This window comes from Cornus florida, unplaced genomic scaffold (genome assembly GCF_030987335.1).
Source record: "Cornus florida cultivar Cherokee Brave unplaced genomic scaffold, ASM3098733v1 CherokeeBrave_3.0.0_Hap2_Chr05, whole genome shotgun sequence".
In the NCBI taxonomy this organism is placed as follows: domain Eukaryota; kingdom Viridiplantae; phylum Streptophyta; class Magnoliopsida; order Cornales; family Cornaceae; genus Cornus; species Cornus florida.
The window spans coordinates 98,876,611-99,016,334 of record NW_026775575.1 but is presented as its reverse complement, the minus strand read 5'-3'; the positions used below and the strand labels follow the sequence as shown (position 1 = coordinate 99,016,334).

Sequence of the window (139,724 nt, the reverse complement as noted above, 5' to 3'; positions counted from 1 at the left end):
TTATTCTATTTTGTTTTGTGGGATTCCTTATATTAGTTAGCAAAGGAAAAAATGAACAGCTAGGATGTAAGCAAGCTGAAACGACTAGCGAGGGCAAAATGGGAAACGTTGATGGGATAATTCCTCCTCCGACATTTGCGCCAATAATTATGTGCCTCATTCTCAGCGCACATTAGAATCACCCACTTTAATTAGCTATATATATATATATATATATATATATATATATAAGAAAAATTACACTTAACCTCCTCTAGTTAGGATTTATTACACTTATCATATTTAGAATAATTACCATTACTTCCCTGTATCAAACTAACACTTTTCGTGACGGTAAAAAATGATCCCTTATGTGACAAGTTTATTTATTTATTTATATATATATAGTTTAAATTTTATATGATAAGTATGCCATTCAAACTGATGTAAAAATATTGTTGTCTAATATTTGTACAAAAAGTCAATTATATCACCAACGCACGTCATTTTCATCAATCTAATTTTCTTTAATTAGGTTTAATATAAGTTACATAAAATGGAAGAGGGAGGAGCGAGAGCGGGAACATAAAAGCGACAAAATTATATTATAAATAGTGAAAATTTGAGCGAGACCGAAAGCGCGTGGGGAGCGTGAGAGCGGGAGTGCACTCGGAGTGTGAGAGCGACACCCGTTGAGAAAGATTATGTAACTTAGGGTATATTTGTTTGGTATGGGTTATAGTTTTGGTGTTTCTGTTTTTGGTTGGGTACTTTAGTAATGTTTTTTAGAAAAAAAAAACGTGTTTGGTAAAAAATATTTTATTTTGTATAGTGTCAAAACGTTTCGTGAATAGAGCAGTCGAAAATCGAAGCACCAATTTGGTATTTCTACATCTTTTAGTATTGTAGTAAACGATATTGTAACGAAGATTAGTTAAAAAAAAAAACTAAAAATTTTTTAGGGATAATTTCACTGACACCCACTGAGAACCTTAAATATATTTCAAAAATAATTATCACTTACATTACAAATATTTGTTCGGTTTTTTACTCACACCCCAAAAGGTTAGTTGGCATGTATGTATATCTTTCCGTTTCATATTAATGTGTGTGAATAAATTAGACTGTGTTTACAAATAGATCAAACCTATCAAAAGGCAAATATATAAAGGAATACATAAAGCAAGCGAAGAAACCCTCAAAACCTGTAAGAGATGATCAAAGGGCAACGAAGGTAGGAGAACTTTGAGTGTTGTGAGTTTTAGCTAGGGTTTCGTTTCTTCCTTAAGGGAACCCATCATCCATGGACGCTACACTAAGTAAGAAAAGCTTCCCCTAATTTTTCTTTAGATCCACTGAATCCATATGGTGATTTCTCTTTCAATCTGCTGAATTCAACTGTTTTTAAATAATTATAAAAAAATAATTCTCAGAAAACTTCAATTTGCAGTTATTTGCAAAATAAAAAATTATATTTTCAAAATTACAAATTAAGCAAAGGATTTATTTAAATATATTTTTAAATAATAAATTCATGATCCTTACTGATAAGTAAAAGACTCAAACTTTTGCTTTGAAAAACAGAGACATATGCTATATGACATATATGATTAAGGAACCAGAGAGAACATGTTACACATATATGGGTCACCTTTTGAATGCTCACTAGAAAAATGATCCACCCCATAATTACACTTCAGTTGCATTGCCATGTGCATGTGACTTTTATGTGTTACCGTGTGCGTGTGATTAGGGTAAAGTTAAATTAGTGAATCAATCAGTGCAGGAACAACTGCTCTCTCTCTCTCCCTCTATATATATATATATATATATATATATATATATATATATGTCATGCGTGTGAACCAAGTGGATTCTCTTGTCCGAAAATTTCTTTCTCTTGGATGAAGGGGATTAATTTAAAAGATCATATTCACTTCATTCAACTTTATTTGATGGATAGAATTTCTCGAATATAAATTTTAGTTCGAATTTTCGATTTAATAATCAATATCTCAAAGTAAACATATATATACACTTTTGCTTATTGTGTAGTTATCTAATAGGCTTTGCTTGTACTCGTCTCTCCTATTTGTTGGTTACTTGTGAAACGAAGATGAAGGCAGATAAGAGCGGATCATCAGGCGTCCCTTCAGATAGAGATAGAGGATAGAGAAATAGTGTGTGTGGTTGGAGTGTGGTGGGTAAGTGGAGTTTAATTAGGGGTATAATAGTTATTTAGGTTATATAATATTATGAAATAAACGTGATTAAAAAATTAAGGATAAAGTTATCTTTTTCTATATTTTTAACGGAATTGCGATGGAAAAGCAAAAATGGACCTAAGTGATGTTATTTTCGAAATATGTTTGAGGCTGATATTTGGCTACCTGAGGGAATGTCGAAATTAATCCAAATTTTAAAATGACATTTTTAAACTAATCATTATATTTTTCAAACTTACAATACTTTTTTACTAAATATTTTTTGATATTCTTATTTTTAAAAATCTTACCACAAATCAACATTACTAAACATATTTCCAATTACTATTTAAAACACTTATTTTGTTTTGGATTAAGACAAAAGTGCAAAACAAAATACTACCAAATATGACTTAAGTATTGGACAAAAATGCTTTCATAGCAAATTTAAGAGCATCATCATTGGTAAAATGCATGAGTCAATTTGTTACACACATATAATTAAAAGGGAGGTAATTATAATTATTTAAAATATAAAAAAATAAGTGTAATAAATACTAACTAAAGAGTTAGTGAAATTCACCAAAATAATAATCATAATAATAATAATAATAATAATAATAATTACATCAAAAGGGTTATATATTTTACTCGTTTTTTGTCGCCAAAATATCACTATCAAAGTATCAAGTTGATGATAAAGGCCGTACAGCTGACAATTCAAAATAGGATCAGCGATCTCTCTCTGGCTTTTATTTGCTTAATCTTATTCCCTTTTTTAGCTCTTTTTTCAAAAGGACTATATTACTCCTGGTAGAGTGGCCATTCTTCTATTCTAGACAGAAATAGAGCTAGGAATTAGCTTCATCAATGGGACAATAAATAAAAAAACATTGGTTTTTTATACGGGACAAGTGTAAAAAATATCTTTAAAATATATTTTGCGTAGTCTTTTTATTCTCTATTTGAAAAAGTGTGCAAAAAAATCCTTAATCTTTTCACATTGTGCAAAAATACAAAATTTGTAGAATTAGGATTTGAATTTTTTGAGATTTCAATTTATTATTTTTTACTAATTTTTTTTCTTAATTTTATATTTTTTCATACCAGCACTGTTAAAAAACTAAAAGAAAAAAAATCCCAATATCAAAGTGCATTGGTTTTCAGAGTTTGAATTTTTTTTGTTTTCTTTAGTTTGCACTTTATTTTTGTTTTTAATTTTTTACTTTTCTCTTTACTTTACTTTTTTTTTTTTTATACTTTTATTTTTTTTTTTTATATTTTTATCTTTACTTGTCCATTGCCAACATCTTTCAATGGTATCATTTTCGGTCATTTTATAAAATTATTTATTTATATATATTTTATAAAACAGTTCAGTAAGTGTAATTTAGTCAAGTCAACTTAGGGTTTAAATTAGGTATAGGGGCCTATTTGCACTAGATTAAAATTTGAGAGGTATTTTTTGCACGAGAAAGGCATCTTATAATAGTGTCATTTTAGGTAATTTTACAAAATTATTCATTTTTTGTGTTTTATACGTGAGAGATGTGATATGGCACTGTAAACATACTTTAAGGGTATTTTGTATACTTAACCCTATATATATATATAGAGAGATAGATATATATATATATATATATATTATGCACACATACAGACGTTGTATACTCTTTGTTACAGAGAGTGTGAGTGAATTCAATGGAGCAGATGCGTGCAAGTAACAAAAATGCAAAATCTGTGAGAGGCGTTTAAGAATTATTTAACTTTTCAAAAAATAGTGTACAGCATAATTCGGAATTGAGATAAGGAGGGCCTACAATAGGTATTGTTTTTGAAAAAAAGGATGGCTTTCTGAAAAGCAAATTACATGCATGTTACTTTCCCCCAAAAAATAATAAAAAAAATAAATAAATAAAAAAATAAATTTACATGCATGTTGGAATGGGGGCCCTTTTATATCACACCTGCATTTTGTCAAATTGTAATCAACACAACACTCCTCCCCTCCATTTGCTTTCTTTATAAGGACTATTGTCCTTGGTCCCCATTTTACCTTCTTCAATATATATGTGTATATATATATGTGTTACATAATTACATTATAATGAATGTGATCTCATTTTAATTATTATGACTAGTAGGAAAGAATGAAAAGAAAAAAAAAAATTTGATATGGTCAACGTGATTTATATAGGATTAAAGTAATTAAGGACAATGATTACTAGTAATTCTTATAAATGATAGGTTGAAGAGATTTTTTGTTACACTTACATAAGTGATTTATATATTCCAACTGAACTTTTATTTTGTTATGTTTTATGATTTGTATATTCCAATTGATGGGGGTAGGTAAGCTGTCCCCTTCACCATTAAAGTAGCTAAGAAATTTCAAACACACGAGTATTTGAAAAAGCAAGAAACCTATAACTTGATATGCGTTTGTGTGTTCATTTGACTCATTCGACAGAATACCATTACTCTTTGCTTCTTTTAATGGTTTAATTTGGTGCGAATGGACCAAACGTGCGTGGGAAGGCAAGGCATATAAAAGTATTAATTACTTAATAAAAATATAATGTTAGCATAATATAATCTAACAATGACCTAATTGCTACTTTTAGTACTTAATCATAAAATGAATCAACTAATGGAAACGACTATGTACCGACTATGTACCATCAATTAGCAGAGACATGTCACATTTGTGTCTCTGTATATGATAGATATTTATGTCTTTACCATACAACTGTTCCAAAATATAAATGTCACTAATATTACTACAGTGATTCTTATGGACATGGAAGTTTGGTCAATGATGCAAGGCCTTGTTAGAGCATGGGGACCAGTTCCCAGACTGCCCTGTTCATCATTATTCCAATTTAAGGGCAAACATTAATTCTTAAAAGTAGCATCTTCAAGTTCTCCGTTTATGTTTTTCTACCATCCTCCAGAGTCAAAAGAATCCTTAGTTAAAATGGAATCATTCGGAATTACATGAATCCTTAAAAAGAATGAGATTTCAATTCAGTATTTTTTGAGTGAGAGGGGATTTACTATATCGTTGGCTTACGATAGAATCAGGGACCTGAGATGTAATGATTTACCTGTGACGGATGTCACCAGTTGAAGCACTCGTGAACATAGTGGTTATAAAATTTGAGAGCTATCATTTTAAGAAGTAATAAAAAATTAAATAAAAAAAGGTTTGTATTTAATATTCGTGTGCCAACCCTCACCCAGACACAATACTTTCCAGGGTATCCTGATACTACTCTAAGTTAAGCATGCTTAGTTTTGGAGTTCTGGTGGGTTCACGACCATCACGACTTTAAATTACATTATGTCATAGAAAAATGTTGAATCTACATATAGTACTTTCTCCATTTATACTCAGATGATGTGAGATAACTCGTCTAGTGTGATAGTCTACTAGTGCCACCTATACTCACCCACAAAATCGCCACAATTTGTCTCCCATAACCAAATTTAGACTTTATTTGGAAACAATCGCCACAATTCGTCTCCCATAACCAAATTTAGATTTTATTTGGGAACAAAGTACTTTAGGTTTAGGGAATGAAGTTGCCTTGTCACTGAATCACCCTTGCAGACCCTTTTCAAGTGGAATGAATAACCTGCATGATGATAGTGGGGTTAGTTGGACAACTGGTTTATTTTCATATTAAAGTCCCATGTCTTATTAGGACTTTTCAGATTCAATTATTTAAGAAAAATAATATTTTATACCATTAAAGAAACCAAAAAGGTTAGAAGATTATAATAAAGTGACAAAAATAAGATGTTATCACGTGGACTTGACATGAACACTTATAATGAATGAACTACATTCAACTTGTGTAATCAGTTAATTTTTTTGACTTGTATATATATCATGAATCAATTATATATATATATATATATATATATATATATATTGTCACAAAACATTTAAGATACTAATTCTTTAGGAGAATATATTCTAAAATAAGAAACCAAATCATATATTTAAATATCATTCTCAAATGCTTGATTGTGATCATACACTACTAGAAAATAAATGTGGCATCATTTGATCACAAAGGTCCATGTGAGGAAGCCATAAAAGCTCACCAAGTTTGACAGGGAGTTTAAGTGAGTGTCGTGTCCTTTTGGGAACATCTCTATCCTCCAGCTCAGAAGCACCAGGTTTGACTAAGTCTCTTGCTAGAGCTAGTGATTAAAATACATACATTAATTTAATGTAATTAACTTTAATTTGTTTTGTTTTTTGTTTTTTCACACACTCATCATATGTTTGACATTTTTATGTGAAAGGCAATAAAGTATAACTTAACTTAGCCTGCCATAAGTTTTAGGTTTGTTTAGTTATTGGAGTGTTTTGCATAGAAATTGCAATTATATTTGATAACGAAAATTTATCTCGAGAAATTTAAAAATTTATTTTAGCTCCTTGAATTACAGTACCAAAACATAAAATATCACCAATTTGGTGACACGAGTTTAGGCCAAAAATTATAAACTATTTCAAATCAATATAAGCCTTCTCAAATATGATATGCACCCAAATTTAAAAATTAATATCAAAAAAACAATATTACAACACATTCCAAAGAGGCTCTTAAGTTTAATTTGTTAGTTGAAGTTGCTTTAATCCTTTTTATTTTGGTTAATTAAGTTGGTAAGCTTTAACAGGCAATTGTCCGGAAAGGGATTTCTCATCCTGTGTATATAATGAATTTATAATAGAGCCCTAAATACTTTTACTTAATTACTGAACTTTATAACCTATATATTAATCATAACTTATTCTAATACCATTATATAATGAAGTATCAAAATGATCAATTATACCCCTTGCTATTAATACACACTCTATTATATCCATCTTCAATATATATACACAATTTATCCATAAGATTGAAAAAAAGAAAAAAGAAAATTGCAGAGTCATAAATGTCCGTGTGGTGGCTTGGGCCAAATAGGCCCAACCAGTACTACCATTCTAAGATTTTTATTAGAAAGAAAAAGAAGGATGCATATTTTAAATGGGCCTCAAAATATCAATTCACAGATATTCCAAACAAGATGAACACCTTTTACAGGCCCATGATAATGATTCATACCATGATGAAATTTCATTGGAACAACAAGGTCCACAAAGAGTGGGCTTCATGTGGAGAGAGGAAAGGGCAAGTCCACTCCCTCAAACAGCCAAAACTTTTCTAATAAATCAATTGACTGGAGATTTATGCTTTGTTTGGTTAGAGGAATGGAAAAATGGATGGAAGGGAGAGGGGAAGGAATGAATGAGGCACCTTAGGGAAGGGAATATGTTTCTCTCATTTTTTGTATAGTTGAATGGAATGGATAATGGAAAGGATGAATGGGGTGACACAATTTTTTTGTTTGATTGAAAGGAAAGGAAATATGATTTTTATGTTATTTTTATTAATATACCCTTATTATTTAAAATTCTAAAAATTCTATATCTATTCCAAATTTTTAGGAATGTTAGAAATGAAAAATATATATTCATGTTAGTTATTACTTTTTTTTTTTCTCTCTTCTTCCTCCCAATTTTGAGCGGATATAAGAATATAAAGGAGGGAGGAATGCTTCATCCCTCCTAACTTTCTCCCTCTTTTCCTTCCCCTCCAACCAACCTCTTTTCCCTTCCCTCCAACCAAACACGAAAAAGTTATTTTATCTCCCTTCTCAATCCCTCCCTCCAACCAAACATAGCATTAATCCCATATTATTGTAAATTACCACAAGGGCATATGGTCTAGTGATACATTCTCTTCCTTCAAAGGAGAAAGTGGAGGGCTCGAGTCTCTCCAGGAGCACTGTAAAAGTTATTTGCCGGGCAAAAATAAAAATAAAATAAAGATGTAAGTTCCTATATAATTGTACACACTCATACCATAAATCTAAGGTATCCCTACTGCTTCTCACTAACACTATCCCAATATCTCTTCTCCCATGTCTCCACTTGTTTTATTGCATTGACTTTTCTCCTAACAAGGCCTCCGAAAACTTGAGGTTCATAAGGAGGAGGCATAGTGCATGGGCTTGTAATGGAAGGACTTTTCACCATGGATTCCGTCATAAACTTCTTCTGTGTCCCTTCTGCAGAGCATGCCATGGTCTCCAAGCAGAACTCCACTGCTCCTTCGGGTATTTCAGGCTTGAATTTCAACAGCTTCGCGTATTGGTTTAACAAATGAAACATGTAATCATAAATGTAATCCATTTTTAGCTCTTCTTGAATGAAGTCACTTGAAGCTTTTCCAATGGCCTGTGCCTGCCAAGTCTCTAGTGAATTAGAGTTTGCACCATTTGGAGTAAAAAAAAAAAAAAAAAAAAAAAATCAAATATTCAATCCACAAAAAGATTACCTTTTGTTTGTGATTATTTCCCCAGTCTACAGCAAATTTAATGGATCTGCATTTGTCATTATCTCTTATCGGCCAGTAATGGTGCACCGGCTGTAGACTTCTTGTGAAGAAGTCATAGTAACGTGGTCTTACTAGCAATGTGACTGAATCACAGGCTAGTATGTATTTCTCACTTACAGACCATGCATATCCTTCAATATATATCTTGTACCTAAGCCCATTATGTATGAAAATTTAACAGGTATATTTTTGAGACCAAAATTTAGGATTTAGGAACTATATATGTGTGTATATATATATATATACCTATAAGTGCATTGACTTGCCAAGTCTGACTGCTTAAAGCCTTGTTGAGATTCCTGAATCCAATCCTGCAAAGTACAATACTTTCAAGAGGTGACAGAAAATCCTGAAATTAAATTGTCTTGAAACCACACTCAATACAGAACTTAAGGACTAGATAAGATCAGAGACTGTAGACAAATATTTACAACAAAGTAATGATTGAAAATAAAATTTACCTGTACGAATAGGCGAGCATTCCAGTCTCGTTGATCGGAGACATTACAGTTGAGGAGGTCTTTCCTGGTGTCAGCAACAAAAGGGTTCCCTTTCCAGTAGGCAAATGGTTCCCTTTCCATCCATTTGGTCCTATTGTTGCCTTCTTTTAGCTCCTTCAGAATACTCTCCCATGGCTTTATGTTTATTTCAGCCCTATTAAAAGCACATCACCCAATTATAAGGTAAATGAGCTCAACCCATGATATAAATTACTTTAATATTGTCTTCTATGTCACACAATAAGAAAATTACAAAAGGAATGCAGAGAAAGATTACCGAACTCTTCCTTTGATAAGTAGATTCCAAATATTATTGTTTATTTTATTATATATATATATATTTGAATGATAAAGCAAACACACATACAATTTTATCAGGTCCCGGACTCCTCAAACCCCCATCTGTTCTGAGAATGGGGAAGTTATCCGATTTGGGTAGAGGCCCTTTTGGCTGATTCACATTATAACTAGTGAATTTCAGTGTGTATTTATCATTAGGACATTAGATTCTTAGGACCTCCACACCATTGACATACATTAGATTAGTTCTACAAAAGGAAAAGAAAAAGAAAAAGAAAATGGAATCTTCATAAAATCTCCAAGGAATAGAACAGTGATCTGGAATGGTAATGAGACAGTTTTTGGGACAGTGCGAGTGGCGAGACAAATTTGGGGACCATGCATATAGGTACACAAAACTTTAAATGTTAAATTCACATGTTACTTATCAACCCAGCAGACCACAGTTTGAAAGGGGATATGCTACCTAACAATTATTCTTTCCCCACTTCAGTAATTGAAGCCAGATAGTCCAAACTCTTGAGAGTTACAATTAGATATCTAGAGAATTGAAACTAGGATTCATTAGATTAACCTAATTATTGGAATGTAAAACAGAAGAAGAATTTACCAACCCCAGAAGGACCAATCAGGGAAGACAATATCCATGGTCCATCTATCACCACAGTATCGAAACAATGGTGGTGGAGCAGTGGCATTAGGATCACGGTAGTCGCGTGATCTGATGACCGGCTTGTCGTTGCAGTCAAACATCAACTCCAAGTCCGGCAACATCCCCGGGTACCTCCTCAGAAGCTGCAGAATCCCCCATAAAGTGAACACATCTCTACTCTGTATTGACTTCTTGTACTTCTCCACATAAACCTTCCCTTTCACTATCACCACCCTAAAATGTGCCGTCGTCTTTGCTCTCTCCACCATGTCTCTGCTGATCCCAGTCGCCTTAAATGGCTTCAAGTCTTCATGAATCCAACGAAAATACTCCGGACATGTAGAATTCGAATCATTTGATGATGCCTCATCATCATCTTCAACTCTGAATGTTGTAGGGTAATTGGATGGACATGTTTGAGTAAGATTTCCATTGGAACAGTTGAGTGGAAATTCAATTCTCTTTTTGTTTTCTTTGGAGATAACTATTGCTTTCTCAATTTCATTACTAACCATAAGAGTAGACTGCCAATCCCAAAAATAAATTTAAATAAAAAAAAGTCAACTACAAATATATTATTTCAAGATCTAACCCTGAAAGAAGATATTAAAATAAGATGGTGGGACTTACAGAATTGATCCAAGAAGAAGAGATGAGTATGCCAGAGATGACGATGAACAAGAAGAGAAGAGTAATAGTTGTTGCAGGACCTTTGTATAGTGTTGACTTCAATATTTGTGTGCTTGAGATGTGTCTTCCAATCCCTGTTTCCCTCCATACAGTGCTAGAAAATCTCTGCATGCTTTTGAAAATCCCAATACCTAATAAATCTTACTCTTTTTGGACATAAAAAAGAGGAAGAAGAAGAAGCATACCTAACCTTTTTAATTTTGAAGTACTGAATTATAGCTTCACAATCAGAGATAGAATATACTCTACTCAGTACTTTTAATTAGTTAATAGGTTCAAACCATCACTGGTCATCAATTATTGGTGAACTATTTTTTTTGGTCGGAAGGACAGGGAAATTAGGGAATGGAACAGAGTGAAGAAAAGTCAGAGTAAGCCGACAGTGAAGCTTCTTTTCGTGGCGCATTGTCCCACTGTCTTTGCGGTGACCTTACGAAACGGATATATATTATATATTTCAATTTATAATTTTTTTGGGAAAATTACAAATACATAAACTAAGGTTAAGCATTTTACAATAAGGCGAAATTAAACTAATCAAATTACAGTCAAGTGAAGCTATAAAATTTGTTGCGCGGATATGAACTTTCACTTTTCATTATTTTGCAATACTTTAGCGGCCTTTTTTACAGTTGCGTTGAATGACCCAATTGCCCTCGCTTACTTTATAATATTGTGGAATGTAATAAGTTTAGGTCTAGTTTGCTAAGCATGAATGGAATAAAATGGAATGCTCCCTTGTTTGGTATGACTAGAGCTGGGATTTGGGTGAGACTAACTCGAGCAATCCGATTCCTGCCCGAAAATTTTACAGCCTGGGCAATATACTTGAGATCATGGGACGGGATTGGGTTTAAACTTTAGAGTTTGAATTTATTTTGGGTGGGATTTGGGACTAGATTTTACTAACCTGAGCAACCCAACACGAAATACAAGAAAAATATATAATTTTTATATTTTTAATGTTATATGTTGCATTGTTATTTAATTTTGGACAATACTTGCCTATTCACTGGTGATTAGAAAGTACATGCTTACTCCTGATGTGGCGCAAAAGTAATGTGACAAGTGTCCCTAAAATAGAAAATAATAAAAATTAAAAAATTTGAATGCTTACCGTCAACCCATATGAATGCAAATCAAATCCTAATTTAACTCTCATTCTCTTTCTCTCTCTCAAACTATTCCGCTGAAACCCTGATCTTTTCACTAATAGTGAAAGTTTTGACTTTTATCTTTCATGATTTAATGTGTAATCCTTATATATATTTATCAATTATTTTTATATAAAGTACACCAAATTACATAAAATATGGTTGATATGGTTTGATAGATGATTTGTTGATTGCAGGATAGATTGTTATTGCTTATTTATGATCTTCTTTTTCTTTTGGTTAAAACAAATATCTATGTATCATTACATTTATAGTTATTCTTTCTATTCATCATCCAGAGTTTTGTTTGTATCTTGTAATATTATTTTATTTAAGAATTTTAGCTTAAAATGTTTTTGTCGATAAGATCCCTTTCTCATTCACTCCATAGACAAAAAGAGTAGCATGAGAGAGAGGAAGAGAGTTAGATTTAGATCATATTGGGTTTAATCCGGATGACCTCTCAAAATTTTTAATTTTTATTATTTTATATTATAGGAACACGGATTGTTTTAAATTTTAAGGTAAAAAATAGAAAAATTTATAGTAATTGAATTTAAGTTAAAGGAAACAATATAATAAAGAATATAAGATTTAAGTTCTCTCCAAATTAAGTGCCACGAGTTTCCAAATTCTATTAACATCTCAACCCATGTCAAGTTTACATTTGCAAATTATATACTTTTAACTTTTTAAAATGTTTATTTATTAGTAGGATACTGCAATTTGGGATGACTCAAGGAATCAAAAAACCAGTGAAATTGTAGGGATGGTATGGGTTGAGATGTGATGGGCTTCTAATGATTTGGATTTGACACGGATTGAGATGTTAGAACCTTGGGTTTGGCGTAGACCAACCCCTTGGCCCACCTAACCCGCCCAAGTTCCACCTCTTAGTATTACATTTTATAAAATGAGAATGATTATTCTCTCTGAATGAAAATCCATTTCAATGAGTGAAAATCCATTCCACTTCAACCACCGCCTCCCGCCACCACCATGGCCTTACACCACGACCACTTAGAATTGTGATTATCAATTTATTCCAACATCATTTTATATTTGTAACCAAACAAGAGAATGATAATGATCATTCTATTTCATTCTCATTATCATTTGATTTTTAGTTTCATTCCATTCCATTCAATTTTATTCTCGCGTACCAATCTAGGGCCTTAGTGAATGACGTAAAACTTTCAAAAAAATATATTTTATGGTAAAAAATAATTTGTTAATGTTTTCACTTTAAGTAATTTCTTTGCCCTTTTAGTGAGAGCTTTCACCAAAATTATATAAATTTTTACAAATCTCATTATTAAAATAATTTGTTAATAAAGTTCACTACAGTAATATTAAATGTTTACAATGTAAAAACGTAAAACTTTTAGGAGGATATTATAGTTAAAATGGTGAGGGGATCGGAAAACTCCAGCTCGTGGCATTTACAGCAACGCAGCCAATGTATTAAATAGTTGAATCCTTAATCTAAGATAAATCAGAGTGAAAACTCCAAAAAGGAAAAAAGGATTTCAAGTTCCTAGTGTAATAAAATTGTTTACCATCAATCTAATGTTGTTGATCTATCGCTTAATTCTCACTAACACCATCCCAATATTTCTTCTCCCATGTCTCCACTTGCTTTATACCATTTGTTTGTCTCCTAACAAAGCCTTCAAGAACTTGAGGTTCGTATGGAGGCATACTGCAAGGGCTTGTAATGGAAGGACTTTTCACCATGGATTCCATCATAAACTTCTTCACCAACCCTTCTGCACGGCACGCCATTGTCTCCGAGCAATACTCCACCGCTCCTTCTGGTATTTCAGGCTTGAATTTCAACAGCTTCGCGTATTCGTTTAACAAATGAAACATGTAGTCATAGACATAATCCATTTTCAGCTCTTCTTGAATGAACTCACTCGCAGTTTTTCCAATGGCCCGTGCCTGCTAAGTCTCTAGTGAATCAGAGTTTGCACCATTTGGAATAAAAATCAGCTATGAAAAATTAAATATTCAATCCCGAAAAAAATTACCTTTTGTTTGTGATTATTTCCCCAGTCTACAGCAAATTTAATGGACCTGCATTTGTCATCATCTCTTATCGGCCAGTAATGGTGCACCGGCTGTAGACTTCTTGTGAAGAAGTCATAGTAATGTGGTCTTACTAGCAATGCGACTGAATCACAGGCTAGTATGTACTTTTCACTTACAGACCATGCAGATCCTTCAATATAGATCTTGTACCTATGCACATTATACATTATAAGAGAACGAAGAGGAAGAAAAAACCAGATTGGAATAAAGTTGAACAAGAAAATTTTAATAGGTATAGTTTTAAGACCAAAATCAGGACTTAAGAACTATATATATATATATATACCTGTAAGTGCATTGACTTGCTAAATTTGACTGCTTAAAACCTTGTTTAATTTCCTGATTCCAATCCTGCAAATTATACTACTTTCAAGAGGCGACCGAGAAAATCCAAAATCTGAATTGTTTTTACAGACCATTTATCACAGGTTCAAAATCCCAATACAGAACTTAAGGACTAGTTCAGATCAGAGACAGTAGACAATATTCACAACAAAGTAATAATTGAAAAATAAAAATGACCTGTACGAATAGGCGAGCATTCCAGTCTTGTTGATCGGAGACATTACACTTGATGAGGTCTTGCCTGGCCAGAGAAACAAAAGGGTTCCCTTTCCAGTAGGCAAATGGTTCCCTTTCCATCCATTTGGTCCTCTCGTTGCCTTCTTTTAGCTCCTTTAAAATTCTCTCCCATGGCTTTATGTTTAATTCAGCCCTATTAAAAACCGTATCACCCAATTCTAAGGTAAATAAGCTCAACAAATGATAAAAAAATTATTGGAATGTAAAACAGAAGAAGAATTTACCAACCCCAGAAGGACCAGTCAGGGAAGACAATATCCATTGTCCATTGATCACCACAATATCGAAACAATGGTGGTGGAACAGTGGCATTAGGACCAGGGTAGTCGCTTGATTTGATGACCGGCTTGTCACTGCAGTCAAACATCAACTCCAAGTCCGGCAACATACCCGGATACCTCCTCACAAGCTGCAGAATTCCCCACAGAGTGAACACATCTCTAGTCTGTATTGCCTTCACATGCTCCGTCACATAAACCTTCCCCTTCACTATCACCAACCGAAAATTTGACCTATCCTTCACACTATCCACCATGTCTCTGGTGATCCCAGTGGCCTTAAATGGCTTCAACTCTTCATGAATCCATTGAAAATACCCCGGGCATTTACAATTTGATGGTAGCTCGTCACCATTTTCAACTCTAAATGTTGTAGGGTAGTTGGATGGACATGTTTGAGTAAGATTTCCATTGGAACAGATGAGTGGAAATTCAGTTCTCTTTGAAAACACTCTGTTTTCTTTGGAGACAACTGTTCCTTTCTCAATTTCAATCCTAACAGAAAAAGTAGACTGCTAATCCAAAAACAAAAAAAAAAAAAAAACCACCGTCAATGTGTAGTTAAATTATTGGAAAAATAACTGCACTACTACAAAGATAATATATGTTTCAAGATCTAACCATAAAAGCAGATATTAAATTGAAGGAGTGGCCGACCAAATTCAAATGTGTCAATTCATTGTCCCCAAATGCAAGGTTAGACACTAAGGGCCCTGTGGCATCTCTGCTATTTATTTATTAAAGTGGATTATGAGAGTTCGAGTCGCTAAAGGAGCAAAATGGATGTGTATGAGTTTTCTGGTTGGATTCATTTAATAAATTTACAATTATACCCTTGTTCATAGATCGTCTTTTATAAAAAACAAGGGCAAATTTGACATTAAAAAAAGTTTTCTTACAAATCCTAACCATTCTCTCCCTTTCCTACCATTTTTGGAAAATAACAAAAACTACTACTTATTGTATCCCTCTAAATATTTCATTTTCCTTTCAACATTTTATACCAAACACCATTTCTCATCTCCCACCATTACAATTCTTTTCCTTTCCTTTCATTTCCTTTGTACCAAACCGGCCCTTAATATGATAATGATAGAAATGGTTTTAAGGTTTTGAGACTTACCAATTTGATCCAAAAAGAAGAGATAAATATGCCAGAGATGAGGATGAACAAGAAGAGAAGAGTAGTAATAGTTGCAGGTCCTTTGTATGGTGTTGGCTGCCTTCCACCAAGTCTTGTTTGCCTCCATTGAGTGCTAGAAAATCTCTGCATGCTTTTGAAAATCCCTGTATCTAATAAATATAACTACACTGTTTTACACATCAACAAGAGAAAGAAGAAGCATACCTAACCATATCTTTTTATTTCCAAGTGTTGAATTATAGCTTCTTCGCAATCAGAGCTCTTCAGTTTATTGTTTTCTGATTTGAAGTGCAGGTATGGAACAGAGTAAAGTCAAGGGCAAGTTTTTAAAACTTCTTTATTACACAAGTTTTGAATTGGGCCTATTTATTTTTATGTTAGTGGTCTATTTATTTGGATTTTATTAGGCTTATTTATGTTGGCCTATTTATTCTATTTATTTTGACTGTTTACTTGATTTATTGAGCCTATTTAATTTGATTGTTTCAAACTCTTAGGGCTTTGCTTGCTTATTTTTTTTAATTTTTGTCAACTAAAATTAAGTTATTGAATCTTCAAAGTAGAAACTTTTTTTTTTTTTTCACACACCTACCTTTTTTGTTTCTTTTGAAACTCGAATACGCACCATCCACTTTAAGAAGTAAATGAGATACTAGTTGGATATTAATATAGCTTTGTCTACCACTGGGAGACCAAAAAGTTATATAGAAAAATATAACCTTTACTCCTATAAATTAAACCAATAAGTTATTTACTCAAAAAAAAAAAAAAAAAAAACCCATAAGCAGCTATTACTAGTTTACCAAGCAATGATTCTTGTGAAAACCAAAATGTTGATCACATCAACTTAAAATTAATCGAGTTATGATAAATATATCTACAAGTGAAGTAAACCAAAACACAGAGCTGTGAGCCTCACCACAACATTTGTTGTGATGGGCTCACAACTCTGTATTATGGCGGAACCAAAAATCTCTGTCTCTATCAATTAGTTGTAGTGTAAACACTAATCACAATGAATTATGATATGTGCCAATGTTTTGCAATTCAACCTAACATGCTTTACAACTTGAATTGCATATGCAAAGTGCTCAAAATCAGATACCTTTGTACTTGTATTGTCTTTAAAGAGCCATGTTGAATGGTCAACAAAGTTTTGGTCAATAGTGTGATGAAATCTTTACTTATTTAATTAAAAATAGATTCTCCCTATGATATGAGCTAGATTTAGTAGAACAATACCACGAGGTCCAAAAAAAAAGTGGTCATTTATTCAACATCAAATTCATAAGAATATAAATTAACTTAAATGTAAATACCATTAATTAGACAATAACAGCACTTCATTTCACACACTAGTGGGTGGTACAGTAATACCAGTGTTTACATACATGCACAGACACAGACATAGTATATTACTGGAAACTGGTGTTTACGTAAATTTTAATTAAGTTTAAAAAATGTAATTATTTGCGCAACTTTCCAACGAAGAAAAAGCATGAGAAAGTGGGTTTTTTCTCTCACCATGAGAAGAGAATCTTGAAAGACGCACGAAAAAGGCTTTCATTTTTGAAGAGTGATGTTGACTACCTAGGGTTCCTGTTGATTAATTTTTAGGAATGTTCACAACTATATATAAATGCCATGACCATCATAACTTTCTATAACTTCTTCTCAATTTCTCTTGTATTTCTTGAATTTTATCATCGCACGGTCCTCAAATGGCACAAGTATGTTCTATTAATTAAGTTTTTCGCATTCCTCTATTTTTAGTCCTCTGTTTATTTGCAAATTTTTGTTTAGCAAATTATAAGAAAATCATTGATTTAGAGAGTAATGTTCTGTTTTCTACTCTGCTCTTGAAAATTATAGAAGAAAGTGGTGGTGAAGATGATGACCATGACCGATGAAAAGACTAAGCAGAAGGCCATAGAGGCTGTTGCTGACATTTTAGGTATGTATTCGTCAAACAACTTCCATGAAGCTGTCATTATTTTGCTCGAAGAAACCAAAACATACTTCAAATTTATACTTGATATTTCATTCCATATTTTTTCTCATAAATTTTAATTCAGATGGCACTTCAATTGTTCGTGCTTCAATGATTTCAAGGCTAGCTAGTACTTAGATATATGACTATTGAAATGTATATATGAATATTTTACAGATCGGATTTAAGGGAACAAATGCTTTAACATTTTCACATAATTGATTTGTGTTCATTCTTTTCACGATCAAGAGAATTTTTCAAGCATTTTTAAAACTGCAACTGTGTGTTTTGTCCAACAGGAGTGGATTCAATTGCAGCGGATATGAAGGAGCAGAAGCTGACCATCATAGGAGAAATGGATACAGTTGCATTAGCAAAAAAGCTGAAGAAAACAGGAAAAATAGACATAATATCAGTCGGCCCGGCTAAAGAGGAAAAGAAAGAGGAAAAGAAGAAAGATGAGAAGAAATGATAAATGGTTAACCATGCTTAATCATCATTTTCCAGTACCTGGTTTACTTTTTTATTTTTTATTTTTAATTATTATTGTCGACATATAAAATGGAAAATGTTAGTCCTGTCTCCATCAATCCGCGTAGGTAGGATTTGTAAAGTATAGTTCTCATGAGTTTGTTTATGCATATATCAATTTATGAGCACTCATTTGGAATTTGAACAAATCCTATGTATGTTTGGTGCTTCTAATTAGTGGACTGCTAGAATAAGTCCCACAACATAAAAGTAAAATTATTAAATTTACTTTTATTATTAGAATGCAGTTGATCAAATTATAATGGATCATAAAGATATATATATGCATGAAATTAGAAAAACAAAACACCTAAAGATCACTATACTTGGGTCATTCTCCAATATGTCCACTAGGGATGGCTTTTTATTGAGGAAAAGTTATGGTTCTGTGCCACTTTATTGGTATGATGAAAGAGAGGACAGAGGAGCAAGACAAAGCTGCAGCAGTACGAATTAGTTTTAGGTATGATACGTCAACCTCATTTGTAATATGTAAGAAACAACAAGAACAACGAGATAAAGAAAATTTTATCTTGAAATGATTTTCACATATTCCATAGATGTGAAGTTAATTGGGAGATCAAGAACAATGAGATAAAGAAAAATTTATCCTGAAATGATTTTCACATATTCCATAGATGTGAAGTTAATTGGGAGATCTATGTATTGAAGCAAAACATGCAAAGTCTATTCCTGGTCTCTTAATAGATCTGAAGATTCTGAAACAGGTGCATAAACATATATACCTTTTCATCCACGTATATGTTTGTATGCACACACACGTGCAGCAAAAACAGACTGCTTACTACAATCGTGTCTGTTGCAACTGCTAGCTACAGTTGCCACGGCGCCTAACATTTCTCATGCGAGCAACAATGAGTTGTGCACTAAGTTACACAATCCTTCTCAATAGGTGTCATTCTTACGTTCCGAGCGCACTCCCGTTCTCACTCTCCGCGCGCGCTCTTGCTCAAATTCTCACTACTTATGACTTAATTTTGCCGTTCTCACGTTATCATTCTCCAATTCATTCTCATTCCCCTCCCCCTCCCGCTCCTGCTTTATGTGATTTATATTATTACCTTTTTAGTAAGCATAAAGGGAGGAGAAGTATTCTTTTGTCCCATCCATAATGAGTCATAGGGCATGACTAAATCTGATTAAGGCCTTTAAAATTTAATGTCCCCACTCCCCATCGTGACATAAGATTTGGAGCAGCTCTAATATGGTTTTGGTTTCATTATTAAATTTAGATATATCACGAAAAAAGGCAATCTTCCTGTATTTTTCATATCTAAATACAATTAATTCTGGATGACAGACTAAAATTCATACAAAACATTACAAGTAAAGTCATGTTGATCTATCACAAATACAACCAAATTTTCTACTATAGATATAAAGATTAGTCCTAGTCCGGAGATTTTGATTCCTCAAAAGATAGATCATGAACGAAACTTTTTGTAGATAAAGCATTGCTGAGCTTGTCTTCTTTTAAACAGATTCTGAACATTAATTTCAAAGTATATATATTCTAATAAAGTATAAACCACTTAATTAATAATGGTCACTCTGGTCGAAATAGCTTCCAAAACATCCATTTCATGATTTGTAGGCAAGCAACAAGTGAAACACACACACACTATTTTTCCATTGCGGTAAAAGAACATTATTTTTTTTGTCATTATTGATAGGTAGTGTGGAGCCTGATAAATACTGTACATTCAAGTCTAATTCTACGATTTTTTTGGAAGTATTTTGATCATTTTCATATTTATTATGTTGCCCTAGTGAGAGGATATTTATTTATTCTGAACTCTCTATATCTAATATTATTTTGATCATCATAGTAAAATCCTTATAATCCCTTGGACGTAACTTGAATTTTGGATGAATATATCAAGTAAATTTGTGTGTTCTTGTTGGCCTCCACGTCCCGGTTCAGGAATTTTAATCCAATTTCTTTTTGAAGTTTGCGCAAAACGCGCTATCTGACGGGCTTTCCTCGCTTGACGCGGTATAAAGAAAATAAAATATCAATATTAACACCTTCCCCAATCTAAACGCCTAGACAACACTTCACAACTTTTCAAAATTACCATCGCAGGTATGATATGATATGTGTGTGTGTGTGTGTGTGTGAAGAAGAAGGTGATATATTTATGACTTTGTATGGTTATGGTGTATGCATCATAAGACAGCTCATTTTGGAGAGGCTGCTGATGTGTATGCTTGTGTCGGTGCGAATGAATGAATGAATTTATGATAAATTAGCAAAGGGAAACGTGTAGTTTAATTAATTTTGTTGCTTATAAAAACAAAGGTCTGAGAATAGAGATGGTACTTATTTCCAATTATTTAGGATCACATTTTCTTAAGAAAATGCTCTTGAAACACAAGGTTGATAATAAATAATTAATGTTGTACCAGCTCCATTGGTGATTGGTCTGAAGTCTGAACAGAGTTCTCATTTCATTTTTTCTTTTTCTAAGTCCTAAATACTAGTAATTGTTAATATATATATATATATATATATATATAATACAAGAAGACAACGGGCAGCGATCCAGTGATGTCAAGTTCTAATTTTTTTAAAGGGAGGTAAGGGGTTCAAGCTTTTGTGGAAGCATATGTATGTAAAAACCAACTCAGAAAAAAAAAAAATTAAAATATATATATATAGGGGTGGAGCCAGTGCTGCAAAACTTTGAAAAATAATTATTTTTAAAAAAATGAAAACATAAGATATCGACCTTAAGAGTCCTTTTTAGCAATAAATTTAATTACCAAACTTTGAAGAGAAAAAAAATATATATAGTTTGAATAAAGGAATAACTTTTTTTTTAAAGAGAATATAAAAAAGAAGAAGAAGAGAAGTAAGAATGAAAAGAAAGGAAAAATTAAAGATATTTTTAAAAAATAATTATTTTAGTAGGCATTTTTATAAAAATTTATAAATTATAGGCCTATTGCAATAAAATTTTAATTGGCCCAATAATAATTATTTCAGGGAGCACTTTTCATTTTTTTTATAAATTATTAGCTTATGTGCAATAAAAGTTAATGGCTGGGTCCGCCCCTAAGTATATATACACCAGAAGACCAATCAATCCAAGTAAGCTAAAAAAAAAAAAAAAATCAAATATCAAGAAGACATTTCTGGAATGTGAATCAGTGAAAATGTAGTATCAGACACTTCAACAAAATGCGAACACAAACTAAATATTGTATTCTCCATAATTGAATTTACAAATATTAAATAAAATATTACAAATTTACAACAAAACCTAAACAAACTTAAACATGAATATTTGTAATATCTAAATAGCAGATGATCCAAATTGGCCTCTATGTCTTATTCAGACTTTGTGCATGGAAACTTGTATCACGAGTGATTCCACCACTCACGCAAAAATTAGTCAAAAAGTTATAAAGTCCATAGGGGCTGCTGCGTACGTGAAAGAGGGATGCCCCAACAGAGACGGGCTTGAATAATCTAGATGCACAAATAACCTTATATATATACATTCAATTTTGATGCATATGCACTTAAATGTGGTCACTTTTTTTTTTTTTTCTTCCACAAAATGTGGTCACATTGGTCCACTCTATATACCCTCATACATAGAGCAAAACAAATGTAATGACCAAAGAGCCCTTAATATTGTGCAGACATGGCGGCTACATTGGTCACCATCACAAAGTTGAATCATGCACCCAATTAATCTGGAAGGAATTTGAAACCACAAGCTCTTATTTTCTTATTTATTATTATTATTATTTCTTTTTTGTATTAAATGTCAACTTATCTTCTTATATTGAGAGAGCTCTTTTTCATATATATTTTTCTACATATATGGCTTCAAGAAGAGAAATATATACCATATGGATGCAGTCACTTGTATTCCATGGAAATGGGTGCACTGTGTACGATTCAAAAGGTGAAATTGTTTATCGTATCGATAACTATGGCAACAAGTGCTGTCACAAAGTCTATCTCATGGATCTTCATGGCGAAGTTTTATTTTCTATTCTACAAAAAAAGGTACCAAACAATGAGTGGAACAAGGCTTTTTTTTTTTTTTTTTTTTTTTTTTTTTTTTTTTTTTTTTTTTTGTGTCTAAATTGCAAATTGAATATATATATATATATTCCATTATTTTCTATTTGTTTTTGCAGAAGCTGGGAATTTTTGGATATTGGGTTGGCTACAAATGGAGTGGGTGTAAAGTGAAGAAAGAGAGTCGACCATGTCTAAAAGTAAGAAAAGATTGGAGGATTCTGAGGAGAGACATGAGTTGTGATGTTAGGTTGGGTTGTGATGAAGCCAAAGCAAGCTGCAGCTACAGGATAGTAGGATTGGCTGGCAAATCAACATTTAAGATTATGGACACCAATAACCAACTCGTTGCAGAGGTACGTACGATTTTGCATGTACATGTGTTCTGACTTCTGGGTGGGACCCAAATTCTCTCCGGTGAGTTACCGTGGTCGCCTTCCATTCAGTTAATAAAATAGGTTACAATAAATGGTAACTCACAAATATTATGATACAATTTCAAACTTCACAATATTATAGTATCATTTATTATAATGTATTTCACTAATTAGAACGAGCAACACTGAACAATCATGATTAGTCACACGTGTCGCATAATCACATGCAGGGACGGAGCCATAAATTATGTTCGGGGGCACAATGCAATAAAAATTTTAAAGTAGAAAAATTTTAAAGAATTATATACATCCAAAAATGAAGTTTTTTAAAGTTGAGGGGGGAAACTTAAAATTTTTAAATAATTATATATACAAAAATGAATATTTTTAAAGTTGAGGGGGTGGAATTTTAAAATTTTAAAGAATTATACATAAAAATGGGGGAATTTAAAATTTTAAAGAATTATACATAAAAATAAATAAATAAATAAAAAATTAAGTTGAGGGGGGCAATTTTAAAATTTTAAAGAATTATGCATACAAAAATAATTTTTTTTTTTAAAGTTGAGAAGGTTGTGCCTCCAGTCTTTACCGGTCTGTACTTGATCACATGTATAGTGATCGATATTGGTCAACTGCAGTAGGCAGAGAATTCTGGCTCATGTTACATTATGTATAGAAGTAACTTTTATTTCAATTAGTTAGCAGAGGTCTCTCATGTTTCTGTTCTGCCACGAAGAAATACAGTTTGGAATGATCCACGGATTTTTATATGGTTAAATGCAATCAAATTCCCTAACTATGTTTCAACAGATTGATCTTTTTTTATATTCGCACTTTTTTATATTCGCACTCTAATCTTACAGAAATGACAATTCTAACTTTAACTTTACAAGTAAATGATTTTTATTTTTTAAAATGACACAATTATCCTTTCAAATTTCTTCTTTGTGTCTCTAATATTTACTACTATTTTAGGTCTCTTTTAACAAGACAAAAAAAAAAATTATTTTTATTGAATAAATTTATTTATTTTTGTTTTGTTTTGTTTTATAAACTTTGTGTGTTTTGACCGAACTGAAAAAAAAAAAAAAAAAAGAAAAAAAAAAAGAGGTACCCAATAAAAAATTTATCTCTTTTGATAGAAAAAAACTCTAAAAAACAAAAAAAAAATTATTTAAAAAATTATCTCTTTTGTCAAGATCCAAAAAAAAAAAAAAAGAGTTATTTCTATTGAATTAAGGACCAATAAAAAAAAGTACCTCTATACCTGAAAAAAGTTAACTTTGTTGAATAAATTACTTGTTTTGATTTAACCAACAAAAAATGTATAGCACATGAAAAAAAATAGTAAAGGAAGTAAAGAAGGTATTAAAAAAAAAACAAAAATCAAAATTATAAAGGTAGTTATGACATTTTAAAATAAGAGATGATAGATTAATAAATTTAAGGACTTTCTTGTTATTTTTTTTTAAAAGAAATAATAATAAAAATAAGTGAAGTGTAATTGAAAAAAGTGGAGTGTCAGTATTTTCTCCCAAAAAAATTTGCACTTGATTAGTTGCCCGGTTAAATAAGGTAATAAATGGTTAAGAGAAATATGTTATTGAGCATAAAGTATATCTAGGAACCAGTATGGTATGGTCATAGACTCATAATACACTGTAACGATTTGGGCAAATTTTTTATTTAATAATTGATATATTTTCTATTTAATTACATATTTCTCTTATATTTTGTGTTATATATGTGAACAGCTGGAATAATTTGGTTTTGTGCAGGTAAAGCAAAAAGAATCTACTTCAGGAGTTTTGTTGGGAGATGATGTATTAACATTAGTGGTGGAACCCCAAAGGGATCATTCCCTAGTTATGGCTCTTATGACTGTCTATGGATTGATTAATCAAAAAATGTGAATTATTAACATCACCACCATTGCTGCTGATCATGCATGAGCTTCTTAGACCTGATGAAAATAATTTATTTGTAATGTGAAAACAATGTTTTGTTTTCTGAGCGATCGGATGAGTAGGAAAATGAAAAGATTATTAAATATATAGCTTGTGTATATCAGATGTGACTGTATATAGCTTGTGTATATCAGATCTGATAGTATTGTTCGGAAGATAAAAGGTCAGACCTTTAGTGTTTCCTATAACTCTAGAGTTGATTCCCAGTATATATATATATATATACATATAGGATAATGGTTTGGATCTGTGGACAAATTGTGTCCTGCACACTAAAGTGTAACAATAAGAGGTTGACATCTCTTTTAAACTTAAAAAGATACAAAATATGGGTCATACCTATTTTTTAGGATTAAACTCGACAGAACTATTTTTTCCCACTCTTTGCTACCTCCCATTTGTGTATCTCAGTTCGTCTCATCTTTCTTTTTCCTTAACTCTAGCCGCGGTCATTATAAACCTAATCTTCCCTACCAGGACCTTGACCACTCTGCTTTAGACTGGATTTCGATTTCGTCTTAGCAATAATTGATTTATTTATGTTATTTTTAATTTTCTTAAGATAGAAAACCATCCTTTCAAAAGTTTGAACTAACCATTTATATTTATCCATTTTCAAAATTAAAAGAAAATACATTCAATAATAGGATTTGGAATGATTGGTGGCCGAAGGTAAGGGAAAAGAAAGATGTGGATGATAGATAAGATAGGGCGGACCAAAGAGGGCGAAAAAAAAAAAAAAAAAAAAAAAAATAGACATATGGGTTAATCCTAAAAAAAAATGAGGATAATACATGTTTTGTATTTTTTTAAGTTTAAAATAAGTGTCAACTTCTTATTCAGACACGTTAATGTGTTGAACAAAATTTGTCGGGATGAATTTTAAATTTAAAATAAGTGTCAACTTTTTATTGTAACAAGTTCATGTACGGGACAAAATTTGGTAATTCTGATGAGGTAAGACTGAAGTTTTATCCATATATATAAATTGATTAATGAATCATGGTACACAACTTATAAAAACTATATTCATTAACAATAAGCTTGTCCTTTTATCATCATAACAAAATGGCCGCTATCGTCGCGTCCAATTTTGGCATCTTTTTGCCATTGGTTTGACTTGTTTGTAAAATGGAAATAACATTTTCTTTGAAAAGAGTGGAAAAATCAATAGCACGAGAAACACTATTTGACACATTTTTCTTTGAAGGAATGTGAGTTGAGAGTTTGAGACACCTATAATGGACCACAATTATAACACTTCCCTTTCAAGGAAAATTAGTTGAAACATCCTTGTATGGCCACATAAGTTCACACACACGCATTCAAAACCAAGTACATATTCCATAAAACAATTGGTAAATTTTTCTCCAAGTACAAAATAATTTATATGCATCAATTGCGTAAATTTTTACAGATACTTACACTCATATATTGTTTCGGTAACAAAGTTGACATTGCCATAAAACATCATCATTTATTTAGTTTGAATATCATTCACAACTACGCGTTCTTAATCAAAATTCTCTCTGTTGAGAGATTTTTGTAGTTTGGAGAAGTTCATTATTATCAATATTAAATTTCATTAACATAATAATAGGGTGAAATGGCAGAATTTTACTTTTTTGAAATTACACTTACCTCTTCTGAGGTTTGGACAAATCTCACGTGAGTAGAGCGTTTGAGATTCTATTACTCTAGCCTCCCTTAAGATTATTAAAAAGTCAATTATACCCTTATATGAAATATATTTTTATAACACAAAAATATATTGTAAAATCTTAAAAAATCAATTATTCTATCTCATCTCACCTATCACTTTCTCTCTCCTCTTCACTACAGTTATCCTCTCTTAAAAAATATCTTATAAATTAATAAAAAAAAAAGTGTAAGTGCAACTTGATCATTTTATGAAATTTTTTTACAAGTTTTAATATAGAGAGGAGGTTATTTAGCATATACCCAAATCTCAAGGGAGGTCAAAATAATAAATTTTAAATGCTTCATTTGTGTGAGATTTGTCCAAACCTTAAAAAAAAAAAAATAAGTATAATTTATCCTAAATTTTACCCACTAAACGAAATGGTAAATTTCTCTCACCCGACAAGATTTGGATTCCTCTTTAGCTAGCTAGCTAGCAACCCACAGAAGTCAAATATTTGGACTGACTAAAAAACAATTCGAGTAAAACATAGCCAAAAGGTATTTTCATGTGGAGAGAATTTCTTGTGTACAACACATGTACGCTAGCTTTACCCAATTAACTGTTACTGAACTTTCCAAGTCTTCTAACAATAGCCAAACCGAGATTTTCTTATTGTTGGTTTTTGAATAATGTGCTTAGTACTTAAACAAATACTAATACAATTGTTCCTCTTCTCCATTACATCAACCAACACACTCATTTCCCCATTTTTATTGTTTAATACTTCTTAATATGGATAAGAATTAAATACATGACAATTTTAATATTTATACTCATATACCGAGTCATACGGTAGTCATACCTAATAAACTATATACATTATTTTTACACTCATTACACACCTTAAACATGAGTATATGTGATACTCATGTAAACAATTTAGTATTTAATACCCTGCAGTATAGTATTCCAATATTTTAGTTTCACGAGGGGAACAATCATTGACTTATTTATTTAATATGTTGAAGCTTCATAGCAAGTGTGTTGAACATATGAAAGGACTAAAGTTCTCTTCTTCATCTACAAGCAGATTATTTTTTCTTGTCTTTCAGATGGCTAAGGTCTATCCTAACACACCCTGTACTCCATCTTCTTCACACAGAGATACATATACTATATATATGAAATCGCTTGTGCTACGTGGAAATGGATGCACAGTCTTCAATTCAAACGGCGAGATCGTTTATCGAATCGATAATTATGACAGCAAGTGTTGCAGTGAAGTTTTTCTCATGGATCTCAAAGGCAGAGTCCTCTGCACCATACTGCGAAAGGTATGTACACACACAAACACATAATATGAAATTACATGTAGTTTTTTTAATGTTGAAACTCGAAGCTATTAATAATAGAACATAATTTTTTGCTTTTAATGAAAATTTGTGCAGAAATTGCTTGCTTTCGGGTATTGGGATGGATATAAGAGCAATGGCCATGAAGTCAAGAACGAGAAGCCATGGTTTCGAGTTCGAAAAAATTACAAGTTTTTAAACAGAGAATCAGCATGTCAAGTGACAATGGGGTGTGATGAAGCTCAAGCAAGTTGTTTTAGGATACAAGGAAATGCCAGAAAGTCGGAATTCAAGATAATAGATAATGAAGGAAGAGTTGTGGCAGAGGTGAGCTTCTTGATTACTTATGTTCTATATATATATATATATATATATATATATATATATATGTGGAGGATTATGATCATTATTTTTATTTATTTATTTTGGTGAAAATGGTAGTAACAGAGGTTTGTTTTGACAGGTAAAGCAAAAGCAATCATCTTCAGGAATTGTGTTGGGAGAGGATGTGCTAAGTTTGGTGGTGGAGCCTCTTGTAGATCCTTCCCTTCTCATGGCTCTTGTAGCTGTCTATTGTTTGATTGGTCGCAAAATGTAGGGTTTTGCCGATTCAGTTTTCTGAGAAGAGTTTTTTTTCTCACAAGAACTAGAGAAATCGAGAACAGTTGAAACCTCGTTTTTGGAGATCTTGAGAACTGTTCCAAAGCAACGATGGGAAGAAGCCCATAGTTTTTGGGTTTAAAAGGAAGACCGTCACATGAGGATCATTTTTATTCAAACACACACAAAACACGCACATATATATAATGGATTCCTATGGTTTTCTTGTGCATTCAGATGAAAGGGAGAATTTTTGTAGATAAAATTGACTGACTGCGACAGGAAAGATTTTCCATTTACACGTGTTTGTATTGAATATATATATATATTCATTCTTGATTATTATGATTTCATTAATTAGTCAATACTTGTTTTTTCCGTGTGTCCTCCAATGTAAATTTCCTTACAAAGCATATATATCTCTTATAATAATCAGTCTCGAATTGTTAAATAATATGCCCAAGGCAGTAGCCAGTAGGCTTCTTTATATATACTGTATATATCAGCAAAATGTGTTTGCTTAGGAAGACTTAAAACTGGCGCTAATAGATTCAACAGGTCTGCAAGAAACATAGAGCCGTTAATGTTCAACTTCAAATCCGACAATTGTAGGAGTTTGTTACAACCATTTACTCATAGTTCTGCAAGCAACACAGAAAACTGGCCAAGTTGAATTGTATTGACAAAAACCAATCTACAATGAAATTATAAAAACAACATGATCCAACACCAAGGAATATTGACCTATACGAGAAAACTACTTTGTAATATGTGAAATCTGTGAAAAACAAAATAGATAAATATATTACTGATATACACATTATTATTATTATTATTTTTTCTCTAGATAAGACACTCATGGAACTGTGGCATCTGGATTCTTCGCACTTGCACCCAGCTGTTATAACTTATGCAGTATCCAGTTTCTAGCGAAAATTTTAATTAGTTCTTTTTTGAATTCTTAAGGTTGCGTACCGTCATTACAAGCTGTTGTCTCTCACCCTCTACCTCTGCAAACTTGAGACTTATTTCTGAGTATCTCTCTTGCATATCCTTTAGTTCGCCTTCCATTGATTCGTTCCTCTCCTTCAGTAGTGACATTTCTTTTAATAATTCATTGGTATTTATGGCAGGTGCTTCCAGTTCTTTGTCATCACTGCAGCAGCAATAAAGAAATAGATTATCAGAAAATCATGAAATTGTTCCTAAAAATAGAGTAAATCTCAGTTTTGTGGCAATGGTCCTTAGCTGGATTAATCTAAAGTTAGTACCTCCATTTAGGAGCAAAAAGGTAGAGCAAAACCAGCTGAAGGAAAATGAAATTATATTCCATTAAGTGATACCTCTTCATCAATGACATTGTAGATGCATTTTTATTGGACATGCACCCTGTAGAGCTCAATTTTTCTACTGTATTTATCACTTCTTTTTGCACATTGCCATTCAGAGTAACGTCTTCCATATTGCAAGTTACCTGCATCCCAAGATTAAGCATTTCCGGTTACTGATTAACTAAATTATGTGTGGTCTCTGGAAGAAAATATTGATATTCGACCTAGACAGAAGTCCAACTAGACTACTTCAATATTTGAATTTGACAGAGAAAGTCACTTTACTAAGCCAAGCAGAAAATCAAATTGAAAGTAGGGCGTGTTTAGTTTTAGGTCTCCACCTTTCACACCTTCCAACTCAAACATAAATAAGGAATGCTAATAATGCCATTAATAACTTGATATGCTCAAAACAGTTCATGAACTTCACTACAACCACTTGTATACTAGTAAGCATCAGGTATGTGTTTTATTAAAAAATGCATGGTACTGGATCATTTGAACTGCAAAATTTCTAACCTTTGGAAATTCAAATTCATGGGAACTCATACTATTGTGATTGAGTTCTTCCAATCTTCTTTCTAACTCTTCAATTTTATTCTGAAGATCTTTCTCCTTCTCCAGAAATGAATTTGTCGAGGTTTCAAGAGCAGTTTCCTTCAGCATTATCTGAGCCTGCTCGTGATTAAAATATAGTTAGTACAACAAATCAGAAAATATCATACTTTCAGAAGCACTTGAAACTTGGTCAACACATCAGAAAAACATTTTCAATAAGACCAAAACATAAATCATATCCGAATGATTCAAAATATGATGGTCAGTCACAAAGGGATGTTGTCCATCTTGGTTTTCTAACAATACTTTATCTCTCACCAGCAATATCTTTGTTCCTCTATACCTGATTTACCATTAATGCCTAGCATGTTTCAAGTTAAACAATTTACTAAATGAAATTAAAATTTACCTCGAGCAATTTTATTTTGTCTTTCATACTTGCAACCTCTTTAGAACCACGAGGAACAGGAGCAGCTTTATTGTTTCTCATAGTTGCTTTCGCTCCATCAGAAACTGTTGCTCGACTGTTGCTACTGTTGAGCTTCTTCTCTATACTGCTGAATGCGTCCTCTTTCTTCTTTAGGTCACCTTTTAAATGAAATACCTGCTTCCTCAGTTTCTCTTTCTCTAATTCATCCTCAAGCAGAGAATGTTTTAAGTCATTACACTGAGATTTAAGAGTTTCCAGCTCCAATTGCAGATTTCCAACTATCGTTTCCTTTTCATCCTTTAGACTCCTCAAAATGTTCAACTCCTCCAGTGTTTTCTCTGCTTCCTCCCTCAACAAAGTGATAACGCTTTCCATCTCATTCCTTTCCAGATTCCCCCTTTGAACCAGCATTTCAGCTTCCTTCATAGATTTTTTCATTTGTTTCAATTCAGCTTCCAAGGTTTCTCTCCGTTCTGGCTCTTCAGAAAGGTTATTATTCTCTGTTGTGAGCATTTGAATCTTCGCTCTGAGCATTAGAATTTCTTGTGAGAGAACCCCACGAGTTTCTTCCTCATGCTTCTTTTGATATTCAAGCCTCGTAGACTTGTCTTCAATTTCTGACTGCATCTGTTCTATTTGATTGGTCATGGAGTTTATTTGGCTGGAATGCTCGTGCAAATTTGCTTCATAATGGTCCTTCGCAAACTGAAGCTCGTCCTTTGCTTTTTGAAGCATTTCTTCTAGATGAAATTTCTGCAGTTGGAGTTCATGGGCTTCTGTCATTGATTTTGTAGCCAGCTTCTCATTCGCTTCAAAAGTAGATGTCATTTGCACAGAAAGCCTTCTAAATTCCTCCTGAAGCCTCTCTGCTGTATTAGCATTTTGCCGTCGTGTCTTTCTCAAGGTTTCCTCTGCTTGTATGGCTCTCTGCTCCTGCTCAATTTTGGCACGTGTAAGAGCTTCCAGATCAGCTTCGAATCCTAGTGCTTGCTTCTCCAGTTCTTCCTCCAAACCCTTAACATGGGTTTTAAGTTCATTTATGGAAGCCAAAGAATCGGAAAATTCTTTTGACTGCTTCTTGAGTTCATTTTCCAAGTTTTCAACCTGGGTTTCAAGTTCATTTATGGAAGCATAAGGAGGCGAACATTCATACTGCATCTTCAGTTGTTCTTGCAGCTGACTTTGCTGTAGTTTATATGAGAGGTCATGGTTTTCCTGCGTCAAGATCTCATAGTCAAGAGCAAGCTGCTGCATCTGCATTTCTAGCTCATCTTTATCTCCCTTGTAGATCTCCAATTCACCATAAAGGTCCATGATCTTTTGCTCCAGTAAGTGTGCTTCCTTGGCATTGCTATGATCCTTAACAAGCTCTTCTAGTGCCTTCTGATCTTCATCGTATTCTGTTTCAGATTTGGAGTTGGTTTCCCATAACTCCTTGATATTCTCACTGGTAGCTGATCCCGATATTTCCATATTCTTCTGCTCCAACATTTCATCTAGGTCACGCACAGCAAGAATCAACTCGGAGTTTGATTCTTGTGTCTTCTGAAGTTGTAACCGAAGATTGGCATTAAGGTCCTTCTCATAATTTAGTTCTTCCCTGAGTTCTTCAAAAAGAGCCCTTGTATCCCCTCCCTCAAACTTCAACCTGTTTTCAACTTTCGCCACATCAGTACGTTTCCGGAATGCCTTGAGTTTTTCACATTCTTCCTTGAGTGCATCTCTCTCATCTTTGAGGCTACCAACCTCTCTTAAAAGATCCTGCCCCCTTTTGCCCTCCTTCACAATCTGCTTCCGCAGAGTCTGTAGTTCCAATTCGGACACTTCTGCCAGCCTAGCCAAACTAGAAATTTCAGTTTTGAGCTTTTCAACCATGATATCTGAAGTCTCTTGTGATCCTTCTATTAAAAGGGTGTCTCTGGGACTGCTTGATGAATCATCTGTACTTACTTCAGGGGCAGAACCTCCTAACCACTCCCATTGTGATCCCTGATGCTCCTCATAGACTGTTGTTGAAGCATCAGAGGTCGGTTTCTGAGGCACTGAGAGATGATCTAGAGATGATAGGAAGCTGGTATGGTCTTGGTCACTGTTATTATTCTTCAGCCCAAGTTCTCTAGGAGTATCAAGTCCGGAACTGCTCTCAGAACTTGAAATTGTAACATCAGATCCATTAGATGCCCGGCGGTTCCCATTCACGTCGCCATTGTAAGAAATGGTCTTATTAAAGGGCCCATCCTACAAATAATAGAAAAACAAAGCAAATTTGTATCGGTTGTTCTGAGTAGAAAACCAAGTGCCATAGTCACAGTACTACCACACTGTTGGAAATTTTCATATATTTCTTCAACTATGCTTATGTAAGAATTAAATAAATGCAACCACAGACCCTCTCTAGAGTAAGAAAACAAATTTTAGTTATTGACTAAGATGGATTAAAATCTTACTTCAATTAAATTGCTTTGGACACTTCCATTTGTATGACCATTGCTTAATTCTGTCTTCAAGCTTTTGTCCTGGGAACTGTTTTTTGCATTTTCACTTTCTTCAAGCTCTCTGCATAGAATCAGAGAAGGGAAATTTTACAATTAACTTTACTTGCCTGCAAGATTTGAAACCTTGAAAGATTAATGAAAAAAAAAAAAGTGATACTTAATTTTCACCTTTGATCAGCATTCTCTGGCATCCTTTGGATAGAAACCTATAGCAGAAGCAACGACTACATGTGAGAAATATCTATAGGCATAGACTACAGTAATATGCTTCAATAAGCGTTTGAATTTTGAAGACTAATAAAATTAGCAAGCAGGGGTTTTCAGAGGTCTTTGTATTTGAATTTCCAAAGAACTTTGCCATTTATGACAATTATAAATGTAGTGTGTGTTTGTGCACCCCCGGGCGTGTGTGTCAGAGAGAGAGACAGAACTAACATGCAAAACACCCTCAGATTTTGCATTTTTGAGGGGAAGAGACACAGAGGAAAGCTTAGTGGCCAAAGCATAATTTGCTAAATCAATAGAGACCTCTCCGAAAAGGCCAGATTTTGATGAGCCCTACAAAAATCCAAGAACACATGATATCAATTCACACAAACAAGTTATTTGGTAAGGAAACAAAGAATAGAAATTCATAGATTGTTGAAACATTTCATACATTTGACACCATAAAGTGGTAGATTCTCTCATGAATCTTCCCTGTTTTCAGCTCCCGAATGAACTTGACTGTTTCATAGACAGGATTCTCCCAATAGCAACTTCCATCTCGGACTGCTGCTTTCTCTAATCTCACCGTCGGTTTTCCAACATCCGCCGGAACCACAGATATCATCAATGCATCCCCTCCTAATTTTGGCACCTGAACACACCAACCCATGATCACAAAATTTCAATGTTTGGTTCCCAAGAAAATGCAAGAAAGGGGAAGAAAATAGTAGTTGTAGAACTTAAAAAAGTTTCACCAATCAAGTCACAAGGAAACACAAATCCCAGCTCCACTGAGCCTAACTCACCTATTTGGCATATAAATGATTTGTTTATAGCTATTTCATGTTTGACAATGCCTGGAAATAAATAAATAAATAAAAACACAAATTTAATTTCTTCTTTACTTTCTTTTCATTCCATTTCTCCACAAACAAACATAGGGTAGATTTCTAACTGCCCCATTACATTGCAGCTAATGATTTCTTCTACTTCCAATTCCACCAGTGTTGAAAATTTGATTTTCCAATACATTTTTTTATATATATAAATTGGATGACTATATGTATATAAAATATACACATACATATATTTATGCACAGACGATAACATTTGATTGGATTAGAGGAAATGTATCGAGTACCTGAGTTGCATGAAACTGCAATTTGAACACTGCGTGGATCTTGTTCTTCTCGCTCCTCCATCGCGCCGACTTGAACATCTTCGCTCTCGGCCTCAACCCCACGTCTTCTTTGTGGAATTCAAGGCTCGCCGGAGCTCGGCCGGAAAAATCCGTACCTCATCAGAGCTCCGGCGAACACGGCCAGAAAATCACCATTTCATGCGACGGATCACCAATGTTGTTGAATTGCGAGAGCCCAGTTTGAGATTAAACCAGTACAGCACCAAAAACTACAAATAGAGATTAAACTCGATACTGAGTTGACACAGTCGATCAATGCGAGCCCAACTCAGTGAAACATCAAAAATTTTGCAGAGGCCTTACATTGATTACTCGTGACTGAATTTAAAGAGCAGGGTATGGAACAAGCAGATCTAAAGACACTCTCTCTCTCTCTCCTTTGTCTCTCTCTATGTGTATATTTGTGTAACAGAGTGTCGTTGAAAAAGATAGGCGTGAGCTCATATTTCAGTAGTATTTAATTCATAATTAGAAAAAGGTAAAGGAAAAATAGACAAGATTACAGAAGAAGCTTCTTTGGGTAGGATTATGACAGTTACATGGATATTAGTGAACACTAATGTTTTTAATGTATTCACTACTTTTTAGCTCTACTTTATACATAACACATCTTAGTCGAAGCACTGTGTAATTTATAATACACACACATTTATTGTCATAATTTTTATTTTTATCATTATCTTGTTAAACCAATGAGATCGCCCCTCACATAATTTTTTAAATCCGTCTCTAACTTATTATTCATTATTATTATATTTGTTACGAGTTGTCGTAGCATGTATAATTTTTTTACCATTATATATTTTGTTTTAGCCTTACTAATTTTGACCAAGTTTGTAATTTTGATCCCAAACAATATTAATTTAAAGGATACCCACTCTATATCGACATAAATTTCCATACATCATCCCCAAATTTATTTGGAATATTCATGGCACCAAATAATTCTTTAAAATTGATTAACTTTTGACAAATGTACACCTATATATATATATACACACACACACACATAATTCATATCACATTTATCTGTTTCAAGATCTAAGGTCTAATCTCAATGTTGATGAGATAGGAGTTCCAAAGGGATGTAAAATGAACTTCAAAAGCTCAAATGAGGATTATATTGGCATTTTAAAAAAAGAAAGTGGATTTTTTGGTGACAAAATTTGCTGATAACTGACGCCAGGCCTGGCAAGCAAAAAGAGGATGCCAATAAAAGTCAGCTCTGACCACAACAAAACCGAGGCTACCTAATTGATATTTTATATTTCTATGGGTGATTATTTTATCTTCCGAAAATGACCCTTCTACCATAAAATTTCCTCTTTAGCCTCTTATTTGTACTCATTATATAATTTATATATATAGATATTGATACCAGACATATCTTTGTGATATGTCTGTTGGTACTGGGTAGTAAACGTACATCAGCAGCTTATAATTAAATAATTATTCACGGTTGATACAATTTTGTTTTCTTTTTTATAAGCGTTCCAATTAAGAAAGCCCCATTAAGGTTTTTATAAGTTTTTAACATTACATGTATTCAGTTGTTTTTCCTAAATATATATATATATATGAATTTTTTTACTTCAGATAACAAACTCATTAATTCATCAATCATCTTAAATACGATATGCGAAATATATGGTTACTGTTACATTAATGTTGTAGTACTTTCTCCACTCACTTATTACATAATTAAGGCCTCCAATGCAGTAAGCAAAATGCTTTTGGACCCTGTCAATTACATAATATTTCAACACAACATTTACTATTAAAGTTTAATGTTGGGACCGACACTTGGCACGAAACCCTCAATTGATTGAACCATTGATGTACCATTAATCAATGCCACACACACACATATATATATGTATGTTAACAACCATACATTAGTTACTTAATTACCCAAAAATATAATTAAAAAAAAGAAGAAAATTATAACTAAATTGAAGTCAAAATAAGGACAAGATAATTCCTTACGGCCACGTTCGCAGATATAATTTAAACTTTATTTACAAGTTTTATGGATTAATCGGGCAAAATCGCGAACACCATAATTATATATATATATATATATATATATATATATATATATATATATGAAAATAGCTTTAATATATAGAAATATTTTATTACTTAATATTTTTCTTTTTTACTCTTGTTCTTTAAGGTAGGTTGAGCTCCCTAACATTATGATGTTGCAGCAAAAATGTATTCATGTCTTTATTCGTAATGATTGAAACAAATATTGCGAATGGACATGGACTAGATAACGATTCCGTAATTATGACAAAAATATATAAAAGAAATATATATATATATATATATATATATATATATGCATTAATACTTATGCCTTTAATAATATAAAAGTTATTGGCTATTGTATAAAGTATTGGCAATTTAAATGAGGGTAAGCTGGGTTTGAAACTTTGAATGTTAGTAATGCTGAAGTATAAAGCCCCTGTTATATGTTGCATTGTTACTATAATGCGCTCTATCGGTTACGGTCGCGGTGTAATAAATTTGGATAAAGTCAGTGTAAACTGACCGATACAAATCGCGTATCAAATTTAAAAAAGATCGAGCAAACCATAATTGCTACAAAGCCTACAATTGACAAATAAGTTGAGTTTTGTAAGATTATACTTAACTATTCAAATTTTATTGGTACAATAATTTAATAAAATCATCAATAAAATGGTGCAAAAAATTGGAGGAATCTGTTGTCTCTTTGTCGTGAACCACAATCTTTTTCTTTTTTTTTTTCGAAATATTAAACAACTGATATAAATAAATATAATAATTACAGGTAGGTCTTTGGCCAAAGTAGCCCAGATAGGCAATCAGATTCTTTGTTGATAATATAAGACATGTATAACAGTCTCATGCATTAATATATATATATTCAACACCTGCCGTCTGGTAAGGTATATTAGGTGGTAAAAGTATATTTATTTATTTAATCATTTTCACTAAAAACAGAGCTAATGTGTATATATTGGTAGTACATTCTTCACCACGTGACAGGTTAAATAGTAGCCTAAACAATTATATGTATATATATATACACTGTGTGTGTGTGTATATATATATATCACGTTTGTACGTAAGATTTAAGTTAGAGTGAGATGGGTTAGTTTTAATTATGTGTTAAGGGATTAGGTGATTGATGGAAGATGAAGACTGTGTATGAGGAGGACGGTAAAGGTGGTTGTTTCTTTCAACCTTACTTGGCTTTAAAGCTGCTCCTACATTGAGCGTGAGGTAGCTAGCCTGCTTAACCACAGTTAGTCAATAATTCACGTGAATTTAAGCGTGTGTCTGCAGTCACTAAAAATACGTACCAGACACATACATTATACATACATATATATCTATATATGTATATGTATATGTATGTATCACTATCTGTTGCTGTTACAATTGGTAAAGACAGTAGTGTGGCCTGACACCAAAGGTCCCTAAATCAAACTTTTTTACAAAACTCCAAGTGACAACCAAACTGCCCTTAAAAATGGGGGCCCACAAACAATTCCTATTAACTGGAGGGACTCCATAGATAGAGTGTGGTCTTCTTCAACCTCCGTTTAGTAGAAGCAATTGATGAACCAGAAAAAAACATAGTTGGACCACACACTCTTAATTCATCCACCTCCCCCGCAGTAGGGCTTTAATAGTGACAAAACAAATTCATGTGTTTGTGGGCTCACTAGCTTGGTGGAATTGAAGTGGATATACTTGTTTTGAGGCTCCGTGTGCTAATCTCCCACAAGCCCACCAAGGAGGGAGGCCAGGTCTAAGCTGGCTTCAATGAGAAGGCCCACTGTGCTTTTTCCACCATAATGAATTACAAAATATTGATACATTGTATCATATATCTTCATTCTATCATGTGTCCTAGATCTATCAGGACAGACCATAGGTTCATAACATCAAGTCCCACCACGCTCTTTTACCCATTAATGGATTGTTTATATTAATATTTCAAAAAAGGTATTTACACTCAAAAACCTCTTACAACCCCAAAACTAGGAAAAGAGGTGGACATAAATTGCACTAATGAAATGAATGGGAAGAATCCATAAAGGATTGTTTGTAGCCATAGTTTTTAGGAGGATGTGTGTAACAGCTGACTGTGCGTCTCCCTCATTCAAATTCAATGTGAGACAAGAATCCTTTACAATTTTTCTCTATCAAAACTCGTAATACCGAATTCGAATCAAGATTTAGGTCTGTTCTGATATCATTTGTAAAACGCTAGAAATTTGTTATATGATCAAAAATTTTAAACTATGATTGGCTGCTATTGCATACGTGTCTTTATAAGCCCAAAACCCCTCCTCATTTGGATCCAAAGTGGAATGAACATTTTGTTTGTACTCGTAGAACAAAAAAAGGGAGATTAAAAAATAAAAAATAAATGTTATATATAAGGTAATGCTTAGCTAGGCTTGTTAACATCTTTGTCCCATACTACCCTTCTAGGGCTGACTTGAGGGGATAACTTGGTGATAATGCAAAAAAAAATTATAGTTTGGAGGAAGGCCTCCATCTTCAGTGAAATTATGTGTGTGATGATGTTATATATGGGCAGATAAGAAGATGATCGATCATTATTCATCACTAGATGGTCCCCTTTAACCTTCCCAACTTTAATTTCTCATGAGAGGGACCCTTAATCCAATTGTTCATCGATCATTACTTTTACTTTTCAACCTCCTTTGTCATGTATTACATATATATACATATATATATATATATAGAGAGGCTTATCACTTCTTAGTTTTCATGGTAATTAAGTATACTTTTAACCATCAATTTGCATAAAAAAAAGAAGGCTTTTCAGGTAATAATTAAATCTATCATCATGGGTGATTTGCTAGGAAAGTACGTAAGGGGGCATAATAATTTGTTGTTTCACCAAATCTTGGAGATTGGAACTGAATAAATTGATATAAATTTAAACTTTTTCATTAAAAATTACTAAAAAAAACACACATATGAAAACCAACTAAAGATTTGTATAATATAGAGTCACTTGAATAGTTGATTTCTCGATACCCTGCAAAATCATGACAACGAGTTAATTAAGGAAAAAATTAGATATCTACAAAATCCATACCCAACCCAACTACAGAACACCATAAACCATCACATATGTCGTAATATATGTTGATGATCAACATCTTAATGAGGTACAAACTCAACCTAATTCACTTACCATCCGAGCTAAACCTCGTTAGTAGGTGAAATGCATATGTTGCAATTAGTTTTGAAGATTTTCATCGTACAATAATAACTTGCAGAAGATTCCCAAATCAGAGAACCTTATCGGGATTTTCACACCTCATGCTGACATGCACACACACATATACTATATATATTTATTTTATGCGGACAAAAAATTTACACATCTTCTTTATTTCCATGAAGACTTAAACCATCATCTTTCTACGTTGTCCAGTAAAAAAACATAAGATCGGGTTAAAATGCGGGGTGGTAAACCTTGCATAATTATTAGGATAGAAGAGTTGGTTGTTTAGATAAAGAAAAATTACAAACACATGAATTTTTGGACCATTATTAATTATTCATGGAGTTAAATTCATTAAGTTTTGAAAAAATGAATTTACTAAAAACGTTGGTATGAACTTGAAAAAAAAAAAAATACTATTTTAACTATCAGTGATCAAAAAATAAAATTAAATTAAATTTGATCACCGGTCATCAAAATGGTCTACACAAAAAATGGTACTAACGGTATACAAAAATTTTACATCTATGCACACAAAATGGTACCACTTTTGTACGCAGATGTATCACTTTTGTACAAGTATTTTGATTTTTGTGTTGACCACTTTGACAACTATTGATCAAATTTTGATTCATTTGATCACTAGTTATCGAATATAGTAAGATAGTATGGACACTTCAATAAATAAAATGAACAGTAATTTTCTATGTAACCAAATTAATTGTTTTTGAAACTTCATGACTTCAATTCAATGAAATCGTAAATAGTGGTTTAATAGTACATGTATTTGTAATTTTTCATTTATATAAATCTGTCCAAAAGCTAGAACTTGGAATGCTAGAATCCTGATAGATTAGTGCGCCACACAAATAATCAATACATGAATTTTTCATATTCTCAACCTAGGGTTACTTCATTCTCATATATACAAATTTAATTATTATTTGTTGAAGAAATATGTTCCTCTACATGAATTTTTATTGGAATATTAAGAAAAAATACAGACGTGACACCTTGATATATTGAATTAATTAAAAAGAAAAGGATAAAAGATAATTAGTCATTTGATTTGATTTGTTTTTGTCACGAGAAGATGATATCTTTATCTTCACATGTCCAAACTTTATCAAATTTTGGTCACATGATTGCATAACAAATAAAGTTAAAAAGAGAGATAGCTTGTAGAAGAAAATAAAAAACAAGAAAAGATGATGATGAAGGATAGCTTTAGCTAGTCCAAACAAGAGAGAAAATCATGAATGCTATGGTGCACTCACAGGAGACAACAGAAGGTGGTCACGTGAAGGTGGTCGACCCCATGCATGCACACACATTAATCATCATCACTAGGCTGCACATTATCACACACACACACACACACACACACACACAGACACACACACACTTTTATATATGTATATGTATATGGGGTGGTCCAAGAACTTTAGAAATTAGAACCAATCATCATTCACAACCATCATTAGGTTTGCCTATTTGTTACTTAAAAGTAGCTCATCCCTGCTGGAAAAATGGTTGAAATTGAGAAGAATAGGATGCAAAGATATGTATCTTCTAACAAGTGCCAAGAAAGAAAAGGTCACGTGCTACACAGCCATAAAAGAAAAGTCCAAAGCCCACTCATGTGACCAAAACTCTCTAGCTCCCTCTCTTGTCCAACATATTAAGGGTTGAGCTTTACCAAGGACATCCTCAGCAATGGCAAATCTTTATTTATTTATTTATTTTTTTTTTTTTCGTGGTAGTGTGAAGCTTTTTAGAATATTTTATGATTCATTATCGAGTACAATCACATCAAAAATTTCTCTAATCTTCATTAGATTTTTCCTTTGAACAAAAAATCATTACTCATTCGTCTAACCCTGATTGAAATTGATGTAGAAACATGATTGGTTTGATTTGGTTAGTGAGACGAAACAATGATTATGAGAATTTTGTAATCTTGCCAATTGTGTAGCATGAAGGTCATGGAGAGAAATTAATGGCCTGATTAGACCACACAAACAAACATCAAGATTGATCTATTTAATTACTATATTGTATACTTTTTTCTTTTCTTTTTTATTTATTTATCAATACACATGTAATCTTTGCCAATTATTTTGTTCGTCCTTTTCAAAACTATATATATATATATATTAATATATATATTCCATGGTCAGATTGGTCATATTATATCATATAAAACTCATGACTGTGATGACAATAAGTTGCTTGGGCCTAAAATACTTCTCACTCAGTCCAAGCTAGATATTGGCCCAAAAGGAGAAGATTTGTTAGGATACGGCCTACTTTGTTAGTAAATGGGACTCGGCCCAATTAGTGTGTTTAACCACAGTCCACTAACTTGGGATTCAAGAATTATTCTATATTGAAATAAATTCATAATCCAAGAGTTATTTCCAAATATATATATATGTATAGCTAATAATTTGAAAGAAAAAAAAAAAAAAAAAAAAAAACGAAAGATATTTCAAATAAGAAAGTGAGAAATGGAGGGCGATTCTTCTTCCTTGAGCTCAGTCTCACAAGAATTTTTTTCTGAATTAAAATTGGTGCGTGACATTGGGCCTACCACGTGCTTAGAGGGTATTAATCTAACTCAAAGAATGGGACATTCATTTAGTCATGGAAATAAATGTCAGGTTTGTGTCGAGAAACTCTAAAACTTGAGTTGAAATTCTAAAATATACCGCTAATTTAAGTTAAAAATATTAATTTATGTAATTATTTATTAGGTGGTCTCGAACAATCAGGAAATGTCATGGAATCAAAAATCAAAATCAAGTCGACACATTTAGTAGTATGGCATCTGTACGTCGATTGGCCAACACTACCTAATAATTTCTCCCAAATACAATGGAATGCATATGATCTGACATAAACCTATATCGCATGTATCTGACACTTACCTCTTGTAAAAATTAATATTAAGCGCAGAACCATTTGAAATTTCATCTCCATGATCAAAGACAATGTGAAATGTCCAGAGCCTGTTATGTATAATTTGTATAACGCATGGGTTGTCGACAAAAGGAATATATCAAACCAATCTAGCCACTATTGAGCATGATTGTTTATTATATATGCATATATTTATTTGGTAGTACTAATTAATTAAGCAATCTCATTCCAACAAAAACATAGGATACAGTAGGCTTAGACCAAATCTCAACAGATCTCCATATTAATTTTAGTGTTTGGACCATCAAAGCAAACCGTATAATAACCTCACAACAATAGATGAATTGATTAATCAACGACAAAGATTAAAATATATATATAACACAAATTGCCAAACCTAAGGGACAAGATCAGTATACAACTACTGATCTGCTTGCATATGTCATGCCAAAACGTAGTAGTTATATATTTATATGTTTGTGTGTATGTGTATAACCTAGTGATTGAGATTATCAATATTCCATGCATGTAAAGATGACCACTACTGTCACAGTGAACACCATTATTTGCTAGGAATTTAAGAGTAAAAATATATAAGTTTATTACAGTACTTTAATTTTTCTACTCGGTACATTGTTAAATTTTGAGAAAGCAAACATTCTCAATTCGATTCTGCTTACCTACTCTCACAGTCTTCTTCTTCTACTTATAAAATTGGCATATGTAATTATATTCGATATCTATTGTATGAATGGTAAACTAAGCATATTTTTCTACCTCAACAAAATACAAAACTGCTCTTAGCTAGAAAACTCACCAAACAAGCTAAGGTGTCTTATTTTTAGAGAAATACTACGGGTTTCCACATTATTTTATTTTTAATGTTATAAAGGGCATGTATTTGGTTAATATGATGACACATTAGAAAATGTTCCATTTTTTATGTAAGAAAACAATATTTTTATTTTATTTATAAAATAAAGTTCCATATTTGTTAATTATATGCCTAGTAAATTAATACCACTTTACTTCGCCCACATGATTTGGGAATGAAACCATAACAACACTACAAAAAATATGATCAAGAAATTGTCAGCCGGCCCACGCAGGCTGGCCGGCCTACCTTATATAGTCCCCTAACCCTATATATATTTTCATCACATATCACTCTCACTCTTCACTATCATATATCAATGCTCTAAGTGAAGCTTCAAATTGTTCTATTCATTTCATCACAACAATCCCTTTTAATTAATTTCTCTCCATATATACATACATGTGTATATTATCATTAGTTAGATTCAAAAGAATTCTATTGAAGATTAAAATCCAAAATTCAAAAGTGTGTTCTTAATATATTCTTCTCCTTATCAGTTTCGAAACCTTAACTTAGAAGTTGTTGAGACGAAGGTAGATCCGCGCGTGTTTTGAATACCATCTTATATTGAGAAAATGAGGCAAGCTGGAATGTATTCAGGGATGGTATCTGGAGGAGGGATATGTGGGAGGACGGGACCGCACTCGTTGCCGTTGGCCAGGATCAAGAAGATCATGAAGAAATCAAATGATGATGTGAAGATGATATCTGGGGAGGCCCCCATTGTGTTCTCCAAGGCTTGTGAGTTGTTTATAGAGGAGATTACAAAGAGGTCTTGGAGGATGGCCATGCAAGCCAAGAGGAGGACACTTCACAAAGAAGATGTTGCTTCTGCTGTTGCAGCCACTGATGTCTTTGACTTTCTTCTCAACCTGGTTTCTGATCATCATCATCTTTCCACTACTAACACTACTCAAGAAGATGCTTAATGGAAGCATAAGAATTGGAGATTTCTCTCCTCTCTCTATCAATCCTCGAACCCTAGACCACCAATTTCTCTCTCTATATATATAATGTAACTTCTGCCTGCCCTCTGTAGACTTCTCCAAACGTTTTACAATCATCAGCTAAAAGCATTATCCATATATATATTGACAAGTTAATTTCTTGCTATTAGACCTTGTTGCACTAAAAAACCTATTTTCACAAGCATTTATTAGGCCAATTATCATATATATATAATTTCTCTCTCTCTATATATAATGTAACTTTTGCATGCTTGGCTATATATACGATTGATTTGAAGAAAATCACATAGAAGTGCTTGCCACGCATAAATAGATGTTTGTAGTTTACCATTTCAAATTTTCTTTTCTTTTATTTTGTTTTTATTAAGTGTGATATGGCGAAATCCTTTTCGTGTGATGAGAGAATCAAGTTCGTTCATCAAAACAGCCTCGTTTTGGTTATACATGTGCTTGTACATCAAAATAGCATTGTTTTGGTGCACAAGACACACTTTACTTTACCCCTTTGCGTTAAATTTGAAAATATTATTTTCCTTGATTAAATAACATACATTAACTTTCAAAAAAAATTCACCATACACATTTTAACATACTTAATGTACCAATTATACCAAAAGAATTATCGTGATGACATGGAGTATATTGTATATATCAATAACAAAAATTGAAATTGACTTGGTTAAATGACCTTAGCCTTGGGGATTAATTTTTACCAAATTTTGTCACAATTGAATTTCAATTCTTAGAGTTACTGAAAGTATCATAATTTCATTTCCTTTGGAATTACTGAGACTGTCATTGTTCCGTGACTTAACCAATTGCTCAACTTAAATCAAATGTCAGAATTGAACACCTGTGCCGAAGATCCAATTAGTCCTTAATTTATTGTCATACAACTGAAATCAAGGGATGATTGTAATGTCGTCGGAAGTATTCTTTTGTCCATTATTAAACCAGAATTAATTCAAGTAAAAAAAAAAAAAAATTCTTTGTATATATATGAAAGACAAGAAGATTGTTGACCAAAATTTCATAAACCCACAACAAACCAAAATATAAATAAATATATATATATATATATATATATATATATATATATATATGGAAATAGTGACGTGGTAAATTGTAGAGTAAAATATGTTCCCTTATCAATTTAGTCCAGCTAAAAAAATCAATTTTAGTCACCTTTTATTTTTCTTGAGAATCGTTTTCCTGCTTCAATATATAAGCCCACTTTTTATTTTGAGAATCATAATCCAACACTATGAGCCCACAGCCCACTTATTTGTGCCATTTGGACACAAATGTACAATTTTCAAGCCCAATCCCAAATAAAAAGTGTTAAACGGCAATTTGTGGTTTTATGTAGCGGAAGATATTTGTGGAAAGTTTAAGTTTTTAAGGAAAAGATTAAAATTTGTATCTTTCTCTCTTAATCAGGTTTACTTAATTTAGTAATTAATCAATTAATCATATACAAAATAAAAGTAAATAAAGCAAATAGAAGCAAATAGAGTTTGAGAGATGATATCAGGTTTTTTAGTAAGGAAATCCCAATTGATAAAATAGACCAATTGTTGTGGGAAAAACCTCATGGACTATGTAGTCCAAAGTAAACTGATCCATTATATTTGAAACAAAGTACAATGGATTTTAACTCTATCTCACACCCTATCGTTCTACCAAACACTAATTGCTGACAATCTTCTAGCTTTGCGGTGTCCCGTCTAACAGCTCTTAACCTCAAGTTTACTCTTAATCTCTGTAGAGGGATTGCTGGTAGATCAAACAACACTCCTCGAATGCTTTGACCCTTCCAAAGTGTGATCGCTTCACCCTATTCTTCAAGATCTGAACTTTGAAGTAAAAGAAATAGATCTGCTTCTCTGATCATTGTAGATGCAATATTCAATGAATTTTGAACACGATTAGGAATTGAACAAACACTCTAAACTTACTCTTGTGTTTATATGTATGTTCTAGAAATAAAGACAGAAAATCATATTTAATTTTCTGCAAACTAGCTCTTAAATAGGCTTTTCAAGAATCAGAAAATGTAATGCAAAAGCCATACTAACCTAGATGTAAATCAAGGTTTATATAGACTCTTCAAAGACCTATATATGCATAGAAAAAAGTAAATTTTGTGCATGGGACTTTTAGAAAGAATTCTTTATCAAATAGGAAGTTTAGACAGAACAGGAAACTACTACCTAATTAAACTGTATTAGCAAGTGTAACCGGTTCCCAAAGGACAAAAAGTTTCCTTCGACCCAAAGAATCTTGAACCAGTAGCCAAAGTCAGTACGGGTTCCCACATGACAAAATTGAATATAAAAAGTAAAACCAGCTTGAAAAATTTTTGTTTTGGAAACTTTAAAAAAAGTACCATGTATGTATAGTGTCCTAAGTGGAAAACAACTTCCTAAAGTGTTGTTCATACCTTTTTCGTAGATCATTGTACATATCAAACTTGAACAACTTTCTAATTCCATAACCGATCTCGATCTTGATTTGTTAACTTGAAAATTATAACTCGATCAGACTTGTTTTGACACCAAAATTAGCCAATTACAAAAATTATATCTCACATAATTAGTCGAAAGCTAAACAGACCAATGAAGTGATTATACACACAATATATATATATATATATATATATACACACACACATATATATATATATAATTATCGTTATATATACATAAATTTTTGCGTTCAGTATCACAGTACCACCGCAACACTGGCGCACTCTTTTTCACAAAGAGAAGATGAGGGTTCAACAGACAAATATTGTTTGAATAATATTGAATTTGACAACTGGATGTTTCTTTATAGGTATTAAATTCTAAGTCCATTCATAGACGGGGATGGTTCATCAACAGGTTTACGAAAGTGTCTCAAACTTGTCGCCCAAAATCAATTGACAAGGCCTAAGAGCATGCGCATCAGTCACTCCGAATTTTTACTTTCTAAAAATACCATTTTAGTCCTTTCAAAAACCACATTAACAATTCTCAAAGTCACGTTAGCAACTTTGGCTCTCCAGTTATGAAGTATGGACATGGACACAGACGCTGATACGGGACACCGACGACACGGATACGACAATACAACAAATTTTTTTAAAAAAATAGGACACGGATATTGCAATAAAATAAAATATATATTTTTATTATATATAAATTTTTATTTTTCTTTTTATTTAAATTAGGCTAATCAAATAATTAATCCCTGCTACTCTTATCAAACATAAAAATCAATGGTTCAAATTTTATTAAAATATTAGTTCATATAGTTGAATAAGCTATCCTTATAACCAAACATATATGTTTTTTAATTTATTTGTTTTTTTATCACACCTTCTAAGATGATAAGATAACAATCTCGATCCTATCCCCTTTTTCTCTCCACACGTGGTTCACTTCTTTCTTCATCTTCTACTCTGCCTCTCTTCCTTTCTATGTCATTCAGTTAAGCCAAGAAATCTGATGAAGCTTTGGATGGAAAATAAGAGGTAGTTCCTCTTTTTCGCCGGTAAAGCCCAACACCCACAGAAAATCTTGCTCTTTGTTCTTTTTCTTTTTTCTTTTTTTCCCTTGTGGTTGCTCTGTCATTCCTTCAATCTCTTCATCTTAATTTTTTAGATTTCTACATTAGTCATTTCACTTAATAGATCTCAGTGAATGAATACACATGCATATATACATATGTATATATACACACACCCCTTCATTCTCTCTTTTTCTTTTCAAAAAATAAAAAATAAAACCGAACATGCGTGTCTTCGGTGTGACCTCAGCGTGTCGCTGACGTGTCTGACTTATCCTTTGCCGTGTTCGACCTTGAAAAAAATAATAAAAAATTAAACACGTGTCCGACACGGGCATCAAACCGAACATGCGTGCTTCATAGCTCTCCAAAAACGGACACTCATCAAACTCTCCGGACTTTTGTTCTCAAAAAATAATAATAATAATAATAATTTATTTATTTTTAACTTTTTCATAATAACAGTAATATTTTTCAATCAAATAATATCATTGCAAATAATTAAAAACAACCAAATGCACTGTTTGTGGTAGATTTTTAAAAAATAAAGCAAAAAAAGTTTTAAAAAAATCAAATTTAAAAGGGAAAAAAAAAGGTTTTTAAATTTATTTTGGCCCAAGTCAAAAAAATTTGAACAAAAAGTGCTTAAACAATATATTTTTTATTTTATTTTATTTTTCTCCAAAAAACCACTTATGCCGAACAGTGCCTTTCAGCTGACAATTTTTTAAAAATACAGCTGCTCACATTTTGGCGTCGCCGTTTCCGTTAAACAAAAAAATAAAAAAAAATAAAAAAAATCACGATGGGGCTCGAGCTCGCGCTTTTCTGTGAGCCAGCTCGCTAGCCGTTGTGGGTCAACTCCATTTCCGCTAGGCCGATGCATTGCAAACTTGATCTTTCTTTAGCCAAACCCAAGTTTGACTAATCCAGTGCGGATGCTCTAAAAACTTGTCTAATCTCAAAACTCCACACTATGACTGACCACCCTTTACCTTGCAAAACCTTTTAGCTAATGACCTCATACATTGGGATTGCTCACCAACAAACAAAAAAGTACTTGCTCAAAAATTTACCATCACAGCCATATCTCAACCTCTCCCTAACAAACTGTTTGGCACAAGCTGGACTGGGGTTCAAGCATTTAATGTTTCCCAAAACATTCATTTTGCCTCTGGGTGGCTATTCAGGAAAGACCATCAACTCTTGACAAGCATTCAATGGATTACATGATGCAACCAAATGTGTGTGCATTGTGCTTAAGTGATGTAGAGAGTTATAAACACATTTTTCATCAATTTTCATACTCGAAAGTAATATGGAATGGGATACAACATAAATGTGGGTTTTATACAAGCCCTAGTTCTTGGCAAGAGTTCGTGTTTGCAAAATTTTTACTTGGAAGTTAATGCTGGCAAATTTTGTCTATCATATTTGGAGAGAACACAACAACAGAATTTTTGGCAGTGTGTAACTCCATCAAAGACCCTTCCAATTATCAACTTGGTAAGATACAAATTGTTCTCCATTAAGAAAGGTACCCTTATGCTTAGGAACTTGCAAAGGATTGGAATTTACGCAGCTCTTTCTATGAACCTTTCCGCACCAACCCCTCCCTCTCATTCTCACAATACATCCCAACTGCAACCACCATAGTCGTAGCCAAACCATCACCCAGAGCAGAAACATTTCTGTGCCTGTGGATTGGATTTTGAGAATTTTCTGGTATTCACATTGGGCCAACATTTTGAACAATATGGATTTGCACTCTTTGTTTTTTGGGTAATGATTTGTTTGGGCATATAGGCATGTGGCCCATAACGCTTCCTGGGGTATGCCCCTGTATACGTGTAAATTCTTCACTTTTTCAATGCATACTTATTTACTTAAAAAAAATCTTTTTGAAATAAAGAGTAAAATATTATGGCGCATAATTTACTTGAAATTGATTGATGTAGTGAAAAGGATTCAATTTTCAGGAAAGAATAGGTTTTTTCCTTTTTTCTTTTTGTTTTTTTATCAACACAGCTGGAATTTGAGTTTACATGTAATTAAAATTCATATTATTGAAACTAATGTAACAACGTTATAACGCAATTGGTGGTCATCATCAATTTTCACACTATTGAAAATAATGTAACAAAGTTATTTATGCATTTCACCTTTCCAAGAGTTTGTAGTTTTGTATTTGGTACACTGGTTAACTCTTATAGCTTGATTGCAAGTGACTATTACACCTATTTATAAGACAACTCACTTTACAAGAATTTGGAGTGTTGTACGAGTACACTCGGTAATTCTTGTACACAATCCAACTTTTCACACATTCTCAAATTGTTGGTTACTATTTTAGAATCTTCTTTACTGGATGCAATTATCTGTAAATCCTTCAATAATTTAAAATATTGCAACTCTATCTGCACTTCATTATTCTACGCAATTTTAGAATACTATGAAACTTCATTCTTTTTGTGCCATGCAAAGACTTTTTGCATGCTCATATTAAAATTTTAAGAAATTATTATGTGATCTTGGACCAATCACATATTGACATATAAATAATTTGTTAACCTTATTTCATTTAGTGTATGATTGGATGGGATTAATAATAATTTCTCCATAACTCCACCATTTTCGTGCCACGCAAAATCTTTTACTGTGCTCCTGTGCGTGGCGTAACCTGTCTGTGACTATGAGGAAGCATGACAATGTACTCTACCTCCCAAAATGAAATGTCCAAGGATAGTAAATATATTAATTATTGGAGAGGGAAAAAAATCTATGCATTTAAATTCTAATAAATAAATTGTATTTAACTCCATTACTAAACAGCTACCCTCTTTGAAAATGATAAGAGATGAAAATACAATATATATATATATATATATATACACACACACACACAAACACGCGCGTATAAATTGATATATATATATATATATATATATATATATATATATATATAATCTAGCAAATAACTGTAGACTAATATCCATAAGCACCTTCTTATTTTCCTTTTTTTTTTTCTTCTTTATTATTATTTTTTTTTGGAAAAATTATAAATAAAAAAAAAAATTGAATTTTGAGAAGTTTTATTATTTAAAGATGGAGTCAAAGTCAACACTTTTTAAAGTCACAGACTTTGACCAAAATCTGACGTGGATATGAAAAAATATTGATCATTTGCCTAAACTATCCTTAGTATCTTCAGGTACTATTTTTGTGTATATAAGTACTATTTTTGTGCACACAAGTATCATTTTTGTGCAAATCAAGTAATCAAAATGTTCTGCACAAAAAGTGATACTTTGTATACAAAAATGGTACTTACATACACGATTATGATACCTTTGCACAAAAATGATACTTATTTACATAAAAGTGGTAGCTTTGGTCACAAGAGTAGTACATTTGATCACAAAAGTGGTATTTATATACACAAAAGTGATACATTTATACACAAAACTGGTACCAAAAGATACTAAGGGTAGTTTGGATAAATTAATAGTATTTTTCTATATCCGCATCAACTTTTGGTCAAAGTCTATAAATTTGAGATGTTTTGACTTTGACTTTGACTCTTAGTAATAAAACCTACCAAAATCCTCTTTTTTATAAATTTTCCTATTTTTTTCTTCTTTTTTTCAACAGCCATAATCTACAATATCAAAAACAGTACTAAATAACACACATAAAACAGAATCGTCACTTAAAATAACTATTGCGAAGCCATTCTTGAACAACTATAATATGCCATTATACTAAACAAAAAGTCTAGCTAAGACTCAACCGTACTGATTAGTGACTGCACAATATTCCCCCAAAGAAAGAGCCAGATTAAGCTGAAAGGCAGCTAAAAACTACACTCTCACTGAAGCCGGAAGTGGTAGAGACCAAATACTCATTCTCGATCCGGTAAGGTGGTGACCGGACTTTTTTCTCCCTCCTAGAGCCGGATTCTGACACCAAATCTGACCTTTTTCCGGCATTGGCAGCTGCTTTTTTCTCAATTCTTCGTCTTGCAACATACTCTTCTGAAATAAATACATCCATGTCTAATAACTCCACCCAAAATTTGTTAAATGTGTAGTACTAAATGATGAAGAATGTGGAAATAGGCTTTGGTATTAGCTACATGTTCATGTACTAGTGATGAGTTGAGTGCAATTTATAAGGAAGAAAGTGGAGGTATTCTATGGGCGTCCCAAGGTTTTTTTTTTTTTTAACAAAACTAGCAACTCCTTTTGGTTATGAAGGTTTCAAGGTGTAATGGTTTCCGGAACTGTTTGGCTTTTGATGTCAGATTTGTCAGTGTAGACATATATATACACAAATATACATATATACACGTGTATGAGCAGAGAAGAAAGTAGCAACTTCCTGATTTTTGTCTTTGTCTCTGTTCCACTTTGATGCAGGTGAAAGTGTGAGAGGATCACTTTTTATTTTTTTGGGAATTCGAAGCAGGGCAAAGTGGGAATTTGCAAGGTGTTATTTATTCTCTGTTTGGCAGAAAAAAAGGAAAAAAAAAAAGAAAAAGAAAAAAGAAAAGGTGATTAATTCAACTACTTTTACTTATTTAAAAAAAAAAAATGCAAAGAAAGAGAAAAACAATGAGTGAGTGGTTATTTTTATTTGCCATTACTTTTTATGAAAATGACACAATAACTTAAGTGATAATAAAATACGGAATAATTATTTTTACTTCCTTTTTCCTCCTTATAGGGTTGTAGATGAGCTAAATATTTTTTTTCCATATTACACATACACAATATATTCACAGATGATATTCATATTTTATTTTTTATTTATATTAAAATTAAAATTTTAATAAATAAAAAGACAAAATTGCTCTTCAAAAGTGGGGTATGTGCGAGTAATCTTTGTAATATTGTGAAGTTGAATTTGTTTTAGAAGAACAATTATGCCATTCTAAAATAAACAAAGGACAAGTGAAGAAAAAGGAAGTAGCAAGTGGAGTGAATATATCTCTCTATGATAGCCACACACAAAATTGCAAACACTTGCAATTATATATACGATTGATGCGACCAATTAAGTCACCATGTGCCTAATGGCCCCAATTATCTCTCTTTATCAAGTTTACCATAAATATAGCATGTCAAGACATGTGTTGTGTGCATATCAAGAGAATCACAGAAAGTAGGTAGCATGTTGAAGTATGTGTGGTCTATATATATATATATATATATATATATAACATGTTTGGTCGGCTTTACATTATATCCAAACTTAATTAATAATACCTATAAAAATAAAGAGGTTAATCAGTAAAAGAAAACCTAGGGTAAGGGTAAAAAAGGGGAAGAATTGTTGTCAAAAGGGACAATAATTTTATACCAACCATGCCGACCATATGTTTTCTTCCTTAATTCCTAGTGGGAGTAACTTTTAACTGATAATATTCACATGACTCCACATGCTGTGTCTTAGGATTGACTAGCTATCATGATGTGAACATGGTTTTTATTTTTATTTTTATTTTTAATATAACACACTTGATCATTACATTGAAGAAAGTTATCCAAACACTACCTACAACTATTTGGGTTAATTAGATATATTTCCTAATAAGGTTTATTTAAAACAATGGGATTGTTTTACAATGTGCTACTTTGACTCTGTGCCATTGTGGTATGATTGAGTCCTACTTGTTGCACATGTGCAAATGGATGAAATATGCATGTGAATCTTGCAAAGAAGCAATCAAGATTCAAGAGTTTGAAAACAATCTCTCAGTTGAGGAAAGTGTAGACCATATATAGTATTCAATATTTATATAAAACAATATTTGTTTTACACTTTTTTTTTTAGGGGAAATATTCTTTGTACATGGAAAAACTATCTTCAAATTAAACTTTACGAAAAGCAACTCGAGAACGATTAAACTTTGAATCATATTAAATCGTCTCACGTGCTTATCTTGTTGAACTCTGCATTGAAATTGCAATTTCAGCATATTTACTCTGAAATTTTTTCAATTTTAACCATGAACTTCACTAATTTGAAATTCGAAGTTGTATAATGGAAAAAAAATGTATTAAAGAGGCTTTGGGTACCAGCACGGATCTACATATAACTCATTGGAGCAATTGCCCAATGAAATTTAAAAAGTTTAAAATTTTTCCTTTTAACTTGCTTTCTTACTATTCCAAATTAAGTTTAAGGAGTGAGAATACCTTCATAGCACAGTGGTTTGGGTTGCTCTTCGTTGTCTTACAAAGTTCGGCTTTGAACCTTTACACCTAATTCTTGTCTTGAAAAAAATTAAGCCTTAGGAGCAATGCTAGCCTTATCGACATTGTCACACCACACTAAAGAAGTGTGCGTGGGGCAAGGACGGATCTACTGTCGGCTTACTGGGGGCATCCGCCCGAACTGAAATATTTTATTATTGCATTTTTTACCCTTAAATTTGTACTTTTTTGCATTTATACCTATTAAAATTTGAAATTTCCCCCACTAAAATTATGAAGAAAAAAATCATCTATATAAATTTATCCCTCCTAATATAAATTTCTAGATCCATCCCTCGCGTGGGGTCTACTACTACAAAATCGAGAAAGTAAATAAATAAGAAAAATAATTTTTTGAGAATTAATTTAGTTACCCCTCTATATATTTTTTATTTATTACTTTTCTGATTTTATAATTATAAATAATATGTGCATTTGTGATTTTTGTTCGAGGTTTATTGAGTGATTCATTAGCTAATTTACGGGGTTCCAATAATTAATAAATAAAAGGGTAAAGTACATAAACACCCCCAAGGTTTGTCAAAAGGACACACGGATACAATTTACCCTATTTTTGGACAATGACACCCCCTGAAGTTTGATAAGGTTACTAAAGACACCCCAATGGTAATGAATTGACATTTTTGCCATTTGACTTTTATATTGACCAATTTAAATGTTGAATAGACCTTTGTAACCTCAATATATACACCAATTTCTTTTCTTCTCACCAAAGGGTCAGTGGCCTAGCGATATTAACCTCTTATTTCTCAAAGGGAAGTCAATAATTCAAGTCTCAAAAGAGACATGTGTGTGTGAGTTCTTTCCTCTCTCCGTTTTCTCTTCCACCTCTTGCCAGCCTAACACCAACACACACACATATATACACTCACACACACACACACACACAAATATATATATCCACTAACACATAAGGCAGAGCTGTCGTCAAGGAGAATTGCATCGGTTAATTAGATGATGATCGTTGTGACACCCCCAACATTTTCCACGCATAAGTTGATCAGGCTTATACACGAAAAACGAGGGATATCAAAAACAATTGGCAATATACAAGCATGGAATACAAAATGATAATAATAAAAGAATTTAGACAGGAAAGGAATACTAAATAATACAACATCCATCCATCCTTTATTTAAATACAGTACTCCATTACAACTTGGAAATCCTATATCAAGGATCCCTAAATATAAACCTAAGAGTTCAACGTCAAAAGTAATTAAAAACTGAAACTGAAGTAATACATAAAACTTCTACCCTGAACTGGATCGTAAGAATAGATGAGTTCGGATGGTGGTCCCACACTGCTAACCTCAACCTTGGAACGGGTACTGACCGTATCCTGAAATAACAACAATGGTGGGTCAACCCCACGAGCAAGTTCTTTCTACTATGACCCAAATCAGAGAATCAAATAAATTAATCATTATGAATCGGACGAATCCTATATCTGTATACATCCTAAGGGAACTATCCAATGTATAACATGACCTCAACCAGAATAGACGGTGATCACTTAGACTCACACTAGGTGGTTAAGTGTCGCCTTTCCCTACCCGGGAAATCAGCTATTATACATGGTGCACGGTACTGACAACACAGACTATAACGAACTACACAGTGATAACACCTCTCAAAGTACTGATGAATATACTGAGCATATAAATTAGGCAACACATGCCAATAATATTACTAAACATACTGAGTATGTCAATTAGGCAACACATGCCAATAATATTAAATCACATACCCTGACAGCCACACATCTGTCTATAGCAACGAATGCATAAGGTATAAATGAGTCTAAACTTATTAGCCAGCTCACATGGTTCTATATGGCAACTCATCCATATAATATAAATGTGACATAATTAAACAGTCCATTTATTTCCTGAAATGCACACAGTATAATAATCATGGTTGATATATGATTAACAGTATAAATATCCCATAATATATATTGGATAATTTATATGACTAAAACATGGCATTATTTAATTTAACAGTAATGTTTGATACCATTTAATAAGATATTAACACTATTTATATTTAACAATGTCATTAAATAAATCACATTAATATCTGTACCGTAAACGAGCCAATAAATGCTTAGAAAAGATTAATTGGCCATAAGAATAATTAACGGGTATTAAAATAATAATTTTGTGGCCCGTTAAACCCGTAAATACCAACACAGTACATAAAAATCCAAGTTTAAGGTTCTGGAATTTACAAAACAGGCCCTAGGGGTAATCTGGTAATTTCCAACAGCTGACAGGGCCCCTCACGCGCCCCCACGCGCCGCCCTAAGCTTCCCCATGCGCAGCCCAACCTTCCCCACTCTCCCACGCGCCTCCACGAGCGTCTGGCATCAGCCACGCGCGCGCACGTGCTCCCACGCGCGTCTGGAAAGTTCCACGCGCGCGCATGCGCTCCCACGCGCGCGTTGATGGCTTCCTGCTGACGTGGCGTCCTCCGGTTGGTTGGCTGCATCAGCTTTCCTACATGCGCGCCACACCGGATCATCTATCATCTCATCTCACCTAATCCAAGGGTCAATGATCCGGGTGTACCGCGGTAACATGGACCGCGATGCACCGGATCAATCAGCTTCATCTAAGGCCCAGGATGCGCGCGCGCACTAACCTACAATGCGCCGCATCACACCGGATCACTCCGGTCATCTTCTTCACTGCCGGTGGCCGGAAACCTCGCCGGAGGCTCGCCGGAAATTGCAGAAAAGCCCCGGAAAAATCTAAAAAATTCTAGAAAAATCCCTAAAGCCTTATTTAATTATTTTCAGCTATATTTTAATTACATAGGCTAATAAATAAATATCTAACCTCTTTAATAATTAAAAACACATTATTTTAATAAACTAAAAATAATTAATTGAAATTCCTAGCATGGTTTCTAGTCTCTAAAACCCGAAATAAATTAAATGAATAATTTATGGATTCAAAGGGGAAAAGTAGATAATAACTTGCCTTTTTGGATTTAAAATAAATCCGCCGGTTGCGCGTAGTCGGGTAAATTTCTCCTACACCGATCCAAGCTCCTTTCTTTCTTTCTCTTCCTTTCCACACTTTTACAATGGCTTACTAAAATTTATAATTTGTTTCTACCTCCCTTTTCTTCCTTCTAAGGTAGGCTAGCTAATTTATATACAATTTATATAATATAAATATTACAAATATCTATTTTTGCATTTACTTACCCACATTCCCAACAATAAGGCTTTAAGGCAAGCAAGCCAAGTCAAGCAAGATGTCCTAAGGTAAATCCTATCCTAAGATTTAATTTCTTCATCATTACATTGATTTAATACTATTATTATTATTATAATAATTATTATTATTAAACTATTACAATTATTATTATTATAAATTTTATTATTATATTATTATTATAAATATTATTATTATTATATTATTATTATTATTATAAATATTATTATTATATTATTCAATACAAATTAAATACTTTAATTAAATAATAATAATTAATCTAAAACATAACCAATAAAAATTTCAAAACTAATCATTATACTATATAGAACATAAAAATCAATATTACATGCACAAATAAATAAAATTAATTAACTAATTTAACATATATAATTACAAGGTGAATAAATCTACACATTTAAAGAATTAACCTAACACAAAATTAATTCAAAATTAATTTAAATAAACTCTTTAAAATTACGGGGTATTACAATCGTGATGTTGACCGGCGGCGGTGTTCGCGTGATCGGATTTTCTAGGTTTGATAATGTTGACAAACGGTAGAGGCGGCGACGGTGGTTGTAAATCGCATGAATTTCACGCGCCCACAATCGTCTTCTTCCTTTAATACCCACTGCAGCCACCGCTGCCACAACACCCACCACCACAACCACTGCCACACAACACCCATTGCAACCACCACCGCACTCACACACCTATATATATATACACCACCACCACCATCGTCGCCGGACCATCGCCATCAACCACTATTTGTTTCAACACCATCCCACCTGAAAATTATCTGTGCAAGGAAGAAATTTGTTGTGTTGGTCTCTGTCAGTGTGTGAGTTGTGGTTATGGTTGTATATAAAGAGAGAAATGTAGAGGGTATTTGAGAGAGAGAGGGGCAAGGGTAATTTAGTTATTTAATTACTTTGATATTTTATAATTAAAATTAATAAAACAGTGAAGGGTAAAATAGATTTTTCACATGATTTTAGGATCTGTTTGGATTGCAAATCTAATAAGGGGGTGTCATTGTCCAAAAATAGAGTAAGTTGTGTCAATGTTAGGGATGGCAATTTCTTCCGACCCGCCCCCGCCCCAAATGGGGTGGATTTAGTGGCCCTTAAATGGGTTTGGGGCTGGTATGATAAAATAATTGAAAACCCGAAATAGGTTTGAGGCGAGGACAAATTTTAGTAATGACCCTGTCCCGACCCTACCCCTATTATATATAAAATATATATTTATATTTTTAAGACTATTATTATTTTATTGGAAGTGTCTGTTAATATATTAATATTCAATACTTGATAATTTAAAAGTTAAGCCAACTTATTTATCAGTATAATTTGAGTATATTAGGCTAGTTTTTATTTTTATTTTTATTTTTTATTACATAATAAAAGTGGCATAACTCGGCCCACCTCCGCCGCACCCCACAATTAAACGGAGTGCATGGGACGGAGTCGGTATTTTGTCTATCGAAGTAGGAGTAGAGATAGTACAACAATTACAAATTCGTTCCGGAGTAGGGGCGGAATTGATATAATAAATATTCTAACAGAATGGAGTAGAATTTAGCCAACTCCGCCCCAACTCTATCTCGTTGCCATTCCTAATTTGTGTATCCTTTTGACAAATTTTAGAGAATATTGCTGTACTTTACCCTCTATAAAATTTGAGAGACCAATAAAACCCTATTAAGGTGTCAAATTAGTACAAGTTGTTTTAATGTGGTGATTAATATTGGGGTTTAGGTTCTGATGGAGTGATTGCTACGCAAGGCCTTGACGGTTGGAAAGTTGCCATCAACACAGCTTTACGTGGTTACTTTTGACCAGACAGAATCCAAACCAACTACGGTTGAGTTGAGATCTTAACATCTAAGTCCAGAACTGGGTCCCACGTGAAAATAACTGGATCTTGGCACAATAATGAGTATTAGGGTAAGAACCCGTCTAAACCAACTTATTTACTAATTGGTAGTAATTAATTTGGTAATATATGAATTACGTTGCAATCATACTGTGAAGCGCTGGCAATGATAAATCTTTAAAAATATAGACCAATATTAAAGCTATATATTAGAATAATACTTCATAGATCATCAAGTGCCAGGTATATATATATATATAGAAAAATATGACATATGTGCATTCTATTATTGATCTAATCCAAATCAGTACGTCATAAAAAACGCACCCTCCTTCCTCCTCATCAACAAGTGTCCTTTCTTAAGAGACAGAACGGAACTTGAAGTGTAAGAGACTCAACAAGAATACATGAACAGAGTAATATCTCTGTCCAGTAATGGTAGTAGAGATCACATGAAGTGGTAACAGAGTAATTGAAATGTTTTTAGTAGTTTCTCACTTAATAGTCTCAAAGAAAATAAAAAAATGAAAATAATAATAATAATAATAATAATAATCAGAATTTCCATTCTAAAAAAAGCAAATCTTGTTATTCAAAAATCAATCTGTAAGTAACAACAGTAGTTTGAAGATTAAGAACCATAGGTACAAAGCAGTCAACAAACTAAAATTTTCTCTGGCTTGTTGGTCCTTTTTTAACATCAAATTAAAGTGATGATTTTTTCAGCATTACTTAAGAAGAAAGTCACTCGATAGTCTAAATAATTGAGGGTTTTTTTTATAATAAAATTATTATTTTATTTTTTTAGCAAATCGACCAATTTTGTTTAGATTATTATTAATTTTTTTTTCTCTCGGCTTAGATGTTAACTAGTGAGATCATGATATAATTTCTTGGTATTTATGATATATCTAATTTACTATATTTCTCTATATGTGCTCCTACTAAATACGTAGCAAAAAAAAAAAACATTTGATCAATGAAAATCAAATCCATTGGATGATTTCCGTTACAGTTGTAATGGTTACCAGGTGTATCTTACTAAAAACAATTGTGCTTAAATTAATTAAAACTAGGAAATCAAATATTCACTAAATGAATTTGTTACCTTCTCTTTCTGTTAAAAGAATTCATAACACCCTTAATTGGCATAAATTGTTAGCAAAACTTATTATTTATATAGCCCACCAAACATGGCCATGAGATAATTATTCTTCCCATTTTCTTGAAAATGATTGGGATTATAATTTTAAAACTAATTAAAAATAATAATTTTTCTTCTTCTTGAAATTAAAGGAGGATTACCTTAAGCCACGTTTGGAAACAATGAGCTTTTTAATGATATGTAATGTAATTTGCATTAAAAAAAAAAAATTAGAAAGAATAATTTTGTTAGTAAACATCTGAATGAGATGAGACTGCAATACACACACACACACACACACACACTACACATACGTTTTTTGGCACAACTTCTATTTCTACGTACCAACCACCTTTTACCTAGCTCTCGGTTGCATCACCAATCTCTCTACCTCTCTGCCATCTTCCTTTAAACAGAGTGTTTCTCATCTATCACATAGTTCCTCCAATTTTGGATCATATATATATAATTATATATATACATACATATATATACACAAAGATTATATATAGAATAATGGGAGAAGAGAAACCAAAGAAAGTTGATTCCGAAACCACTTCCCAAGAGAACCATAGCCATGTTAAACAAGAAAATTCCTCAAACGACGTTGCGTCGGAGAAAAGTCTCGTTCCATTTCCCGACGAGAAGGTCTCTCACTCCAAATCCCCTGCAACTGTTGAAAGTAACACCTCTCTCTCTCTAAATTCTCTGTCCTCTCTCTCTCTCTAAATGATTAATTTCTTGAAAATCTGCAATTGTTTAAGAATTTCTGGTTTATGACAGAGGTTGTAGATCCTGCTACTGAGAAAAGTTCTAGTGATTTACTTGATAGAGGTAATATGTATAAATAATTTGTTCCATAAGTGTGTGCGTGTGTGTATATATATTTATATTCGGATATTCATATTCCTAAGATAATCACAAATTATATGAATAAATGAATTTTTGAATTTTCAGATGCAGTGCTTGCAAAGGTCGAAACAGAGAAGAGATTGGCTTTAATTAAAGCATGGGAAGAAAGTGAAAAAACAAAAGCAGAGAACAAGTATGATTTGTCTTTTCTCGTTTGCCCTTCTGAAATTATTTTCTTCTTCTTGTTGTCTATGGTTTATATATATCAATAATTAGAAATAACAATTACATACTAGGAAGATATATTTTATCGATTTCTGTATCTAGTGAGTGCCATGTATCTCAATTCTTACTAAATTTAACATACAAGGTAGAAAAATAAAAGGTACTCTTATAAATTAAAACCATTTTTTTTCCCTGATGACCAATTCCTAATTGCAGCTTATATCATGTCCATTGTAATAACACACAAATTGTTCTGTTGAATTCTAAAATGTTTTTGTATTGAATTATATGTTGTTGAACCATTTAATTAAAATGAAATGCTAAAACTTCAAAATTAGCTTTTGATTTCTTGACAAATTTTTATGCTTTGATTATTGCAACTTAATATATAATTAAACTATTGATCAGAGCATATAAAAAATTGTCCACCATTGGAGCATGGGAGAATAGTAAAAAGGCATCGGTAGAGGCTCAGCTGAAGATGATTGAGGTATTCAATTATTTTATTATTTTTTTTTTTTGCTTCTCTTAAACAGACTGTCTCCCAAAAATAATGATGTTAGTTCATTTTTCACACTTTTTTGGCTTATTGTTTTGTGAACAAAAAATAATTATGTATATATATTGGTGTTTAAATTTAAAAGTTTTCTTTCTAGAAAAAGATGTAAAAGATGTAACATTATTGTTTATGTCTTTCTAGAAAATTATATAATTTTAGAAGGTGACCTTTGAGATTATAAACACGAACTGTGAAACGCACATTAAAAAGATATAAATATGATGATTCCTTCTATTTTTTTTTAATAGAAAAGATATAATTAATTATTTATATATTTTTTTAGATAAGAGGTAACTATTCTAGAAGGTCTCCTTTCAAGTTATAAATACAAACTAATATGAATCCTCATTACAAAAATACAAACCTATAACCTTCCTAAAAAAAATTAAATACAAACCTATAATCCTTCTTTCACTTTTTTCTTATAATACTCTTCTCACAAATGACTCTGTTTTATTGTGTTTCAGTTTCCTATTATATTAGTATTCTCTATCATACCATATAGTTTTCATATTTATGAACTATAAGTGTAATGAAAGATATGTACATATTCAAAATAGAACTTACATCAGCTATGCATTAGAAAAGAAATGATATGTAACAGCATAAAATACAAAAACAATAGATGGATGAATGAATAGTAGTACTAGTAACCCATCATCATGATTAATGCAAAGTTTTAAGAATTGAAAATTAAAAAATTATACAAAAATTTATTTGGTTTATAGTTTTTGTAAGCAAGAATGGAAAAGGAATTCTAAAAATTTAAATAAAAAAATTCAAATAAAAAAAAGTTATTTTAAGAAAATTGTCTTTTATAGTTCTCTAAAAACAGTTTTCATAAAATTGATCCACAAATTGAATGATTTGATAAGGATCATACTAGACGTATGGATATACCTGGACATTGGGCCAAGTGTTACTTGATTCACAAAAACTAGAGTTTTGTAATTTGAATCACCCAGCTTATATGAAAATTATGGTTTAAACATAAAGTTGAACCTATAGAATTTAAACCATCTTCTCCATACGCTACTTAATTTAATTTGTTTGAATAATGTTATGATGAAAGTGGTGATATGAGCAGGAAAAAATCGAAAAGAAGAAAGCAGAATATGCAGAAAAGATGAATAACAAGATAGCTGGAATCCACAAGGCAGGGGAAGAAAAGAGAGCAATGGTTGAAGCCAAACGAGGAGAGGATTTTCTCAAGGTGGAAGAAACAGCTGCAAAATTCCGTGCAGCTGGCATTACACCAAAGAAATTGTTTGGATGCTTTAGTTTCTTTCAGATTTAATCTGGTGTTGTTTTTGGTGTGTATATTGTGATAGTCCTTTTTGTGAGCACAATGTCTAAACTGTTATATTAAGTACAAAACTTTATCTTTTATGCCTCTATCAGGTGGCTGTCCTTTTCTTCTTCAACATTGAACATTGTTCTCGAATATCAACAGATTTGTATGAACTCTTGCCAAAGTATTTCAGGCTGCCTAATTGGTGATTTGTTTTAGCCTTAATAACTGCTTGTACTGTTAACCACACTACTTACCAACTGGAAGCAGGGAGAGGCTTCTTGAGACACAAAGCTTGGGGACTTTTCTACGTCTACTCTGTGTTTTTATATGTTCTCAGGTTCTGGCATTTATTTTCCCGACCTGGGCCTGTACATTTTGTATATTGTATATATTCAATCTGTAGTTGTTCAAGGTCGGAGGACAAAATAGTGCAGGTTGTAATTATGGTTTCCGGCAAAACCGAACCGAGTCATTCTTTGAATGTTTGCAAACCAGCCAACCGATCTATCAAACACCTGAGAAAAAGGGCAACACCGATGATAATCCAAACATAAGATCTCTGAAAGCACTAATAACTAAACCCAGTTTAATATGTTGACTGCACGGAGCACGAATCCAAAAAGCATATCTTTCAAACATCAATTATCCCGAAATCCTAAAAATATCATCAAACCAGAGAAAAAGAGAGGAGGGAGGGAAAATAAAAAGGACATCATCATTTCATTAAGTACACAGCTTCAATAACAGCATTCGAGTCTCCAAGTGCTCTGAATAATATCCATCTTTCTCTCAAGACTCCGTAATTCTTGAAATGGTTGCCTCGTTGGATTGTGTTCCACTTGTTTTCTTCCTCTCTCCTCCCGGGGGTAGGAAATAAAGTACGACATCAGCCCTGTGAGTAGGATTGTTTAGATTGGGAACAGGGTTACGTATGATGGCATGCAACAGCCCCGTACATTCGCAGCCTTGGATACCAGACACATAAATCACATTATAGCAAGAGAATGCTGACAGATGTTTGCTTTACCTTTTTTTTACTCACCATTGTCTAACAGCAAGATTACTCACAGATCACCTACAGTAAATAGATTGATCTATAAAGGGAGGAATTTGTTTAATTTCAGTTCCAAGCTCTTGCTCTATCCTGTACCTGAAAGACAGCACAAAATTTATGTGACGGAGGGCTAAAATCTGAACCAATACTATATCTAACCAGCAGAGAAGTTGCACTTCCTAAAGGTCGGGTAACCAGATACATACAAATTAAAGCGGTCCTCATAAGTGATTAGATTCACAGCCAAACCAAGGTGTCCAAACCTCCCTGATCGGCCAACCTGAGAGGAGAAACTGACAACTCATTAAGGAACAAAACACTCCACACTGTCACTAATTTAAGAATGAATTCAACATACCCTGTGCAGATATGTTTCTGCGTTCCTAGGAAAATCAAAATTTACGACGACATTGACGGCTTGAATGTCTATTCCCCTTGTAAACAGATCTGTCAACATAAAAAATAAAAAATAAAAATAAGGGAAAAAAAACTTCAAGAAATTTAGCATTTGCAATGCATCAGATAATCCGGTATTATTTTCCTACAATGGACAATCGTGACTAGTGTAAAAATCACATAATAAATTCCAACAACCTTGACCAAATTAAAGGGTATCTCTCAGGCAATATGTTTATTTAATCTTGTTGCAGTGCATATGGATTTTTTTGCCACAAGGAACTGGATTTTTCTGTACTCTTTTCCTGGGACCACTATCCTATGTATGCTGCAAAGTGGTCGGGTCCAACCCAACCTGAGCCTAAACTCGTCTTTGGGTGGGCTTGGGCAACTCTTTTATAACTCAGGTTGGCTTGGGTGGAAAATTTTCAACCTGACCTCGATTCAATTTGGGTTGATCATGGACAAAGTCACAAAGGTGACAGGCAACTCGGATCTAACTAATGCCCAATCTGTACCATTATTATTAAATATTTGTTTTTTATATCATTATATTGTTTGGTTGTCTAAAATTGTAATTGTTTTTAAATTGTTGGAATGTTCAGGGGGATGTTTTCTTGTTGCAAAGGGATACAATGTTCACGAGTATTTATATCAGTGCGATTGGCTTGGGTAGAATGTTCTCTTCTTTTTTAATTGTATTTGAAAGAGCTGGTGGAAAAGGGATCAAGAGCATACCAGTACAAACCAGATTTCTGCATGCACCATTGCGAAAGTCATGAAATACCCTGTTGCGGTGATCTTGCAGCATCTTAGCATGAATATAAAAGCAAGAATACCCCAGCTCTGTAATTTTTTTGGCAAGCAATTCCACCCGATTCACAGAATTGCAGAAAATAATTGATTGGTTGATTTGCAGCTGTAAATAGAGAATCAATTGCATGAAATTCATAGACAGAAGAACTGGTAATTAAATGTTTCAGTTGTGGTCAAACCTTTGAGAAAAGAGTGTTCAGGCAGTGAAGCTTCTGTCTTTCTTCTACAAAAGCATAATATTGTGTAATACCCTTGAGAGTAAGCTCATCCATGAGATTAATAACATAAGGTTTCTGCAAAAATCTGTCTTTGAAATCTTTGACAGTCACGGGAAATGTAGCTGAAAACATCAAAATTTGCCGACTCTCAGGAAGAAAATGTATCAACTGCTCCACTGAAGGTTGAAACTCCGGGGACAAAAGCTTATCAGCCTGTGAGACGTAAAGACATGCATGTAAAACTCTCACAAAGACAATAAAAAAGCACATGCAATAATTTTCAACCATGGCAAATGGCTATATAGAACTCCTGAAATTATCAACAATGAATTATTGAAACTCAGACCAAAGAAAAAAGACGTCTTTAAAGCAGTAACTGCAAGTCAGTGAATTGAAAGAAAATGATTGCCGAGCTAAATGCTCCATGGCAAAGTATATTTTCTTCATTAATGCTTTGAACCATATTCATCCAACAAAATGGGTAAAAACAGGAGAAACATAAAGCAAAAATATGGCATGATAGATAAATATTCTCATAGTATGAACAGATACGATATATAAATATACCAGTCAAGATACCTCATCCATAACAAGCATCATACAATCTTTCAAAATGCAAATTCCTTTTCTGGAAAGATCTAGTATTCTTCCAGGAGTCCCAACGAGCAAATGGACAGGTTGATACAATCGCATGATATCATCCCTCAAACTAGTTCCCCCCGTGGTGACCATGACTTGAATCTTCAAATGCTTCCCAAGTTCCTTACAAACTTGTGATGTCTGAAGAGCCAACTCTCTAGTGGGTACAAGTATGACAACTGCATTTATTTTGAAAACATAAATCATAAATAAGCAAGAAAATAATAGCAAAAATCATATTGCATCAAGTATAGTGAACTTAAATCCACAGACCATTGTCAATGTGATTGACATCGTCAATGAATGAAAGCAGACACTGTGTGCAAATATAAAGATTTAAATCTGTTTCGAGTCTTCCCCACCCACTGACAGACATAAGCAGGAGTCAGGACTGGGTAATAGCATTTTAATGTGTAGCATCTGATGCATGCACATCAGTATTCTCAGTAAAGGGAACAATAAAATAAAATAAAAGGCTAAAAGAGGTTTCTCCTTGTTGTTTTAGTGAAGCCTGGATGGTGAAGTTGAGATTGAAGATTTTCAATGTGTCAATTACTCCCCTGAAAGCAGTAAAAGGGAGACTTATCAAATCAAATAAAATAAATATATAAATGGGTGGGGAGACGAAGGTTGTGTATAACATGAATTATGCCGCTAATAAAGGAATTTTTCAACACTATTTAAAAGGTTTGTACTGTCAGATGGTAGGGATGATAAAATTGGGCTTGCATACCTCAAAAGTTCAAAAAAAAAAAATGATTTTTAATGTGAATTTCACCACTAGGTTAATTATACTTTAGATAGGCACATAAATATCGCGCATTACCCTACATTTTATGCTATTACATTTCCAAGTAGAATAGTCACATGAATAAATGCAATTTGATTGTGAAGAAACTTCTGATGGCGTCAAATCTATAAACTTCTTCCCATATGGTATACAAATGTAGCAAATCTTCCCTGTTCACTTTATGCTCAAGGAGCTTGCTAGATCATGTTAAAGGCAGGGTTAAAAAAACTCTATACTTAAACTCAATACGAATATGAGTTATCTCTTACCACTATGGGTTCCTAATAAAACTTTCCCCTTCCCATGACCACTTCTCTACTTACTTAAAGGGGACATTGAGTTGTGCGCGAATATTGTGCATATCTATATTCAGAATATCTTATATCTTCATTTAATCTTAAAATTATTTTAATAACCAATATTAACACACTAATAACAAAAATTTCACCAACAGGCCTGTGGCCTAGCGGTACAAGGCTCCTACCTCCCAAAGGGAGGTCAGGAGTTCGAACCTCAGGAGGCAGTGTGTGTGAGTCCCAGCTAGGAAAAAAAATAATAATAACAAAAATTTCGGGCATATGATATAATAATCATCATCATCCTTGTCTTTATCCCAAACGAATAGGGTCAGCAACATGAATTCTCGACTTCCATTATATTCCCATTACACGCTCTGTAACTCATATTTAATTTTTCCAAAGTCATTTTTAATTACTTTATCCCATGTTAGTTTGGCTGGTCTCACTGCTTATTGCCTTTTATGAAAAATACAATATCCTTTCTTACCGGTGCAATGGTGGGTCTACCCGCTACATGTCCATACCACCACTTAAGCCTTTATTACTAATAGGCGTTATTTCTAACCTCTCACACTTTACTTAGTAAATTTAACTCTTCTGGTCACTCTCCTAACATTCAACTCAACATTCTCATTCAGTTACATGAATGCGTTGGTCTTGGTTTTTTTTTTTTTCAATCTCCAACACTCTGCCTTGTATAAGATAGTTGGCCTAATGATTGTCCTATAAAATTTTCCTTTTAAATTTTTTGGAATTTTTATCACATAATATATCACTAGCCTGTCTCCATTTTGTCCATCCTACTTCAATCATGCTAGTAATATATCATTTATTTCTCCTTTTTTCTTATATCAAAGATCCTAGGTATCAAAAATGATTAATTTCAGTAACCCTTTGATCTTGGACTGCTGTGGTTCTATACTTCAATTATTACATTTCAATACTTATTAAATTTACATTCCATATAATCTAAATTAGTCTTACAGATCTATCATCAGCCAAAAGCGTGCACCATGGTAGTTCAAACTTATATAGAGAAATCTAACTTATATGGTACAAACTCGAGTCTTTGTCTCGTTATATATATCCAACATATGAAATATAAAAAAATAAAAATAAAAATAAAATAAAACCACAATCAATAATGCATGTCAATGGTAGTTCAAATCCGAACACTGCCATTCAAAGATTTAAACTTGAAAACACAAAGCATCAGTAACAAACAATCTACTTGTTAGAAAAGTCAAATGCTAGAAGCAAAATTTAAGGCTTGCTTGTACTTTCGATATAGTCAAGTAGTTGCTTCTATTCAGCGAGCCACCCAAGTTGTCAAAAAATAAAGGTGGAACTCGTTTCTCTTCAAGTTATTCATTCATTAATTAATTGACTTGGTCTTTTACTCAGTTAATTTAAACAAAAAGCAACAAACGGGAAGAATATCTTCTAAATCAATGCCCAAACAAGGGTTAACCACATGCATTTTGCAGTGCATATTTTTTCAGGACTAATGTAATTAGTATAGACATTTTTGCTACCCTACATAGCACCATTTACTCAGTTACAGCCATGATGCATTTCAAACTTTTCTTTCTAGGGGGGATTAAAAATATCCAGTTATCAATCTTTTATATAAGTTGAGCCTAAAACATTATTCTTCTTAGGGCTGCAAACAAGCCAAGCTTTCGATGAATAGCTCGGGCTCGGCTCGCTAAGAGCTCGGTTCATGTTCATTTGATTAATAAATGAATCGAGCCCAAACAAGTTTTAGATGCTTGATTAATAAACAAGCCAATCTCAAACACACCCCATATCAACTCGTTAGTCTGTGAACAAACTCGTTAATAGGCTCGTTTTGAGCTCATGAATATGTGTATATATATATAGTTATATAAAATAGATATAATTTTATAACTACGAGTCCAAGCCCATAAATTGGGTTTCCTAAAAACCATTTATTTTCGATTATATTCATAAATAAACCCTGCCCAAACCAGTCCAACGCAACTATGTTTATTTATTTCAACCCTATTAAACTTAAAACAGCCTATGCCCATGCCCATGGCCACAGCCCATCTAACCATCAGACACAGCCCATTTTGCAACTAAATAACCCAAATTGCCAATCATTCTCTTCTTCAGTCAGACATTCCCGCGACCTAACCTGCACATTCCCAAGCAGCAGAATCAGACATCGACAGTACCTACAATGCGTAACACAAACCGGTAACCACCAGTCGGCGACCAAAACACCGACAACACTCCTTCACAATAGCAAGCAATTAATTTCCCTGTAGGTTACTGTATATCTTTTCCATTTTCTTTGTGTTTTTGCAAATTTCTCTCATCTTTCTATGCTTTCTGCTCTTATATATGTATACACATATTGTATGCTTTGATTTCCAGGTAGGTTACTGAATATCTCTTCATTTTTCTCTGTTACTGCAAATTTCTAACTCTTTCTCTCTCCCCTTTCTGCTCTTATATATGCATACATATATTGTTGTTTACAATCAATCCGTGCTCGATTATATTCGAACATTGTCAAACCGAACTCAATCATTGTTTGGAAGAGCTTGATCGAACACGAGTAGGGTTGTAAATGAGCCAAGCCGAGCTGAGTAGTGGGCTGTTCGAGCTCGGCTTGGCTGTGCAGCAAAGATGTTTGAGCTCGAGCCGAGCTCTGATATTAGTGCTCGAGCCCGGCTCAGAATTGTTCCCGAGCTATTCGAGCCAAGCTTTGAGCTCCTTAACATATCAGTAGCAGAGTGTATACATAGATATATGTTACGGAATATACAAGTTTACACAGAAATATACACACACACACATTACACACAGATGCATTCAAGAAAAAAAGAACAATATTACAGTTATCTCCCAGAAAATTATATATAGCCGATCTCGAAATCATCATGATGCAGTTTCCATCTCCTCTTGAGTCTTGATTATGAAAGAGAACAGAAGAGTGTGTGCAAGACAGAGTAGAACTGTGTGTGAGAAAGAACTGGTAGGCGTCTGTCTGAGAGGCGCTGTAATTGAAAGAGGTAAAGAAGAGGAATGAGATTTGGTTAGGTTAGGGTTTATATGTGTGTGTGTCTATATGGGCTTGTGGATTTATTCCTTTATGGGCCTAAAGTTGGGCTAAGACCTAAGAGCTAAACTAAATTAATATTTTTCTTTATAATGGGCCTAATATATGAATGAACATTATGTATTAAATTAAATGGATTTTCACTTTCAACTATATATTAGTATGTGTGTTTATTTATATTTATTTATTTGCTTGCGAACACATTAACAAGCTTTGTTCACGAACACAAACGAGCCAAGTAGGGGAGTGTTTGAGCTTGGCTCGTTTATTAATCGAGCTTGAAAATTTTGTTTGAGCTTGGTTCATTTATTAAACAAACGAACACAAACCGAGCTGTTAGCGAGCCGAGCTCGAGCTGTTCGTCAAAAGCTTGGTTGATTTACAGCCCTAAACATGAGCCGAGCTCGGACACTCCCTTGAGTTTGATGAGTCAAGCCCGAACACTCCAAAGCTCGGCTCGGCTCGTTTATAGCCCTGATTCTTCCTATATATACAAAACATACATGGTAGCAATCACATGGTTAATACAAATACCTTGAATAACATTGTTATCTGGATCAATCTTTTCCAGTGCAGGAATGCAAAATGCAGCTGTTTTACCAGTGCCATTTTTAGCTCTGGCAAGAATATCACTTCCAGTCAAAGCAATTGGGATACTTTCTTCCTGGATGGGAGAAGGTTTTTCAAACCCCTTCTCATATATTCCCATGAGCAGCTCTCGTTGCAGGAAGTAGTCTTCAAAATCATTTCCTTTTGTTGCAGTGACATCCTGTATAAGAACAAAAAAATTTAATCCAAATAGAACATGCAGAGAAGTAGAGTTAATTCGGTTTCCTACTAAGTGATACTTGTATGAAATCACAATCCATAAACATAAAAAACAAAGTAACATGAAGCATATTGTAGATGTCTCAATAAAAGAAATAAAAGATAGTAGAAAATAAATAAAGGATAAAAGGAAGAAAGAATCAGAATAAGAGTAGCTTTCGAGTATTTGTCTGTTATTCCACTTAAGAGGTTACCAACTAACCATGAGTTTAGCCCTATCCCTTATTGCTGGAGCGTGTATCCCTGAATTAGTGTGCATGTTATCTATTGACCTTGGCAAATATTTTGTCTGGAAACTGTTATCCTTAAAAGCAATATTAATTACAAGCTATAAACACGACAGTCTTTAGCAACTAAAAGGAAGATGCACTGGCTGAGATTCCATTGGAGGTTTTATGGCAAGCAAAGTTAAGAAAGCACCACAGCCTAAAAAAACACGATGTAAAAATCCATTACACATAATTCAATCACGTAACTTTAGAGCAATCTACCATAGGCCAATGACACAGAAAAATTACTCAAGTTTTATAGATCAATGCATAAATATCCATCAATAATCTTCTAACATGCAAAAATATCAATTTCTATATACCTCCCACAATCAAGTAAGAGTACACATATTCCCCAAACACCCTCTGAAGCTTGAAGTGTGTACGGTGGACATATTTGAAATGACCCAAATAGTTGAAAATCATCGGGATTGATAATGAAATCCACAATTGAAGATCTACGGATTAATATTTCACCACGAGATATGAACAAAAGATTACAAGGAATTGGTGGAGGTGATTGGTTTAGTGCGGTAATAAAGGGGGCCAACCATGTGACTGAAGAGGTATTGGTTGCTAACCAATTTAGCTTTTCGTAAAACAGCTTAACATAACAAGAGTAATGGTTTACAGACTCTGTACACAATATAATGATATAATAAAGTATGATTAAATAATATAATACACAATGGATCCACCCAAATCTTTGAATAGCAAACAACTCTTTCTTTCTCTACAAATGAAATACGGAGTATAAAATAATCCTATTCTATACCAGTGGTAACTAAAGCGAGGGCTCAAATGGATGGAGAATCTCTTCACCACATCACGCCTCGACTTCATGATTGGCAATCACCATCACCTCATTCACAGCTGTTTATGATTTTTCTCAGCTTCTGTTATTTGATAACTTGATGGGTTACAACTTTGACGGTGATCTGACTTTTGGGAGAGCTACACACAGTGTTTGAAACAGAGAGGAACTGATTGGAGACAGAGCTAGAGATTTACGACAATTTTATTGGAGTATTAGAAGGCCGTTTTTAGACGTTAGCTGTATAGTTGAGTTTCATACGGCTGTAAACAATAATACGAGTATTTATCCATATTATTCCAGGCTGAACAGCAGACGGGCATGTTTTTAGATAGTTCGTACATACATACACAAATTATATGCATACAATACACGTATTAACTAACTAGGATATACACAAACACACACACACACACACATATATACGACTCTAACAAATCAAAATCAGAAAATTTTGGTTTTTCTAACAAATTAATCGTTTCTATAACCAATATATCTCTTCTTCTTCACACAATCTATCAATAATGTAACAGATCAAAATCAAAACAAGAAATTTTAATAAAACCCACCATGGCTTTTCTGCAAAAAAAGGCGTAATCCACTGTCTCGTTCCCCAGAAAACTGGAGCAAAGAAGAATAAAAATTCCATGTTCTACATTTCTGCTCTTTAATTCCTATCGTAAATCTTAACTCAAAACAAAAATAGCACAGTACCTTGGTAATTGAGTTCAGATTTTCGTTACTTGCAAAACCAAAGCATCAGATAATAATGAATCTTTCCTTTTATTTCTCACCGATAAACAGCCTCAGAATAAGGTTTAAAGAAGGAAACAAAAATGTAGACCACGCAGTTGAATAAAACAATGATAAATCAACAACTCCACAAATTACTTCACAAATCAAGCTGTCCCCAACGCGAATCAACCTGAAATCATTAACACAGTCCGAATCGCAACCCCAACGCCACACCTAATCTTCAACTCAAGTCATCATCACATTACACAGCGACATGTACAGACCGTAGGACGCGACAAGCTGCCGCGGAGGAGAAATTTCTGCTATATCAGAGCTGCACTTGTGATGCTGGTAACAACATGTGGTTTGACGATGCTTCTATGTACTTGATTTGTAGAGAGATAGAGAGAGAATGGTGGAGAAAGAGGGGCGGTGGAGAGAGAAAGTGTGCAACGAGGGTGGTGTTCGAGGAGAGAGCAAGGGGGAGTGTAATACAATATATATGTTTACCAGATGTATATAAAATCTAAAAATTATATAAATTTTGTGTTGAAATTTTATTAATATATTACATATATTTTATACAGGGTCAGTATTATAATAAATGTGTTTTAAATACATATATTTTATATAATTTGATAAATTATATAAATCAAAATATTACATAATATATTTAGTATTAAATAATTTAATAATATTATTATTAGTTATTTGTAATGAACTGCAAATAGGTAAGGATATTTTTGTCCAAAACACCATGGTTTACTTGGTCATTCTAAATGATTAATAAGGTTAGTTTTGTCATTTCATATCACATAAGGGTATTTAAGGTAATTCAATTTATTTTTTAGCTGACTTTTAACTTGGTTAACAGTCAACATACGGCAGGGGGTGTCGGACTAAAGTCCAACAAACTTCAGGGGAGGTTGACAAAAAAAAATTCACTAGTTTAATCTAAGTAATAAAGGCAAACCTCAAGAGAGGTTAGAGTAATTTACCCAATTCAGAAATAGCCAAAAAGAAACCATAAAATTGTAACTTCTCACAATGATAGTATGATACCTCCTAACAACCCTTACTGTAAAACTCAAGTAGAGTTTTAGCAATTACATTAAAACACTATTGATGTTAATCTAAACAAACAAAAGACTCAAAATGGAATTTTTTTTTTTTTTTTTTTTTTTTTTTTTAAGTACTAATTAAATAAAAAGGCGTTCAAGAGGGGAACGCGTCCCTTATACAAAAGTGGAACTGAGGTCTAAGGCCCCAAAAAATCCAAAAAAAAATTATTAAATCATCATAAGAGGAATAGGACTTCCTCTTCATGTAATTGAGAAGAGAGTGAATGATGTGAAGTCTCAGCATCGTCGTGGACAACTTTTGCCCTTCGAACATTCTACTATTCCTCTCCTTCCAATCATATTCATATCCTTGGCAAGTGGCTTTGGAGGTTCGGCAACAAAAGACATAGATTATGGAGGAAGGTCATTTCGTGTCGCTTTGGGGAGGAGAGGGGGGTGGTCAGCTAGGCCAGTCAGGTCTGCTGTCAGTGTGGGGGGGTGGCGTTCCATCGGGAAGGGATGGGATGACTTCTCTAAACGTATTAGATTTAGAGTTCGGGATGGAAGGGATGTCCGGTTTTGGGAGGATTCCTGGTGTGAGGATAGCCCTTTGTCTCTTTTGTTCCCAAGGCGGTTCAGGATTGTTGTTGACAAACATGCTATGGTTGTTGACTGCTATTGTCTTCATAGCGATAGTTTATCTTGGGATGTGCAGTTTCGGCGATCCTTTCAGGATTGGGAGTTGGATGATGTCACTGGTTTTTCGGCTCTCTTGTATAGACAGGCGATGGAAGGCACTGGCGCAGATTCCTCGACTTGGGTGCCTTCTGCGCAGGGGATGTTTCAGGTCCGGTCCTTCCTTTTCTGTCTCTTTGGGTTTCATAGTACTACATTCCCGTGGAAGACGGTGTGGCTGTCAAAGGCACCTCTTAGGGTAGCCTTTTTTGTGTGGATCGCAGCTTGGGTTAAGATTCTAACTTTGGACAATTTGAGGAAGATAAGACATATCATTATCAATCGGTGCTGTCTTTGCATGATTGATGGAGATTCCGTAAATCACCTTCTGCTGCATTGTCCTGTGGCCCATGACTGTTGGAGTCTTATTTTTGGTCTGTTTGGTGTCCATTGGGCCATGCCCCGGACCACTAGGGAGTTGAAGGACATTTGGAGGGGCCAATGGGTGGGGGTGCATGCTAGAGATTTTTGGAGGGTGACTCCCCTTTGTGTTTGGTGGAGTCTTTGGAAAGAGAGGAATAGAAGATCTTTTGATGGACAGAAGTCCTCCATTGGGGCGTTGAAATTTTCTATTATTTGTACCCTTTTTTGTTTGGGCTGGGGGAGAAATTATCCATCTATTGTGGAAATTGTGGATTTTTTGGGCTCTTTGAGCTCTTAGGTTTTTTCCACTTTCTTTTTTCTGGTTTGTGTACAGCTCTTGGGACGCGTTCCCCTTTTGAACGCTTTCTAATACATTTTACTTATTAAAAAAATATATTCTAATAAAATGGAAAATTTTATTTTAATCATATTGGAAATAAGAAAACAATCATATTCTATAATGAATACAAGGATATACATTCTGAACCACGAGGCAGCCACCATACACAGCCATGAGGCTACCTCACAAAGGCCTCACATTATGGGTCATATCACACGAAGAATTTAAGCCTCTGTCATAACAATGGATTTTGGTGCATAGGCCCCAGGCGTTACAGATAATATCTAGTTTTTCCACTTAATGTTAATATAATAGATAAAAATATAACAACTACTAAAGGGAGAACTGAGAAGGAAGAGAGAGAGAAAGAGGCCACCTTCAAGGGGCAGAAGAAGCCTTTCGAAACTTAAAGCGCATTAATTTGCAACCAAAGGGTCATAACGATTGCAACAAGGCACTATTGATAATAGTTATACCACTTATAAGGTACTTGATCCATCATAATACTATGATAAAGGCTACAGAGAAACTAAAGCACAAGATGGTTGAAGCATGCATATTCAAGGCTTTAGTGTTCATGCATTTAAAAAGCTCTGTTACTAAAACATCATATATTATTTACTGCACAGATGAAGAAAAGTATAGAACTTGGACAAGCTCAGCCCGTAAACAGACCTTTACTGTAAGTTCAATAGTTGTGGGTATTCCATTGTTATTGACTCGTATAAGAATAAATCAATTTTCCTTAATAGACACTGAAACAATCTCTCATTAATATATTTAACATGAATACCAATGGAAGTTTCATAATATAGGTCAACCTATGTATAACAATTAATTTGTCTCTTGTACATATACCATTTAAATAAGTAGATTATGAATATTATTGTTAACCACCATCTACACTAAAAGCTTAAGCTATCAGAGAGGGTGTAACTTTAATATTTATATCCTCTAACGCGCCCCCTCACGTGTAGCCTTCTTTTGGTCCAACACATGTTTCAATTTTAATTATCAAGGTGACAGTGAGGTGTCAACTCAGGACCTCGCCTACTCTGATACCATATTAACCACCATCTAATCTAAAAAGCTTAAGGTACTAGAAAGGGTGAAACTTTAATATTTATTTTTTCTAACAATTACAATATGGATGTCTGAGGATCAATGAGAATTAGATGAAGATTAAAAGAAATGAAATACCATATAGGCATGTACGTGATAATAATAAAACAAGGCTAAAGCATATATGCAATACTATAATTTTCGTCTATACCTCTGTCCTGTAACGAGTGTCAGGTGGTGGCATTTTTAACCGTGCCTTCCAGTCTTGGGAGCTGTGTCAAAACCAAGAGAAAGAAATACTTAGTTCAAGAGTATAATAAAATATTTTCATTTGCAACAATTATTATTTAAATGGCATAAAGATGCTTCCAAGCACATACCAGCATTAGTTACAGAAATAATTAAAACAAATGCAAAAGTGATAATCAAGCATGAAAAAGTTCATGTACATCAGTGGCAGAGTGATGACTGAAAATGTAGCATTGTTTATGAAAACCCCTGAATGCTACTGTCTGCAATACAAGGTAATATTTACAACCAAGACTTCAGCACTAGGGGATTTCTAAAGGGGATGTACAGGTACTAGCGGGTGGTAAGAAGAACCCTATCATGACAATTGCCGTACCAAAACATAAGACTCCCTTTTATTCTCAGAATGAGTAAGGGAAAGTAAAATTAATATATATATATATATATATATATATATATATATATCCATTTACGGATTTTTATTTTTTATTCCCTTCGTCACAGGTTTTCCCAGGTTTCCTAACTACTATATAGATAAATGTGGCTTCCTAAAAGTTAAAAAGTTCTATCTGTTCTCTCTTCCAAATATTTTTCACAGTTTCTCAGAACAACAAAAAAATGATATAAATTCTCAACAATTTCTTCCATTTCCTCTCTGGCTTTTGAGTTCCTAACATTGCCTAAAGGACTCATAGCCTGAGTCTTATAGGAAAATAGAGTGCCAATTTTAAAAAAAATCATTCAGCATTCAGTAATGAAAGATTTTGAAGGATGCAAATTCTGTCAAGAATTTCTACAGTGAATCACAAATGAAGGTATGAAGCACTCCAACCTCGAAGGAGATCATAGCATCAAGAAGCACGGCTCGCATGGAACTTCTAAAATGCCAGTCTTTCCTGGGAGTGAATTTATTGAAACTAGAGCTGCCAATTGAACCAAGCAGCTCAAGCTAAGATGAGTAACAGCCAACTCAAGTTTGTTCTTTAGCCTTGCTTAGCTGAGTTTGCAGGTTGTTGAGTCAATTCAAGCTCAGTATGACATGCATTCAGCTTGGTCAATATGCAAGCATGTATATTTTGTACTCTTTGTAATTCCAAAAGGAAACAACAAGATGCAAGCATGTATATTAAACTGAATGGTGTTTAAAGTCATCTCAAGATTTTCAAATTTGGGAAAAGGCCAGAGTATAATAATGACCTGCTACGAGGTAAAGAGAATACTTTTAATCAGAAAGTGGTTTTTAAAATCAGTATTTAAGACGCTATAACTTATCTTCCATTCTTAGTTCTACACTAAAAAAATATAGCCACCTAAATTGGCATTTGGTATTGCTCCTAGTAATTTGTTTGACCAGCAAGAAGGGGAAAAAAAATAATAATAAAGGATAGGCCAGTGCACGAGACTCCCGCCATTGCAGGGTTTGAGGGTGGTCAGTACCTCCTCATGGAGAGACTGTTTCCGATTGTATGACCAGCAAGACAAAAAGCCAATTCGTGGATCCCTAAACCAGCAACAAATATATATCCATCATGCTTTTAAGGTGATCTGTGGAATGCCATGGCTAGCCAAGCAAGAAAAGGACCCACAATTCTTTGGCAGAGCTCAAGCCGAGCCCAAACTCATCAATACTCGGCTCTTGCTTGATCCATTCACCCTTGGATAAAAGAAAACTTCATGCTTTATTTGATATCTCTCAAAGAAATTTTAAAAAAACAGGAGTTTATATTTTGACGAACATGCAAGGGGCATTAATAAGAATCATGCATTTCTGGATCATGATAAATTAATGCACAACAGTTCCTTACAAAGGCAAGGGAACCTATGTACAGAACTTTTAGTACCAATGAACTGCAGACAAAAGAATGAGAAACGATTCTATTTTGCATGCTATCTGGCACGCATTATGTTACACTCGTGGGGGAGGTGACCATCTACTCTCACCTCTTATCCTGAGGTCCGCTACCAAAGGTAAGGGAAAGCTCTATAACCAGCCCAAAATAGGACTTTCATCAGCAGCGGCAGCTGCATCTTGTTTGATTCAATAAATGTTCACATTCCTTTCATAAGCAATAGACTCACCAATTAATGATGTCGCAGTACTAAAAACCACGAACTTGGCATATATGGTGACTAGGATTTCTCCACCTATTCTACACAGAAATAACTTAGCTGTTCCGACAGCCTATACCATTGCAAGTTTAGACCCTGATCGGCTAAGGAAGTGAAATAAATACTATTAAATTAAAAATATACATAAACTTTACTACCAACTATGATTTCACTCAACTTCAAATATGTTTCTTAAGTCTTAGGACAGTTATATCTAGACACTCTACATCCATGTAGAATAACAGAGTCAAAGCTGGAAATGTAAGCAAGGTTTTAGACATCAAATCTAATACTGATTCCAGACTTGGTCAAACTAAAAAGTAAAATTAATGAAGATAAACCAGTATAAAGTTTTAATGGAAAAAAAAAAAAAAAAAAAAAAAAAAATCAGACAACTTTGAAAGCTACAAATTTCAGAAAATACCAGCAAATGAGATTTAAATGCCCAAATATTGATGAAATTGAAGTCAACACAGAGCATAGCATCGGATCAGAGCACTTTTTCTCGTAAGTACACTACTGGACTATACCCATATTTTCACTTAGAACTAGCAATATTCTGATGGAACAAACATTTTCAGAGTATTCACTCATCTTCAATCAATTGTATAATTTCTGCCGAGTTTTCTATTGTAGGAAAATTAGGTTTTACCGTGTCCATCTATTCCCCACAATCATGCATATCAATATGTGCTTGCAAATTAAAACATTGAAAAATGACAATAAAATGCCCCCCCCCCCCCAAAAAAAAAAAAAAAAAACCTAGGGCTTGAGTAGCATACCTCAAATCAGCCGGCTCGTATTGCAGTGTTTTGTCAACTTGATTAACAGTAGAATCAGTAGCGATGACGTCCCTTCTCAGCCATTGTTGTTGTTGTTGTTGTTGTTGACTCTGCACATTTCTCTGGACGTTGTGTTGTTGCGTGTGATGATGAGGGTGATGAGGGTTTCGAGTATGAAAGTTAGGGTTTGAGTAAACATTCCCACCACCACCACCACCGCGACCATTACCGATCCCAGGAGGATACCTTCCTCGCGTATTCATCAGAAGTATCAGCACCACTACCCTCTAAGATCGTTCAATTACAACAAATATATAGAGAGCGAGTTTGTGTTGGAGGGAACCTAAAAAGGGCAGGCTAACGACATTTGGAATTTGGGGATTTGTTTGGAGATTTTTGTAAACCCTAATATGTTGAAAGAAAATTTAAGGATCCAAAGCTCACCAGTGGTTTGGTCAGTTCGATTGCAGAGATTATTTTAGCAGTAAATAATGGAGTTTTATGTTATGTTACTCTCTTCTTCGCACACACACGCTTTAGTTTCGTCAGAATTCAACACTACTTTTTTTTTTTTTGTTAAGAAGGCCTCGCTTTTCAGATTGATGAGTGGCCAATCAAAAGGTTGTTATTGTGTGCAACTGTAAAATTTTAAAGTCCTCTTTTCATAGGGGAAAAATCACATAACCCATGTACTAATTTTTTGGTTCAAAATGCCCCAGTAAAATTAAACAATCCTCTAAACTAACAAAATTCATCAAATTGTCTCGAAATGACAAAATTACCCTTCTAAGTTAATTATAAATTTAAAACTTATAAATCTAATTTCTATTTTTTGGGTTAAATTTCAAAATTGTGCAGATGTATCTTCCCTTACAGATCAAAGTCCCAGACTTTGATCATTCTGAACTTCGGCTCTATGGCACCGATTGGGGCGCCATCATCCTCTCCATCGACACCGACTCCAATGAGTTGCAACAGGAAGAACCAAAATATTGTTGTGAACACTTCCTTCTACGGCGGCGTTGCCACAATCACTAACCCAGTCAAGTAAAAATTTTGATTTGGACCTCTTTGTGCGACTCCGGCAACATTTTCCCTCTGTTTGCTCCTCTTGTAAGTAGCTAGAAACACCCCAAATTGATCGGACTCTGTCTCCGCCTGAATATTCGCCGCCGAAGGACACCCCAACTCACCGATTCCGATTGAAATTCCGACAATTCTTATCGCCGGCGTTTCTAAAATGGGTTCGCCGATAGAGGACGATGTCGTATTGGTCCAGAAAAGAAAGAAACAAGGTGAGCCCCACGGCGATCATCGAATCATTGGAAACCTGAATGCCTTGAACGCTGTCGCGAACATCGCTGACGCTTCGCTGAAGAATCAACCTCGAGAGCCACTAGAGCCACTAATTCGACGCTTGCGAAGTCGCCGACTAAGAATTCATGTGCACCGGCGAACTCGTAGATGAGTCTCTGTATGTCCTTGTGGTCTCTTTCGACACCGTCCGGCAAAGATTGACCGAGAGAGAGTCGTTAAGCCATCTGGTCCCTGGCCGAGAGAGTCGTGATGGCCGCTGCGATCGTCGCAACAGTTGAGAGTGAACGGCGAGATCTAGTTGATCAGAATTACGTCGTCGTCGACAATGGCAACGGATGTTTGGTCAGCGAGAGAGTTGGATATGGCTCTAATCGCCGACGAGGTCGAGGAGTAGTGTCCGATTGACGAGAATTCAGTGTGGATGAGTTTAAGTGTGTTGAAGGAGAATTCTTCCCATACATATGCAAGAATGTAAATTCACACACCAAGTCCAGTGTATATATATGTGTTTGTAGAATCTCTCTAATTTTATGCGAATAAAACTACCTACAATGCTATATTTTCACACAAATTTCCCCCGTGTTCAATTTTTCTTTTCAACCAAACAAGTCAACACAAACAGATCAAACAACAATTACAATCAGAATGCTCTAAATCTAAATCAAAGGAAGATGGAGATGAATATGGGTTTCTGGTGCTTAAAATCAAAGGAAGATGGAGATAAATAGTAGACCCACCAACTCAAGGGTATTTTTATAATCTTACAATAATATTATAAATTTTCAATTTTCAATTAACTTAGAAAGGCAGTTTTGTCATTTCGGGGCAACTTGATGGGTTTTGTTAGTTCATGGGGGTGTTTAATTTTAGTGAAGGCATTTTGAACGAAAAAATTAGTACAGGGAGGTTATGTATAATATATCCCTTTTTTCATAATATATATATTTTTATATATAGCAACGATAATGCAAGTTTAGATATACATATATGTTTTTTTAACTTTCAATAACCAATACTCCGTATAAAGCAGCAGAACAGACTACTCCGCATGGTATTGTTACTTTAGGTTGGTAAATAAAGAATAATAGGAGAGATATCATCCTCTTTTTTTTTGTTTTTTATAGAATTTTTTATCTATTCAAAAATGGGCTGATGAAAAATAGTTTATTATAGAAATTTTAAATTATATATTATTCTAAATTATACAAGTTTTAAATTACAGTACTATCATCTATAAATTACAATAGTATTGATAATATTAGACATAATGGTAAAAATAATTTAAAACTTTATTTTTCTTTTCTCTCATAACGAACATAATAAAGAAAAGAAATGGAAAATGAAATAAAAGTAAAATGAATGAAAAGAAAAATTATTTTATAACATGCATTTGGTTTGCATTAAAATTTATTCAAGAAAATTGTAGAAATATATTAAAAGTTCTAAATTATATATTATCATAAATTAAACAAGTTTTAACTTATAGTAATATCCTTTATGAATTACAATATTATTAATAATATTAGACATAATGATAAATAAATAAATAAATTAACACGTTATCTTTCATTTCTCTCCTAACCAACATAAGGGTTCATTTGGTAAAATTAAAAAATAAAAAATAAAAAATGAAAAAAAGAAAAGGAAAATTTTGAAATTTTTTAGTTGGCGGACATTTTAGTTAACTTTTTGTGTTTATTTAATTTAGGACTCTTCTCCACGCTCACAAAGGAAGGGAGTCAATCAAAACTTCAAAAATAATAATAATAATTATTATTAATAATAAAATTTAAAGAGTCAATTACCATATAGACACACGTAAATACAATTAAAAAATATATATTTTTAAATAGCAAACCCAAATTCTTCATAATTTTAGCATATATATGTATTTGTATGTAATTGGACGCATATACACGCAGGCAAGTAGATATTCATTCATATACTAATATACCATATCAATTTGTATATATATGTGGAATTATTATTATTATTCGCCTTTTTTTTTTTTTTCCTGACTTATTCCTATTGCGTGATGATGTATATTAAGAAAATTGTATATTATTTAGTATTAAACTCATAGGGTTAGTTTTGGTACATAATTTATTTATTTATTATTTTTTTTCACTTTCATGCTATCCAAACTTATAAAATAATATTTTCTCACAAATTTTTCAAAAAAAATAAAAAATCATACTAACCAAATACATAACAGAAATCTCATTTTCTTTCTTTTACTTCATTTTCTTTCCACTTTCCACATCAGTTATGGCTAGCCAAATGGACCCTAATAAATTGTTAGCGTTTTTTATGGATGTCTCATCCATATATTCTTCTCTCCCTTCTATCTAATTTTTTTTCTTTCTTACCGAACAGAGCATGAAAATAAATGAAATGAATTATATTATTATATAAACTTACTCCTTAAATATACAAGTAAGATGACAAAATTAGTTAGAAAAAAAATATTTTATAATTTTCATCTTTCTTTCTGTCTAGTGTTCTCTGAATTCCAAATAGAATTATGTGTTAGGCTATGTGAAGTAGTGGTTCGAATTTCGTTTTGCTGCAGACCTGAGAGTGACTCATTTTCTTCTGCTTGTAAACTATATTTTGGTTTATTACGCTTTGTTTGGATTGATGGAATTGAAAATAAAATAAAAGATAAGGATGGATAACGATTTTCATGTTTAGTTTGTCATTGAGGAGAGAAAAGAAATGATAAGAAGATATTTGGAAGGCATCATTTTAAAAGTGAGGATTTAGGGAGAAATAATAGCAACTAAAGTGAAACTTTCAAAAGAGTACTACCTATTGACCTAGTTAGTATAACGTGCAGTTTCTCAAACGGATAAAAATAATTTTAACAATTTAAAGGCGAAATTAAAAAATATATATTTGATTCTCATCTTAACATTAGAACATAATATTAAATTATCTAAAATAGTTTATTTTCTTTTCTCTTTTGTAACTTTTATAAACAAGAATGTCATCATTTCTTTTTATTTATTTTTTCTCTTATTTATTGAAACAATTTGTTAGACTTTGTGGTATGGTACAAGAGAATATGAAAATCCAAATTTGAGATAGAGAGATATAAGATTTAGGACGAAAACTTGGCAAAATTTTTCAATAAATGTAAGCTTTTTAGGTGGGACCACGAAAAATCCATGTTTTCTTATTCGACAGCCTCTGTCTTGTCTCATCCATTCTCGCATTTTTTCCATCTTCTCTTTGTTATCTACTAATAAAAAACTTACCTACAATCTGTCCTCTCTTCTCTTGTCTTCCTTCCCTTTCACCAAATATTAATGCAATTTAGTACTTAATTTATAGTTATTGTTACGTAAATGATGTGTCAAATATGAAGTGAACTCATTTCTCACTTTACAAACAGTATTTTCTCAACGAAAAAATAAAGAGAGAGTGAGAAAATATTAAAAATTTACACTATTAAAAACTCCAAACTTATAGCCGTTACACTTCGATTTTGATAAAGAATTACAAGTTACCCACAAACCGATTCTAAAATTGTCCCTATTTTAAAGGAAAATATCAAAGAGGTGATACGTTTTTACTCATTTGCCATCACAATGTTATTTTTTATAAATGATTTCTGGCAAAAATGAATAAAAAGATATAACTTTTAAAACTTATCCAAATAAAAAAGAAAAAAAAGATATAACCCCCTCTCTGTCTTATAACAAACTTAACTACCAAAATACAAAAATGAAAAGTACATCAATCTCTTAAAATTTCTCCAGGCCATCTGTAACAGACCTGGTCAACACATCTCTCATATATCATCCTGTGTTTTCCATTGATGAGGTAACCCTATAAATAGGACAATCTTCTCCATATTACCGCAATGCGATCGGACCTTCGAACAAATGTCCTGGATACATGGTGGAATTCATCTTCTCCACCCATTGAATCATTTGATTACTGGCCTCTAATCGTACTCCGACAATTATAAGAAAAAGGTGCAAGTAGTAGACATTTTTTGCGAGTTCTTTCTATCTCAATTCCAGAGGGAGATTTTGAACTCCCCTTGAATTCTCATTGAATTGTCAATTAACTTTGGGATTGAATTTAATTCCTACCACTGGGTAGGATTTGGAATTGCTTTTAAGTTTTAAGAACTGGTACAGAAGAGAAATGGCGTTCAGTGGGACAACACAAAAATGCAAGGCCTGTGATAAGACTGTTCATTTCATTGAAATGTTGTCAGCAGATGGAGTTCCTTATCACAAGACCTGCTTCAAATGCAGTCACTGCAATGGAAAGCTTGTGGTATGAACATTCTTCTTTGGCCTTTCTTTTACCTCCCTGCACCATATATCAACGTAATATACAAAGAAGGGTAAATTAGACTCACATTCTTTGAGATTTTTAATTTTTACCCTAGTGTGGTCAATCTTCCTGAGTGTAACCGAAACGCAACGTGTGATTACTCATGACATGTGGGTAGGGTTCACAGATACTCTTCTGAGTACGTAATTGAGTCTCGCAACAAATAGAGGGCTCTTACAGTAATGTAGGAATTACTATTTTGAGTTGAAATTATATATTTAGCCTTCCTAATCTTTTTGACAAAAGTACCCTTATGAAAACCCCATCCTCTCCCCTCTATTTTCCCCGTGTAAGTGAGGAATTTGAGCAGATGAGGAACAAAACTGAACGGAAAATATTGTAACTAGCGCTTGATGTTGTTGGGTTTCAAATGGATTAAGTTGGTGTAAATTTGATGGGTTCAATAACAACAAAAAATTTAGCTAGTGAAGCTCAAGCAAGGATGACATTTTTTTTTTGGTCTGCATAGAGATAAAATGAGAGTTTTGAAAGTATATATGATTCATGATTCTTTATTTGGTGTGTCACATATAATATGATATACATATATATATATATATATGCATGTTGCAGATCAGCAGTTACTCCTCCATGGATGGAGCCTTGTACTGCAAACCTCACTTTGAGCAACTCTTTAAGGAGAAGGGAAATATTCCTAAGCCAGTCCAATCATGTAAGTTTTCCCTCTTCTTACACACACTTTAGGAATCCAAAAACCCTCTCTTTTATCTAATACATGACTAATGAGTTGTTTTTTCTTGTGGATGATCAGCTGCAAAGCCAAATGATCAGCTGGTACACAAATTCTATCCGCGCTCATCTGTTTCCTGTTTTCTTAAACTCTTTTGCTCTGCTCATATATTAATTTCATATAAATTTTCTCTTATTCGCAGACTAGGAAACCTAGCAAACTCTCTGCCTTTTTCTCTGGAACCCAAGAAAAATGTGCAGTCTGTTCCAAGACTGTCTACCCATTAGAGAAGGTCTTCAATTATAGTTTTGCGTGTGTGTGTGAAGCTGTATTGAGGTTGTTAGTCCTTAATCTGTAACATTTGTTTTCAGGTGACTGTGGAGGGAGAGTTTTACCACAAATCATGCTTCAGATGCGCGAAAGGGGCATGCTTTCTCACACCCTCTTCCTATGCTGCTCTTGATGGCATTCTGTACTGTAAGCACCATTTTTCGCAGTTGTTTAAGGAGAAGGGCTCCTACAACCATGTCACCAGGATTGGTTCAATTAAGAAAAACACGGTGGTACTACCGGAAGCAGCAGCAAAATCCACACCGGAACAAGAAGCACAACCAGATAATTCAGACCAGGCAGGAGAGCAATCATAAAATGTACACATATATATCGGGAATGTTTGGTACATTATTCCTTGTTGCATATCAAATTCGGGGGTGCCTCATTGTATTAGGCACCTGCGTTGTGATCAGGAACTTCTTGTTTCCTAAGGCTTCAAGTTTGTTTTGATTTGCAAGCATGTTCAATGTGCTCTTTATTTTTTAATGAAATGCAAGACAAAATAAAATAAAAGTCATTTTGTACTTTCCTCTAGCTCCTGATGAAGCTTGAATTGGCAAGATCATCATAAACATTGTCATTGTGTGTATTAATGAACATGTAGGATCAGATATTACAATTAATAGTGGTGAAAGTAGGCAAAAACTTATGTGATTAATGGAAATAGTAACTCACACATAAATTAAATGTTGTATATGGTGAAATTGAATGACTCCCGCTTGGGAAAAAAAAAAAAAAAAATGAATTACAAGGTAGCAAAAGTGTTGGAGGTCTGAGGCCATAACTCTTTGTGATGGTCAATTATTCATCATCAAATGTGAGAATACTGGTCGAATCAACAACAAGTGACAACAAATAATAATAGTGTTATGTAAATATCGTTGAAAATTATGTCTATATAAGCCTCAACATACCAAATACCTCGCATTAATGGAGCAATGAACACTAATGGCCTTAAATAGTAAAAGTGCCCTAATCATGCAACATGATCTATTTATTGAAAGAATGATTTTCGCACTTGTTTTCAGCTTAATTAATGAAGTTCCATTTGAACTGAAGTTAGTACCATTTGAGTTTGAAGGTTTTTTAAATTTTTTTTTTTTTTTTTTGACAAGAAATACACTAACGCTATACTCATTTACTTGCAAGGGACTAGAATTCCCGACTTTCTAATTTGGAATGAGAGGAAGTACAGCTAGAAATTGGTTAAACAAGTTAGGCAAGACTTGATTGCTGTCTGCTTATATTCAGTGTCTTTAGGGACACTCCTGTCCATACACAAGTTGTTATAAAACACCAGTGCTTTCTGTTATATGGTATCGTGTCGTGTCTGTAGTATGCTAATTGTGAACGAGAACAATGTGCCTGTGTCTGCACAATGCCGAAAATACCCTCACCTCTTAAACATAATCCCATGAATACTAGCCCTTTTTTCGTTGTGTAGTTGCCGCTCCCTTTTCCTTGCAGTTCAAGCGTCACTTCAGATTATATATATGCATATGCCATTGCCAGACATTCTGACAGCTCCTAAATCCTCTCTCTCTAGAACTTTAGGAATGAGTACAGGAACAAGCACCTTTGTTATCAGATGGATCAACTTTCTCACCACAGTATGTACCCTTTGGATGCTCTTTTTTTATTCCAATTGGTTCTCTTGATTCTCAAGTACATTATTCAATGTGACATTGTGACCTCTCTTAGACACACACACACACACACACAGACAGTATTTTCTCTTGGGTTTGTATCAGTTGTCTGATTTTAGCTGTTAAAAGTTTTAGATTTGGGTACTTTGGTTTAATATGGGCCTTTATGGTCTTTATGCTAATTGGATACAATCTTTCCGGGTTCGATTCCCGGCTGGTGCACCTTAGTTTACATTTTATTTACTCAAAAAAAAAAAAAAAAAAAAAAAAAAAAAAAAAAAAAAGATACAATATTTCTGCTTAGCACTCCGTTTACCATGGAATACTCCGAGTCTTATATAGTTTTCAATAAGATGGTCTCAAGTATTTAGTTAAAAAAAAACTGATTGAGACTTTTATCATTTTCCTTTTAATTTTAGTTGGTTTATGTTGACTTCAATTCCTCATCGTGTAGCTTTTAGCAATAGCCGTCATAGGCTTTGGGGTTTGGATGAGCACTCATCATGACGGCTGTCGGAAGTCCCTCACTGTCCCTGTCCTAGGCCTTGGTACCATCATATTTGTAATGTAAGCTTTCCATTTATTTTAGTTTCTTGTACTATAATAAATTAAGGAATTCATTAAATTTTAATGTTTTCATTTCCATATATTCTTCCTTAAATATATCAAAGACGTTATGTTTGATTTTCAGATCGATGATCGGATTCTTGGGTGCAGTGAAGAACAACTCCATAATGTTATGGATTGTATCTTTTACAATTTGCAATATTATAAATTCTGTACTGTTAAATTTTAATTTATTCATTTTTTGTTTTTTCAGTATTTCCTTATCCTCTTTGGCTTGAAACTTCCTTAAATTTTAACTTACTTGCAGTATCTGATCATGTTATGCTTCATTCTGGTGGCAATATTGGTCTTCACAGTTTTTGCGTAAGTATGTCTTTTTTTGATTGAATGCTACCATGCTTTGTGAAATTTATCCAACAGCTAAAATGGGCTAGTTGTGTAAAAATCTGGTAAATATGCTTTAGGTCAAGCTATCAATCTTGATGGTTTGATTTACCAAAAACTCGGATGCAATGAGAGCTGTTTTTCCCATTATTCAGCTCATTACCGCTTGATTACTGTTTGTAGACTCTGTGTTTTAGGGGGAGATTATATAAATATAGTACATGTGACATATTTTAAAATGGACAACGGAACAAGAAAGAAAGAAAGAAACAAATAGAAAATTGGAGAACTATTAAGATGTATGATACAGTGGAATATCAGGATTGGATTCATGTATACAAACCTTAAAACAGTTGGATACAATCGGTACTTTACACAAGGCCATCTCTAAAAAGTCCAATTGAAACCACCCCAATGCATTGAAGTTTGCATTTTCATTTTTGAACTACACTTTAGGCTATATTCGGCTGCATCGAATTGGAGCTTTGGAATTAGAATTAGTGGAATTGGAGAAAATTTTAGTTAAATTTTCTGTAACTTTGAACAAAACTTTTCTCCAATTCCACCAATTCCAAGGCTTCAATTCCATGCAACCGAACATAGCCAATGTTTCTTAATTGTCATTAATTTTTTTTGTAATTCAACTCCTTTTGCTTTGCAATTGGTGGTAAATTGAGCCATGTCCAATGCAGTATTCCCTAAACCTCGCTGGAGATATCAGATATCTGTCTTTTTTATCTTGCTTGCAGCATATGCTTTAAGCATAATTTTTTTAAATATATGTTTTTTTCTTTCTGTTTTTAGGTTTATTGTAACAAATAATGGATCTGGTCATAATGTAGCTGGTTTGAGGTAAGATTGCGTGATTTTTCTGATAACATCATTATGTCCCTCATTTTCTTGGGTGTAAGAACACTGATGTGTGTATAATAAGTTGCTTGCTTCCTCATCAGAAATCACACATTTCGAATCTTCATGATTTATGAAAAATTTCAGCTCATTGATGTTATAGCTTATAATAGAAATCGTTTTACTTTTTCTTAAACATATTTCCTTCGCGGTTGAGCTGGGATTGGCTCAACTGCAGCCATTAATCTCTGTCTGGTTAGGTACAAGGAATATCAACTTCAAGATTACAGTTCATGGTTTCTAAAACAGGTAAAAAAAAAAAAAAAAAAAAAAAAATTTATATAAATAAATCAAGTCTCTAAAATATCATCTTGAGAGTATCATATTTGTTATTCTAATCTTCTTTATTGTTCCAGTTGAAGAATAGCCATAGCTGGAAGCAGTTGAAACATTGTCTCGTGAAATCTGATAATTGCAATAACCTATCTAAAAAATATAAGGTGAACTAATCAACCATTAAGTTATACTTTCTAATATGTTTCTTGTGACATCATTATAACCTCTTTGTTGCAGACTCTTACACAGTATAAATTGGCAAAACTAACCCCAATTGAGTCTGGTTGCTGTCGACCACCATCTGAGTAGGTGTTCTTTCTTACTGCTTTAATACTTTTATTGTGTTTCTCCCTGTGTCTTTTTATGTTTGAATCAAGGATAGTTTATTTCTTTGTATTCAACAGCCAAACACCTGTGTCATAACTATATAAATATATAATATCATTCATTGAAGTTCAATTTGTTCACATATATATAAAAAAATTTAGTGTTAAGTAATCTAAAGATCAGAATCATTAAAGTAATTTATGTACATTTTGTTATAGAAAATAAATTCACAGCGACGAAAATTGCATGTGACACACTCTTTTCTTCTTTGCTGGATTTCAACTCATTTCTTAGGTGTGGTTATCCTGCCGTCAATGCCTCATACTACGACTTGAGCTTTCATCCAATCAGTTCCAACAAGGACTGCAAACTCTACGAAAATTTCAAGCACGTCAAGTGCTATGATTGTGATTCTTGCAAGTAATCGTCATTTTCCAATGTCCTCCACCATTACCTCTCTTTAATTCAAAATCGATATCTCATTGCCATTTTCTTCTTTAATTTCATATTTTCAGGGCTGGAGTTGCAGAATACATGAAAACCGAATGGAGGGCGGTTGCAATCTTTAACGTGGTTCTGTTCATTGTCTTGGTAAGTCTATCTTATCTGTTGAATCTTAAATTCTGATATTCTTGGGATTTTTTACTTTGATTCTTAGGCCTGACTATCATCTGGTGCATGGCATCAGTCAATAATCTACTTCATAGGATGTTGTGCCAGACGAAATGCTGCAAGAAATCGATCTAAAGTCTGAAAAGGGTCATCTATATCTGTAAGTCTCTCCAAGAAGAAAATCAAGTCTTGTAATTTAGGGGTTACAATTCTGTTAGTTGATAATCATTTTTAGTATTATTATTTCAACTTCTCGCAAAAGTTTGTTACTTAAGGATCTCTATCCGAAGAATTTTCATTTGTGTGAAGGTTTCTCTCTCTGATATTGTGAAAAAGAATCATGTTGTTTCTGTGGCAAGTCACAAGTGGATATAACATTCTCTTGTGCTTCTATAACACCTAAATAGTAGAGACAAAGGTAGAAATTAATAGAACTTGGAATTTAAAAGAAGTTGCATATGCTATTCAAAACCTTCAAGTAGCAATAAAGTACATAAACTCATAGCAGAGACAATATCATTCACCAAAAGTTACCAGAACTCGGATACTTGCAGGCTGTTTTTATATTAGAATGTGGATGAATGCATCTGATCATAGTAGGAGCCAGAAGGACCATTATCAGGCAACAAAGCCAGCATTACAGGTGCTCTAGCACCTTCCTCGGGAGTCAAGTTTCCTGTTTTACCTGTAATATCTGTTTTGACATATCCTGGATGAACACAATTTACACAGAAATCAGGGAATTTCCTTGCTATGAGTCTTGTATAAGCATTTATGGCAGCTTTGGAAACTTTATAAGCAGACGCTACAGGGGGCCACCCATTAGCCTGCAACTTATTCTCCTTGAAATCCATTAGAAACCATTGTAAAACCTTGTCTATTTTCTCTTCCATTAAGCCGTCGACATTTTGCAGCTCTTCTTTGACCTTCTCATTGTTGATATACTGAAGAATTTAAAGAGAGAGAGAGAGGAAAGAATCAGAGTTTATTATATTTTTTTGTTCCTTCACCCGACAAGCTAATCATGCATGAAACTGGTGTGTCTGCTTACTCTTAGTTCTCCATAAGAAGAGGAAACATTCACTATTCTTGCTGAATTGGAGAGTTGCAGAAGAGGAAGAAATGCTTCAGTTACTCCTTTGGTTCCATAATAATTTGTCTTGAGAGTCTCTTCTGCCATCTCATAAGTTTGCTTCATGATTTTCTCCAACAAGTGAGCATTCTCATCGCTCACCTGCATATATCAGAAAGTCTCAGTCCTGCACTCTCCTGCTAGCCAAATTGTGGGTTACTTATAGAAATTCTCATTTTTTATGAATTCAACATTGCAGAAGCTTAAAATATATTAAATAACTAGATTCAAAATGAATTCCTTTGATATCCAGAACAAATATACATTCATGAATTTGTATCCAATTAAATATTGATCATATTGTTCTGCAAAGACTAATGCAGTGGGAGTTTACTTAAAACATTTCCTGGATTTACTTCTTCCTTAAAAACAAACCTCAGTGCCTCAAATGACATAGAAGTTATTTGATAAAGACTCTAACAGGGAAGCCTATTTGTAATACTTACAATCCCTCCTCCTTGTCTGAAGGCTCTAAATGCTTCACGATCCGTATTAATTCCACTAATTCCTGCATTATTTACCTGTAAAGAAGTTTATTCCACAAAAACACCCATTAGCAATTAATCTGATCACAAAGTGCTGTTATTCAACTCTTTTTCATTTCTCTTTATGTTATCAAATTGATACATCATGCTAAGCCATTGTGTATGTGTATTGGTATTGGTATCTTTTCTTGATATAATAGCAATAGCCAAGTCATGACTTAATTCATAAGGAATATATTGTGTCTCACCAGGATATCAAGTTTTTTTAAATGAGTTTGTACATATTTTGCTAATGAAGCAATACTGGCAGGATCTTTTACATCAAGTTGATAAAACAACACATCTGAGAGCCCAGAAAGTTTAAGATTGTCAATAGCTTCAATACCCTTCTTCTCATCTCTGGCTGTTAATATTACTGCAATTCCATTAGATGCTAGCTGTCGACATATCTCAAGCCCAATTCCTTTATTGCCCCCTGTAACCACAGCACACCTGGAATAACAGTGATCCACTGAAGATTATCAATATGTGTGTATATATATATATATGTGGTGTGTGAATAATTTGTGTTTCCATACTGTAAAAAAGTCAGTCATGATACCTTTTTGCTGTTGAAGTACTATTGGTGGTTTCTTCCATTTCTGATGAAAAACTAGAGTAGTTGATCAATGTTATTGACTTACTGCAAGATGATATTGAATGTTCAATTTGTGAGAATCTTCCTTCAATCTAAGTACCATTGAGGCTGCCATTATCCATCTATATTATATATAATAGCTGTCCTACGAGTGCCTCGTGTCCTTAGGTGGTTTGGCCTTTTCTTTAAAATTTGATGCCTTTTTATATCTTATGTATTTTTTTTCAACATATTTTAATATAATCGCAACAGATCTTTCACTGTTTCATAAAAAAAGAAATCTAGATTAATCTCAATGAGGTGAGTTTGTCAGTATTGGTGCCGGCTGGGGATGAGAAATTGCCTTGCAATTTCATATGCTTTCTACTTGTATTCCTTGTGCTTTCTTCATCTTCATCATACATATATACAACTTTGGTTCATATGATATGGGCAACCTTAGTTAGTGATGTCTCTGTGTTGCGTAATGAAAACTCATGGCCTGCATCCTCAAGAAAGAGCATATATGTAATAACATATATTTATATATGTGTAAGATCTAGGTGAAGAGTTTGAAGCTTGAAATGTTGGACTCTCATTTTAGCATTTCATTATCTTTGGATTGTGAACTGTGGGTGGTTGTGTAATACCCCTAGTTTTAAAAAGGATAAAATTGAAATTTCAATTATTTTTAATAAATTATTTGAGTATATTATTATTTGATAATTGTTTATTTGTGGTTATTATTTGCATTTTGTGTCTTATTTGTTTTAATTGCATTTAATTTTGTCATTTAATTAATTATTTTTGTTACATTGAACTTGATAAGCTGTTTGTTTTAAAATTGACTTATTTGGTAATTGTTAAATTTAATAGGTTAAATATGTAAATCCGTTAACTAAGGTTTTAAATATGTTTTCAGTTAGGGTTTTCTTGGAGCCGTCATACAAGTATCTAACGTGTATGTGACTTAAGTTTATGGGCCGACTCTAGTTTAATTAGGATTTCTGCCTTAGCTCTAGTTTAATTAGGGTTTTCTAAGGGCCTATATATATATACGTGTATGAGTTTCACTAAGAGTTTTGGAGAACCCTATTCACGGCACAGTGAAAATAGGACGTAACAGAGAGGGAGTTGAGAGAACAGAGACAGTCGTAAGAGCTACCAAGGACAAGAATAGAGAGGATCAAAGGAGGGTTGTGGTGGTTTAAATCACACCCATAGGAGGCTTGAAGGAAGTTAGTAGTTGCCGGAAACTTAGAGACGATGCTGGGGTTTTCATAACTGAAATCAGGCAAGTTCTTCTACTTTCTCCTTCCCTTTGGCTCGTGTTCAGTGCACCTAGATAATCTCTAGGGTTTAATCAATCAGTAACTGAAATTTACATGCTTAGTATATGTTATATTAATAATCTGTTTGTGTTGAAATCAAAACTGTTACAATTTCTACATGTCTCGTTCCAATTGTTTTTCTGTAAGCATGTAATCTCTGTTGTAACTTTAGACTTAGTAATTGATTTGAACTACTGCAAACAAAACCATGGGGACATTACTCGGATGAGATAAGATCCTTAGGTTCAATGGTGAAGAGGAACAAAGGGGTTGGAATTGGATTGAAACTTCTTCGATTAGTTTCAGAGTTGTTTTTCAAGTATACTGGTTTAATGGCTTTGTTTAATCTCTGTAATTTGATTCACATTGTTGTAAACAAATCTTGGGGATGATTTTAGACTTAAATACGACTCTTAACTTAGTTTTAAAACCAAACATAAAGGTTGCAACTGGCCGGAGTTGGAACAGAGGTCAGAACGAAGCTGAAACGGAGGGGTAGCTCACAGGGGGAGAGAGAGCCGGCTCTGGAATGCCAAGAGCCGGCTCTGGAATGCCAAGAGCCGGCTCCCACCTGTTTAGAGCCGGCTCCAAGGTGGTGGTAGAGCCGGCTCTAGGCTGATTTGGAGCCTGCTCTATTTTTTTGGAGCAGGCTCTTTCATTTTGAAGCGTACAGTGACTTTTTGGCTACTGTTTGGGCACTTGGGGTTCTTGAACAGTTTTAAAACTTTAGGGGGTTTTTCAATAATTAATTTAACATGTAATCAAGGTCTTAGATTGCATAAAATACCCTCTTTGTATAAATGGAATTAATAGTGCGCTAATTAACAACTTGCGCGCGGTTAATTACTAGAAGGAAGTTAAGTTGCCTAATTTCAATTTGACAATTTAAGGGGCGACAATATGATTCTAAATTAAAGTTTGGATGTATAATGGAGTCTTTTAATTAACAAAATTAGACTTGTAGCATATTGTGGCTCTGTGCTAAAAGATTAAACAGTATACTAGTATATAACTTAGCACGCTGTTATCGGATGGAGAGAATTAACTTGCTAAATTAATTTAGCAATTTTATTGGACTATAATATGATTGACAAATAATTTTAATGCATGATAGAGTCATTGATACATTAGATGTGATCTACGCATGCTTCGGATGCTAATTGTTGAACCTTTAAACCGTTTCCTACAATTACATGGTTTAACACTTGGATTTAAATTACTGAAACTATAAATTGTCTTCTGCAATTATTTGGGATGGTTTTTGGATTGTAAATTGCTAAACTGTTAATTGTATGTTGTAATTTACATGGTTTGGATGTTCATTGTGGAATCTTATATATATTATTCTACAATTAATTGGATTATGGTTTTGAACAATAATTGTTGTAGCATTGCATAAACTATTCTGCAATTATTTGGATATTTGGTTTTGGATTGTAAATTACTTACTTATTATTTATATGTTGTAATTTACATGGATATGGAGGATTGTATGCACCGGTATGGGACGGTGACATACTAGGTATGATTTAGCTCAAAACGCTAATTCCTACCTTATGGATTTTAATTGGTGAACAGTTTTACCTGTTCAATCAATTATATGGATTTTGTGGATTGTATGCACCGGTATGGGACGGTGACATACTGGGGACAGACTGATTCAAAATATTCAGTCCTACCTATTTTGGAATAAGGGTACGGGTTGTTAAATAAAATCCTCCTTATTTATATGAGTCGGTGCGGTTGAATACGCCGAACGACTTCCTAGATTTCTTATGGATGAATGTGAATGAAATTTATATATATTGTTATGGTACCATGACATGAGCTTGAGTCTCATAGTCGACGGTTAGGGAGCGTATATGCAGTAGGATGCGTAACTAGCTATGTTGGTTGAGGTATACCCTATTAGGCTTAGGTAATCATGCTGTGATACCCCTCGGATCCGAGACATGGGTTGATCAAGCCCAGGCCCAAACCCGAGGGAAATCAAACAATTAAAGTATTTTAAAACGGACACAGATGAAAAAATGAAATAAGAATAACTATTAAAAGCTGAACAGAATACTAATATAAAATCCTCAATAGCCTGATAAAACTTAATAAAATCCAACTTCCAAAACTTCCATGAATTACAACTCGGGAATCCATCTAGTGGACCCCTAAATAAAAATCTCAACTGAAACGTAAACAACTGACATAAAACCAAATACTAAAATATAGAAGGACATCCTACGTCGTCGGTGGAATGAATGATAATCCCTGCACAGCACGATCAAGCCTAAGACTGGAATCGTCCGATACCTGAAAAATAAGAGTGGGTCAGGCCCACGAACAAGTTCTAATCTAACTGCAATCCATACAGTGACCCGATACGCAGATACACCTAAATACCTTACAATATCTATCTAGTTCATACATAAATATATCCACACTAGAGGACCTTCACTGGACTATAATGGGGTCTCAACCTGAGTAGAAGGCAACATGCAAAAACGCACCCAAAGGTGGGCATGAATACCTAGACCTAACAGGGTACACCTCAACCATCATATCCAGCTATGCATCCCAATGCATATACGCTCCCTAACCAACGACTCTGAGACTCATGCCCATATCGTGGTGCCATAACATATATATAAAGTCCGTCTAACCCAAGGTATGCCATTTTATTATTTATTGAATTGACATAAGAATTTTAATCCAGTTTAGTCATTCAACTTAATCAGTCGATCTGACTTAAACACAACCAACATTTAATCCAGCTAGTCATTCAACTTAATCAGTCGATCCGACTACACACAAACACAATTAATCCAGATAGTCTTTCAACTTAATCAGTCGATCTGACTAAACAAGGTTTAGGATTCAATATTTTACAATCCATCCCTTTCATCCGATAGGTTAGGAATTAGCATTTTGAGCTAAACCGTCCCTAGTATGCCACCGTCCCGTACCGGTGCATACAATCCTCCATAACCATATAATTGACAGAATATATTAATTCAGCAATTAAAATTCCACATATATATAATCCAAAACCAATATCCAAGTAATTGCAGGAAAACAGTTAAAGTTCCAGCAATTAAATCCAAGCATTAAACCATATAGTTGCAGATTGTGATTTCATAACTCAACAATTAACATCCAGATATGCATATATCAAATCTAATATATCATTGACTCTATTACATATTCAAAATCAATTCTATAATCATATTATAGTCCAGTAAATTGTTAAAATTAATTTAAGCAATTTATTTCCTTCCATCCGGTAACAGCGTACTGAGTTGTATCCTTGTACTCTGTTTTATCTTTAGCACAGAGCCCTAGCCTATCTATAAGTCTAATTCATCAATTAAAAGACTTCTCCGTGTATCTAAAATTTAATTTAGAATCCTATTTTAGCACCATACATTAGCAAATTAGAACTAGACAATGAATTACCTTCCAGCCATTAACCGCACGCAAAGTGGTTAATTTGCGCACTGTTAATTCCATTAATAAAAAGAGGGTATTTTATGCAATCCAAGACTCTGATTTCATATTAAAGTATTTGTTTAAAACCCCCATTAAAGTTTCAAAACTTTTCCTGAACCCCAAGTGCCCAAACAGTAGCTGAAAACCCACTGAACGCATCAACTGGAAAGAGCCTGCTCTTTTAAAACATTGAGCAGGCTCCAAAATGGAGTTGAGTCGGCTCCTTTAAACCATGGAGCCGGCTCCATTGGGTTAGAGCCGGCTCTATGTAACCTAGAGCCGGCTCCATTGTAGGAGGGAGTCGGCTCCTTCTCCATGGAGCCGGCTCTCTCCCTCTGTGAGAGCCCTTTCCCCCGTCTGAAGTTTCTGCAACCTTCTGCCTTGTCTCCGGCCAGTTGCAACCTGTCTAATTGGGTTTAAACTTTTCTTAAGAGTCCTAATTATGTTCAGTATAGTCCCCAAGATGGGTTTACAGTAGTTAAAATCAACTACAGAACTCCAAGTTCCACAGACAAAGCATGCTTAGGTAACACAAGTACTGTAATGAAACTTCAGAAATCCATCACCTAACTAATTCAAAATAAAGATAAGATTAATTTGACATATAAAACATACTTGATTCAATTATTGATCCATTAAACCCTAGAGTATATCTAGGTGCACAGAACACAGGCCAACGGGAAGGAGGAAGAAAAGAACTTGCCTTTGATTTCAGTTATGAAATCCCGGCGTCGTGTCTACTGTTCCGGCAATACGAACCACTGTAAAGCCTCCTCTGGTTCTAGTAAACCCACCACCACACCTCCTTTGTCCTTCCTTCTCCTAGGTCCGACCCTGAAGCCTCAGTCAGAAACCTCACAAACTTGCTCTGCTCTCTCAAAACCTTACTCTGTATCTCTCTGTGTTTTGCAGAACTAACACTTTGTTTTTCCCCCAAACCCTAAACCAACGTGATCATTGTATTTATAGGCGTAAACACTAAACCCTAATCCTTGTTTAATTACAGCCCTATCGTATAACTCTAGTCGATCGGCCCATATAGCAGTCTATGTTAAAATACTCACGTAACTTCTTAGGGAACCCTAGTTAAGTAACGGATCATTTAATACTACAATTACTCAATTAATATAAAAACACAATTAATCAAATAATTTAAAACACTTAAAATAATTAATTCAAAAATCATCAGTTAATAAATAAATAAATAAAACAAATAATCAATTAAATAAACAAAATTAACAAATAAACAAGTAAAAATGCAATTTAAACAATACATTAAATACCAGGAATATCCTTTTAAATCTAGGGGTATTACACATGCCCACTCAGGTGCGTATTGCATGTTTCGTTCTATTCAGGTTGAGACCCTTAGCATAGTCTAGTGAGAGCCCTGTAGTGTGGATATATATTTATCTATTACGGACTAGATAGTTATTGTTGAGATATCTAGGGTGTATCTGCGTATCGGGTCACTGTTTGGATTGTAGTTAGAAAAGAATTTGCATGTGGGCCTGACCCACTCTTATTTTTACAGGTGTTCGTTAGTTCCAGTCTTAGAGCTGGATCATGCTGAGCAGATACAGTCATTCACTCCACCGATGCTGTAGGACTTTGTTTCATGTTTTAGGCTTTGGGTTTTTTTCCAATCAGCTGAGTACAGTGGGATATTTTAGGGGTCCACTAGATGGATTCCCGAGTTGTATAATTTGGAGAATGATTTGTATTCGTGGAGGATCAGTTGTAACAGAATAGTTTATCTGTTAATAAAATTTTATTCTGGGGTTTTTTGATTATCATTCTAGTTTCTTTTCAGCAAATTTTATTTACTTCATTTGTTTTAATTATATTCTGTGTTCGATTATTGCTAATTGGTTTGATATCCTCGGGTAATCGGGCGTGGGCCTGGCCAACCCGCATCCGGAAATCCGGGGGTATCACAGTTGGTATCAGAGCACTCCAGGTTCTAGTGTCCTTAGGAGTGTTTTCGTTATAGGACTTCCGCGTTGCGTCTCTTAAAACTTAAAAGCCATATTAGGGTTCGTTAGGAGGAGTTGATGTCAATTGAATTCTGTAGATACAGAGTGGTTGACACTAGGAAGAGGATAGGGTTCACGACGGAAGCGATATGGACCTAACGGAGTATGTTGTTGAGTTCTTTGCCAGAAGCAGAACTTGGAATCGAAGGTTTAGTTCCAAGGTGGACATTACTTAGAAAGTATACACCAAGGAGGGATTAAAGTGTAGGTGTTAGGTCACCGCTTATCGAGACCAACATAACTTCAGTTGTTTTCAAAACGGAGACAAGCGAAGAGTAGGATTCTGAAGAGGATCCTAAGGGAGGAAATTTCAGTGTCTCCAAGAAAGGGGATATTAAAGCCTGAAGAAGAAGGATCGCACGGAGGTGATCTCGGTCACCAGCAGTATGGTGAATGATACTAGTAGAATTGGTGTAGATCAATCTACATGTGGATGAATTTTTGTGTCGTCTTTCAGAGAGTCAATTGAAAAGTACTCTTTAAACGGTTGGGAATCAGATAGGGTTCTTATCAGAACAAAGACATGATTTTATATCACATTCTGGAGCCAATGGGGATTAGGTTGTGACGTTCTACGGTACGTTGTAAAGTCACGATAGACGGTTTGTATTCCGCGTATAAGGAGGATAAGGGGTAAGCCTTTGGTATTTGTTTAGGCAAAAGAATGTTGCTTTTAAGCTATGGTTACAGACAGGCTTCAAGGTTGGATGATTACCAACGAAACTACGAAATGAATTTTTGTGACATAATTTGTGAACTTGAGTTCAAAGGAGGTTTTCTTCTCTGGAATGGAGGATGTTTTAATTAGGAATTATATTTCGGTTGTTTTGTTGCATTGTGTGTATCTATGTGTTTGATTTTGTTATTTTGTGTTGCATTTTGATAGTATGTGTTTCATTTTGTTGTTACGTGTTTCATTTTTTTGTTAATTTGTCCGGATTGGGAGTGTGTAGTGGTTGGGGACACAAGTATGTGATCAACCAACTATTATTTTGATGACATGGATAATAGCGCTATGTACGCTAGGATTTGTAAATAAATGGTCATATGTTTAGATAGAAACACAAACTCCTAACCAATCTATTGGACTTGGATGTGCGTCAATAGAGTACATTACTTGGGATGGGATAGTTTAACTACCAATAAGAGTCAAATAATCTACAATGAGTAGTTGGATATGCTCTACGCTAGGTAGGGATTCGTTTTTACAACGCCATAAGAATGGTGGTTGTGAATGTTTCGGAAGATTCATGAGGTTGTAGTAGGTAAAGATCACTGTAATGTCACTATGGTTCGGACGGAGGATTTTGGGCTGGTAGGTACTTGTTAGAATGACGCCAAAAAAAAGAAAAAAAAGAAAAAAAAAAAAAAGGGTAATGGACTGATTTAAGTTTTATCAGTCTATTCGAAATCTAGACATGATTTTTCGAGGGTGTCATTTGGAGTAGTTGCTGGTATGTACTTAGAGGAGGAACCAAAGTTTCTACATTATATAAAATGTGGAAATTGTTTTTAGGGTCCTAATTTGCAACAATTAGTTGTTGCTTTGACATTGATGACTATACAGAGGATGGGTAAAAGTTTCATAAGCTTTTGAAGCAGGACAAGGAGTCAAATTGACACTACTTATATTACAAAGGTAGGGTGTGTCAAAGATAGGATGGTAGGACCGGTCACCTGTCAAAGATAGGGGACAAAATGGTTTTTTCCAGTTTAATAAAATTAGATGGTCGAGATGGCTCATCAGAGATCACTAAATATTTGTAGTCATTTTTCTGTATTGAGGTGGAAATGATAGAGCATCATTACAGATTTAGTTGAGGGTTAATTTCTAAATTAAATCAACTCAGACCTTGTTTATTTCAAACTAGTGAACTATCAGTTCATATGAATAGAGGGGATTACAAGACGACTTAGATGCATCAATGCGGTGATTTGCACTTTGCATTAAGTTCTGTGGAAGGGAACATGGATGAAGATGCTCGCAACAACCGATAGGAGTTTTCGGTTAATTGTTACATTAAAAGTTGGGGTCTTAGTTTATACACTAATGACACTTGTTTTTACCAAGGAAATTAAGGGGGTCAAATTCAAATATCGAAGTTGACCCTGGAGGTAGTGTTACCTTACTCAGACCGAGTATAAGGTATTAACGGGGGATTTGTCACATCTGTGAATATTGTCGGAGTGACTAAGATATAAAATTTGTAGCAATTTTTCTTGATGCACTTGGACGATTATACGGAACATCGAGACATCAAATGTTCGTTCCAGTGAACAAGTTTGGAAAGAGAGATGTATATAACTATCTAAATGAGTATCACCAGTTAAAAAGATAACCGGAGATCATTGGAGATTTTTGCCACTGCCTAAATTAAAATGGGAGTAGGACTAATCAGGAGTGGATAGTTGGTCAAACTTGTCAGTATCTATTGGAATTTTAATTCTATACAGATTAAGTGTGGTGGGTTGAGCAAGTTTGCTGCTAAATCTAATTCTTGTAATGTTCACTTTTGGACTTTGCATTAGTTCTACATTTTACTGATAACGGAGGTAATAACTGTGCTTCATATCTCTCAACCGGGGGGGGGGGGGGGATTGGATCGAGAATGTATATTTGATAATAGAGGAGATACTTGGGACAGATATCCTAGGGTTTTGTGGGAAGTTGGAAGTGTTTACTTCATTTCTCATCTTGATGGCACCAGGAGGGTTGCGTAGGAAGCAAGGCATGTTGTCGGGGAAGGTCAGTTGTTAGGTATTAAATTTCTTTTTCATGGATAGTGTTACTAAAACACTAGGATGGATGCGTAGACGTTTTGCCAGTCTATGCTATGGAATTTGGAGGAATGTGGATCTTTACCCTGTATCAACAAATGTAGGTGCGAATAAGTAGTTGCTAAATCCAACTTATATGTTAAATAAATTTTGTGTTTCCTTTATATCGAACCCATAAATTGTTCTTGGAAGTTTTGGAATTTCGTGGAGCTCCTACTCAGAGGCACCGTCCACAATGGAACGATAATGAATTTTAATGAAAATAATTCAGGGTTTCGTGAATTCCGAGGATGGAATTCCGTTTGTTAGGGAGGAAGAATGTAATACCCCTAGTTTTAAAAAGGATAAAATTGGAATTTTAATTATTTTTAATAAATTATTTGAGTATATTTTTATTTGATAATTATTTATTTGTGGTTATTATTTGCATTTTGTGTCTTATTTGTTTTAATTGCATTTAATTTTGTCATTTAATTAATTATTTTTGTTACATTGAACTTGATAAGCTGTTTGTTTTAAAATTGACTTATTTGGTAATTGTTAAATTTAATAGGTTAAATATGTAAATCCGTTAACTAAGGTTTTAAATATGTTTTCAGTTAGGGTTTTCTTGGAGCCGTCATACAAGTATCTAACGTGTATGTGACTTAAGTTTATGGGCCAACTCTAGTTTAATTAGGATTTCTGCCTTAGCTCTAGTTTAATTAGGGTTTTCTAAGGGCCTATATATATATACGTGTATGAGTTTCACTAAGGGTTTTGGAGAATCCTATTCACGGCACAGTGAAAATAGGACGTAACAGAGAGGGAGTTGAGAGAACAGAGGCAGTCGTAAGAGCTACCAAGGACAAGAATAGAGAGGATCAAAGGAGGGTTGTGGTGGTTTAAATCACACCCATAGGAGGCTTGAAGGAAGTTAGTAGTTGCCAAAAACTTAGAAACGATGCTGGGGTTTTCATAACTGAAATCAGGCAAGTTCTTCTACTTTCTCCTTCCCTTTGGCTCGTGTTCAGTGCACCTAGATAATCTCTAGGGTTTAATCAATCAGTAACTGAAATTTACATGCTTAGTATATGTTATATTAATAATCTGTTTGTGTTGAAATCAAAACTGTTACAATTTCTACATGTCTCGTTCCAATTGTTTTTCTGTAAGCATGTAATCTCTGTTGTAACTTTAAACTTAGTAATTGATTTGAACTACTGCAAACAAAACCATGGGGACATTACTCGGATGAGATAAGATCCTTAGGTTCAATGGTGAAGAGGAACAGAGGGATTGGAATTGGACTGAAACTTCTTAGATTAGTTTCAGAGTTGTTTTTCAAGTATATTGGTTTAATGGTTTTGTTTAATCTCTGTAATTTGATTCACATTGTTGTAAACAAATCTTGGGGATGATTTTAGACTTAAATAAGACTCTTAACTTAGTTTTAAAACCAAACATAAAGGTTGCAACTGGCCGGAGTTGGAACAGAGGTCAGAACGAAGCTGAAACGGAGGGGTAGCTTACAGGGGGAGAGAGAGCCGGCTCTGGAATGCCAAGAGCCGGCTCCCACCTGTTTAGAGCCGGCTCCAAGGTGGTGGTAGAGCCGGCTCTAGGCTGATTTGGAGCCTGCTCTATTTTTCTGGAGCAGGCTCTTTCATTTTGAAGCGTATAGTGACTTTTTGGCTACTGTTTGGGCACTTGGGGTTCTTGAACAGTTTTAAAACTTTAGGGGGTTTTTTAATAATTAATTTAACATATAATCAAGGTCTTAGATTGCATAAAATACACTCTTTGTATAAATGGAATTAACAGTGCGCTAATTAACAACTTGCGCGCGGTTAATTACTAGAAGGAAGTTAAGTTGCCTAATTTCAATTTGACAATTTAAGGGGTGACAATATGATTCTAAATTAAAGTTTGGATGTATAATGGAGTCTTTTAATTAACAAAATTAGACTTGTAGCATATTGTGGCTCTGTGCTAAAAGATTAAACAGTATACTAGTATATAACTTAGCACGCTGTTATCGGATGGAGAGAATTAACTTGCTAAATTAATTTAGCAATTTTATTGGACTATAATATGATTGACAAATAATTTTAATGCATGATAGAGTCATTGATACATTAGATGTGATCTACGCATGCTTCGGATGCTAATTGTTGAACCTTTAAACCGTTTCCTGCAATTACATGGTTTAACACTTGGATTTAAATTACTGAAACTATAAATTGTCTTCTGCAATTATTTGGGATGGTTTTTGGATTGTAAATTGCTAAACTGTTAATTGTATGTTGTAATTTACATGGTTTGGATGTTCATTGTGGAATCTTATATATATTATTCTACAATTAATTAGATTATGGTTTTGAACAATAATTGTTGTAGCATTGCATAAACTATTCTGCAATTATTTGGATATTTGGTTTTGGATTGTAAATTACTTACTTATTATTTATATGTTGTAATTTACATGGATATGGAGGATTGTATGCACCGGTATGGGACGGTGACATACTAGGTATGGTTTAGCTCAAAACGCTAATTCCTACCTTATGGATTTTAATTGGTGAACAGTTTTACCTGTTCAATCAATTATATGGATTTTGTGGATTGTATGCACCGGTATGGGACGGTGACATACTGGAGACAGACTGATTCAAAATATTCAGTCCTACCTATTTTGGAATAAGGGTACGGGTTGTTGAATAAAATCCTCCTTATTTATATGAGTCGGTGCGGTTGAATACGCCGAACGACTTCCTGGATTTCTTATGGATGAATGTGAATGGATTTTATATATATTGTTATGGTACCATGACATGAGCTTGAGTCTCATAGTCGACGGTTAGGGAGCGTATATGCAGTAGGATGCGTAGCTAGCTATGTTGGTTGAGGTATACCCTGTTAGGCTTAGGTAGTCATGCCCACTCAGGTGCGTATTTCATGTTGCCTTCTATTCAGGTTGAGACCTTCAGCATAGTCTAGTGAGAGTCCTGTAGTGTGGATATATATTTATCTATTACGGACTAGATAGTTATTGTTGAGATATCTAGGGTGTATCTGCGTATCGGGTCACTGTTTGGATTGTAGTTTGAGAAGAATTTGCATGTGGGCCTGACCCACTCTTATTTTTACAGGTGTTCGTTAGTTTCAGTCTTAGAGCTGGATCATGCTGAACAGATACAGTCATTCACTCCACCGATGCTGTAGGACTTTGTTTTATGTTTTAGGCTTTGGGTTTTTTTCCAGTCAGCTGAGTACAGTGGGATATTTTAGGGGTCCACTAGATGGATTCCCGAGTTGTATAATTTGGAGAATGATTTGTATTCGTGGAGGATCAGTTGTAACAGAATAGTTTATCTGTTAATAAAATTTTATTCTGGGGTTTTTTTATTATCATTCTAGTTTCTTTTCAGCAAATTTTATTTACTTCATTTATTTTAATTATATTCTGTGTTCGATTATTACTAATTGGTTTGATATCATCGAGTAATTGGGCGTGGGCCTGGTTAATCCGCATCCGAAAATTCAAGGATATCACAGGTTAGAAGATGCAGGCTGCATCCACTTCCCACCATTATTTGTGGGCTTGTGCGGTGCAACCTCCTTTATATCTTCTCGAGGAGAAAAGTTACCAATTAAATCTATCCCACAAAATTCAAGTAGTTGGTTGCATATATTTAATTCAAATGCATGTATTGCGTGTATTAGATGGGCTTCACACTACATGTTAAGATTAAATTGATTGATGATATTTTATTATTATTTTTATTAGTATTTTATTTATTTAATTTTTTTGTTGAAGTGTCGAACAATTTCATTGATTAGGCTAAAAGTCAAAGGAAACACCAACCATGTGAGTCATGCATCTCTAATAAAAAAAAAAAACAAAAACAGTCATGGAATCCCCATTGCCACCAAGTAAGTAGCATCCAATAGGGAGCCTATACAAAACACCAAAAACACCAGTAGCTGTATCTAGGGAAGTATAAACTATTCCTCCAGCCAAAGCATCTCAGAAGATGTGGACTATTCACACAGCACTGAGAGGACGATTTTTGTAGAGTGTGCACAGACGACAATAATCATAGCGCTTGATTATGATTCTTGCAAGTAAACGTCATTTTACAATGTCCTCCTCCATTACCTCTCTTTAATTCAAAATCTCATTGCCATTTTCTTCTTTACTTTCATATTTTCAGGGCTGGAGTTGCAGAATACATGAAAACTGAAGGGTGGTTGCAATCTTGGATTCTGATATTCTTGGGATTTTTACTTTGATTCTTAGGCCTGACTTTCATCTGGTGCATGGCATCAGTCAATAATCTACTTCGTAGGATGTTGTGCCAGACGAAATGCTGCAAGAAAGCGATTTAAATTCTAAAAAGGATCATTCTATCTCCGTAAGTCTCTCCAAGAAGAAAATCAAATCTCGTAATTTAGGGTTACAATTCTGTTAGTTGATAATCATGTTTAGTATTATTATTTCAACAGCTCGCGAAAGTTTGTCACTAAAGGATCTCTATCCGAAGAATTGACATTTGTGTGAAGGTTTCTCTCTCTGATATTGTGAAAAAGAATCAAATTGTTTATGTGGCAATCCAAGTCAGTAAGTACTGGATATAACATTCTCTTGTGCTTCTGTAATACATAGTAGGAATTTAATATAAAGTTGCTTATGTTATTCCAAACCCTTCAAATAGAACAAATATAACTTGCCAATATCATTCACCAACAATTATGATATCTTTCTTCACCTCACATACTTGCAGATTAATTTTAGATCAGAACATGGATGGATGCATCTGATCGTAGTAGGAGCCAGAAGGACCATTATCAGGCAACAAAGCCAGCATTACAGGTGCACTAGCACCTTCCTCGGGAGTCAAGTTTCCTGTGTAATCATTCATATCTGTTTTGACATATCCAGGATGAACACAATTCACACGAAAATCAGGGAATTTTCTTGCTACAAGTCTAGTATAGGCATTTATGGCAGCTTTGGAAACTTTATAAGCAGACAATCTAAGGGGCCACCCATTGGCCTGCAACTTATTCTCCTTGAAATCCATTAGAAACCACCGCAAAACCTCATCTATTTTCTCTTCTGTTAAGCTGTCGACATTCTGCAACTCTTGTTTGACCTTCTCGTTGTAGATAAACTGAAACAAAACAAAACAAAACAAAAATAAATAAAAAGAGAGAGTAAATACGTAGAGCTTATTGTGATCCTTTTGTGTTCCTTCACCAGACATGCTAATCATGCATGAAACTGGTGTGCCTGCTTACACTTAGTTGTCCGTAAACAGAGGAAACATTCACTATTCTTGCTGAAGTGGAGAGTTGCAGGAGAGGAAGAAGTGCTTCAGTTACTCCTTTGGTTCCATAATAATTTGTCTTGAGACACTCTTCTGCCATCTCATAAGTTTGCTTCATGATATTCTCCAACAAGTGGGCATTCTCATCGCTCACCTGCATATTTCAGAAAGTCTCAGTCCTGCTAGCCAAATTGTGGGTAACTTACAGAAATTCTCATTTTTTATGAACTCAGGATTGCAGAAGATTAAAATATATTAAATAACTAGATTGAAAATGAATTCCTCTGATATCCGGAACAAATATACATTCTTGAATTTGTAACCAACCAAATATTGATCATATTGTTCTATAAAGACTAACACAGTGGGAGTTTACTTATGCTATGTTTGGGAGCACCAAATCGGCGCCTTGGATTTTGGATTGGAGGAAATTTAGTTCAAAGTTTGTACCAAATTTTCTCCAATCCCAAATCCAAAGCACCAATTCAGTGCTCCCAAACGTAACATTAAACATTTCCTGTATTTACTTCTTCCTTAAAAACAACCTTAGTGCCTCAAATGACACAGAAATTATTTGATAAAGACTAAGAGGTAAGCCTATTTGTAATACTTACAATCCCTCCTCCTTGTATGAAGGCTCTAAATGCTTCACCATCCAAATCAATTCCACTAATTCCTGCATTATTAACCTGTAAGGAAGTTTATTCCACAAAAACACCCGTTAGCAATTAATCTGATAACCTGTTAGTTAATTCAACTCTTTTTCATATCTCTTTATGTTATCAAATTGATACATCATGCTAAGGCATTGTGTATGTGTATTGGTATTAGTATCTTTTCTTTATATAATAGCAACAGCCAATTCTTGACTTAATTCGTAAGGAATATATTGTGTCTCACCAGGATATCAAGTTTTTGGAAATGAGTTTGTACATGTTTCGCTAATGAAGCAATACTGGCAGGATCTTTTACATCAAGTTGATGAAAAAACACATCTGAGAGGCCAGAAAGTTTCAGATTGTCAATAGCTTCAATACCCTTCTTCCCATCTCTGGCTGTTAATATTACTGCAATTCCATTAGATGCTAGCTGACGACATATCTCGAGTCCAATTCCTTTATTGGCCCCTGTAACAATAGCACACCTGGAAAAATAGTCATCCATTGAAGATTAGATACACACACACACACACATATATATGGTATGTGAATAATTTGTATTTACATATTGTAAAAAAATGAGTCATGATACCTTTTTGCTGTTGAAGTACTGTTGGTGGTCTCTTCCATTTCTGATGAAAAACTAGAGTAGTTGATCAATGTTATTGACTTATTGCAAGTTGATATGGAATGATGTTCACTTTGTGAGAAGCTGCCTTCAACCCAAATACAATTGAGGCTGCCATCCATTTGTTTTTTAATAGATGTCCTATGAGTGACTCGTGTCCGTAGGTGGTTTGGCATTTTCTTTAGAATTTTGATGCCTTATTATTTATTTATTTATTTTTAATATCATAACAGATCTTTCACTGTTTCATAAATAAATTAACCTAGCTTAATCAAAATGAGGTGAGTTTGTCAGTACTGGTGCTGGCCGGGGAGAAATTGCCTTGCAACTTCATACGTTTTCGACTTGTATTCCTTGTGCTTTCTTGATCTTAATCATACATATACTACTTTTTATCATATGGGCAACCTTAGTGATGTCTATGTGTTGCTTAATAAAAACTCATGGCCTTCATCCTCAAGTTATATATATATATATATGTTTGTATGTATTTATATCTAAGATCTTGGTGAGGAGTTTGAAGCTGGAAATGTTGAACTCTCAAACTAGCGTCTCATTATCAGTGGATTGTGATCTGTGGGTGGTTGGGTGGTGCAGGCTGCACCCACTTCCAACAATTATTTGTGGGCTTGTGTGGTGCAAAACAAAAATAATCGTGGAATCCCAAAGTCACCAAAGTAAGTAGCATCCAATAGGGAGCCAAAACAAAACAACAAGAAATAACAATAATGTAACAACAACTAACAGAAAAAGGCCAGAGTATTCAACAAACCAATACACCAAAAACACTAGTAGTTGTAGCTAGGGAAGTATAAACTATTCCTCCGGCCAAAGCATCCGAGAAGATGTGGACTATTTGCATAGCATCGAGAGGAGAGTGTGCAAAGAGGTCAATATCTATACGAGTTTAAGGCGGGTCGTGAAACTGAGTAAAGGCCAAAACCAATTCAAAACAATTCTCAGCAGCACTGATGCAATGCCATATAGCAATATAACTGACGCAATGCCATATCAGCAAGCTGAAGAAAACCATATGAGAAACCTCAAGTTCGATAAACCTAGCCTCCAAGGTAATCAGATTCATGAAAATCCTACTATCCATAATTAGCTTGTCGATCTTCATCATCATTTGGGATTGAATTTGCAGGAACTTGATTTTTGATAATATAGAGAGATCGAGTCTGCTAATGGAAATATACTCTCTCTACATTACTGTAAGTTGAAACAAGATACTATTACAAAATACCATTGACGTGTTTTATACTCTCTCTACATTACTACTGTAAGTTGAAACAAGATACTATTACAAAATACTATTGACGTGTTTTTTACTTTCTCCAAATCTAAGTTTACAAATATTTCACATCACACGAATATTAAAAAATATTCAAAATATATGGTGGCTTGGATTTCTCTCTATCACCCGTGTTAACACTACAAGCCCGGTAGGAAGCCAATGTTCATACCATAATAATACAAGCTTTCCATTTCCAATTTTATGAATAAATTCCAATCTAAATTGACCTCTCACAAATTCCATACATTCTTATTCTTTATCATGTACTTTTTCACCCAAGTAGCTCATAAAAATTTAGGAACTAGTTGGTGATATCACAAAGGTGAATTCAGAAATTGTTAATGGGACGGGCTAATATTTTTTTTAGGTAGGCTAAGTAATATATATATATTACTGGACTAAAATTACCTATAATAAAAAAAAAAAAAAAAAATTGGACTTGAGCCCCAAAGCATACACATAGGTCCGCCTTGCATATCAAAGCAAAAAGTAACATAATATTCATAAATTTGAGTAGAATGGGAATGTTTGGTTTCTAAAATGGGATATTTTTGTTTGGAAAAAATAAGATTTATTTATTGGATAAAGTAACGAGGCTACACATAATACAAAGGGGTCCAAATACCTTTATGCCAAAGTTACCTAAATGTCCATTCGCTTCATTGCAATGCCTAACATGTCCCCAAAAAATCCCACCATTATATATATATATATTTATACATGTGTGAAAAGACATAATGTCCCTCAATGCAAATGGCAAAATCGGGATAACCTTCCAAGCCTGAAAATCGTTCCGACTTCCGAAAATTTATAAAAATGATCCTGTCGCCCCTAATTGACTTAAAATAATTAAAATGCATTTATAAAACACTCGGCTCAAAAAAATGACCTAAACGGCCCTCAGGGTCCGCGTGACGTGCAAAACAAGGCACAAAAAATAAATAAAATAAAATATTAAAAAAATTCAGAAAAATCCGAGACATTATAGGGGTTTTTTGCAACTGGGTAATAGTAAATGGTATTTTTTTGCAATTCGCCTTTGAATGACAAGATTTGGATTCTAAAACAGGATTACTTTTGTTTGGAATAAATAAAATTTATTTATTGGGCCATTAAATGCATTATTCAATGGCCTAATTGGTAAAGCGTTGAGTTCTCAAAGGCGGTCTGTCCGTTTTCAACAATTTGATTTGAAACTTGTGTAAGAATGCAATTGCTTCTTAAACTATGTTTGAGAAAGTGTTCATCCAATGTTAGAATGTCATTTCTCAAACATTATGCAAATTGTTGCCACTCTCTTTATTATTATTTTTTTTTTTCAAATTTCCTCACCCTACCAATTCTTTAACATATTTTAACTATTAAATTTCATTATGAAGGTGGAAGTTCATCATTATATATGGGCAGGTATACAATACTACTTAACTATTTATTTATTTTTTTATCAGAAGAAAAACACTCGACTTGATAAAATTTTATCAGAATTGATCTTATACCCATAGGCTACCTGAATAAAGAGTAGAGTTAGGGTTCGGGCGGTTAGTGGATCCTCTCACTGTAAGAGTTCGTTCAAATTATGATGTGACGGCCCTAATTTTTAGGTCAGCGCGTCCTGTGATGAACCGAACGTAGATCCGATAACGAATCCAGAATGCGGAAGCAAGAAACAAGACAACGGTCTCACAAGGCACAACACACCTCTAAGACACTTTTATGACTTTCCACGAGGTCGTGGAACTCAATGAGAACTGACGCGGAAGCAAAAGATCGGAAAAATAATAATTAAGCCCCCAAGGGCAAAATAGTAATTTATGAAAATATGAATTCGGGTGTCACCGAGTATACCGCTGGAAAGACAACGAAAAACTAATCAAGATGGACTCAAGAATCACATGATTCGGAGTTCGGACGAAGGAGAAACGGTATGATGAAGAAAAACAAGCACTTAAGGCTAAAAGGGTAAACTGGTAATTTTTCAGGAAGATCCGGGTGCAATCGAGTATACTGTTGGAAAGACAGTGAAAAATTAGTGAAGTTCAAAAAAAAATTCACTCGATTTGGAGTCCAGACGAAGGAGAACGAGCGAAAACAAGAATCGACGTCACGATGTCGAGACGAGTACCTCACAAGCATCCTGACATGCTAAGGGAAGAAAAAAGGCTTAGCCAGAACTGAGAGCCGAAACGAGGTCCGAAATGACTTTTTCTGGAAAAACACAAAGAAGAAACCCCCCCCTCTAAAATTGAGTTTTCTACCCGACTTAGCGGAAGAAAACGAAAAAAAACTCACTGTGAAATACCTAAAATGCCCCTAGATCAGAAGAGGTCAAGAGGGCAAAAAAGAACTGCTACAGTAACTGTCCATATCTGAGAGTAGAAATAGGTGTTGCCCAAGAATTGACTCTAAAGGGGGGATGAATAGAGTCAATGCCAAACAATGGATAATTTTCGCAATATATAGAAATACAATTTCTATTCAACAATTTAAGTAATTATGCAATAATCAAGATATGAGATCAAGATATGGAATAAGCAATTAAAGCATAATTATAAGAGAGATAAGGGAAAAGAAATTGCAAATTACAACACGGCGATTTTTGCGAGGTTCGAAAACTCCTACTCCTCGGCTCAAGATCCCTCTTGAGACTTCCCAATCCAATATAGCTTCTCCTTGCGGGTGGAGAGCAAACATTTACATGAAGCAAGACCTTGCTTCTTTTCCTTGCTAGGAGAACACCCTTCTCCTAGGCTTCTTTTGGGTCACACCAACCCTTACAAGTTTATAGAAAAGATTGTAATTGAAATACAAGATTGAATCTCTCTCAAAATAGATATACAAGTGCAAGCTCACAAGAAATATCTCTCAAAGATTGATGTACAAACTTTAGCTCTCAACTAGAGTATATATGAATATAAGTGAAGCTCAAACTCTATAAATGATATGAATGAGAGAAAATGATATAAGTGAACAATGTAAGCTTTTATAATCTCTCAAGTGAATAATAGAGCAAAAACTCTATGAAGATTAAAGCAAGAGCAAAAGCCCTTTTAATCTTTGCTAGAATCTCTCAAGATAGAATAAGAGTGAATGAGAGAGATGAGAAGATGAGAGAACAAAAGCTCTCTTGAAATGTAATATTATGTCTCTCAAAATGGTGGTCTATCTGCTTCAGCAAAATGAGCCTTCCTTATATAGACAGCCGTAGCATAATATATCTGTTAGAAGTAGTTGGAAGACTTAAATGCAGAAAAGTGCCATTGTAGATTCAAATAACTTAGAAGAGCCGGCTCTACAAAAAATTGGAGGAGGCACCAATAAATGGGAGGTGGCTCCAATAACTGGGAGGCGGCTCCAATTCACAAAATGCATTCTACGACACACAATTTGGCTACTGGAGTACAAAGAGGCGGCTCCTATAATTGGGAGGCGGCTCCAATTGATAAAATGTGCTTGCTTTAGTTTTCATGGAGGCAACACCTTGTTTTGGATTTTGACAGAAAATGGTATGACTTCAAATGGACATAACTCAGTCCATGAAACTCCAAATGAGGTGAAATTTAAGTCTAAATTTATTGCCTTGAAGTCAGCTTTCTAAATCCACTGGCCTTGCTCAAAAATTCCAAACACAGAAGAAGTTATGGCTATTTAAGTGAAACCTGGTCAGAATTTTCGTAAAGCAGAATCATGTATTTTGTGAAGCTCATATCTCAGTCATTTTTAATCCAATTTAGGTGAAATTTGAGTCTAAACTTAAGGGATCGAAGTCAGCTTTCTAATTCCACTGGCCTTATGTAAAAATTCCAACTACACAAATAGTTATAGCATTTTGAGTGCAAGCTGGTCTGAAAATTTTCTAGGCTGAAAATTGCTTCTTTTGAGATATTCATTTTTCTAACACCTAGGACTTTGATGAATGATTCAATTTAGTTCAAGGCCTGTTTCTAGGAGTCTAGGGACATATGAAGATGTTAAATTTCAAGTGCATTGTGTCCTAGAGTCATTTACCAAATTATGGCAATAAAGGCTTTAAAGATGAAATTTAAAATTCAATGCCTTTTCCTTTTCTTTCTAGACACCAAAGTAAATCTTATGATTAATGTGCATGGTCCTAGCATTTCTAGCTTAGGTTGTGAGTTCTTTCAAAGCTTATACAAGCTTGAACTAACCCTTTCTTAGCAAAGACTTCATATGACAATATCTATGAATGAAGTGCAAAGTCTATTACTAAGGATATAGGAATATGTGAATGATGATAATATGCATGATCCTATAGAGATGAGCTTCAAATGGATTCATAAATACTTTGACATTGAATCCAAAACACTCACCATCCTATCTATCCCTTTTCTTCATGCATTGTTCATGATCGTTTAGGCTTGAGGTAGTATTGCTTTCTTTCTTCCTTTGAGTTGCTTTCTTGCTCATTGAAGTCCAAGCTACCTTTGGACATTGCATTTTGTTCCTTGCAACTTCATGTCTTCATTGTATCCATTTCTTTCCTTTATGTGATCTTGAGTAATGGAATACTTTGAATGATCTTTGGTGCTTCATTGAGGTCATTCTTTGAATGTGAATAATCTATATAACACTCAATGTAAACATTAGTCCTTAAACACCATTAATGGTTTGTTATCATCAAAACACCTAGATTGTCATTGGATGAAATCCTTAAGGTCAACAATAGGCTATTAAATGAATTTTTCTGGAAAAAATGAAGAAGAAACTCCTCTCGAAATCAAATTTTCTACCCGGACTCGTGAGAGAAAATGAAAAAAATACACTGTAAAATGGCCAAAATGCCCCTAGATCAGAAAAGGCTTAAAAACTCAAAAAATGCAACTTTGCACCAAGTATGCATTTGACCCTAAATACATTTCTAGGTTGAAACGAATGTGCACACAAATATAATAAACGATTCTAAGCGCGCGGGAATGGTCCGCGGCTCCCGAGGAACCCCGACTCAAAATTTGACCCCCCGACGGCCAAATATGAGAAAAATGGACTTGAAATGGAATATTTGAAATCCAAAAATATGAAATGGAGTCAAATTACCGTTTGACCCTTGGTCACACTTTATACATGATTGATGAGACCCTATGAAAGAATAAAAAACCGAATTCCCACACCCGATGCAAAAGTAATAAATTAATGACTTATGAATTTTCAATATTTTCATAACATTTCATGAAATCAAGAATTACGTAAGATGCAATATAAATATCATTGGCCTCCGGCCTCATCTCACACAAGTCAAATATATCATAAAAGGTGTACTTATGTACACATTACATATATGGAATCAAAGATACAAGTTTAGACATATAAGGCTACAAAATGACATTTCATGCTAACATTTGCATGAAATGGAAACTTAAAAGCTCCAAGTCATCCAAGGAATGATGAGTATCATGAACCAAGCCTTCGTACCTGAAACAAATCCCCAGTAACTTCGGGGTGAGTAACATAAAGCTACTTGTATGAAATGAGCATGCATCGACCTAGCATTTTACAAAATTATCATCTTAAGGTGAAACAAGTCAAAGGGGCTCATGCCACCTAACGTCTATGTCAAGATGAGACTCAGGGAGCATCTTAAGCTACCTTGGATCATTTCTAACATAAATCACATCATTAATGCAATTTAAACAACATAAAAACATGTTATACAAAGCAACAAGATATAGATTCTCAAAATCCTCAACTTGAAATCTAAAATACGAAAACAACTAAAGTTGATCATGTCACCTAACGTCTATGTTCTAAATGAATCTATAGGATCGTTCCTAAGCTACATTCAACATCAAAACACAGATCACAATATCGATGCAATTTAACTAACATTGGAACTTCCAATACAACGTATAAAGCATGATTTCTCTAAGTTAACATCTTGAAACTCAAAATGGGAAATCAATTAAGGAACAACAAGTTACGATATCATCTAGTTATCAACTTGAAATGAAATGCGAAATCAAACAAAGTGGATACTTGAACATCATGCCGGATTAAACCGACACCATAATTACTTTAGGGTTACTAGCCCATGAGTAACCTCCCTATGTGCGCACTAGACTATAGGGGGACAATCCCCCGTACTAGTACCATGTCCTAGCCGTAGTCAAACAACGACATCCCCAAGTTTTCAAAATCAACAAGTTGTGCAATAGTGTATATATCAACAAGAATATATAAGATAATCAACTATCTATCAAGTACAACCAAATTTGGAAACACATATAATACATGCACTAAGTCCACAACTACTATGGCATGACAAATGTTGAATCTTTAGTGTGCGATTCGTTACATGGTATAATAATATATTTCAACATTGAAAATATAAACTCATGAATTTAATATAAGTCCAAAATCATGATTTAAACATATAACTAATGTCAAACACATGTTTAAATCATTAACGCTATAGAAACGGAAATTAATTAAATAAACTAATTAATTTTTCTAAATTTCAAATCTCAATCAAATGACCCCTAATTAACACATGTTAAATAACATTGCATGATGATTACATACATCCATTCAAAATCTTAATTAGGGAAATGGAACAACAAAGTAGAATTTAATTAAATCATGATAATTAAATCTCTAACTTCTAAAGTAACTTCAAATGGTCCCAAATTAATATATGGTAGTATACATGTCCTAGTCATCACCAATATCAAGTTAAAAACTTAATTAAACCAATAAAACCTTTAAATAGATTTTAATTAATCCTTTTAATAAAAATCTTTAAATTTTCATACTCATCCAAATGCTCCAAAATTAAAGTATGTTAAAGAGCATGCCAAGACTTAATTTAATAGCATATCACAAGTTAATTCCATGCAAGGTACGACCATAATAATTAAACTTTAATAAAAGAAAATTATTAAATAAAAGTTGCAATCTTTATTCAAATAATCCCAATTTAATATATATTAACAAACATACCAAAACCTAATTTACTAGCATGCCACAATTTAATTCTAAGTTGAATATTATCATGAGAATTAAATCTTAAACATATAAAATAATTAAATTAAATTATAGATTATGAACAAAAGCATGCATACAAGTTGTATAAGTATCAATAGCATGCAAGATAACAAAAATAATAACCTATAACATCCCCTATCTCAATTTGAGATAAAAATCTCAAAAGCCACCAAAATGAAACCGCTACGAATCCGACGAAATTTCAGAGTTTTGTCGGGGACAACACGGTGAACAATAAACTCCAAAGAAGACATACCAAAATCATAACTTGACCTCAAACTTGAACTCAAAAAATAGCTAAAAACGGATTCTAATAAGGGGGAAAGATGCTCGTAATCAAGACAAACATAAAACACAAAGGCATTTCGACTTTTTAACAAAGGAAAGAAGCTCAAAAGAAGAGAAAGAAGGTGGCAGCCCCTTGGCTGCCATGGAATCCGGCCAAGAGAGGGAGAAAGAAAGTGAAAAAGTGATTTTTCACTTTAAGACATTCTATTTATAGTAAAACCCTAAAAGTGCCTCGAAAGGGTCCCACCGAGTCCGAAAAAATGGAATTCGCACAGACGCACTTAAACGGCAAAACTCTGTGAACGAAAAAGAATCGAAATGAGAAAATATATACAACGGAAGAAACAGCGTCAAAAATTGAGTTCCGAGCAGAGAGTTATGTCCCAAACAAGTTCGGCGGCAACTAGGGTCAGAAACCCTGAAACTGGGGGAAAACGACCAGAAGGCAATTCTAAGAGTACATGACTCGACGAAAAGTGAAAATGAATCCCGTATGAGGATCCAGGCTCAAAACGAGGCATTTTTGTAATAACTTTCATTAATTGCACAACGGCCCCTCCAAAAAGTGAAAACTATACTAATGACCCAGAATGAAAATATCTTCAAAAAATATTTTCTTAAAAACACTTGAAATAAAATATCTTCAAAAGATATTTATGAAAAACACTCTAAGAAAAGAAAAGATTTTGAAAAACTATGCATTCATGCCCTTATGGACATCGGGAGCAACCAAAGTACTTTACTCCAAAAACAAAGATACATATTTTGTGGAAACCATTTAGAATGAAGATACGTGCAGTCAAAAACCAACTCCGAACACAGAAAGTGAGGTTATGTCAACAAATTGACAAATGGGGAAAAGACAAAATAGGGAAAAGGACGAAAAGTGAATAGTGTCGAAAAACGAAAAATGCGGAAATGACTCAGTCCTTAAAGAAAGTTGTCAATCCAAAGGAAAGAGTCTCAGAAACCATTTCTTAGCATTCAAGACGACACTAAGTGACGAGAAACTAAACACATAATAGAAAAGACAACGAAAAAAAATTATTCGTAAAATTTGAGGAAAAAGGAAAGGAAAGAAAATGACCGGGTCATTACATATGACCTCTCGGTAGGGGTGACAATTCGTATTCGCAGGTCATAATCGCGTCGTGTCAACCTAAGGGTATTAGATTGCTTAACCCAAACACAACCCATTTAATAATCGTGTCAAGAACTTTCAACACTAACCCGACTTGTTTATTAAACGGGTTACACGGGTAACTTATTTAATGATATATTTACTAAAACAAAACATTATATTATTTAAATTATTAATAATATTAAATCAAACAATAAGTATTGTAACCCGTTTAATAAACATATTTACTAAAACAAAACATTATATTATTTAAATTATTAATATCACTAAATCAAACAATAATTATTATAAAAATATAAATTTTAATCCAACCAATTTACAAAATAATCTCTAATTTACAAAAGAATAAATTATAAGACGTAAATTTAGATAGTTATTTTAGAACTTAAATAGAAATTTGTTTGTGATAGATATAGTTAAACGGGTTATACAGGTTGAATCCCTCAATCTAAATGCGACACGATTAAGTAAACGGGTTAATTGTGTCGACAAATTTGTGATTCGAACTTGTTTAAAGTCAACTCAAATTTGCTTAACTCTTATCGTGTTGACGGATCGTGTCAAATTTTGCCACCCTTAAATTAAGGGACATAGGAGACTAACAAGCCTGTGGCCTAGCGGTCTTACTTTCCAAAAAAAGGTCAGGGGTTCAAATATCAGTGGAGACAGTGTGTGTGAGTCCCAACAAAAAAAAAAAAAAAAAAAAAATGGGAGTTGTTTTATCTTGTTTATATTTTGGCTGATGTCATCAACATAAAGCCAAAATAACTGCTCTGCACTACTAACCCTAAAGATGTAAATTGGACGATCGCTTTACCCCTTTCCATCCAATCTTCTTTCGCTGCACTGGTGTTTTGGTTGTGTTAGATTCCTCTTCCTGCAAGAAATCGGTATCGCCACCAAGGAAAACAGTTCCGCTTGCCGGACCCATTCTAGAGAGAGAAAGTGGAGCAGAGTTCGGCAAACGAGGGGGTGGGGGGGGGGGGGGGGGGTGGGGATAGAGATACCGGATTGAGAAGAAGGGGATGATGGCAGAGCTGGTGGCGGTAGATGAGAATTGGCAGTTCTTACAGATATTTTTGTATATGGTGGTGTTGGCCTCAGAGGCAATAATTAAAACTGATTGTACATATTCTACTGGTTTTGCCTTGGTATGAAATTGGTTGAAACGGTCGTTCTCCACCACTAGGCCACAGGCCTTTGGTTTCTGATGTTAGCTATTGCTTCAGGAAGGTCTCTAATATTGTCCTAATTGATAATTTTTTTCTTTCTAGTAATTTGAGTGTGAATTGAGCCTCTGAAAACAGTATGTTGAAACTCAAAAAAACTCGTTTGTTATTTTGTTATAACAATTAGTATTCTGCACACGTCAATTTCAACAAAGATCAATTGAAACACCCCCAATGCATTACCGTTTGCATTTTCGATTTTGAACTACAATAGTGTTTCTTGACCATCATTAAGTTATCTTTGTAGTTCCGCTCCTTTTGTTATGCAATTGGTGGTAATTGGTAAATGGACGCATGGCCAATGGAGTATTCCATAAAAATTGCTGGAGGTATCTGTGTATTTTATCTTGCTTGTAGCATATGCTTTATGAATAAATTTTATAATATATATATTTCTTTTTCTTTTTAGGTTTATTGCAGCAATAATGGATCTGGTCATAATGTAGCTGCTTTGAGGTACGATGGCATGATTTCTCTGATAACATCATTATGTCCCTCATTTTCTTTGGTGTAAGAACACTGATGTGTGCATAAGTTGCTTGGTTCCTCAACACACATCACACATTTGGAATCTTCATGATGTAAGAAAAAATTGAGCTCATTGATGTATAGATTATATTTGAAATCATTTTACTTTTTCTTATGTTCGGCTGCATGGAATTGAAGCCTCCAATTCCATGCCACGGAACATAGCCTAAGCATCTTTTTCTTGGTGGTTGAGCGGGGATTGGCTCAACAGCAGCCATTAATCTGTGTCTGGTTAGGTACTAGGAATATCAACTTCTAGATTACAATTCATGGTTTCTAAAACAGGTAAAAATATTCTATAAATTAATCAAGCGTCTAAAATATTAAGCTTGAGAGTATCAAATTTGTTATTCTTAATCTTGCTTTATTGTTCCAGTTGAATAATAACAATAGCTGGAAGCAGTTGAAAAGTTTATGTTGTAAAATCTGATAATTGCAATAAACTTTCTAAAAAATATAAGATGAATTTATCTACCATTAAGTTATACTTTCTAATATGTTTCTTGTGACCTCTTTGTTGGAGACTCTTAGCAATTCAATTTGGCAAAACTAACCCCCATTGAGGCTGTTTGCGGTCAAACACCATCTGAGTAGGTGCCTTTTCTCTTCTCCCTCTGTTTTTTTATGTTTGAATGAAGGATATTTTCTTTCTTTGTATTCAATAGCAAAATCCTGTCTATTAACTATTATGAATACTATCATTCATTGAAGTTCAATGGGTTCACATATATATAAAAAGCAGTGTTGAGTAATATACACATCAGAGTCATTAAAGTAATGAATATACATCTAGTTATAGACAAAATCAAAGTTACGAAAATTGCATGTAACTCTCTTTTCTTGTTTTCTGGATTTCAACTCATTTCTTAGGTGTGGTTATCCTGCTGTCAATGCCTCGAACTATGACTTGAGCTTTCATCCAACGAGTTCCAACAATGACTGCAAACTCTATGAAAATTTCAAGCACGCCAAGTGCTATGATTGTTTTTGTTGCAAGTAAACGTCATTTTCCAGTTTTCTACTCCATGACCTCTCTTTTACTCAAAATATCATTTCCATTTTCTTCTTTAGTATCATATTTTCAGGGCTGGAGTTGCACAATACATGAAAACTGAATGGAGGATGGTTGCAATCTGTAACGTGGTTTGGTTCATTGTCTTGGTAAGTCTCTCTCTTCTACAGAATTCTAAATTCTGATATTCTTGGGATTTTACTTTTATATATCCTTGGGCCTGACTTTCATCTGGTGCACAGCGTCAGTCAGTAATCTACTTCATAGGATGTTGTGTCAGACAAAATGCTGCAAGAAATCGTTCTAAAGTCTGAATAGGATCATTCTATCTCCATAAATCTCTCCCAAGAATTAAATCAAATCTTGTACTTTAGGGGTGACAATTCTGTTAGTTGATAATCATGTTTAGTTTCTCAAAATAGTGTTATTATTTTAAGTGCTGGCGAAAGTTTGTCATTGAAGGCTCTCTAACTGAAGAATTGACATTTGTGTAAAGGTTTCTCTCTCCGAAATTGTGGAAAAGAATCATGTAGTTTCTCTGACAATCCAAGTCACTAAGTACTGGATATAATATTGTTTTGTGCTTCTGTAACACATAGTAGAGACAAATGTAGAAATTAATTAACTCGGAATTGAAAAGAAAGTTGCATATCCTATTCAAATAGCAATAAGAAGCATAACAAGACAATATCATTCACCAAAGGTTACTCTAACTCGGATACTTGCATGCTATTTTTACATCAGAAGGTGGATGCATGCATCTGATCATAGTAGAAGCCAGAAGGACTGTTATCAGCCAACAAAGCCAGCATTACAGGACCTCTAGCACCTTCATCGGGAGTCAAGTTTCCCATGTTACCTGTCATATCTGTTTTGACATATCCAGGATGAACACAATTTACACGGAAATCAGGGAATTTCCTTGCTACAAGCCTCGTATAGGCATTTATGGCAGCTTTTGAAAGTCTATAAGCGGGTGCTATAAGAGGCCACCCATTAGCCTGCAACTTATTCTCCTTGAAATCCTGTAGAAACCACTGCAAAATCTTGTCTATTTTATCTTCTGTTAAGCTGTCGACATTTTGCAGATCTTCTTTGACCTTCTCGTTGGAGATAAACTGAAACCAAAAAGAGAGAGAGAGAGAGAGAGAGAATTAGAATTTATAGTCTTTTTCTGTTCCTTCACCTGAAATTCTGATCTAGCATGAAAGTGTGTTTAGTTACTCTGAGTTGTCCAACAAGGGAAGAGACGTTCACTATTCTTGCTGAATTGGAGAGTTGCAGGAGAGGAAGAATTGCTTCGGTTACTTCTTTGGTTCCACAATAATTTGTTTTGATACACTCTTCTGCCCTCTCATAAGTTTGCTTCATGAATTTCTCCAATAGGTGGGCATTCTCATTGCTCACCTGCATATATTAGAAATTCTCAGTCCTGCTAGCCAATTCATGAGTGATTTTTAGAATTTTCATATTTGATGAACTTAGAATTTCAAAGCTTAAATTTTTTGAACGGCTAGATTCAAATTGAATTGCATTGAGATCCAAAACAATATATGAGTTTTTTCTTTGTGGCTTATGTATTTCAAGGTTCCAATTATTTTGCTGGAACAAAATCTCTGTAAAATGAGAACTTTTTCTGCTAGATAATTGTTGTTAGACTGTTTGGTGTAATATCGCTGAGGACAATAATTATGATTCCTGTCCAAGGACAGTTATTTTGTATAAACCATGAAAAAGTTTTGTCTTTCTGTCTTATTACAAGATTAACAATGCGTTGCCTAATTTATGAAAAAGTTTTGTCTTTCTGTCTTATTATAAGATGAACAATGCGTTGCCTAATTTATGAATATTGGCGTCTGTATCATTCTGGAATTTTTTTATTTATATATATTCATGAATTCAATCCTCTTGTGCTAAGAAGATCAATGTAGTGTAATTTACTTAAAATGTCCCTTAATTTATTTGTTCCTTAAACACAAGATTAGAGTTAAACAGCCGTCCATAAATAGCATAGATATAGAACAAATATCGACAACAGGAAGCTGCAATACTTACTATACCCCCTCCTTCTATGAAGACTCTTAATGCTTCATAATCTGTTACAATAACTCCACCAATTCCTGCATTATTGACCTGCATAGAAGTTAATTTTGCACAGAATACTCATTAACAATAAATTTGGTAACCAAATATTCTTATACACATCATACAGTCCTGTATTTTAACCTCCTCTTCATCTGTCCATCAGTCTATATGCCATCAAATTGAATACATAATACTAAGCTGTTGTGTGTAGATTTGTACAAATTTCTTGATATAATAGCAATAGCCAAGTCACTTAATTCATAAGGAATATCTTGTTTCTCACCAGGATATCAAGTTTTGTGAAATGGGTTTGTAGATATTTTGCTAATGAAGCAATACTGGCAGAATCTTTTACATCAAGTTGATGAAAAAACACATCTGTGTGTCCAGAAAGTTTAAGATTGTCAACAGCTTCAATACCCTTCTTCTCATCTCTGGCAGTTAATATTACTGTAATTCCATTAGATGCTAGTTGTCTGCATATCTCTAGTCCAATTCCTTTGTTGGCTCCTGTAACCACAGCACACCTGGAAATTGGTGTGTGAATAATATGTGTTTACATATGGCATAAAATAAGTGTCATGAGATGAAGATACCTTTTTGCTGTTGAACTGCTGGTGGTCTCTTTCATTTCTGATATAAAAAACCTAGAGCATAGTTGATAATTAATTGTTATTGCGAGATGATATTGAATTCACTTTGTGAGAATCTGCCTTCATGAGGTGAGTTTGTGCCTTTTATCTTAAATGGATAATAGCTGGATTGCGAATGCCTCATGTCCTACAGTCCTAAGGTGGTTTGGCCTTTTCTCTGATTTGATGACTTTTTGATCTTTTGTTCTTTTTCTTTTTCTTTTTCTTTTCCAGTATCTTGATTTAATCATAACAGATCTTTTGTTATTTATTTTAATGGGTTGAAGTGACATCCTCAATGACGTTGGATGAGGGCACCTTTATGTAAATCTTATTTTTGCACTCCATGTGTTTGCCAAAATATTTTGTGCCAGACAAAATGTTGCAAGAAATCAATCTAAGTCTGAAAAGGATCATTTTATCTCCATAACTGTCTCCCAGGAGGAAAATCATATCTACTTTAAAGATGATAATTTTGTTAGTTGATAATCATGTTTAGTTTCTTTGCCTGCGGTTGCGTACATGTAATCCTCTATAGACCTAGACTCTCTCTGCCTGCGGTTGCGTACATGTAATCCTCTATAGACCTAGTCATGCAGATTAATCAATTGATAATCATGTTTGGGTTTTCAACCTAGTGTTATTATTTCCAATGTTGTTGAAGATTGTCCCTGGAGGCTCTCTATTTGAAAATTTGACATTTGTGTAAAGGTTTTTCTTTCCGATATTCTAAAAACGAATCATATAATTCCATGACCATCCGAGTCAGTAGATGTTGTATATAGGGCCTGTTTGGATTGGCTTTTGAAATGCTGTTTTTGGCTTTTTGGATTTAAAAGCTATTTTTAGTAGTGTTTGACTAATTTTTTAAAAGAACTTTTGGATCTTAGAAGAGTGTTTTGGAGAAGTTGGTACTTCTAAATACATGGGAAGCGGACACGATGTTCTTCTTCCGAAGCCCTAGGGCAACAGAAAAAACTGAGAAACCTCATGCTCAAGATCACCTCTGAATATCATCTCAGTCCCTAGGTGAAATTTGATGTCCATCTTGCACTCCTTGCGAAATCATGCTTCAATATGGTTGTCTTCTTCTCTCTCAAAACTCTAATTTCAATCATGGACTCCTCACCTTTTGACAACTGCAACCCACCTCTGACTCTCTCTCTCCCAAAAAATACTCAAACCGTCCAGATCTGTAATTCTCAACCCTATGTCGATTTGTCCCACAAAATTTTAGGTGATACTTCATTTTCCTAGGCTCTTTTCTTTAATTTTTTCCCTCACTCACTCGAAATCATTTGTGTAAAGTTCGTTCTTGCTTGATTTGTGAATGAAAACCTTTAACAATTTTAACCCAAAAGATAAAGATTAATTCGGTGGGGCTTCATCCTTCATTCTCATTCTCTACAAGCCAGATTGTTTGCTCTCTCAAATTTGGATAGTTTAACTTTAATATAAAAACAAACACAATATGGGCAATTTTTTTGTTGTTAAACTTTAAAATTGGAGATTTTGATGTTAATAAATGCACTGTTCATTGTTAATTCTAAAATTAATATTATGTTTGAAATAGAAGACAAGTATTTGTTAACACTAGATTCTTGTTTTTGTAAGTTCTGGTTCCCGTCAACACCAACAGTTTTGAATGCAATATAAGAAGTGCCAAAATTGTGCTTTAATGGATTTTTTTTTTTTCTTCTTCGGATAAGTGTGCTTTAATGGAAAATAAGAGGATGCTTTGATGGTATTTCCAGAGCATTGTGGTTAGTTCTTGAGCATCAACATGTTCATAGAATTTACAAATCCAATTTATATTGTCAAACAAGCCATTCTTCTTTGAAGCCTCTAAGTGCTTAAACATTTCCTGGATTTACAAATCCAATTTAGACTAATGTAGTTAGAGTTTAAACATTTCCTGGATTTACTGAACCTAAAAACAACCTGTGTGTTAAATATTCTTTCTATGTTAATAATTACCGGAAGAGAATTAAATTAAATCATTTAATAGAAATTATTTGATAAAAAATCTAAAAGGGAAGAGATTTAATACTTACGATCCCCCATTCTTCTTTGAAGCCTCTAAGTGCTTCACGATCTACAACAGAATCACCAATTCCTGCATTATTGACCTGTAAAGAAGTTTATTCCACAGAATAGCCATTAGCAATTTATCTTGATAACCTGATATTCCTCAACACATGAGAAAGTGCTGTTATCCATCTCTTTTTCATTTCTTTGTATGCTATCAAATTGAATAAACGGAAGACATCATGCTAAGCCATTGTCTATGTATATTGATATAAATTTATTTTCTTAATATAATAGCAATATCCAAGTCGTTAATTCATAAGGCATATCTTGAATCTCACCAGGATGTCAAGTTTTTTGAAACGTGTTTGTACATATTTTGCAAATGAAGCAATACTGGCAGGATCTTTTACGTCAAGTTGATGAAAAAACACATCTGAGAGGCCAGAAACTTTGAGATTGTCAATCGCTTCGATACCCTTCTTCTCATCTCTGGCTGTTAATATTACTGCAATTCCATTAGATGCTAGCTGGCGACATATCTCGAGTCCAATGCCTTTGTTGCCTCCTGTAACCACAGCTAACCTGGAATAACAGTGATCCACTAGAGATTATGCATACATATATATAATTATAAAATGAGAGTCATGAGTTGAAGATACCTTTTTCCTGTTGAACTGTTGCTGGTCTCTTCCATTTCTGTTGAAAAACTAGAGCTGTGAGTTGAAACTGAATGATGTTCACTTTGTGACAATCTGCCTTAATCCCAAGGTGGGTCTTTATTTGATAATGGGGTCAATTATTTAATTGCCCTCATGAGTCATGTCCTAAGGTGGTTTTGCCTTATTTTTTTTTCATTAAATTTGATTCTTTTTTTTTTTTTATCTCTTTTTCTTTTTTCTATTCTCAGTATCTTCACTTAATCGTAACAGATCTTTCTATATTCAATAAAAAATTGTAGCTTTATCTCAACGAGGTGAGTTTGTCCACCCTGGGATTAAGTACCACCCATGTTATACTAATGCCAGCTTTATTTATTTTATAGGGTCGAAGTGACATATCCTCAAAGTTGTTGTCTGATAGCACCTATCTGTAAATCTTATTTTTGCACTCCATGTGATTGCCAAAAGATTTGGGAATAGAAAAGAAATTTTTAATAGGTTCATATATTTAAATTGCAGTGTGCAAGTAATTTATTTACATATCAGAATCAATAAAGTAATTTATGCACATATTGTCATAGTAAAAGGAGGTGAGAGGACAGACGAAGGGATGAGAAGTAAATTGAATGAGGAAGATTAGAGACTGAGGGATCGAAAAAAGCAAGAACCAAGAGTGAGAAAACAGAGGAAGAGAGTTTGCAAACTCACAATATTATTAAATAATCTAAAGTTGAATTGTTAGATTACATATGAGCAAATTTAAACAAATCTTAAAATATTAAAATACTAAAATATCCCTAAAAATAGAACATTGCCAAAAATAACAAAACCAACAAAAAATAAAATCTAGTTACATCAAGTCCCTAATTTCACCTTGCATACAAATTAAAATGTAACCTCTAATAAATTTATGATTCTTAATATGAGCATATGCAATAAATTCATAATTTTGTTACTCAAAACAATTTGTTGTCGCATATTAGCATGAAATTCATTGACAAGCTGGACAAAGGAATCTGAAATTTTAATGAACAAGAATGTAGAGGCAACAAAATGAAGTCAAACGGGTTTGTGAATCCCTAAGGAACGAGTTCCAGCAGATCAATTGACCAAACTGTTATACGCAAACTCCTTGATAGATAACAAGAAGTCCCAAGTGTCAAGGGGCTCTATTACAAAATAACTAACCAACTTTCCTAGACCTTGGTTTACAATCGGAATTTTCTTACCAGTTTGAGCATAAAATGCAAAGGAAAATTTAAAATTGGTGCCTGCATATGTCCAAAAGTGTTTTTCAAAAATGACTTTTGTACTTGACATCCCTATTGGACATGATAGAAGCGGGTAACTTATGAAGAGTATTAATATCTATAAGACTATATTGATTAATCACAAATTTTCAAGAGTGGTGTACCTTTGCCGAATCCGATCCGAGTGTCAAAGTGGGTAGGATGTTCCCGAATTGGCTCTACCAGAAGACAGGAGATATCCTTAACTTAGTCCTAAAAGTAGCTTCCCAAGTGATGAAGACAATGACAAGTGGTTTCACAACTGTAGTAGACACTCTGTTTTTTTTTTTTTTATATTTTTGATCATAAGGTTGAAGAGTTTCAAGCTTGAAATGTTGGACTCTGAAGCTAGCATCATCTCCTTATCAGGTGTCTCTGTCAATGTTGGGGGTGTAGGCTGTACTCTCTTGGCACCATTATTTGTGGATAGTGATTTGTGGGCTATTGCGGGGAGCATCCTTCTTTATAGTATCTTTTTTGAGTATCATGAATTTTTGGTAGACATTCAGCCACAATACTATCTTAACAAGTGGGCAGTTGAGTACTACAAGACAATAGGACCAGTGTAAGTATGTTTGGATAATTTATTCTTTCTTTCTCTGTATTTGTGGTGTAGGATTTTTTTTAAAAAAAAAAATTTGAGCAATTTCCATAGATAATAAGAAAATATACAATGGATGGAATGCCTTTTTAGGCGCGGAAATGAAAAAGTACAAGGCTGTAGGTCACTAGGGCAAGGCCCAACCTAAGGACAAGCCCAACTAACCCATGGACAAGCCCACACAGATGCAAGACCAATAATGACACGTTTGGCCGTTAAATGAGGAACATCAATTCAAGCAGCTATGCCGCCATAACTCAGTCCGGTGGACGCGGCGGCGGTCTGCAACTAGACGGGAAGACATTTCATTCCATGAGAATTGATTTGACGAAGAGCAATCTTTAAGAAACCCCAGCGAAGATAAGCACAAATTCTTGTGTAGATTAGAAGAAGTATTTGCTTTCCAATGGTTGCTGATCCACAATACCAAAACATCCCAATTTTTAATTACAGTATAGATGTTGCATTTGTACCTGATAAATGGCCAAAGAGGGGATATGAAGGTCCAATTGAAAAATAGGTGCTCATGTGAGTCAGTCGAATTATTGCAGAACATATGTTGAGGTGCTTGGCCATTGATTTACCAATAAAAATAAACAGTGTTAATTATTATTGTGATCCCGATACAATATATTAGTACTCTATTGATCATATTCTTGATGCAACACATTAGTACTACTTGCGTACACATAGGCACATACATTTATTGTTTTTTATGAATTAATGATAAATAAAAAAAATTTACTATCAAAAGTTACTCTCTCCATTTTTTCTTCTTGTTTTATAGACATGCTCTTAAAAATTGTTTCACAATTATTTTATCTTATCTTTAAAATTGAATTTTATTTCAATGCACCACTAGGGGAAAAAAAAAAGAAGGAATTTTGGTCGCCCCAACTTATATTTCTGGCTCCGCTCTTAGCCGGAGAGATAAAGATAATGATGAGATTTCAACAAGAATATATTTGTGGAAGCTTCCCCCAAGTATAATTTCAACTCCAAAAACTAATTTGACAATGCATTACTAATTTAATATCTTATTTGAAATGGATACCCTTTGATATTTACTTATATAAAATCATTGAATATCAACTCCAAAAAAAAAAAACTAATATGACAATGCATTAGTAATCTAATACCTAATCTGATACGGATATCATAACCAACCATTTGATATTATTTATATAAAATGATAGACCTACCCAAACTCATTTGAATGACTCTTCTACTTTGGGAATCATAATAAACAAACCAACAACTTATTTTGCATATAGTGAATTATTTTGATTTTAAGCTTAGAAAAAATATAATAGAGCATACAATATGGCTGCATCACATAGTCATTTAAAAACTGGCCCAGAAATTTGGTACCAAAGAAGCTATGTATGGCGCCCCCTGTAACACCCCCACATTTTCCACGCATAAGTTGATCAGACTTATACACGAAAAACGAGGGATATCAAAAACAATTGGCAATATACAAGCATGGAATACAAAATGATGGAAATAAAAGAATTTAGACAGGAAAGAAACATTAAATAATACAACATCCATCCATCCTTTATTTAAATACAGTCCTCCATTACAACTTGGAAATCCTATGTCAAGGATCCCTAAATATAAACCTGAGAGTTCGACGTCAAAAGTAAATAAAAACTGAAACTGAAGTAATACGTAAAACTTCTACCCTGAACTGGATCGTAAGAGTAGATGAGTTCGGATGGTGGTCCCACACTGCTAACCTCAACCTTGGAACGGGTACTGACCGTATCCTGAAATAACAACAATGGTGGGTCAACCCCACGAGCAAGTCCTCTCTACTATGACCCAAATCAGAGAATCAAATAAATTAATCATTATGAATCGGTTGAGTACTATATCTGTATACATCCTAAGGGAACTATCCCATGTATAATATGACCTCAACCAGAATAGACGGTGATCACTTAGACTCACACTAGGTGGTTAAGTGTCGCCTTTCCCCACCCGGGAAATCAGCTATTATACATGGTGCACGGTACTGACAACACAGACTATAACGAACTACACAGTGATAACACCTCGCAAAGTACTGATGAATATACTGAGCATATAAGTTAGGCAACACATGCCAGCAATATTAATAAATATACTGAGTATGTTAATTAGGCAACACATGCCAATAATATTAAACCACATACCCCGACAGCCACACATCTGTCTATCGCAACGAATGCATAAGGTATAAATGAGTCTAAACTTATTAGCCAGCTCATATGGTTCTATATGGCAACACATCCATATAATATAAATGCGACATAATTAAACAGTCCATTTATTTCCTGAAATGCACACAGCATAATAATCATGGTTTATATATCAATTAACAGTATAAACATCCCATAAGATATCATGGATAATTTATCTGACTAAAACCATGGCCTTATTTAATTTAACAGTAATGTTTGATACCATTTAATATGATAATAACACTATTTATATTTAACAATGTCGTTAAACAAATCACATTAGTATCCGTACTGTGAACGAGCCAATAAATGCTTAGAAAAGATTAATCGGTCATAAGAATAAGTAACGGGTGTTAAAATAATAATTTCGTGGCCCGTTAAACCCGTAAATACCAACACAGTACCTAAAAAACCAAGTTTAAGGTTCTGAAATTTACAAAACAGGCCCTAGGGGTATTCTGGTAATTTCCAGCAGCTGTAGAGACCCCCCACGCGCCCTCACGCGCCTCCCAGAACTTCCCACACGCGCTGCCACTTTTCTCACACGCGCACGCGCTTACACGCGCCTTCACTCGCGTCTAGAACCTCCCACGCGCCTCCACGCGCGTCTGGCATCAGCCACGTGCGCGCACGCGCTGCTACGTGCGCACTAATGGTTCCTGATGACGCGGCGTGTGCTGGTTGGTCGGTTGTACCGTTTCTATGTGGGCGCGCACACTGGATTGATCCACCTACCTTCCCTCCATCCAACGCTCACGGATCCGGGTGTACCGCGGTAACATGGACCGCGATGCACCGGATCAATCAGACTCTACTAATAGCCCCGGAAAAATCTAGAAAATTCTAGAAAAATCCCTAAAGCCTTATTTAATTATTTTCAGCTATATTTTAATTACATAGGCTAATAAATAAATAACTAACCTCTTTAATAATTAAAAAACATTATTTTAATAAACTAAAAATAATTTATTGAAACTCCTAGCATGGTTTCTAGTCTCTAAAAACCCTGAGGAGGCCCCGGATGACATGGGCCAGGTCCGACTTGCAAAACACAACCTTCAGTCCGAACAGCTGGGTCAGCCCATAGAAAGACACTGCCATATGGGCCGAGCGGGAGTAAGCCCATCAAGGGTGACTAGGGCTTACAGAGGAATAGGCCCAGGTCCAGCAATCAGAAAATATCTTGCAAATATCTTGTAAATATCTTGTAAGTATCTATAAATAGGAGTTGGAATGAAGAGGAGAGGGATCTTTTTCGGGTTGAGGTGTAAGAATTCTAGAGAGAGAAAGAATAGTAGGAGTTTCTTGCATCTTCAATTGGCGCCGTCTGTGGGAATCGCATAAAAGTTTGGTTGATCAATGAGGAGTATCGAATGGATTCAAACCAATTCGGTTGATCGAGACTCGATCTTGGGGATTTGAATCCAGATCTGAGCGATTGTGACCTACTCTGGAGGAATTACAATTCTTGAAGCTTTGGCAGGAGAGACTTCGGATCTACGCAACCACGAGTTGTTCGATTGTGGCAGGATCTGACGGATTTAGAGTTCAGACAATTCAGATCTCGTAAACAGTGAGCATAATTCGGAGAATTAGAAGCCAGATCTAGAAATTCCTACTCACGAAGCTCAGATCTACTCGCGAACTTGAGATTAATGCCTTTACTCCGTTCGGGAATAATGATAGGTGAAAGCTCCAATCCGATGGAGGCTGTCCAGCAAACAAAGCTTGAAGAGTTGATGAACTTGATTGAAGCTCTCAGAAAAGAAAATGCAGAATTGAAAGCTGGACTGCAGCATCGGCAGATACCTGCGGTTTCGCATCCACTTCCGGTCGGAGAAGGAGGTGTTCCATCTAATATCGCGCATCAAGGCGATCAGGACGAGAACAATCAGTCAGCTCACCACCGTGATGAAAGGATGATGGACAATTTGCCGCCAAATGTTCGTCGAGTTGAAGATCACGAAGGATCGACTCACGTTGATCCGCAGCGGGAAAGGTTTGACCGAGAGGAAGTGGTGGAGGTTGATCGCCGTCGAGTAGCGTCGCCTTGGCAAAGAGAGTTCATAGAGGAACGGTCGTTCGATCCGTCTTACCGACCCTCCATGGTTACTGTCACTCATCACGGTTCGGAGGGCAGAACCGTAACTCACAGAGCTACCGCTGGACTCCAGAGAGAGAATGAAGCTCTCCGATCCGCAGCTCGGACGGTGGATTCACCATTCACCGACGCGATCTTGAATGCGCCGCATCCAAGGAAGTTTGCTATGCCAGTCTTTATTCTGTTTGACGGAACGACCGATCCGATCGATCATGTGTATCATATCCAGTTGAAAATGGCCCTGAATACGGAAAACGACTCTTTAATGTGCAAATGTTTCCCTACAAGCCTGGCCGGACCGGCGCTCAGCTGGTTCAAAAACTTGCCTAGGAGCTCCATTGGCAGTTTCAGAGACCTGTGCGATCGGTTCATAAGCCAGTATTATGGGAACAAACGCCCGCCGAAGGACATCTCGAGCCTATTCACGATGGGGCAGCACAAGGATGAACGTCTCCAGGCCTTTCTTACCAGGTTTAATCTCACTAAGAGTATGGTGATCGAATGCCACCCTTCTACGGCAGTTCAAGCCTTCAAGTTAGCCATGACACGCGGAACTCCCTTTCACACCAGTCTGGTAGTGAACACGCCGGCTACCATGGATGAACTCAATGAGAGAGCCGATGGCTTTGTGCGCCTAGAAGAAGAGGAGGCAGCTAATGCTCGGACAACGTCGCTTGTGTCAACCGAGGAAAAGTCCAAGGCAAAGATCAGGCAGAAGCAGGCTCAGCCGCAGCGTCAGACCACCTGGAAGGCCGAAAAAAGGTCCAGGGAGGAAGAGTTGATTACTCCGCTGAAGGTCACTCTGGCGAGGCTGTATCAGGAGAACAAAGACAAGTTTCATCCACCACTGCCAATTAGACAACCCCTCGAACAGAGGGATCAAACTAAACATTGTGCTTTTCATTCTGATTTCGGACATCAAACTAACGAATGCAGGAACTTGAGGAGGCAAGTGGAGATGCTGATAGCTAGAGGGGAGTTTGCGAGTTATGTTCAAGGCTCGGCGATGGAGCAGAATCGACCAGTGGAACAAATAAAAAGGAGTCATAAACAAAGCTCCCACAATTCGCAGCCAGTTCGTATAATCAATGCTATCCATGGTCGACCCGAGCCTAGTGAAGAGTCAGATGAGCTGCTACGGGTGCGCCTGCGGCAGGCGCAGATGAAGAAAAGGGTCGGCAATGTGACCACTCTACACCAGCAGAGCCCATCAATGCAGATAAAGTTCGACTGGACAGACCTGCAGCGTGTTCAACTGCCTCATGACGACCCGTTGGTAGTCAGTTTGACAGTGGCAGATTGCTTGGTGCGCAGAGTTCTGATCGATCCTGGGAGCAGTGCAAATGTTATGCCGAGGGACACATTTGACAGGCTCGACATTAAACCAGAGAGGCTCAAGCCCACCGGAAATCCCTTATTAGGGTTCGATGGGAAGAGGGTGGAACCCGTCGGGATGGTGGAAGTAGAGGTTCAAGCTGCAGAACGAGCTCTTATGGAAACTTTTGTGGTTGTGGAAATTCACCCCTCGTATAATCTCCTGATGGGAAGAGGGTGGATTCACAGAGTCCGAGGTGTACCCTCAACTCTGCATCAGGTCATGAGGTGCCTCAGGCCCGATGGAGATAAAGTAATAGACATTCGGGGGGATCAGGTCGCAGCCAAAGAGTGTTATTCCGTCACACTAAAGCATGCTGGGAAAGGAAAGGCGCCCGTCCGGTCGACAAGCCCCAGATAGCAATTACAGGAACCTCCACTCGAGCAGAATAGGGTGGAGGAGTCAGCCGACTTGACCGAGGAGCCCCTTCTGGATGTGCAGATCGATCAGTCCAGGCCAGAACGAACTACCAGAGTGGGTATAAGACTGACCAGAGAAGAGCAGCAAGAGCTAGTGGATTTCTTGTCCCACAATGTCGACGTATTTGCATGGAGTCACCTCGACATGCCTGGAATTAGTCCTTCCGTATCCTGTCATTCCCTGAATGTCAATCCTAATTTCAAACCAGTGAAACAGAAGCAGCGAAGATTTGCTCCAGAACGTAATCAGATCATAACGGAAGAAGTCGATAGGCTGCTTGATGCGGGATTTATCAGAGAGGTGCACTACCCTGAGTGGTTGTCCAACGTCGTTGTGGTGCAGAAGAAAAATGGGAAATGGCGAGTATGCATTGATTTCACCAATTTGAACAAAGCCTGTCCGAAGGACAGCTTCCCGTTTCCTAAGATTGATCAAATGGTGGATGCCACCACTGGGTATGAGCGTTTAACCTTTCTGGACGCATATTCAGGTTATAATCAGATTCCTATGGACCCCGCAGATGAAGAAAAAACTTCTTTTGTCACCGAGCGAGGAACATACTGCTACAAAGTTATGCCTTTTGGATTAAAGAATGCGGGAGCAACTTATCAACGACTTGTTAGCAAAGTTTTTAAGAATCAAATGGGTAAGACTGTCGAAACCTATATTGATGATATGGTGGTAAAGAGTAGGAAAAAGGATGATCATCTGAAGCATCTGCAAGAGGTATTTGATGTACTAAAGCGATATGGGATGAGGCTCAATCCGACCAAGTGCTCGTTCGGTGTGAGTTCCGGGCAGTTTCTGGGACACGTGGTCAACCGCAGGGGCATCGAAGTTAGCCCCGCTCAAGCAGAGGCTTTGATTAAGAATGCCGAGCCAAAGACGATCAGAGAGGTGCAAGCCCTAACAGGACGAATAGCTGCATTAAGTCGATTTATTTCAAAGTTGTCAGACCACTGCAAACCATTCTTTGACACGATTCGGAGCCATGGAAGGCAGGTCTGGGGGGATGAGCAACGACAGGCTTTGACTCATTTGAAGTAATATATGCAGAATCCACCAGTCCTGTCAGCCCCAGAACCGGAAGAAAAGTTATTTCTATATCTTGGAGTATCTGGTGTCGCGACGAGTGCCGTTCTGATTCGTTGCAAGGAAGGGGTGCAATACCCGGTATTTTATGTAAGCAAAACACTGATGGAGGCAGAAAAAAGATACTCAAAGGCCGAACGGGTGGTACTTGCACTTGTAAATGCAAAAAGAAAGTTAAGGCATTATTTTGAATCCCACCCCATAGCTGTTCTAACAACTTTCCCAATCAGAACGCTCATGCACAAGCCAGAGCTCTCGGGCAGAATGACAAAGTGGGCCATAGAGTTAAGTTCATTTGACATAACGTACGAGCCGAGAACAGCTATTAAAGGGCAAGCGGTGGCCGATTTCCTACTAGAATGTGATGCCGAAGATACGGAAGAGGACCTTAGAAGCGGCTTTTGGAAACTTTTCGTGGATGGCTCCTCTAACCAGATGGGGGCTGGGATTGGGATCAAACTGCAAACCCCAGAGGGTACTTCCTTGAGCCAAGCACTCAGACTTGAGTTCCGAGCCACCAATAATGAAGCGGAATACAAGGCGTTGCTAAATGGATTAAAGTTGGCCAGAGAGCTACAGATCAAAAGTTTGACAGTGTATAGTGACTCGCAGCTGATTGTTCGGCAGGTAAATGGTGAGTACGCAACCAAGGATGACATAATGGGGGCATATCGTTCTGCCGTTCTGCGTAGAGCCAAGGACTTTGCAAAGATTGAATTCATACAGTTGCCGAGGGAACAGAATGCAGATGCAGACCGTTTAGCATGCAGTGCTTCGAGTTGCGGTGAAACATTGGCGAGGGTGATTCCAGTGGGAATAGTGACCCAGCCGTCCATTTTCGAAGAACCGATGGACTCGGACCCTTGGCAAGTCAACGTCATACCGTATGAACCGAGTTGGATTGACCCAATCATTACCTATATTCGAGATGGCGTTTTGCCTATGCAAAGGGATGAAGCTAGGAAACTCAAAAAGAATGCTGCCAAGTACACCATCGTGCGGAATCAGCTGTACAGAAGGTCCTATTCTGGCCCGTACTTGAAATGTGTCACCCCCGCGGAGTCGCAGCAGGTATTGCGAGCTATTCATGAGGGTGTGTGTGGCAATCATTCTGGGGGAAGATCGTTAGCGCATAAAGCAATGACACAAGGGTATTTCTGGCCAAACATGTCAAGGGATGCGGAGGAGTTCTCTCGAAGGTGCGATAAGTGCCAACGATATGGACCAATGATCCACCAACCACCTGAGGAATTGCACGTAATGGCCTCGCTGTGGCCTTTCGCGCAATGGGGGATGGATGTGGTCGGTCCTCTGCCAACTGCAAGAGCTCAGAACAAGTATGTGTTACTGGCCACGGATTATTTCACTAAATGGGTGGAGGCAGAACCGTATCCTAGCGTGACTCTGACTCAGGTGAGACGGTTTATCTGGAACAACATTATCTGCCGCTTCGGTGTTCCCAGAACAATAGTCATGGACAATGGCACAAACCTCGACAGCAGGCAAGTAAGAAAGCTGCTGGAGGAGTATGGAATCAACCAGAAGTTGGCTGCAGTAAGTCATCCTCAGGCTAACGGACAAGCAGAAATCACAAACAGAACCATTTTCGCCTGCATTAAGAAGAAGCTGGAAGATCATAAGGGGAAGTGGTTGGATGAACTCCCGAACGTTCTATGGGCTTACAGAACCACCCCAAGGCGGCCGACTGGGGAGAGCCCGTTCGCAATGGCGTATGGTACCGAAGCAGTTATACCGGTTGAGCATTTAGTCCCCACTATCAGAAGCTTAGCATGGAGTCGAGATCAGAACGACAAGATGTTAAGATTGAACCTCGACATGATAGACGAAAGGAGGGACGCAGCGGCGATAAGGCTAGCATCGTATCAGCAAGTGCTGGCGAATAGTCACAATAAGAGAGTAAAACACAGGGATTTTGCCCCGGGCGATCTGGTTCTGAAAAGAAAGGTGGGGATGGTCAAAAAAATGATGCCACCCTGGGAAGGCCCATACAGAATTGCAGAAGTCATTGGCAAAGGGGCATATACGTTGGAAACCATGGCGGGAAAGTTGGTCAGCAAGCCCTGGAACGCCACGTCTCTGAAGAGGTACTACCAATAGAAGCTAAGTTCTGGCTTTAATTGGATGTTATTTGTTGTCAATCAAATACGTATGAATGAGCAAGTTACTGGAATTTACAAAAAGAGAATTTTCTTTTCCAATGGTCTACTATAAAAATTTAAAGCCAAGTGGCAAGTGGCATTCTAGCCGAGCGCCAGGCACTTAAGCAAGATAAGTGGCAGCTGGCAATATAAGCCGAACGCCAGACACTTGCTAAAAATTTAAAGCCAAGTGGCAAGTGGCATTCTAGCCG

General features: G+C 34.6%; 14 protein-coding genes and 1 long non-coding RNA gene across 23 annotated transcripts; 8 read left to right on the top strand and 7 right to left on the bottom strand.

Moving 5' to 3' along the window:
- Positions 1–7,925: 7,925 nt before the first annotated feature.
- On the bottom strand, positions 7,926–11,204 carry LOC132307902 (uncharacterized). Its single transcript, XM_059805779.1, has 6 exons — positions 10,727–11,204; positions 10,055–10,620; positions 9,106–9,298; positions 8,891–8,955; positions 8,585–8,795; positions 7,926–8,490 (listed from the first exon to the last, which is right to left on the bottom strand). The coding sequence occupies exons 1-6, from the start codon at positions 10,895–10,897 to the stop codon at positions 8,128–8,130; spliced, it is 1,569 nt and encodes a 522-aa protein (XP_059661762.1). The 5' UTR covers positions 10,898–11,204; the 3' UTR covers positions 7,926–8,127.
- A 2,177-nt stretch (positions 11,205–13,381) lies between these two features.
- LOC132307901 (uncharacterized) lies at positions 13,382–15,406 on the bottom strand. The gene is made up of 5 exons (XM_059805778.1): positions 14,841–15,406; positions 14,557–14,749; positions 14,321–14,385; positions 13,974–14,184; positions 13,382–13,884 (listed from the first exon to the last, which is right to left on the bottom strand). The coding sequence occupies exons 1-5, from the start codon at positions 15,149–15,151 to the stop codon at positions 13,528–13,530; spliced, it is 1,137 nt and encodes a 378-aa protein (XP_059661761.1). The 5' UTR covers positions 15,152–15,406; the 3' UTR covers positions 13,382–13,527.
- A 2,219-nt stretch (positions 15,407–17,625) lies between these two features.
- Positions 17,626–18,691, top strand: LOC132307900 (heavy metal-associated isoprenylated plant protein 39-like). The gene is made up of 3 exons (XM_059805777.1): positions 17,626–17,768; positions 17,911–17,992; positions 18,328–18,691. Exons 1-3 carry the CDS (start codon positions 17,760–17,762, stop codon positions 18,498–18,500), a joined length of 264 nt encoding a protein of 87 aa, XP_059661760.1. The 5' UTR covers positions 17,626–17,759; the 3' UTR covers positions 18,501–18,691.
- Positions 18,692–22,377: 3,686 nt separating this feature from the next.
- On the top strand, positions 22,378–25,207 carry LOC132307899 (protein LURP-one-related 4-like). The gene is made up of 3 exons (XM_059805776.1): positions 22,378–22,604; positions 22,739–22,975; positions 24,778–25,207. Exons 1-3 carry the CDS (start codon positions 22,416–22,418, stop codon positions 24,910–24,912), a joined length of 561 nt encoding a protein of 186 aa, XP_059661759.1. The 5' UTR covers positions 22,378–22,415; the 3' UTR covers positions 24,913–25,207.
- A 2,405-nt stretch (positions 25,208–27,612) lies between these two features.
- LOC132307898 (protein LURP-one-related 4-like) lies at positions 27,613–28,874 on the top strand. The gene is made up of 3 exons (XM_059805775.1): positions 27,613–27,945; positions 28,060–28,290; positions 28,427–28,874. Exons 1-3 carry the CDS (start codon positions 27,631–27,633, stop codon positions 28,559–28,561), a joined length of 681 nt encoding a protein of 226 aa, XP_059661758.1. The 5' UTR covers positions 27,613–27,630; the 3' UTR covers positions 28,562–28,874.
- A 350-nt stretch (positions 28,875–29,224) lies between these two features.
- LOC132307897 (intracellular protein transport protein USO1-like) lies at positions 29,225–35,210 on the bottom strand. Its single transcript, XM_059805774.1, has 9 exons — positions 34,726–35,210; positions 34,036–34,236; positions 33,813–33,935; positions 33,546–33,583; positions 33,330–33,438; positions 30,862–33,120; positions 30,414–30,569; positions 29,907–30,037; positions 29,225–29,719 (listed from the first exon to the last, which is right to left on the bottom strand). The coding sequence occupies exons 1-9, from the start codon at positions 34,801–34,803 to the stop codon at positions 29,506–29,508; spliced, it is 3,309 nt and encodes a 1,102-aa protein (XP_059661757.1). The 5' UTR covers positions 34,804–35,210; the 3' UTR covers positions 29,225–29,505.
- A 9,212-nt stretch (positions 35,211–44,422) lies between these two features.
- Positions 44,423–44,776, top strand: LOC132309836 (nuclear transcription factor Y subunit C-3-like). The gene has a single exon (XM_059808099.1). The coding sequence runs from the start codon at positions 44,423–44,425 to the stop codon at positions 44,774–44,776; it is 354 nt and encodes a 117-aa protein (XP_059664082.1).
- A 16,419-nt stretch (positions 44,777–61,195) lies between these two features.
- Positions 61,196–63,925, top strand: LOC132307896 (remorin 1.4-like). Its single transcript, XM_059805773.1, has 5 exons — positions 61,196–61,582; positions 61,684–61,734; positions 61,858–61,945; positions 62,386–62,467; positions 63,624–63,925. Exons 1-5 carry the CDS (start codon positions 61,417–61,419, stop codon positions 63,831–63,833), a joined length of 597 nt encoding a protein of 198 aa, XP_059661756.1. The 5' UTR covers positions 61,196–61,416; the 3' UTR covers positions 63,834–63,925.
- Positions 63,926–64,370: 445 nt separating this feature from the next.
- Positions 64,371–81,023, bottom strand: LOC132307895 (DEAD-box ATP-dependent RNA helicase 8-like). 2 transcript variants are annotated; one of them, XM_059805772.1, is made up of 10 exons: positions 80,481–81,023; positions 77,552–77,612; positions 71,668–71,902; positions 66,894–67,132; positions 66,276–66,527; positions 66,019–66,199; positions 65,243–65,331; positions 65,091–65,164; positions 64,873–64,980; positions 64,371–64,722 (listed from the first exon to the last, which is right to left on the bottom strand). In XM_059805772.1, the coding sequence occupies exons 1-9, from the start codon at positions 80,741–80,743 to the stop codon at positions 64,902–64,904; spliced, it is 1,473 nt and encodes a 490-aa protein (XP_059661755.1). In that variant the 5' UTR covers positions 80,744–81,023; the 3' UTR covers positions 64,371–64,722; positions 64,873–64,901. The 2 variants fall into 2 exon arrangements, with proteins under 2 accessions (XP_059661755.1, XP_059661754.1); XM_059805771.1 differs by having other exon boundaries at positions 64,858–64,980; positions 80,481–81,022.
- Positions 81,024–85,842: 4,819 nt separating this feature from the next.
- Positions 85,843–87,665, top strand: LOC132310401 (LIM domain-containing protein WLIM2b-like). The gene is made up of 5 exons (XM_059808575.1): positions 85,843–86,090; positions 86,724–86,823; positions 86,923–86,945; positions 87,044–87,133; positions 87,213–87,665. The coding sequence occupies exons 1-5, from the start codon at positions 85,956–85,958 to the stop codon at positions 87,486–87,488; spliced, it is 624 nt and encodes a 207-aa protein (XP_059664558.1). The 5' UTR covers positions 85,843–85,955; the 3' UTR covers positions 87,489–87,665.
- Positions 87,666–88,730: 1,065 nt separating this feature from the next.
- On the top strand, positions 88,731–92,037 carry LOC132310399 (tetraspanin-10-like). Its single transcript, XM_059808573.1, has 11 exons — positions 88,731–88,784; positions 89,275–89,387; positions 89,512–89,566; positions 89,695–89,750; positions 90,576–90,623; positions 90,881–90,929; positions 91,037–91,120; positions 91,194–91,261; positions 91,578–91,703; positions 91,799–91,874; positions 91,972–92,037. The coding sequence occupies exons 1-11, from the start codon at positions 88,731–88,733 to the stop codon at positions 92,035–92,037; spliced, it is 795 nt and encodes a 264-aa protein (XP_059664556.1).
- Positions 92,038–92,359: 322 nt separating this feature from the next.
- On the bottom strand, positions 92,360–94,151 carry LOC132309835 (salutaridine reductase-like). The gene is made up of 5 exons (XM_059808098.1): positions 94,114–94,151; positions 93,761–94,004; positions 93,474–93,548; positions 92,947–93,129; positions 92,360–92,839 (listed from the first exon to the last, which is right to left on the bottom strand). Exons 1-5 carry the CDS (start codon positions 94,149–94,151, stop codon positions 92,462–92,464), a joined length of 918 nt encoding a protein of 305 aa, XP_059664081.1. The 3' UTR covers positions 92,360–92,461.
- A 14,293-nt stretch (positions 94,152–108,444) lies between these two features.
- LOC132307892 (salutaridine reductase-like) lies at positions 108,445–110,433 on the bottom strand. 2 transcript variants are annotated; one of them, XM_059805767.1, is made up of 5 exons: positions 110,314–110,433; positions 109,963–110,206; positions 109,677–109,751; positions 109,034–109,216; positions 108,445–108,906 (listed from the first exon to the last, which is right to left on the bottom strand). In XM_059805767.1, exons 1-5 carry the CDS (start codon positions 110,349–110,351, stop codon positions 108,529–108,531), a joined length of 918 nt encoding a protein of 305 aa, XP_059661750.1. In that variant the 5' UTR covers positions 110,352–110,433; the 3' UTR covers positions 108,445–108,528. The 2 variants fall into 2 exon arrangements, with proteins under 2 accessions (XP_059661750.1, XP_059661751.1); XM_059805768.1 differs by having other exon boundaries at positions 109,996–110,206.
- A 10,636-nt stretch (positions 110,434–121,069) lies between these two features.
- Positions 121,070–123,699, top strand: LOC132307894 (uncharacterized). Of its 4 annotated transcripts, none has more exons than XR_009482343.1 (3): positions 121,070–121,629; positions 121,710–122,989; positions 123,585–123,699. It is a non-coding gene; the product is annotated as an uncharacterized LOC132307894 (long non-coding RNA). The 4 variants fall into 4 exon arrangements; XR_009482344.1 differs by lacking the exon at positions 123,585–123,699 and having other exon boundaries at positions 121,070–121,304; positions 121,548–121,629; positions 121,710–123,302; XR_009482342.1 differs by lacking the exon at positions 123,585–123,699 and having other exon boundaries at positions 121,710–121,756; positions 122,352–123,302.
- Positions 123,442–129,983, bottom strand: LOC132307890 (salutaridine reductase-like). Of its 4 annotated transcripts, XM_059805763.1 has the most exons (7): positions 129,662–129,983; positions 128,248–128,284; positions 127,927–128,170; positions 127,612–127,686; positions 124,896–124,973; positions 124,065–124,247; positions 123,442–123,958 (listed from the first exon to the last, which is right to left on the bottom strand). In XM_059805763.1, the coding sequence occupies exons 2-7, from the start codon at positions 128,280–128,282 to the stop codon at positions 123,581–123,583; spliced, it is 993 nt and encodes a 330-aa protein (XP_059661746.1). In that variant the 5' UTR covers positions 128,283–128,284; positions 129,662–129,983; the 3' UTR covers positions 123,442–123,580. The 4 variants fall into 4 exon arrangements, with proteins under 4 accessions (XP_059661746.1, XP_059661747.1, XP_059661748.1 ...); XM_059805764.1 differs by lacking the exon at positions 129,662–129,983 and having other exon boundaries at positions 128,248–129,655; XM_059805765.1 differs by lacking the exons at positions 127,927–128,170; positions 128,248–128,284; positions 129,662–129,983 and adding exons at positions 125,209–125,452; positions 125,522–125,572.
- Between the last annotated feature and the right edge of the window lie 9,741 nt (positions 129,984–139,724).

Excerpts from the sequence above, each read along its gene's own strand:
- LOC132307902 (XM_059805779.1), bottom strand. The coding sequence starts at position 10,897 with ATGCAGAGATTTTCTAGCACTGTATGGAGGGAAACAGGGATTGGAAGA. Across the intron at positions 10,621-10,726 it reads CTTCTTCTTGGATCAATTCT|TCTACTCTTATGGTTAGTAA; the intron begins GTAAGTCCCACC and ends TGGGATTGGCAG. Across the intron at positions 8,956-9,105 it reads ATGCTCGCCTATTCGTACAG|GATTGGATTCAGGAATCTCA; the intron begins GTAAATTTTATT and ends TGTACTTTGCAG.
- LOC132307901 (XM_059805778.1), bottom strand. The coding sequence starts at position 15,151 with ATGGTGGATAGTGTGAAGGATAGGTCAAATTTTCGGTTGGTGATAGTG. Across the intron at positions 14,750-14,840 it reads GACTGGTCCTTCTGGGGTTG|GGCTGAATTAAACATAAAGC; the intron begins GTAAATTCTTCT and ends GGTTTTTAATAG. Across the intron at positions 14,386-14,556 it reads ATGCTCGCCTATTCGTACAG|GATTGGAATCAGGAAATTAA; the intron begins GTCATTTTTATT and ends TATAATTTGCAG.
- LOC132307900 (XM_059805777.1), top strand. Across the intron at positions 17,993-18,327 it reads GGCTGTTGCTGACATTTTAG|GAGTGGATTCAATTGCAGCG; the intron begins GTATGTATTCGT and ends TTTGTCCAACAG.
- LOC132307899 (XM_059805776.1), top strand. The coding sequence starts at position 22,416 with ATGGCTTCAAGAAGAGAAATATATACCATATGGATGCAGTCACTTGTA. Across the intron at positions 22,605-22,738 it reads TTTCTATTCTACAAAAAAAG|AAGCTGGGAATTTTTGGATA; the intron begins GTACCAAACAAT and ends TTGTTTTTGCAG. Across the intron at positions 22,976-24,777 it reads ATAACCAACTCGTTGCAGAG|GTAAAGCAAAAAGAATCTAC; the intron begins GTACGTACGATT and ends GGTTTTGTGCAG.
- LOC132307898 (XM_059805775.1), top strand. The coding sequence starts at position 27,631 with ATGTTGAAGCTTCATAGCAAGTGTGTTGAACATATGAAAGGACTAAAG. Across the intron at positions 27,946-28,059 it reads TCTGCACCATACTGCGAAAG|AAATTGCTTGCTTTCGGGTA; the intron begins GTATGTACACAC and ends AAATTTGTGCAG. Across the intron at positions 28,291-28,426 it reads AAGGAAGAGTTGTGGCAGAG|GTAAAGCAAAAGCAATCATC; the intron begins GTGAGCTTCTTG and ends TTGTTTTGACAG.
- LOC132307897 (XM_059805774.1), bottom strand. The coding sequence starts at position 34,803 with ATGTTCAAGTCGGCGCGATGGAGGAGCGAGAAGAACAAGATCCACGCA. Across the intron at positions 33,936-34,035 it reads ACCACTTTATGGTGTCAAAT|GGCTCATCAAAATCTGGCCT; the intron begins GTATGAAATGTT and ends GGATTTTTGTAG. Across the intron at positions 33,439-33,545 it reads CCAGAGAATGCTGATCAAAG|AGAGCTTGAAGAAAGTGAAA; the intron begins GTGAAAATTAAG and ends GATTCTATGCAG.
- LOC132309836 (XM_059808099.1), top strand. The coding sequence starts at position 44,423 with ATGAGGCAAGCTGGAATGTATTCAGGGATGGTATCTGGAGGAGGGATA.
- LOC132307896 (XM_059805773.1), top strand. The coding sequence starts at position 61,417 with ATGGGAGAAGAGAAACCAAAGAAAGTTGATTCCGAAACCACTTCCCAA. Across the intron at positions 61,946-62,385 it reads AAAACAAAAGCAGAGAACAA|AGCATATAAAAAATTGTCCA; the intron begins GTATGATTTGTC and ends ACTATTGATCAG. Across the intron at positions 62,468-63,623 it reads CTCAGCTGAAGATGATTGAG|GAAAAAATCGAAAAGAAGAA; the intron begins GTATTCAATTAT and ends TGATATGAGCAG.
- LOC132307895 (XM_059805772.1), bottom strand. The coding sequence starts at position 80,743 with ATGAATACGCGAGGAAGGTATCCTCCTGGGATCGGTAATGGTCGCGGT. Across the intron at positions 66,528-66,893 it reads TGATGCTTGTTATGGATGAG|GCTGATAAGCTTTTGTCCCC; the intron begins GTATCTTGACTG and ends TACGTCTCACAG. Across the intron at positions 65,165-65,242 it reads CAGAAACATATCTGCACAGG|GTTGGCCGATCAGGGAGGTT; the intron begins GTATGTTGAATT and ends TTCTCCTCTCAG.
- LOC132310401 (XM_059808575.1), top strand. The coding sequence starts at position 85,956 with ATGGCGTTCAGTGGGACAACACAAAAATGCAAGGCCTGTGATAAGACT. Across the intron at positions 86,946-87,043 it reads CAAAGCCAAATGATCAGCTG|ACTAGGAAACCTAGCAAACT; the intron begins GTACACAAATTC and ends TCTTATTCGCAG. Across the intron at positions 87,134-87,212 it reads CTGTCTACCCATTAGAGAAG|GTGACTGTGGAGGGAGAGTT; the intron begins GTCTTCAATTAT and ends ATTTGTTTTCAG.
- LOC132310399 (XM_059808573.1), top strand. The coding sequence starts at position 88,731 with ATGAGTACAGGAACAAGCACCTTTGTTATCAGATGGATCAACTTTCTC. Across the intron at positions 89,751-90,575 it reads TTGGTCTTCACAGTTTTTGC|GTTTATTGTAACAAATAATG; the intron begins GTAAGTATGTCT and ends TTCTGTTTTTAG. Across the intron at positions 90,624-90,880 it reads CATAATGTAGCTGGTTTGAG|GTACAAGGAATATCAACTTC; the intron begins GTAAGATTGCGT and ends CTGTCTGGTTAG.
- LOC132309835 (XM_059808098.1), bottom strand. The coding sequence starts at position 94,151 with ATGGAAGAAACCACCAATAGTACTTCAACAGCAAAAAG. Across the intron at positions 94,005-94,113 it reads AGTACTTCAACAGCAAAAAG|GTGTGCTGTGGTTACAGGGG; the intron begins GTATCATGACTG and ends CTGTTATTCCAG. Across the intron at positions 93,549-93,760 it reads TAAAAAAACTTGATATCCTG|GTAAATAATGCAGGAATTAG; the intron begins GTGAGACACAAT and ends ACTTCTTTACAG.
- LOC132307892 (XM_059805767.1), bottom strand. The coding sequence starts at position 110,351 with ATGGAAGAGACCACCAACAGTACTTCAACAGCAAAAAG. Across the intron at positions 110,207-110,313 it reads AGTACTTCAACAGCAAAAAG|GTGTGCTATTGTTACAGGGG; the intron begins GTATCATGACTC and ends CTATTTTTCCAG. Across the intron at positions 109,217-109,676 it reads TCATACAAGGAGGAGGGATT|GTGAGCGATGAGAATGCCCA; the intron begins GTAAGTATTACA and ends TGAAATATGCAG.
- LOC132307890 (XM_059805763.1), bottom strand. The coding sequence starts at position 128,282 with ATGGAAGAGACCAGCAACAGTTCAACAGGAAAAAG. Across the intron at positions 128,171-128,247 it reads AACAGTTCAACAGGAAAAAG|GTTAGCTGTGGTTACAGGAG; the intron begins GTATCTTCAACT and ends CTGTTATTCCAG. Across the intron at positions 123,959-124,064 it reads CCCTTGTTGGACAACTCAGA|TTTATCTCCAACGAGAAGGT; the intron begins GTAACTAAACAC and ends TTTTGGTTTCAG.